Genomic DNA, 129,376 nt, shown 5'->3' on the forward strand with positions numbered 1-129,376 from the left:
TACGGTGCTTTTTTCTGGAATTTTTGCTGTTTTCTTTTCCTGGAGATGTTTTCTAGTTCATGTTTTTGTTTGTTGCGGTTGCACCCGTTTCAAGAGCCGAATGGCTCACAGGGCTATACCTAATCAATGAAACTTGAACTTGGAACGGGGCACAGTTGGCGGATCACGCAGAGACGGTGTCACACGCGGGCAGAGATTCTGCTTGAGACGACTGTGTGAAGTTCGCCTGCTTAAAATACTGCAGTAGAAAAGATAAACAAACATTAAACCAGCCAAACGTAGAGTCGTCTCAAGCAGGGGTTCGCTTTGCAACGTTTGAGTTGGCCTCGTCTTCCTGATGGCAGGCAAACTTCGATTGCTTGTGTTGTAATCGAAACGTCGTTTTTTTGTTATTTTATTTGAACCTATCTACGTGACTTTACCGAAAGACCCAAGAATATGAATTCCTGCAGCCACGAAAGCTTTAAGCTACGAGACCACTCAAACACTGCAATTATTTGTTATATTCTTTGAACCCATCTACGTGACTTTACCGACAGACCCAAGAATATGGTCTCGTAGCGTGGTGTATTTCGTCTAAATTCTGGTCAATCTGTAATTGTTTTCAAACTATTCTATAAACTATGTTTTTTTTTAAATTTTGCCAGGTAAGGCCCACTGAACTACACAGCTCTTTTTCAGAAACGACCTGGCGATCACACATGTTAGCCCAACCTAGTGGCTTACCACGAGGAAATGTACAACAGCCAAATACTCTAAAACGCGTGATGTTGATTCTAAATGTGGAGGGGAAAAACCAGAAGACCCGGAGAAAAAAAATCCACGCGACCACGGGGAGAGAGAGAGAAACAGGTAAACTTCAAGTATACAATCTTGATTAGAAGTTTTAGTGACTGCAGGAATCCACATTCTTTACTTCTTTCGGTAAAGTCACGTAGGTATAAAATAAAATAAATCACGACGTTTCGATCGCAACACAAGCGGTCGTCCTCAGGCGGAAAAAATATCATCCAGCGGTGGAACTGCTGAACCAACAGGTGTCAGGGTCGGGATCGAACCCACGACCTCCTGTATACCAGGGGAGGGCGTTGACATCTCATAGCCACCGCGGCGACCATCTGAGCGTGGTACACGCCCTGCATTGCCTGCATGGCCTACCCAAACTGTGTAGAGGGGAGATGGTGAAGGTGCAGCCCTGCAGTTACTCTTTGGTTCTTTCGGTAAAGTCAAGTAGAAAGAAAATACTCTTATGTTTTTTCAGGTAAAGTCACGTAGGTAAAAAATAAAATTAATGGAAACAAAATAAAAGAATGTGATTTATTATTATTTTATTTTGTTTCTATTAATTTTATTTTTTACCTACGTGACTTTACCGAAAAAACCTAAGAGTATGAATCCTTGCAGTCACGAAAGCTTCAAATCTAGAAAGAAAGAAAATAAATTAAATAATAGAGTACGACGTTTCGATTGCAACACAAGCAACCGTCATCAGGTAGAACGACATTTGAGAGAGAGACAAAACACAGACACACAGACAGACACACAAGCAGAGAGACAACACAGAGACACACAGAGAGAGACACACAACATAGACACACAGAGAGAGACACAAGCAGAGACACACAGAGAGACACACAGAGAGACACACAGAGACACACACAGAGACAACACAGAGACACACAGAGAGATACAACACAGAGACACACAGAGAGAGACACACAGAGACACACACAGAGAGAGACACAACATAGATACAACATAGACACACAGAGACCCAATGCCTCTGTGTCGAGGCCTTAAATAGAGAGGGGGGGGGCAGAGAGAGGAGGCGCCTCGCCCCCCCCCCCCATGTAGAGTGACGTCACCCGCTAATTATTATTAATGAGGGCGGGGGGTGCTACATTTGGAGTGACGTCACCTGCTCATGATTATTAATGAGGGGGGGCTGTTCGATGTGGAGTGACGTCACCTGCTCATGATTATTAATGAGGGGGGAAGGTGCTCCATGTGGAGTGACGTCACCTGCTCATGATTATTAATGAGGGGGGAGGGTGCTCCATGTGGAGTGACGTCACCTGCTCATGATTATTAATGAGGGGGGGTGCTCCATGTGGAGAGACGTCACCTGCTCATGATTATTAATGAGGGGGGAGGGTGCTCCATGTGGAGTGACGTCACCTGCTCATGATTATTAATGAGGGGGGAGGGTGCTCCATGTGGAGTGACGTCACCTGCTCATGATTATTAATGAGGGGGGAGGGTGCTCCATGTGGAGTGACGTCACCTGCTCATGAATATTAATGAGGGGGGTGCTCCATGTGGAGTGACGTCACCTGCTCATGATTATTAATGAGGGGGGAGGGTGCTCCATGTGGAGTGACGTCACCTGCTCATGAATATTAATGAGGGGGGAGGGTGCTCCATGTGGAGTGACGTCACCTGCTCATGAATATTAATGAGGGGGGTGCTCCATGTGGAGTGACGTCACCTGCTCATGAATATTAATGAGGAGGGGTGGGGGGTTGTCCAATTGGATGACGTCATCTGTTCATGATTATTAATGAGGGGGGGTGGGGGGGTTGTCCATTTGGATGACGTCATCTGCTCATGAATATTGATGAGGGGGGGGGTGGGGGGTTGTCCAATTGGATGACGTCACCTGCTCATGATTATTAATGAGGGGGGGTGGGGGGTTGTCCAATTGGATGACGTCATCTGCTCATGAATATTAATGAGGGCTGCAGGTCAATGTGGAGTGACGTCACGAGCGTTAAGGACATTCCTGGGTGATTATCGTCGGTCTAATTAGCATTTATTTCGCCATATAACCACAAATAACAATTGTGCGTCAGTCTAGGGGGCCTTCAGAACCAACGTTTTACGGAACAATTTTGTTTTACAGATTTTTTTTTGGGACGGTGATGTCGTGAATTATACGAACCCGGAGACCTGGGTTCGATTCCGACTCACGGCCAACACCGGTGACGATTATCTGAGCCGTTCCTGGGCCTCCCCCCAGGTCGACTCGGCCTAAAATGTGGTGTGTAACCATCGCCACTGGGGAGACAAAGGCGGCCGGGCGTGGTGATGGCCACCCACCTCCTCGTGTACCGTTCGCTAACAGCACTTGCCCCTACAGTCTGTTGAGGCTACACGGGGGATTTTTGTTTCTTTTATATGCTGTATACAGGATGCCCCAAGGGGCCGTTCATAAATGACGTCACGCACCTAGGGGGAGGGGGGGGTCAGACATTTGTGACGATGTGTGACGAAGGGGGGGGGGGGGGTGAGAGATGTGACGTCACATCAAAATGCGCAACTTTAAATGAATATAGACAACACGTTCTACTTAATTAAATAGACTTTTTAATAAATGTTTTCTCCTACAACATCAGAGTGCAGCGCCACATTAAATACGCACTACAATGACAATAGTTTCAAGCGATTTGAAGCATTTTTGGGGGGGGGGGGCAGAGCTTTGTGACGTCACATTTGAGGGGGGGTTGACTTTTTGTGACGTCATATTTGAGGGGGGGGGGGGTCAAAAATCGTCCAAAATCGCGTGACGTCATTTATGGACGGACCCCAATCGCCAGGACACGTAGGGTTTTATAATACTTTGAACAAATCAAATATTTTTTTTAAACAAATGTTCAAACTAACTGCCGTTAACATTAAAACGATTGATATTTTTTCTGACATTAAAATCCAATATTTTTGTCTGGGTGCAACATTGAAGTGTTCAGCAACTGCTGCATTCTTTAGCATGTACACGTATAATAACTAGTTTAAATCGTTCATCAAGAGGAGGAGTAGGAATGATGAGGGAGGAGGAGAAATGATGATGAGGGAGGGAGGGAGGAGGAGTTGGAGGAGGAGGAGTAGGAGGAGAATGATAACGAGGGAGGGAGGGGGAGCAGGAATGATGATGATGAGGGAGGGAGGAGGAGTTGGAAGAGGAGGAGGAGGAATGATGATGAGGGAGGGAGGAGGAGTTGGAAGAGGAGGAGGAGGAGGAATGATGACGAGGGAGGGAGGAGGAGTTGGAAGAGGAGGAGGAATGATGATGAGGGAGAGAGGAGGAGGAGTTGTAGGATAAATGTTGAGGGAGACAGGAGTTGGAGGAGGAGTAGGAATGATGATGAGGGAGGGATGATGATGATGGAGGGAGGGAGCAGGAGGAGTTGGAGTAGGAGGAGGCTGAATGATGACGAGGGAGGGAGGGAGGAGTTGAAAGAGGAATGATGACGATGGAGGAGGAGGGATGATGATGAGGGAGGGAGGAGGAGGAGTAGGAGTAGGAGGAGTTGGAGAATCATGACGAGGGAGGGATGATGATGAGGGAGGGAGGAGGAGGAGGAGTTGGAGTAGGAGGAGTTGGAGAATGATGACGAGGGAGGGATGATGATGAGGGAGGGAGGAGGAGGAGGAGTAGGAGTTGGAGTAGGAGGAGGCTGAATGATGACGAGGGAGGGATGATGATGATGAGGGAGGGAGGAGGAGGAGGAGTAGGAGTTGGAGTAGGAGGAGTTGGAGAATGATGACGAGGGAGGGATGATGATGAGGGAGGGAGGAGGAGTAGGAGTTGGAGTAGGAGTTGGAGTAGGAGTTGGAGTAGGAGGAGTTGGAGAATGATGACGAGGGAGGGATGATGATGAGGGAGGGAGGAGGAGGAGGAGGAGTAGGAGTTGGAGTAGGAGTTGGAGTAGGAGGAGTTGGAGAATGATGACGAGGGAGGGATGATGATGAGGGAGGGAGGAGGAGTAGGAGTAGGAGTTGGAGTAGGAGTTGGAGTAGGAGGAGTTGGAGAATGATGACGAGGGAGGGATGATGATGAGGGAGGGAGGAGGAGTAGGAGTTGGAGTAGGAGTTGGAGTAGGAGGAGTTGGAGAATGATGACGAGGGAGGGATGATGATGAGGGAGGGAGGAGGAGGAGGAGTAGGAGTTGGAGTAGGAGGAGGCTGAATGATGACGAGGGAGGGATGATGATGAGGGAGGGAGGAGGAGGAGTAGGAGGAGTTGGAGAATGATGACGAGGGAGGGATGATGATGAGGGAGGGAGGAGGAGGAGGAGGAGTAGGAGTTGGAGTAGGAGGAGTTGGAGAATGATGACGAGGGAGGGATGATGATGAGGGAAGAGGAGTAGGAGTTGGAGTAGGAGGAGGCTGAATGATGACGAGGGAGGGATGATGATGAGGTAGGGAGGAGGAGGAGGAGGAGTTGGAGTAGGAGGAGTTGGAGAATGATGACGAGGGAGGGATGATGATGATGAGGGAGGGAACAGGAGGAGTTGGAGTAGGAGTTGGAGTAGGCTGAATGATGACGAGGGAGGGATGATGATGAGGGAGGGAAGAGTAGGAGGAGTTGGAGAATGATGACGAGGCAGCAGCAGGAGGAGGAGCATTCGCAGGAGGCTGAAACACGACCCCCGGTGTCGTCACACAAAGCGAACTCAGCTGACAGCCATTTTCAGACCGCCTCCTCCTCCTGCTGCTCCTGGTCACCGGTCGAGCGAGAGACATCGATCCCGGTGCGTAACAACGTCCTTGGTCACGTCTGTCGTGGTGATGGTGGTGGTGTTGTTGTTGTGGTGCTGTTGTTGTTGAGAGTAAACAAACAACGACAACGAAAGGCGACGCGTTTATCTGTCGGCTGTGGGAATTTATTGTGGAGAGAGCCATCATCGGGGCTGGCTCTGTTGTGTCGTGTGTCCCCCTCCCCCCCCCCCCCCCGTGTGTTGTTGTTGTTGTGGCTCTTGTTTGTTTGTGTTTTGCTGGTGGTGGGAGGGTGGGACAGGGAGGGGGGGTTAAAATGAACTTCACTCAAATTTTTTGGGGCTTTTAAGCTCCCCCCAACTTCAACCCCCGTCGTCGTCGTCGTCTCACCACCGACCGGCTGTAAATGTGACACCACCACAACCACCATCACCACCATCACAACCATCATCACAACCACCACCATCACAACCATCATCACAACCACCATCACAACCATCACAACCATCATCACAACCACCATCACAACCACCATCACAACCACCATCACAACCATCATCACAACTACCATCACAACCATCACAACCATCATCACAACCACCATCACAACCATCATCACAACTACCATCACAACCATCACAACCATCATCACAACCACCATCACAACCACCATCACAACCATCATCACAACCACCATCACAACCACCATCACAACCACCACCACAACCATCATCACCACCACAACCATCACAACCACCACCATCACAACCATCATCACCATCCCAACCATCATCACCACCACAACCATCACAACCACCACCATCACAACCATCACAACCATCATCACCATCACAACCATCATCACCACCACAACCATCACAACCACCACCACAACCACCATAACCATCACAACCACCACCATCACAACCACCACCATCACAACCATCACGACCACCACCATCACAACCACCATCACAACCATCACCACAACCACCATCACCACCACCATCACCACCATCACAACCATCACAACCATCATCACAACCATCATCACAACCACCATCACAACCATCATCACAACCACCGTCACAACCACCATCACAACCACCACCACAACCATCACAACCACCACCATCACAACCATCATCACCATCCCAACCATCATCACCATCCCAACCATCATCACCACCACAACCATCATCACCACCACAACCATCACAACCACCACCACCACAACCACCATAACCATCACAACCACCATAACCATCACAACCACCACCATCACAACCACCACCATCACAACCATCACAACCACCACCATCACAACCATCACCACAACCACCATCACCACCACCATCACCACCATCACAACCATCACAACCGCCATCACAACCACTACAACCACCATCACAACCACCACCATTACAGCCACCATCACCACCATCACAACCACCACAGCCACCACCATCACAACCACCACCATCATCATCACAACCATCATCACAATCATCACAACCACCATCACAACCACTACAACCACCATCACAACCATCACAACCACCATCACAACCATCACAACCACCACCACAACCACCATAACAACCACCATCATCACTACCACCACCACAACCACCATCACTACAACCACCACAACCACCATCACAACCACCACCATCACAACCACCACCATCACAACCACCACCATCACAACCACCATAACTACCATCATCACAACCACCATAACTACCATCATCACAACCACCACCATCATCACAACCACCATCATCACAACCATCATAACCACCATCACAACCACCATCACAACCACCATCACAACCACCATCACAACCACCACCATCACAACCACCACCATCACAACCACCACCATCACAACCACCACCATCACAACCACAACCATCACAACCACTACCATCACAACCACCATCACAACCGCCATCCATCGACTTCTGTCTTCTTTTACGCAACCACCCTATTGCACATATTTGTTTTCTTAGTTACCACGATCACCACCATAATCACCGACACCGCCATAACCACCGACACCACCACAATCACCGACACCACCACAATCACCGACACCACCATAACCACCGACACCACCATAATCACCGACACCATCGCTTAATCCATGACCGATGTCACCACCGTCACTGCCTTTCATTATTTATAACACAAACATCACAATCGATACACCCAACTTCATCACCACCACCATCGATATATAATAGACCACCATCAACGTTACCGCCATCGTCACCGTCACGACCTGCATCCATCCCCTCCATCACCACCACCACTACTACTACTACATCTCTTACAACTGATATCACCACCACCATCACAACCAACAATACACTACCTTCCACACCATTACTACCATCATCACCTTCATAATTACCACCATCGCTACAATACCATCACTAAGGAATCATCACCACCACCATCACGTCCACACCTTCATCACCACCTTTGCCTCTTCCAGGTCAATCTAAGGAAGGAGTCGGCCCTCCGGTCACAGCGGAGTTGGCATCGCGTGTCCACCACCCATCATCCACCTTGTGAGTGATGGAGGGGAGGGAGTGGGCTGGGTGAGTTGGTGAGTGGATGGAGGCCGAGTGTGTGTGTGGGGTGAGTGAGCGAGTAGATTCAATGGATGATGAAGCGGTGTCGGTGAGAGTGAGGTTGAGTGAGTGAATTGGGCGTTTAAGCGGTTAGGCAAGCGAGTGAGTGAGCTAGTAAGTCGGTGAGTAGTTGTGCGTGTGTGATTTTAGTGAGTTGGTGAGTGGATAACAGAACGGTTTGCGGAGTGGGCGAATGAGCGGGTGAGTTGGTTTACGATTTAGCGAATAGACGGGTGAGCGAGCAGTCTGATCAAACAACTAATCCACCATTTATGGTCTCTTGTCACCCTCCCAAGCTCCAGCGCCGTCGGAAGTTGCGGAGGAGACACGAGGCTGTGGGGGGCGGCCCGGGTGGTGGTGGTTTGGTGGTCGATCTCCAAGAGAAGGAGGCCGGGGGGGGGTGGAAGGAGACTCAGCGGCTCGGAGAGAAGAGGACTTGAGGTGACCCCTGGAGAGAGGATTTGGAAGAGACTCGGGCCGATGGCGTCCCCACGGGGACCAGGATCGTCCTCTCAGAAGGCACTCCTGCGGGAGCTCAAGGGTGTCCAGCAGGACGAGCCAATGGAGGGCTTTGCCATCACCCTGGTGGACGAGGCGGACCTCTATGTTTGGGAGGTCGCGATATTCGGGCCGCCAAACACCCTCTACGAGGGCGGATACTTTAAGGTGACCTGCTGGCTGGCTGTCCTCCTCCGCTTTGTCGGTGCTTGTGGCGGTGGTGGATTGATCGTTTTGGCTGTCGATTTCTTTTTTCTACATGAAAGTTCAAGTTTAGTTCAAGTTTATTTTATTGGACCAGGTTGAGGGCTCAAGAGGCCAGGTGGTCTACGTTTAACACGGTTGGCTACGGACGGTGGGAAAAAAGTTCAACATGCATACACAAACATTCACGAGAGTGACTTGGCTCATCAACATATACACACAATACATTTGCTGTATTGATCTGACTCATCAACACATACTGATCTGACTCATCAACACATAGTGATTTCTGGCTCATTCACACACACACTACATTTTCTATACTGATCTGACTCATCAACACATTAATCTGACTCATCAACACACAATACATTTGCTGTATTGATCTGACTCATCAACACATACTGATCTGACTCATCAACACATAGTGATTTCTGGCTCATTCACACACACACTACATTTTCTATACTGATCTGACTCATCAACACATTAATCTGACTCATCAACACACAATACATTTGCTATACTGATCTAACTCATCAACACACAATACATTTGCTAATGTGATCTGACTTATCAACACATACTGATCTAACTCATCAACACACACAATACATTTGCTATATTGATCTAACTAATCAACACACAATACATTTGCTATATTGATCTAACTCATCAACACACAATACATTTGTTATATTGATCTAACTCATCAACACACAATACATTTGCTATATTGATCTAACTCATCAACACACACAATACATTTGCTATATTGATCTAACTCATCAACACACACAATACATTTGCTATAGTGATCTAACTCATCAACACACACAACACATTTGTTATACTGATCTAACTCATCAACACACACAATACATTTGTCATAGTGATCTGACTCATCAACACACACAATACATTTGCTATAGTGATCTGACTCATCAACACACACAATACATTTGCTATAGTGATCTAACTCATCAACACACACAACACATTTGCTATATTGATCTGGTTCATCAAAACACAATACATTTGCTAAATTGATCTGATTCATCAACACATTAATCTGACTCATCAACACACAATACATTTGTTATAGTGATCTGAGTCATCAACACACACAATACATTTGCTATAGTGATCTAACTCATCAACACAAACAAACACATTTGTTATATTGATCTGACTCATGAACACACACACTACATTTGCTATACTGATCTGACTCATCAACACATTAATCTAACTCATCAACACACAATACATTTGCTATAGTGATCTAACTCATGAACACACACAACACATTTGCTATAGTGATCTAACTCATGAACACACACACTACATTTGCTATACTGATCTGACTCATCAACACATTAATCTAACTCATCAACACACAATACATTTGCTATAGTGATCTAACTCATGAACACACACACTACATTTGCTATACTGATCTGACTCATCAACACATTAATCTAACTCATCAACACACAATACATTTGCTATAGTGATCTAACTCATGAACACACACACTACATTTGCTATACTGATCTGACTCATCAACACATTAATCTAACTCATCAACACACAATACATTTGCTATAGTGATCTAACTCATGAACACACAATACATTTGCTATAGTGATCTAACTCATCAACACACACAACACATTTGCTATAGTGATCTAACTCATCAACACACACAATACATTTGTTATATTGATCTAACTAATCAACACACAATACATTTGTTATACTGATCTAACTCATCAACACACACAATACATTTGTTATACTGATCTAACTCATCAACACACACAATACATTTGCTATACTGATCTAACTCATGAACACACACAACACATTTGCTATAGTGATCTAACTCATCAACACACACAACACATTTGCTATAGTGATCTAACTCATCAACACACACAACACATTTGCTATAGTGATCTAACTCATCAACACACACAACACATTTGCTATAGTGATCTAACTCATGAACACACACACTACATTTGCTATACTGATCTGACTCATCAACGCATTAATCTAACTCATCAACACACAATACATTTGCTATAGTGATCTAACTCATCAACACACAACACATTTGCTATAGTGATCTAACTCATCAACACACAACACATTTGCTATAGTGATCTAACTCATCAACACACAACACATTTGCTATAGTGATCTAACTCATCAACACACACAACACATTTGCTATATTGATCTAACTCATCAACACACAATACATTTGCTATATTGATCTGACTCATCAACACATTAATCTAACTCATCAACACACAATACATTTGCTATAGTGATCTAACTCATGAACACACACAACACATTTGCTATAGTGATCTAACTCATCAACACACACAATACATTTGCTATAGTGATCTAACTCATGAACACACACAATACATTTGCTATAGTGATCTAACTAATCAACACACACAACACATTTGCTATAGTGATCTAACTCATCAACACACACAATACATTTGTTATATTGTTCTGACTCATCAACACACACAATACATTTGCTATAGTGATCTAACTCATCAACACACACAATACATTTGCTATAGTGATCTAACTCATCAACACACACAATACATTTGCTATAGTGATCTAACTCATCAACACACACAACACATTTGCTATATTGTTCTGACTCATCAACACACACAATACATGTTCTATATTGATCTAACTAATCAACACACACAATACATTTGTTATTGATCTAACTCATCAACACACGCAATACATTTGCTATAGTGATCTAACTCATCAACACACACAACACATTTGCTATATTGATCTGGTTCATCAAAACACAATACATTTGCTATATTGATCTGATTCATCAACACATTAATCAGACTCATCAACACAACACATCTGCTATATTGATCTAACTCATCAACACACACAATACATTTGCTATATTGATCTAACTCATCAACACACAATACATTTGTTATACTGATCTAACTCATCAACACACACAATACATTTGTTATACTGATCTAACTCATCAACACACAATACATTTGCTAATGTGATCTGACTTATCAACACATACTGATCTAACTCATCAACACACACAATACATTTGCTATATTGATCTAACTAATCAACACACAATACATTTGCTATAGTGATCTGACTCATCAACACACACAATACATTTGTTATACTGATCTAACTCATCAACACACAATACATTTGCTATATTGATCTAACTAATCAACACACAATACATTTGCTATAGTGATCTGACTCATCAACACACACAATACATTTGTTATACTGATCTAACTCATCAACACACAATACATTTGCTATATTGATCTAACTCATCAACACACAATACATTTGTTATATTGATCTAACTCATCAACACACAATACATTTGCTATATTGATCTAACTCATCAACACACACAATACATTTGCTATATTGATCTAACTCATCAACACACACAATACATTTGCTATAGTGATCTAACTCATCAACACACACAACACATTTGTTATACTGATCTAACTCATCAACACACACAATACATTTGTCATAGTGATCTGACTCATCAACACACACAATACATTTGCTATAGTGATCTGACTCATCAACACACACAATACATTTGCTATAGTGATCTAACTCATCAACACACACAACACATTTGCTATATTGATCTGGTTCATCAAAACACAATACATTTGCTAAATTGATCTGATTCATCAACACATTAATCTGACTCATCAACACACAATACATTTGTTATAGTGATCTGAGTCATCAACACACACAATACATTTGCTATAGTGATCTAACTCATCAACACAAACAAACACATTTGTTATATTGATCTGACTCATCAACACACACAATGCATTTGTTATATTGATCTAACTCATCCACACACACAATACATTTGCTATAGTGATCTAACTCATCAACACACACAATACATTTGCTATAGTGATCTAACTAATCAACACACACAACACATTTGCTATAGTGATCTAACTCATCAACACACACAATACATTTGTTATATTGTTCTGACTCATCAACACACACAATACATTTGCTATAGTGATCTAACTCATCAACACACACAATACATTTGCTATAGTGATCTAACTCATCAACACACACAATACATTTGCTATAGTGATCTAACTCATCAACACACACAACACATTTGCTATATTGTTCTGACTCATCAACACACACAATACATGTTCTATATTGATCTAACTAATCAACACACACAATACATTTGTTATTGATCTAACTCATCAACACACGCAATACATTTGCTATAGTGATCTAACTCATCAACACACACAACACATTTGCTATATTGATCTGGTTCATCAAAACACAATACATTTGCTATATTGATCTGATTCATCAACACATTAATCAGACTCATCAACACAACACATCTGCTATATTGATCTAACTCATCAACACACACAATACATTTGCTATATTGATCTAACTCATCAACACACAATACATTTGTTATACTGATCTAACTCATCAACACACACAATACATTTGTTATACTGATCTAACTCATCAACACACACAATACATCTGCTATAGTGATCTAACTCATCAACACACACAACACATTTGTTATATTGATCTAACTCATCAACACACACAACACATTTGCTATACTGATCTAACTCATCAACACACACAACACATTTGATATATTGATCTGACTCATCAACACAATCAATACATTTGATATATTGATCTGACTCATCAACACATACTGATCTGACTCATCAACACAGTGATTTCTGGCTCATCCACACACACTACATTTGCTATACTGATCTGACTCATCAACGCATTAATCTAACTCATCAACACACAATACATTTGCTATAGTGATCTAACTCATGAACACACACAACACATTTGCTATAGTGATCTAACTCATCAACACACACAACACATTTGCTATAGTGATCTAACTCATCAACACACACAACACATTTGCTATAGTGATCTAACTCATGAACACACACACTACATTTGCTATACTGATCTGACTCATCAACACATTAATCTAACTCATCAACACACAATACATTTGCTATAGTGATCTAACTCATGAACACACACAACACATTTGCTATAGTGATCTAACTCATGAACACACACACTACATTTGCTATACTGATCTGACTCATCAACACATTAATCTAACTCATCAACACACAATACATTTGCTATAGTGATCTAACTCATGAACACACACACTACATTTGCTATACTGATCTGACTCATCAACACATTAATCTAACTCATCAACACACAATACATTTGCTATAGTGATCTAACTCATGAACACACACACTACATTTGCTATACTGATCTGACTCATCAACACATTAATCTAACTCATCAACACACAATACATTTGATATAGTGATCTAACTCATGAACACACAATACATTTGCTATAGTGATCTAACTCATCAACACACACAACACATTTGCTATAGTGATCTAACTCATCAACACACACAATACATTTGTTATATTGATCTAACTAATCAACACACAATACATTTGTTATACTGATCTAACTCATCAACACACACAATACATTTGTTATACTGATCTAACTCATCAACACACACAATACATTTGCTATACTGATCTAACTCATGAACACACACAACACATTTGCTATAGTGATCTAACTCATCAACACACACAACACATTTGCTATAGTGATCTAACTCATCAACACACACAACACATTTGCTATAGTGATCTAACTCATCAACACACACAACACATTTGCTATAGTGATCTAACTCATCAACCACACAACACATTTGCTATAGTGATCTAACTCATGAACACACACACTACATTTGCTATACTGATCTGACTCATCAACGCATTAATCTAACTCCATCAACACACAATACATTTGCTATAGTGATCTAACTCATCAACACACAACACATTTGCTATAGTGATCTAACTCCATCAACACACAACACATTTGCTATAGTGATCTAACTCATCACACACAACAACATTTGCTATAGTGATCTAACTCATCAACACACACAACACATTTGCTATATTGATCTAACTCATCAACACACAATACATTTTGCTATAATTGATCTGACTCATCAACACATTAATCTAACTCATCAACACACAATACATTTGCTATAGTGATCTAACTCATGAACCCACACAACACATTTGCTATAGTGAATCTAACTCATCAACACACACAAAACATTTGCTATAGTGATCTAACTCATGAACACACACAACACATTTGCTATAGTGATCTAACTCATCAACACACACAACACATTTGCTATAGTGATCTAACTCATCAACACACACAACACATTTGCTATAGTGATCTAACTCATCAACACACACAACACATTTGCTATAGTGATCTAACTCATGAACACACACACTACATTTGCTATACTGATCTGACTCATCAACGCATTAATCTAACTCATCAACACACAATACATTTGCTATAGTGATCTAACTCATCAACACACAACACATTTGCTATAGTGATCTAACTCATCAACACACAACACATTTGCTATAGTGATCTAACTCATCAACACACAACACATTTGCTATAGTGATCTAACTCATCAACACACACAACACATTTGCTATATTGATCTAACTCATCAACACACAATACATTTGCTATATTGATCTGACTCATCAACACATTAATCTAACTCATCAACACACAATACATTTGCTATAGTGATCTAACTCATGAACACACACAACACATTTGCTATAGTGATCTAACTCATCAACACACACAATACATTTGCTATAGTGATCTAACTCATCAACACACACAACACATTTGCTATAGTGATCTAACTCATCAACACACACAACACATTTGCTATAGTGATCTAACTCATCAACACACACAACACATTTGCTATAGTGATCTAACTCATGAACACACACACTACATTTGCTATACTGATCTGACTCATCAACGCATTAATCTAACTCATCAACACACAATACATTTGCTATAGTGATCTAACTCATCAACACACAACACATTTGCTATAGTGATCTAACTCATCAACACACAACACATTTGCTATAGTGATCTAACTCATCAACACACACAACACATTTGCTATATTGATCTAACTCATCAACACACACAATACATTTGCTATATTGATCTGACTCATCAACACATTAATCTAACTCATCAACACACAATACATTTGCTATAGTGATCTAACTCATGAACACACACAACACATTTGCCAGAGTGACTCAGCTCCGTCAACAAATTGACAAACGCTGCCTGCAGGGCCCCCAAGTTGTCCCTCTGTAAAGTCGGGGCTTGGGGTAAGTTAACTCCCGCGACGAGAGGGGTCCAACGTGAACAGAAACAACAACTTGTCGAGTGAAGTTGTCCTGCAGCTGTGAAGGTCAACAGAATTGGTCGTAAAAACAGCCGTGGTACGGCGCGAAAGAAGTCCATAGGCACATACAGTACAAACGTAACGACGGTACCACTCTTGTTTGTAAATGTACATCATTGACGGCCACTCATCGGGCGTCTACGTCGATAAAACACCATCCCGGGATGGTGTTACAAAAACGTTATATAATAAATGGGGGTTTAAAAAAAATTTAAAAGTCGAATCATTGCAAGGCCCTCCCGACGGCTTCGGGCCTAGTGAAGGCTTTTTACGGCTTTACTAGCGAGCGACGCCGACGCTGTGTCCCTTAGACGGGGCGGGATGCGGTGGAGGAGGGGGGAGTCGGACGTAGGTTAAGCAAATGCGTATTTCGTGAACTTAAAATGAGGCGCAAGTCGTCAAATGTCTCGTACTGTGAACTTTAAAAGCCTCGTGTTTGCTAGTTTAATGTGTATAGGCGGGGAGGGATGTTTAACGAGGCGAGAGCAGCTGTAGTAAGCATGCTGTTAATGTTCCAGAGTTGGTTGCTTATTCTATTATCACGGTCCATCTATGTTGGCTTACTTAGTTCTAGTTACTTTCAAAAGTAATCTTTGCTGAATGAGACCGGCTTATCGTTTAAATTAAACACGAGTCCCATGTTCATAACACGAGCCGATTGTTATAGCCTTAAGAGTAATGTACTATACAGTTTGTGGATGTTTTCATACAGCAGTGGATTTACTATGGAGGAGGATGATGATACTCTTAGATTTTTTCGGTAAAGTCACGTAGGTAAAAATAAATAATAGAAATAATATTTATATTATATATAAAAATAAATAATAGAAATAATATAAATATTAATATTATTATTTATTTTTATTTCTATTATTTACTTTTACCTATATGACTTTACCGAAAAAAACCCAAGAGTATGAATCCTTGCAGTCACGAAAGCTTCAAATCTATATGATGATAATATTGGGAAACATGTTTTTACAAGCTTTAGTGCGGCACTCAAACTGTTTACTACTACCAAGGCTAACGTAATTGTTCTTATTATCGTGCTCTTTTTAGTGGGCTCATTTACAAAGTAATTACGTTTTAAACTGTCGTTTAAATGACAATCGTCATTTTGCAATATGCAGTGACCACATAACTTGCTGAACTTTCGTCTTGTATCGATTTACAGCGAAAGGGGTGCGATAGTTCACGGCGGATTCATCATTTCAAAGCCCTTTGTCGATCGGGCCACTGCTGGATGAAGGCTTCAACACCGTCTCAGTCGGTGGGAGTCGTTTGGCCATACTTCACCACGCTGGTCATTGTGGGTGTATGAAGAAAAAGGTTGCCCCCAGGGGGGACCTGGTTCTGATATCGATCGCTTCTGATGATAGCCACGACCGGGGGATCGAACTCGGGGTGGCTTGGTTCGTAGTGCGGTGCACTAATAACCACCACTCCGATACAATTATTGCAAGCGAATGATTGTGTGAACACAAAAACAATCGTCGCATCAACAAATTGTATACACAGTTACAGCATTCATGGTTAGCTATTACGCAAGTATTGTAAGCTGTGGTTACCAGGTTAGGCCAAGAGATAGAAGTACATCAATGCATCTGTCTTTGCTGTTTGGGGTTTTCTCTGGCTATTTTGTTCTTTAGTTTGTTGTCTTTCCGCACCCCCCGTACCCCTGATGGCTTCGTACGGTGCGAAAGAAGTTCTACATACACTCTAATTCCAGTCTCTTCCCACGTTCAGTAAGAAAAAAACACATGTCAGTGTAGAAGGACCCTCCTGAAAATGAGTTTAGACTGGTGAGGCTCTGCTGATTAAATGAATGCCATTATAATTTGCCCAGAGGGATGGTGAATCTATAATTATCATTCTCTTGATATCAGTACACCCCTATGCCACGTTCGGTTTGATATTTACACTTGTGTCAGTCACATTACCTCCAATGAGTAACGGTGATAAACATCTTAAACCAGATGCTACCCGAGGGAATTTAGGGTTTGCAGGACATTGCAGACGCCTCGTGCGGTTATCCTCTGGGTTTGTAAGTTGATAGCCTCCGTCTGTGCGGAGCGGGTAACAACTCCGTAAATGGAATAGGCCAAACATCCACGTGCAGGACCTCCTGAAGTAGACCTTATAGACCCGCGGAGAATTTCCTCGCCAAATAGAAGGGGCATCGCTGTGACTGACACAGTGTGGAGAGGCCTTCATCCAGCAGTGGATTGACAAAAAGGGCAGTCCATGTGTTAATTGTGTGCGCATGCTTTTGTCAGTCCACTGCTGCTGGATAAGGGTCTTGCCCGCGCTGTGCATGTCGTGGGGGTTATTTGACCACGCTTCACCATGTTGGCCAGTGCATATTGGTTTTTGCTTCACTGCCCTGTGCTGCCCATCACATGGGTCTGTTATATTGAAGTTCAATTCCCACATTTCAACAACAACACCTTAACAAATGTTCCCTTTTATCAATTGAAGCGGTGGAACGTGGCATTAAACACTTGAGGTGTTGTACGTAACTGTTTTCAGGTCGAAGGAGCGTACAGAGTTCGTCATTATGTGCTTAAATAAAGTACTTAAGGGTTGTCTTCATTTACAACAGTGCCCTTGCAACTGGCCAGTGTTTCCTTGTATATTCCTTCAGAGCAGAGAGAAAGAATGATTTATAGAGCGAGGTGTGTTCTTATTTTCTGCCCAAAAGGAAATTTAGTTTGGGAAAGAATAGTAATTGACTACTAGTCACAGAAGAACCCAGTTTAAATGTTACCATTTCTTCAGGGTGCAGGTATCCTCAGTAAATATTTTAACTTTTAAGGTCATCTTTTGAAATTGAGAATTCTGCTCTAAATTAGTTGTTATCTTTGTTATAGATGTCATCTATATATTCACGTGAACATTATATAAAATGCTCACTGATCCATACACATACTTTCACAAACTATAAAAAGACATTCTCATATAATTTTACAGACTGTTCGGCAAGTGCTGTTAAGTATGCATATTTTAAGGTCAGCATGACCAGTGTGGTGAAGTATGATCAAACGAACCCCCATGACCGACATTCTATGGGGAGGCCTTCATTCAGCAGTAGCAAGATGTTAATCCCCTCGCCTGGTATGCAGGAGGTCGTGGGTTCGATCTCGACCCTAACGCCCGTATAGTTAGTTTGCATGTTCTCCCTGTGGTTGCGTGGATTTTTTTTCCGGGTCCTCTGGTTTTTCTCTCCGCATTTCGAATCAACATCGCGCGTTTAGAGTATTTGACTGCTATACATGCCCACGTGATGATGAGCCACTTCGTTGAGCTATCATTTGTGGCCAGGTTGCTTCTGAAAAAGAGCTGTGTAGCTTAGTGGGCCTTGCCTGGTCAAACAAAAATAGTGAGCATTATTTGTTTATAATAGGGCATTACATTGCTTTATGAACGATGTATATTCAAGTGAATTTCCTGAATGTTAAACGTCTGTTAACAAAGTGCCTTCATTAATGGATGTGTACTGCTCTGTCACGATTTCCCGTAGGCCCAGATGAAGTTCCCCAAAGACTACCCCTACTCTCCGCCAACGTTCAGATTTCTGACGAAAATGTGGCACCCCAACATCTATGAGGTGGGACTGGGCGGACGCCAACGCCGTCTAAAAAAGTGCACGCAAAGAAATTTGTTTTTCGGAGCGCGCAACAACAACAACAAAAAACCCATTTAATGTTTATGGGGGGCAATGCTTAACAAGACGAGAACAGCTGCTTGTGGTAATCGCTCTCACTGTTTCTGTTAAAAATTTTTAACAGTAATATTTGCTGAATGAGACTCGCTTATCGTTTAAATTCAACGAGTCCCATGTTCATAACACGAGCTGATTGTATAGCCTTAAGACTAATGTACTGTACAGTTTGTGGATGTTTTCATCCAGCGGTGGATTGACCCCGCTGGCCAATCGGGAGTTCATCATCGGCTGTAATATTTTAAATCGGCACAGTTGGTATTTGCATCATTTTTATAGGGCAAGGCTATCGTGAAGCTGCTACATTTCACAGACTGGTATAAGTCCGCCAGTAGGGGACGATGTTGCAATGTGGGTTCCCCCTCCCCAATAAAGTATTAGCCTATTAGCTGCTGGATGAAAGCCTCCCCAATCCACTCATGCCGGTTGGCACGGGTCTGTGTAGGGGGGGGCGGGAATCGAACTCTGGGTAGCGGGGGTTCATCGCACGGTTCGATGACCACCGCGCCCAGCGCTCCGACCGATTACACTGGTCAACAAAAAAAAAAAATTCTGGCCTGGACTTTTGCAGCTGTTTTAGACTAATTTCATTTTTATGCTATCGGCATACCCCATTTTCATTGATTTTACCCGAAATTAACTCTGTCACTTATGATTGCAAGTTGTTGCGAGTCAGTGACTGCTTTAGTGTTAAAATATGGTGCTGTATTTTTAGGATAGTGTGTTTATAATATAATTTTATGTAGATATCCACATTTATTTAATATTTTTCTTCCGCAGTTTTTATTGAAAATGCAATATTTGATATCTCAAAAACCTGATGTGATAGACAAAAACTGATGCCAGATTTGGAATCGGCACCCCAAAATTACCTTAAAACCGTTGGAATACCTTATGCCAGAAAAAGTGTGTTGACCAGTGTTATCGGTCGCTCGTGTGAAATCCAGCGTCGCTCGATGCAGAGACGCTGTAGCCGAGGGGGGAGCAAGTTAAACATGAAGTTCTACGTGATCTAAGCTGAGCACTCGAGCTTGAGTCCTTGGCACGTGAAGCCAAGCTGCCTTGTTGTCCTGTCCCCTGGGCAACTGCTCCTACACGCCTACCGAACGTCACCGGGAAGTGTGTGACGTCAGTGTGTGACGTCAGTGTGTGACGTCAATGCTGCCCCCACATGCCAGCCCACCACCCCACTTCCAGCGCCCCTTGCCCCCCCCCCCCCCCCACTTCAGAGTTCGTTATCCCCCCACTTGTGGAACGGTGGCACTATCCACATTTGGTTGTAGGCATCGCCACTGGCAGTCCTGAGCCATTTGTGGAAATTCCACGTTGCTATGGAGGGAACTGTTGTGTTCATAGGTACGAGTTGTAACTCAGTGCTGAATTCGATTACAAGAGTCTGATCTTTTACATCATGATAAAAGTAGCACCGCCAGTGGTTGCTGGGGTCAAGGTGACCCCATTACAAGCGACGTGTAACAAATAGTTACACACATTCGTCACGTCCTAATCAATTCCTACGTGCGCAATTCGATGTGTGTAAGAGCCCGGTTTCATCCCTGACGCGGCGCGTCGTTTCTTGCCTATCCATAGGTCGCTCACCATCGAATCTATTTACAGAATCGCCAAATTAATGATGTCAACGCTCAATTTTTAGCGATTTTGCTGAGAGCTAAACATAGCCAACTGCAGCGCCATCAACAGCAGGGCCGTCCGCCCGTGACATAAGCGAGCTCGGTGACTAAGAGGGTGGAATGTAGTGTTTGTGAGACACCAACGAGAGCCGCTGGCTTATTGACAACGCCTCGGAATTTGCCATAGGCTCGGCACTTTGGCTGGTTGCGCAATCTGTTGTCGTCGTAGTCACTTGGCAGCGGTGGTAAACTTCGGGTCTCTTCTTTTCTCTCTCTCTCTCTCCCACCCGCAGAACGGCGACGTGTGTATATCCATCCTCCACCCGCCTGTTGATGATCCGCAGAGCGGAGAGCTCGCTTCGGAGAGATGGAATCCCACGCAGAGCGTCCGGTGAGATGGCAGACAGAACGATGAACGTATGACGCACGCGACGTTTCGTCCCTCCCGAGGAGATTGGGGCCTAATAGGGTTTTTCCCATTTTTTTCTGGCAACAAAACTGACACCTTTTGCAAGGAATCATGCTTACATTAACCACAATACTTGCAGTCAAATGCAAACAAAAAACAATACTCTGATAATTTATGCATTGTCTTTGAAACTGATTGGTCCACACCAGAGACAGCTTTCTTTGGAGCCTAGTCTCATATGGTGTTCGACCAGATGACGCCAAAAGGCGCACAGTTCAAAGACAACGCACTACCAGAGTAATGAGAGCTCGGGGTGAGCAGCTACTGGCAAAGGAGGTCCCATGATGAGATTGGGGCCGTGAAATCGGCTCCTGTGCAGGCGCTGGTGTGGGTTTTCACAGCGCAGGATCGCGGAGAGGAGGGGGTTGGTGGCTCGGGGAGGCGTTGATCCAGCAGTGGATTGAACGTGGCTGGTGATGGTGCTGTGGCAAATCGCAAACCCCGTTGTCAACTCGCTGAGTTTTCGTGATTCGGGCCTCGTGGTTTTTGGGGTTACACAATTGAATACAAGAGTTGATTATAATTGTTGTCCCATTCATACCATCGATTCGTACCTTGAGATTTTGTGAGCAAACTTAAAATTGGAATAATGTAAATCGATTTTTACACTACGTAATGAGTGTAATATTAGCGTAAGGATCAATAGTATTTCATTCTTACGCTAATATTAGTTTAAAGCGTAAGGATCAATTGTGTTTGACATACAGTCACGTGCATGATGACCGTCATATAAAAGAACACGAGTTGTGGGATTTTGGTTTCTAGTCCCAATTGCAGCTTTGAAAAAGTTTTCCCAAAGAGAACGGACCTCTGGCAAAGTGTCCCTTCTGACGTCACAGTTTGTAACTTTTTTCGATTTAAAGCTTTCGTGACTGCAGGGATTCATCTTCTTGGTTCTTTCGGTAAAGTCACGTAGAAGGGAAATAAAATAATAAAAATAAAACATAATAAAATAATTATCACGACGTTTCGGCCACAACGCAAGCAGCCGTCCTCAGGTGAAGAACAGGTCTTTCCGTCTGAATGAATTCAGACGCTGTCTTTCCGACACACCTGTTCTTCACCTGAGGACGGCTGCTTGCGTTGTGGCCGAAACGTCGTGAGAATGATTTTAATATGTTTATTTTTATTATTTTATTATTTCCCTTTTACGTAACTTTACCGAAAGAACCAAGAAGATTGTAACTTTTTGTTAATTTCCCGAGGAGGCCGTCACATGGCTAAATGAAAGGCCCGTCCTTTATCTCTCTCGTTTAACCGACGTTACATTGGCCGCGCACGTGTGTCCCAGGTCACCTTTTGCGTCGCCGGCGCGTTGCAAATCGGGGTGGCGTAAAAAAGCGAAACGCAAAATGACACGATCCGTGACCTCGCACCCACCCCGCTGACGTTTCTCACGGCCGTGCAGGACGATCCTCCTGAGCGTGATTTCACTTCTCAACGAGCCCAACACCTACTCGCCGGCCAACGTGGACGCTTCCGTCATGTACAGGAAGTGGAGGGACAGCAAGGGCCGGGACAAGGAGTACGCCGATATCATCAAGTGAGTGCGGTCGGAGAGCCGCCTGGCGCCACCGTGACCAGCGTGCTCGCCGCAGTCGCTGGATTTTCCACGGGAAAAAAACGCACACAAGGGGTGGACTTCACACAACGGCGAACGTTGATGCGGAGCTGTAATTGTACACCGAGGTGGTTGGGCCTGACAATTGCGTCTGGAGCAGCTGAGTGGCGAATCATTGCCGCGATGCCTCTCCTTCGTGCTTGTGAACAGGCCATGTCGTCGCTATTTTGTTCCATGGTTCTGTTCTGGGTGGGAGAGTTTTTTGATCTGCCATTCGTGCATCAAGTATCTGCTCCTGCTGCTACTGCTGCTGCCGTTGTTTGTGTGCCGATGCGGTTTAGGGTTACGGCACATAAGTTCAGAATCAGATTATTTAAACTGGAGGAATCCGATAAGCTATGAAGCTCTTCTTCTTGGTTCTTTCGGTAAAGTCACGTAGAAGGGAGGTACTAAAATAACAAAAATAAAACAATCAAATAATTCTCACGACGTTTCTGCCACAACGCAAGCAGCCGTCCTCAGGTGAAGACCAGGTCTGTCGGGGAGACAGCGTCTGAATGACGCTGTCTCCCCAGCGTCTGAATGACGCGACTGAATGACGCTGTCTCCCCGACAGACCTGTTCTCCACCTGAGGACGGCTGCTTGCGTTGTGGCCGAAACGTCGTGAGAATTATTTTATTATGTTTTATTTTTATTATTTTATTACTTCCCTTCTACATGACTTTACCGAAAGAACCAAGAAGACGAATCCCTGCAGTCACGAAAGCTTTAAATCGAAAACTATGAAGCTCTTTTTCACAAATGTCCAATAGGGGTAATATGCCAGTGATCTTCTGCGTCGGGGTCTTTCACGAGACGTCTGTGGACCTAGCAAGTGGCTACTGACCGCACAAGGCAATAAGGAACACATGATCACATGAATTGGAGTGGAGGATTTTGAATTGGCGTTGTGACAATTTGCCGATTGATTAATCATTTTTATTTTATTGGGTCAGATCGCGTAAATAGAATGTGTGTCGTAAACCCTCCTCCACAGTTGTCACGTGATGAACAAACGTGGCCAATTTATTACTGCTTCAGCACCGCCGGTGTGTTGGGAGAGCGATCGAACAACATTTAAATAGGTGTGGACGTGTCACCGATAGTTACAGCCAGCATCATCCGTCAGTTGTCAGAATTGTGAAAATGTCCCCCAGTCTTGGGCCTTAAATAGGCGATGAGTAACCCACCAGAGAAACGTCGTAGCCGACGGTTAAACTTGGTGACGCTGCTCTGCAACGCGTCACTCGTGTGCCGAAGCAGCGAGGCTTGCTCGATCACGTGAACGTTGGGAAGCTCCCCTTGGGTGTCGTGGAAGAGCAGTACCCTGGCTCGCCAGAAGGCGGTACATGAGAAATGTGGACTCCACCTGTTCCGTGTCGGGGTAGAGTGTCGCGCCCTCGCACACGCTCGTGGGTTTTCTCCGGGCGCTCCGGTTTCATCCCACATGTAAACAGCTCCTTGGTTGGCCGATTAACACCTGAATACATAGCGGACCGCAGAGCTTTAGTGGGGGGTGGGTGGGGGTGGCAATTTGACACCGGCTCACCGCGTGGCCGACTTACTGCTTCGACTACGGTTCCTCCTCCCGGCACGTTTACCGAGTCTTGGCGTTCTTCTTCTCCTCACCGCGGTCGATGGCGCTACCCGACGTTTGTCCCGCCCGCTGTATCCGTGACCCCCGCAGGAAGCAGGTGGTGGCGACCAAGGCGGAGGCCGAGAAGGACGGCGTCAAAGTGCCCACCACCCTCGCCGAGTACTGCGTCAAGACCAAGCTGCCCGCCAAGGAGAGCGGCTGTGACATGCTGCTCGACGAGCTGTACGACGACGACGACGACGACGACCTGGACGACGACGAAGATGACGAGGGCCTCGCCGGGGAGTACTGCGACGACGGAGAGGACGACTCGGGCAACGAGTCCTGAAGCCGGCCGCTCCCGCACCATCCCCTTTCCTCTGTCCCCACGCCATCCCCTCTTCTCTACCACCTCCCCCATCCCCCTTCCTGTCTCTTCCTGCTCAGCTCCTCTCTCGCCTCTATTCTTCTCTGCTTTCTCCTCCTTACCCGCTCACTCTCACCTCTGTCTCTCGCCTCTCTCCCGCCTTTCTCACCGCTGCTCTTTCATCATCCTCTCGCACGTTTCGATTTCTCTCATTTCTACCCCGCCCCCTCTCCAGTCGTAGCATTTTCCGCTTCCACTTTTTTCTCCTCTCCCTTCACTTCCCCCCCCCCGCAAGACTTGGCCAAGGACGTCGCCTATCCACTTCGGCCGTCGAGAGAGAGAAAGAGACAAAGCTTTTGTTTTTCAAATAAGTTAATGTCAAGTTGCTAGAGCGGGTAAATGAGTGACGGTGCAACCACGCGCGCATCCCCACGCCCGTGAGCGACCGAGCGAGCTAAGCCGGCCAATGGATCTGGCAGACGAGTGCCCGACGGCTCGACGGTCGGTGACCCTGCGTGACCTCCGGGCGACGTTTGGTTTTGTTTACGGTGGCGGGCACGCGGGCTCTTGGCGTCGACGGCAGCCGCCCACCACCTCGCCCGCGCACCCCAAACTGATTTGTTTTTCTCGAGTGGCTTCAACGAGCAGACAGAACCTTATGCAACTTCTCACGGCCCCAGCCGCCGCCACCTGTGTAGCCTTTACCCCGGCCGCTCCCACCTGTACCGACATCGCCTTCCCGAAGAAAATAAAAGTAAAACACAAGTGCTGCGCAGGGGTTCGAAGCACACGCGTGCATGCATACGTGCACAAAGGCCTTTCGAAGGGGAACTGAAGCTCATATTTATTGAATGTCCCTGCCCTTACGCCGATGTTTTTAAGTGAACGGCTGTTTCTCCTTTAGTTCAGTTTCTTTAAAGCTGTGGTTTTCCGCTGCTGCGGCGGGGGTGATTGCATTTGCCCCCGAATGTGAGGAATTTGACGGCAACATTGAAATTAACACAATATTGCATCTTCTTTAAAATACTTTTCTAAAGCTTCCGTTCCCCTTCCCTTCTTAGAGTCATGCGCGCCAAGTAGGATTTGAGTCATTTTCCGTAGTTTACTGGCGACATGCGGAATGTGTTTTTTTATTATCAGGTCCCTTCTCTGGTTTCCAGCTCTTAAGTTTTACGCAAAAAAAAAGTTGCTTGGCACTACCGACCGGCAAACAGGGGGCACACATTGGACCATCTCCACCGGGTTAAAAATAACGTCACTGTTCAAATAGAACTTAATTGGTGTTCCCACATGGGCTGACACACGAGTAGACATTATCACAGTCGTAGTCATTACGCTGTTACCCAACGGCGATTGCCCAACACGTTGGCATATACAGGGACTCTTACGAACGAGTTAGGTTCCGAAAGTCCAACTTAACTCCTGTCAATTCCAAACGTGCTGTTATGGCATGTACACTAAACACGGGGAATGGCTTTAAAAGTTGTATCATCTCCTGTAGATGTCACTGGTTCTTCATGTTCTGTCCACAGACGTAGATGCCACCACCGCCGTCTATTGCGCGGCAGTTGAATTTGCGAATCTCGGTCGGAACAGGCAATTGGCGATAAGGACAGGTTTGTTCGTATCTCTTAAAGTTCGTAAGTCGAATATTCGTAAGTAAATGAGTCCCCGTATGTGTTCACCCGTGACGCAGTGTTGCATTCGCGCCTGCGGTTGTAACATAAAGCGAAGGGTGATATTTTATTCTGCAACGACATGGTAGAAAATGAATAGCGACAGCGCCAATCACAGCGACGAGCGACTCGCATCTCGTCTCCTCTCAAAACACGTTTTTGAAAGGGGGCACCCCCAGTGGCAGCTGTCCGTGTGTGTGCGGCACAAGGTGACTCAGCGCCTGACCTGCAAGCGGGAGCTGGCCTGCCAGTCGGGGCGCGGTGATTTCTGCCGTGTGTCAACTCAATCGAGTAACTTATCCTCGTATCGCCCCGGTTTTTGCCCGATATTTCACCTGCTGCGTGCAACGCGCAGAGTTGGCGAGGTGTATAATTGTTCGCGATACGATCTCAAATGTCACGATATGACTATCGCGATATCAGTTTTTCTTCGCAATTATAGTTCACGTTATTTACATCAACATTTTGCGCTTTGATGTACTGAAAAGTACTAACGCTTCGAAGTTCAATCCTCGCTACTGCAATTTGCTCAACATAAGCCACAAGTTTTTCTATTCGATTCAACTTTACGAATCTGTAAGGCTTACCGCGTATAACACGACCACCGTGCTGGCAATTTACCCAAAAGACATTTCACAAAACGGCAATTAAAATGTATAACGTAAAAAAATATACTTTATTACTACTTTTGTGAATTATAATTAATCCGTAAAACATTTTAAATGAGGAAATAAATATATATTCTTTAAATAAAATGAGCAATGATAAAATATGTTAAGGGGATATTGCGCAGAGCAGACGATGGTGATTTTCTTGGGTCGCATTTTTAAGAAATCGCTCAACTAGAGATGACACGTAGCAACATCGCACCACGACTGCGAAAACTTGGCTCCTGAAAAAGTCTCGGCACTCGGCGAGGCTTTCCCGGCTCAACGAGCAGAATCGTTAAGAATAAATAAATAGCGTACGATTTATCCTGGCAGCCACGATCGCTGCAACTTTAGGAACGGGTAAAAAATCTCAAACCGGCCCTCACGTGATCAAAGGGGATTCATTTGTAAACGTTAAAAGTTATTACGACCTTGGCGCAGAGTCGGGTGCACATGAAGGGTTTTTGTGTGTTGATCTTGACGCCTCGCCCCCTACCCAGCCAACCGACGAAACGGTCCAATGTGTCCTCTTGTCCCGGCCCTGTGCATATCTTGCTCCCTTGCCTGCCCCCCCCCCCCCTTCATAAATAAATAAAGTGGACTCTCACTGAACCACAAGATGCACCGCGGGCCAACGCAACGGCGTAAATCTTAACGCGAGCAACATGCACACTTTGGTCAGCGTTTCTGCAGCGTCCTCCGTGTGTACTCCGTGTGTGTGTATATAAATATAGAGTATAGAATTGTACAAAAATTATACCGTACTTTGAAACTGGAACTTTTATTAGTGTGGGTGTGTGTGCCCCCCACCCTCCCCCCCCTTGGGAGCAGTATCTGGCGTCTTGGAACATGAGGCAGCGTGCACTGCTGGAAGCATGTTCTCCCCCCCCCCCCCCTGGGTCGTACGCGCCCTGCTACAAGCAGCAAGGAGGCAGGGAGAAAGTCCCTTCGAGAGGAGGAGAGGGGGTGTTTCGTTCTGGCCTGCTGCCACCATCGCGTTTAGTGTCCATTTGGAACTCTCCCAGGCCGATGCACCACCCCGTGTGTTGCATATCCCTCCATGGGGGTCGTTGTTGACCTTCTGAGATCACGTTCAAGCGATAATTATTTTGGAATCACGAGAAGGAATTTCAATATTTTAACTTGCCCTGCTGCAAGACAGTCGGTGATATGCTTTCCCTAGCTGGAATTTCACCAAAATTAAGTAAACAACCAAATTTAACGCGTGATGGCTTTTGTGTGTGTGTGTGAAATCAATGGTGATTGGGCTGAGATCATCAACACTTCTTGAGAAGCAGGTTTCCTGCAAGCTGAATTGGAAAACCGGGCTCTCGGTGTTGTCAGCTCGAATCTTTTGACCCCCGACCACCACAGCCACCTCCCAAGTGGCGGATGCAGGTTTTACACAAATCTAACCAAGGACACATGGAAGCTGGTCAATTTTGGGAATGTGAGTAACCGAATGAGGTGATGCTGCTTTATCAGATGCCTAAAATGAGGCCAAGGTTTAAAACCCCTTGGCTTTCTCTTTTTTTGAGGGAGGGGGCTCAAGCACGCGTTCGGCATGTCCCGACATTCAAGCTCCACGCGTTGTGGAAAAAAATCTCCTGGCACGTGGAGCGAAACGTCAGACGTTGCAGTCCGACGTGAAAACGCAAGTGGAGGGCCTTCTCTAGAACCAGGCCTTCCACGGTGCGAAATCTGGTGGGGCAGCCAGCGTTTGAAACTGCGGTGTTCTGCAAAGGGAACATGCTTCCGGACATTTTACTGCTGGACATGTGCGGGGAAAAAAAGATTCATTGCTCATCGGATTTCTGTAGGATAAAGATTCTGATTCGTGCAGCTCTCGATCTCTCTTCACGTGTGTTCTGAGGCCTTTGGGGAAGGACGGCTTCCTGTCCCATCAGGGTGGCGTGGTGCTGTCTGCCCACCAGTGCTGGAGTTTGTTGACCTTTTCCTGGTCTCAAAAGCCAAGGGCCCTCCACTCATTGCATTTGCCTTCTTAATGACGCCAGTCGAAACTATGACCAACCTCTCCCACCCACCCACCCACCCTATTTGTTTTTGAGTTCAACTTAATTTTATTTTTTCCCCTCCTGTTTAGCAAAGTTATGTATATTAAAATAATAGTAATTAAATAAAATATGCTGATGTAAAGGTGTTTCTGAGATGATTTTCTCATTGTTGGAAATGTTTTCGTTTTCTGTCTTTGCCAGATGATGACCTCCCCCTTGTTTGACCATACTTCACCGCACTGGTTAAATGCGATTTGGTGAAGGTAGTCCAGGCGCAGTTTGGATATTGCTCGCCACTAACGTTAGCCCGTGGCCAGGAATCGAACTCGGGTTTCTGGGTTCGTAGTGCAGTGTGCTTACCATTGTGCAACTGCACCAACACTTAACGTGTAAAAAAACAGAATAGGTTTTACCCTTTTTTGCATTTACCGCATGTACTTGTGGTGAACATGTAAACACGCTGATAATAAACGATGCATTCTAGATTTGAAGTTTTCGTGACTGCAAGGATCCATACTTTTTGTGTTTTTTTTCGGTAAAAGTCACGTAGGTAAAAAAAAACAATTAAAACTAAATTAAATCACGACGTTTTGGAAGCAACACAAGCATCCGTCTGCTGTGGCGGTTCCACCTGAAAACGGAGGCTTGTGTTGCTTCCAAAACGTCGTGATTTAATTTAGTTTTCATTAAAAAAACATTTTTACCGACGTGACTTTACCGAAAAAAACTAAAATATATGCATCGTCTTTGAAACTGATTGAACTACAACAGCATTTTGTATGGCCTCGTCTCACCACCAGTGTCAGACCAGAGGGCGAACAGTCCAATGCCACACGTATCGGAGCATTAACAGCTCGGGGTGAGCACTTTACGTTGTCTGCTGCCATTAATCGGCCATTCGGTACGAAGCCAGATTTACACATCCACCCTCTAACCCCTACAAAATATAGACTCCTCTTCAATTGCCATAATGCCCTTTGCAGTCCATTCAAAGACACCTGCAAAGGTAAAAACAAAACACGATGAAAGTTGAATAACCAGTACAGGTAAATGTGTTGTCACACCTGCACAGGTAGATGGTGTGGAATTTGAAAACCCTGCGCAGGTAAACATGATTGTACCTTTAAACACCTGCACAGGTAGATGGTGTAGAACTGTAAACACCTGCACAGGTAAACTTGATTAGAACTTAACACCTGCACAGGTAAACTTGATTGGAACCTTTACCACGTGTTTTATTTGCAAGTCAAGTTGGTGACGGGGGGGCCCAAGCCAAAATGGTTTAGCATGGCCACAGATTTCAACGGTGAGGGGGAGGCCTTCATCCAGCAGTGGATACATCACGACGAATGATGATGAACACACAATGAGACACTCGGTTCCAAGGGCTTGAAGCCAGCATTCCTGGCGAAGTGTATCAGACGTGGCCAAAGTGAATTCCTCAGACACCCAGTCACAGCGAGGGCTTGAAGTTAGGTAACCTTGGAGTGCTTCATGCGTGGCGTTGACATGGCCATTATGAACCCACTCAAGTCATAAACATAGGCGTAAACTGATTTAAACGAATGTGTCCACTTTAAATCGTGGATGAATGTGCATGGCAATGTACTGTGTTATAGAAGGCAGAGCAAACCGGGGGAAACCACAACATACACATTGAAAGGAGACGCACAACGAGACGAAGAGAATAAACTGAAGATTACATGCATAGAACTCTGTAAAAGGATTATGGAAAAAGAATGAGAAAACCTAAACAAAAAAACGCGATTGAAGACATCACGGCGAGAAGCGACGGGAGCGTGTAAGCAGCGGAGACTCGCTTGAAGATTGGCAAATGTACAAAGACATGCCGACGTTAAAAGCATTACTTTTATTTTACAGATCGCGACTCTTTACACAAAGGCGACCGGGGGTCCAGGGAGACCCCGATGGTAAACCTTGTGCACGTTGCTCCCGATATGCAAGGACGCGTGCCGTGATTTAGCTGGGGCACCCCGAGAACTTTGTGCCGATATGACAGACGTTTCAGACGGCCACAACGACGCGGTGAAAACGACTGCGCCCGACACAAACTTGCACGGTGAAACAAACAATCGGTCGTGAAGCTTCAACACGCGCCAGCGTCTCTACTTGCCACCTTCGTCAACCGCGCACTGACCAGCGCGGTGAAGCATGGTCAAATAACCGCCTTCACATCTAGCAGTGGATTGACCAAGGGCTGTACATTATGTAACCCCTGAAAGTGGGCTCTCTGAGAGGTCCCTACTCGATAATTGTTTTTTTACCCTTTTATCTGGCAACAAAACTGACACCTTTTTTTACGAGGAGTCATGTTTGCATAGACCACAATACCTGCAGTCATAACGCAAACAAGAGCCTCGTCTCACATGGGTTGGACCAGATGACGCCAAAAGGCCTTTTGGCTTCATCTGGCTAGGCTCTAAGGAAAGCTGTCTCGGGTGTGGACCAATCAACTTCAAGGACAGTGTATTCATTATCAGAGTTGTGTGTTTTTTAGTTTTTTTTGCGTTATGACTGCAGGTATTGTGGTCTATGCAAACATGACTCCTCGTAAAAAAATGTGTCAGATTTGTTGCCAGATAAAAGGGTAAAAAACCAATTATCATATTTTTTTACTGGCAAATGAGGTACCAATGAGGATCCCTACTCGTGCAGGCATCGCGGGGTGTCGGCAGGACATCGAGGGCTGCGCCTTGACATTGACTTGTACATTATATACACGTGCAGCAAATAATATAGCAATATTTCAATACACTTTTCACAAGCTGTACACGTCAATAGTATTTGCGTGATATTTTAACGAGTCTCATTCACACGTTCCCCCGCCTTCCACCCCTCGTAGACCATTGACTGCCCTCACCAAATACAAACTCGAAACCCACCGAGTGCTCTTAAACAATGTTAGGAATGCTGTACTTTTCACCGGAGGTGCTCCGAATGAGCCAAGATCGAATCAAAAGCGAATGGACGGTTGAATTCCTCACCAAAATGACTTTCCGTCGGTAGATTGGGACGGTGGTAGACGACCCAAGAGCCACATCCATAGCGGGAGGCATACACTTGGGATGTGGCGTGCCAGAAGCGGAAATTGTTGGCGAGTAAAACGACGCGACCCATGCGATCCGTTGCCGACGACGACGAATCCTGCCCCACCTTTACCAAACCACGGGCCGACTGCACCTGATCTCTACCCAAACGAGCGAGCTCCAAAATTCTAGTCCTGCCACCACCCACCCCCCTCTGGAATCATTCACCCGGGGAAGCCTCACCCAACCGAACGTTTGGCCAATTCCGTCGGCGAGCATTCGGCTTCGCGTGGCAGGAAACTGGGAGGACCCCGGGAGAAAAAAAACCCGACGCCACACGTCGCACGAGACAGCACCAGGCACCGCCGTCCACCTGGCCACATCACCCAGCCTCACGCACGCGACACGTGGCGAGCCCCGCGGTTGTTATCCCACCAGAGGTACGAAGCTCAACCGTGCTGAGCTTCATAGACATGACGAGGTCCTCCCAAAGATGCACAGAACTGCTTGCAAACGTAATTGTACAGAACCGGCCTAGGCGACAGCAGGGCTTCGGTTTCGTTCACCACAAGGCCACGTGTTTTTGCACCGAAACGTCACTTTTTCGTCCGCACAGCAAGGATCCTGCTTTGTCGAGCACTGTGCCCAGGGTGGTGCTGTTCGGCCCAGAGACTCGAAATTGTCCATCGTCCTTCCGGAGGAATCTTCTACGTCTCGGTGGAGGCAGCAACCAAGACGGCGAGTCGTCCCCGTGTGGGGCGTGTGGGGCATGTGGGGGGGTCAGGTGATGCCTTAACCGCGACCTCTTTGCAGGAGCGAGCACGGGGAAAAGCGTGTTCCAGCTTCACAGGAAAAGCCACCGCTGAAGCAGTTTTTTTTTAACGAAATACACTTTGGCATTATTTCAGAGCTATACTTAATTTTTTTCTATACATTTTTTTATAAGAAATAATAGCTCCACTCTAACCACAATCGGCCTAACCATTTCCAACAGAAATCAGTTTTCCCATTTTTTTTTTTAACTCACGCGGACATTCCCGACGACGTCCAAATGGCCCGGTGAGCGAAAGATTATTTGGTTCGGAAAGCGTGACTTTCCGACGCCGCAGACGACCAACCGCTCGCTAAAACAATGACGTGCCGTGCAAGTGTGGAAAATAATATTACTTTAATAGAACTCTATGGCGATAGTCCTGCCGTGCTCACGGCTCGGCTGGATAAATCTGGAGGCGGTCGGTTACTTACCCCAAAAAATAAAAACCCACTAAAATCACGTTATGTACAAGCAGGAGGATGAAACATCGAGTACAAAACTTTAAAAGGCGACGATCTGGCTTCCCCTTACGATTTCGCAATTAATTTTTTTACGGCCAGAAAAAAAAAACACACGCCTGCCCCTGTGATTCTCACGCGTGTGACGTCGTATAAAGTAGTGCACGCGATCGCCGAGCGAGCCCACTTTGCCAGGGCACCCCCCCCCCCCACCAATTCTGACACCGGGGCTCGCTCACTCCCTCACTCCGCCGTCCCGCAAAGCGAGAGCGGTGCCAACAATTAAATAATTCCCCCATCGCCCGGTGGGGGGTGGGGGGCCAGCGAGTTCGGCCTACCGCACTGCGCGGGGTGAGCGTCTTACCGTAGCGGTTTTGTAAAAACGCAAAAAAAATCCCTACGACCGCGCTTGTTGTTGTTGCTGTGCATGGCACAAGCAAGACGCCGGCGGGCGCTGGGTAGGGGTGGGGGTGAAGCGGCCGGCGCTTGTTGACGGCGCTGAGCGTGCAGCCGAGCGAGCACCTGCCCGACGGGCGGAGCCGGCGTGTCGCGGAGTCGAACCGTCGGCGGCGGCGAGCGTGCGTGGATCGGCGAACCCAGTGGGGCTAGCGCCGCCCATCGGCGCTTAGTCCCACAGGCCGGCGTAGTTGCCGTGCAGCCCCGAGGGCAGTGGGCCGCCTGCCACGAAGAGCTTGGTGCCTGACGCGTCGTAGCAGTGCGTGTACGCCGCGTTGGGGAAGTGGTCCATGTCGGAGAAGTAGTCGCGCCACGTGTCGTCGTGGTTCTGCGTGCGGGCGGCATCGGGTGGTGGGGAGTGCGACAAGAGCGTGGGTTACTGTATCAGCTGGGGAGCTAATGGAGAGAACAGAGTGCGGGGAGAACACCCAAACACGCGCGAGAATACATCGCTCTTAGGTCCACGATTCGTAGGGGCCGGCAGCGGGCGCATCAAGACGCGCCGGTCGATTAAAATCTATTTCTTGCGCTGAATCGTGCATGTGCAGTAGATCGGAATGCTCTTCATTCCGAACTACTGCTGCATCATGCGTTGAACTTTGATGATGACAGGAGTGGTGGCCAGAGGCGGAAACGAGAGGGAGGACGTCCACCACAGAGACGGAGCGGCGAAATCGGCGGGTGCCCTGGAGCTGGACGGAATGCTGCATCGTCATTCCGGGGGCCGCAGTGGCGAGATGTTAATTACCTCGCCGGGTATACAGGAGGCCTGTATACAGGTAGTCCTCGACTTACGATGGAGATGCGTTACGACGACCCCATCGTAAGTCAAAAATATCGTAAGTCGAAGATGGCCTAGCCTACCCAGGAGTCTTAAAGAATGGTGATAATTTAGCAAAACAGAGCAATTTACAGTACCGTACTGTATAAACTATATACTGTATGTATTTATTTAAAGCTTTCGTGACTGCAGGGATTCATATTCTTGGTTCTTTTTTACCGAAAGAACCAAGAAATATATACTGTATGTATTTATTAATTACAATACTGTATTGCACAGTAAAATGTAAAGTAAAAAAACAAGGTAAATTCTTAACCTAACCAATATGAACTGCAATTTAATAGAAAAAATTTTCAGGAAACAATCCTATCTGCTATAAAAACTTTTAACATGCATTGAACGTATCGTATCGTGGTAACCCAACCGCTGGCGGGAGATGTGTACATCCCGGCAGCGTCCCAACGTACAGTATCGTACCTCGTACGCTGCTGCGTTTGCCTGCCGCGCGAAATTTAAAATATTTTACAATTTTGTCATATCGCAATCGCCATCGTAAGATCGAAATATCGTAAGTCGGACCATCGTAATTCGGGGACTATCTGTATTTGGAGTTTCTATGTTCTCCCGATGGTTGCGTGGATTTTTCTTCCTTCACATTTAGAATCAACGTGCGTTCAGAGTATTTGACTGCTATGGATTTCCACATGATGATAAGCCACTTCTGATAAAGAGCTCCCATAGCTCAGTGCGGCCTTACCTGGTGAAATAAAAATTTTGCGTAATAGTTTTAGAGCCCAAACAGGGATGCGCGCGGGGGATCACCGCTCCGCTCCGCAATCGCGAAACGATGCGGCAGAAAAATAAATAATAAAGCCGAGCGCACAGCGCCGGCGGGCGTACCAGCCAGCCACGCGCCGTCGACAGCTTGAGCACGTCGCAGTACTTGGGCTTCAGCTCCTTGCTGCCGCGCGCGCTGCCCTCGCCCTGAGACGCCGCCCGCTCCAGGAACTTCTGCGCGCGGATGTCGTAGAAGAGGACGGAGCCTTGCCCCGTGCCCACCGTGATGACGTGCTCGTAGAAGCTCACCGACCGGATGCCTGCGGGAACAACGGTACGGCGGGGCGGTGGGTTCGGGCGCCACACGGCTGCAATTAGGATTCGAGCCGACAGCGCGTCCCAACGCAAGACTGCTCCCCGGTGATACGGTGCGGGCGGCGTAGGGGGTAGGGCAGTAAAGTCCACCAGAACAGCCACCACCATCATTACCACCTCCACTGCCACCGCAACCACCGACTGCCGCCCACCACTGCCACTACCGCAACCATCAACACCACTGCCACCATCGCTGCTACCAGCGCCAAGACAAAGATCACATTGTATAGCCTTGAACCGACTGCAATATTTTGCTGTCTTTTCTTGGATTTTCTGTTTGCACATAGTCACTTTAAGATGTTTTCTTGTTCACGTTTTTTTTTTTTGTTGCGGTTGCACCCAATTCAAGAGCCGAATGGCTCACAGGGCTATACCTAATAAATGAAACTTGAAAACTTGACACTGTTGGAGCACGTGTTGTTTGCGAGCACTTGCGAAGGCTGGCACGGCACTCGAGGGGTGTTGGGTGGCCAACTCCACACTTTGGCCGCCATTGCCTACCCCAGCGCCGATGTTTACAAACCGCACCAGGCATTCATTTAAAGCCACTGCCACTGGTTGCGAGCGGGAATTGAACTCAGATGTCGCCGGCTTCAGACCGCGGTGCACTTACCACCACACTATCGCTCCCCACATCGCGACGACCGCTACAACCGCCGACACCGCCGCCCGGCACGGTGACTCACCGCTGCCCTTCTCGCGCGAGTTGACGGATCGCGGGCCCTGGGTGGTGCGCGGGTCGAGCAGCGACACGTGCGATTGCGAGCCCACGGCGTACACCGACCACTCGTGCCCGTACGCCAGGCACACGTTCTCTCGGCAGTGTGCCAGCTTCCGCGACATGATCTGTGGGGGTGGGGGGGGAGACCGGCGGCGGGGCAGGGGGGGGCGCAGTGAGCACGTGGTGGTGGGGGATACACCCCCACCGCCTGCTCATCTCGAAGCCAAGTGAGCATCATCGTCAGCCGTCATCTATCCACTACTGGGCCAGGAGAGGCGGTGAGCATGCAGACCCACCTCTCTGTCTCAAGCTAAGGCACCTTTATTATGAATAATATTGGTCGCGAAAGCCTACGTGATAAACTTATCATCATTATCGTTGTCGGCTATGCTTGATCCACTTTCAGATGAATAACTTCCCCAAGCCAACGCACGCGCAATGTAACGATCTATCTAGCGCTGGAGCACGAGCCGTTTTCACCGAGTGACTCTCCCAGGGATTCATAGTCACAACGGCCTGGAGACGCTACTGTGTCACGGCAGGTCACACACACACACACGCTCTAAGGAAAGCTGTCTCGGGTGTGGACCGATCAACTTCAAGGACAGTGCATACATTATCAGAGTTATATTTTTTGTTTGCATTATGACTGCAGGTATTGTGGTCTATGCAAACATGACTCCTCATAAAAAAAGTGTCAGTTTTGTTGCCAGATAAAAGGGTAAAAAACAAATTATCATATTTTTTACTGGCAAATGAGGTACCAATGGATTAGACACGTTCCTTACACCTTGCACATGGAACCAAAACAACCCTTGTAGACAACAAGTATAACCCGTAAAAACAAAGTTTTTCACTATAAATCCTTCATATGCGTGGCGGCTAGAGTCCTCTCGTCCTCTGGCTTGAGATGGCTGCCACCTATGGGTCAGATGATTGTCTGCCACCATTAAGCAATTGGTAAATACATATTTAATCTGTTTTCCCTAAACAGTGTAAAATTTTGGAAAAAAAAATTCACGAACATTAATTGTCTGACACAACGAGTCTGTGTGCAAAATGTCAGCTCGATTGGATCACGGGAAGTGGATTAAAAAACGAGCGAAAGATTTGCACGGTCGTAAGCAAGCAAGCAAGCACGCAAGCAAGCAAGCGAACTTAATATAAAGGATTTAAAAACCACCAGCCGCCACAGTGCGCACACACCCCCCCCACCGCCCCTGTGATTCGTGCTCACGGAAGCCTCCACCGCCTTAAACACGGACGGCCGCTCAGCCGCCACTTGGCAATGCCGCGGCGTTCCAAGCAGCGCCGCTCTCACCTTGTCCAGGCTGTTTTCGGTCTTCCACAAGTGAAAATACCCGTCCAGCGAGACCGCTCCAAGCTCCTTTAAAGAAAAAGAAAAAAACACGCGCTCATGAGCAGGAAATCGGCTATTTATTTTCAGACCCGCTTGAGCCTCTTGCCAAAAACCCCAACAGGTGAATGCATAGCGGCCACCTCAATGTGTGTGTGAGTGGGGGACAAGTGAAAACTTTCAACGTCGACATTCATCGTGCCGGTTTATCGCCGCACAAACGTTGCGAAAACTCTCTTCCCGTGGGCGTCGAAGAGGTGTCCATACCCTACCTTGCTACGAGGAGAAGGCGGCCCCAGCAAAAATGCGGACTCCAGCTTTTCCGTCCGCATGAAAACAAGCGTTTCCCCTCCTTGCACGCGTGGATTTTCTCCGTATGCTCCGGTGTCCTCCCGCATATACTCATTAATTGGCCGATAACACCTTCCCTTCTATTTTCTTCGGCTGTCCATCGCAAACGATGACGAACGGCTAGCAACAGCAGCAGCGTTTTCCTGTGCGTCGGTATGATGAGAGCCCAGCCCTTGAGCGAGAAGCGTCGGCTCCAACGCGTGGGCAAGAGTTGCTGTTCATCTGCCGACAGGCCAGGCTAACAGCTTACTACACAACAAAGGTCGCAATCGGGTACCCGACACCCGTACCCTACCCGATACCCGGCTACCCGTACCCGGCTGGGTACGGGTAGCCGTTTGCGACCCTGGTGCGGCCGGGTATGGGTAGGCCGTGAGTCACTGGTGAGTCACCGTTTGTCACTGATTTCGGGTAGGGTACGGGTAGGGAACGGGTACCCATACCCGGCCGGGTACGGGTACCCATTAGCGACCCTGGTGCAGCCGGGTACGGGTACGGGTAAGGAATCAAAACCCGTTTGCGACCTCTGCTACACAAGAGGACCGCAGAGGGTGGGGCAATTGTTGGTCACGCCGTCACATTGCTTGTCTGTGGATCCTCGCGCCCCCAAGTCGTCCTCTCTTCTGAGAGCGATGAGCGGGTTGCTGTGCGGGGGCGGTGTGGTGCAAGTTGTAAATCAAGCCCCCCCCCCCCCCGAGTGTACCGTAACATCCTTTAGAAACGGCAATCAAATTATCACAGACGCCAACGCCAATTGCGTGATCAAACCTTCATAACCAACGTACCCTACCCGATACCCGGCTACCCGTACCCGACCGGGTACCCGTTTGCGACCCTGGTGCGGCCGGGTACGGGTAGGCCGTGAGTCACTGGTGAGTAACCGTTTGTCACTCATTTCCCAACGTCTTGTCTCTTCTCACAATTCAAGTTCCTAGAATCAACCCACCCACGCTTGCAACATGGCTTCATCCCAGAGGTCGCAATCGGGTACCCGATACCCGTACCCTACCCGATACCCGGCCGGGTACGGGTAGCCGGGTATCGGGTAGGGTACGGATACCCGTTTGCGACCCTGGTGCGGCCGGGTACGGGTACGGGTAAGGAATCAAAACCTGTTTGCGACCTCTGCTTGGAGGCCAGCCTTACCTGCTGGCTGCCATTGAAGGCGAGGGCGCGCACTTTGCACGTGAAGGGGTTGATGTAGTGAGCGGGGATGTCCTCTAGAGCGCGAGGGCCCACGTGGCAGTAGCCGGGGACGGACTGCTCATCCTCCTCCGCCGCCTTCGCCGACGCTGCCGCCAGCGCCTCGTCGCCAACCTTCCCACAGGCCCATGGAGCCGTCTCGCGAGCCTGCGCCGCCGCCACGCCAGCCGGCCACACGTTAAGAGTGAAACTCGGCTTTCACCACGCCAACGAGCGCGTCGGTGTGAAAATGCGATCCGCTGCAATGCGCCGCCGGTACGCCATCAGTGCCCCACCGTCACGATGCGATAAGCAGCAACGCAGAAAGCCACGGCAAGATGAGGCCACTCCGACACGCGCGTTGTCACACCACAACACGCCACATCGCTGCAGTACATATCATCACACCAAGGCACACCACCACAATACTCCGCAAGAGGCCGCACCATCCAATCAAACAAGCAGTCCAAAGCCCACCAAGTCACAACACAACATTACAACACAATGTTACAGCAATCGTTATCTAACCAAGCCACAACAATGATGTGTCACACCACTTACTGAAACATAAGCAAACCACAGCACTCCAAGCCACGTGCATCATGCCAAACAACACCAGTATCATGAACGCACCGGTACACAATGCCTTGCAATGCCCTGCCAGTTTAAGACCATCATACCACACCATGGCACACTACACTGTGCTACATCACCACACTATACCACGCTACACTGCCCCACGCTACAGCACACCATGCCACGCTACGTCACAATGTTACACCACACTCTAAGCTACCCAGAAAGCCCCACATCACATGATATCACGCTACATCACACCACGCTACGATACACTGTGCCACGCCACACTACGCAGCGTCACACTGCACCGCATCAGAAAGCGCTTCAAATAGTCAGGCGACTGCTCCGGCCGCGGGGCGCAAGTGCAATGTTTGATATGTGCGGGCTGGGCCCAAACTACCGACCTGTGACAACGAAGCTGTCGCTGACCCAGGCGATGGAGAAGATCCAGTCCTTGTGTCCGCCCTGGCACCCCCACAGGACAACGGAAAATGTTTATTAATACGCTGGGTCTGCCAAGTCACGGGCCTTCTCGCGGCCACGCTTCCATTTGGCAAAACCGCTTCGACCCGCCACCAACAGTTTAGCAGGCCGATGTGCGGAACCGACTTCGTGAACGGGAACATTTGGGACGAGCCACGGGAGTGGGATCGTGGCCGTGCGATCCGAAACAGTGGGTCGGCGAAGAAATATCCACGCGCAAATAAAATCAATCAGTGATAGAGGCAAACTAAGGCAGCTTGAGGACGATCAGGGATCGGTGTAATTGCCCGAGGTTTACAGAATGAGACTGAAGGATTCCTTGAAATCAACGGGAAAATTTGGGACGAGCCACGGGAGTGAACGGGAAAATGTGGGATGAGCCACGGGAGTGGGATCGTGGCCGTGTGATCCAAAACAGTGGATCGGCGAAGAAATATCCACGCGCAAATCAAATTAATCAGTGATAGAGGCAAACTAAGGCAGCCTGAGGACGATCAGGGATCGGTGTAATTGTCCGAGGTTTACAGAATGAGACAGAAGGATTCCTTGAAATCAACGCCAATGCCGGAAACTCACGAAGCCAAAACAGAGCTGCTCGTGTTACTGCTACGAGAAAGGTTACGCTTGCAAGGTCAACACAGCAGGGGTGACGGCGCACAGTGTGTGCGCACTGTGATGTCCACCACACAACTCGAGGTGAACGGGGAGTAGTTTGAAGCCTCACGATTTGTCGTTTATGCAAACAAGGTCTTAATAAAATGTAACAAAAATTATTATCATTGACCCCATGGTTTAGATTATCCTCAGCACTGCTTATCCCCTCTCACATTTACAATAGCCCAGCACGTGACACAAAGCCCAGTTCAAAATTCATACAAAGAACAGGCGTGTGTCAATGGGGGGGGAGGAGGGGTTTGAATATTGGCTGTAAACCCACATGCCTGCGACGACGATTACGACGACGGAAATAATAATCACGATGAAAATAATGATGACAAGATGACGGTGGAATATTGAATACAATGATGACCGTCATCACGAGAACGATAGTGAGGGTCAGATTTTGGCATAAATCTCCCTCCATGTCATTTATTACCAATACATCTCAATAGGCTTTCCAATGGTATGCATAAAATATGCATATCAATTTAGGCTAATGTGGTGAACCAAACTGTGCAAATGTGTTTTACTGAGGTGGTAAATTAGAGACAATTTTTTATTACAAAAAATGGATGCAAACTGTCCATTATCCGAGGGCAGAGTATTTTCTTTTTCTAAGCAACTCAAATAATAATTTCCATTTTAATTTCAGAGGCAAACTAACTCGAATCAAACTGTGACGCAGACAGGTGATGACACTTACAAACAATCCCTGTTCACGTAAGCTGCGCCAACCTTTACTAAAACCCTGTCCCCAACAACCACCACGACCGTCACACCGCCCGGCTAACCCGGCCGGCCCGTCTCACTCACGTCTCCGACGCACACGGGGTCCAGCGTGGGCAGGCGGTACACGGCGAGGCTGTTGGGGTTGGCGCCGCCGGTCGCGAGCAGCGTGCGAGACGGGTTGATCTCGATCGCGTGAATCCCGCAGCCCGGGTGCTCTGGTTCAGCGCCACCTCCTCCTCCTCCACCCACGGCAGCGCCGGCGATTCCAGCGGCACCGCCGACACCGGCGCCGCCATCGCGCAGCGTCGGGATCTTGGTGAGGCGTCCCGTCACCAGGTCCAGCACAAAGAGCTGCCGTGCACCGAAGCCCGCGAGCACAATGGCCACATTTACATTTTACTGGACATCTGTGAAAAAGTGCTCGACAGCTCATCGGATTTCTCCTGCATAAATAAATATTCAGATTTAGTTTCAATTCAAACTTCTGTCTACATTTCGATTTAAAGCTTTCGTGACTGCAGGGATTCATCTTCTTGGTTCTTTCGGTAAAGTCACGCAGAAGGGAAATAATACAATAATAAAAATAAAACATAATAAAATAATTCTCACGACGTTTCGGCCACAACGCAAGCAGCCGTCCTCAGGTGAAGAACAGGTCTGTCGGAAAGACAGCATCCTCAGGTGAAGAACAGGTCTGTCGCTGTCTTCTCAACAGACCTATTCTTCACCTGAGGACAGCTGCTTGCGTTGTTGCCGAAACGTCGTGAGAATTATTTTATTATGTTTTATTTTTATTATTTTATTCTGTCTACATGTCTAAGTTTATTATGTTCCAACTGCGTCATCACTAACGACAGGCACATCTTCGTTACGGGACTCCCCCTGGAGCTGTTGTGTGTACCACTTGCAGTGCAAGAACTTTTTATTTCTTAATTGCTCAATGGGGTATATAGGTTTATTCTGTTTCTGTCCAGCAACTTGAGATACAATCGTATTTAGATGTGACGTAAATATAAATTGTCATTGCTGTTAAAGACACATTGACAGACAGACAAACTTTGATGGACAGTTGTACATATGGCCAGAGAATTAAGAGAGCCGTATACATGGACAGACAGCCATACCCATCAACCCATACGGTTTACCCGTATTCTTGTGCAGGGAAATTAAATGTTCCGGTCCATACGGCGTACAGACGTTTCAATACGAGTAAAAAAATTAAAAAGTGTCTATTTGTTTGTGTTTCTCCCTTGCAACTGGATTTTGCAGGATGACCGTTGACATTTACAAGGGTACGGGGTGACCAATAAGGTCTGCATTGGTCTAATGAGGTATGCACCGATAAGGGGTTGCAGGTACGGACAGCTGAACAGTCGGTCTTACATACGGACAGACAGACCTCGAGACACACGCACAACACAGAAGGACAGACGGCCGCGAAGACGAAGCCTCACACCAAGCGCCACCCCATGGGCCTCACCGTGTTGCACTTGGTTCCGCACACCACCTGCCGATGGCTGAGCCACTGCGACGCGAACACCTTGTTGAGGGAGCCCAGGCTGTACTCGCGCTCGCGCAGGAGGTACGGCAGGCGTTGGGCCGTGTAGCTGCCCAGCCCGTTGCCAACTCCACCGCCACCGCCGCCGCCGCCGCCGCCAGAGTGGCCGCTGGCCGAGCCGGCCTGGCGACTCTCCACAAAGCTCACAAGCGAAGTGGGTGGCCTCCTCACGCGTGACCGCTTCGGGCACAACTCCTCCGAGCAAGACTGCGCTCCGGCGAAGAGAACAACAATTCAGTTTAACACGTAGGCTTTCGCGACCAATATTATTCATAATCAACGTTTTTGGGTTTAGATCGCGTTATTTATAAATGTGTCGTAACCCTCCACCACCCGACACGGCCAATCAGTAAAAAAGTGTCACGATGATGCTGAATGCAATTACCAGCGAAACGTCGTAGTCAAATTGTAAACGTTGTGGTTTCACGCTTCAACACACCGTTGGGCTAAAGCAGTGAGTGAACTATTTGTCTTTTGTCAACGTAACACTTTTTTACTGATTGGCCGTGTCGGGTGGTGGAGGGTTACGACACATTTATAAATAACGCGATCTAAACCCAAAAACGTTGATTATGAAGAACAACAATTACAATTTTTATATATATAGCGTCCACACGACAAACATCACATCTCGAGAGGCTTTATAAATTTTTTAAAAATGAAATTACAAATATAATCCTATGGTTCATCTTTTTATTTTGCGTGGCGTGTCGTAGAGAGATAAGCGACTGGTTTTCTGAACAGCAGCAAGCGTTATAAATCGACGTCGATGTTGTTTGGCGATTGATGGTTAGCAGACCGGTGTCTCCGAGGAGGAACGTCGAAGCCAGGAGGGTTTGAGATGATTTGATCGAGAATGAGATATTTATTTGATGCGTATACCATGAGCTTAAGAATCCATCACTTTTACACGACAGAGTCGAAATATGGTACCATACAGTAATGGTTAACCTCTTCCAAGCAGTGCAATGATTAATTTAATCTCATCAGGCGGTGAGTGAGCACCAACAATTTATCTGCAGTTCTCCATATACTCAGCAAAACGATTGTTTATTAATGGCCAGCGTGGAAGAGTAGGCCAAATAACCCTCTATTCTACAGAGCTCCATAGCTGTCAACCCATACGGTGTACCCCGTATTCTTGTACAGGGAAATTTAGTTTACAGATCCATACGGCGTACAGCCGTTTCAATACTAGCAAAAATAAGTCCTATCTAAAACAACTTTTTAAAAAACACGCTTTTATGAAATGTGCCGTACTAGTAATGGAAGAACTACACGACTCCAGGAAGTGGCCCCGAAGCTTGCCATAAAGTACGAGACAGTGGCCAATTACAGCCAACGTCAATTTACCGTGGACAATTAGACCCGAGCCGAAACATAACATATAAAAAATAATGTTTATTATGTTGTTTGGCGATTGATGGTTAGCAGACCGGTGTCTCCGAGGAGGAACGTCGAAGCCAGGAGGGTTTGAGATGATGTTTATTTTATTTTTTATGATAGACCATAGTATTGTCATCTGTACGACATAAGTATACCAAGTTTGCAGTCGGTACCACATTGGGAAGTGGGTTTAAATTGAGTTACAAGATTTGAGTATACAACAACGACAACAGACAGAGTTAAATAAAAGCGTGGAGAAATAATTTGTATCTTTGTTTGTGATTGGACTTTATAGGATGAACGTTGAGATGTATAATGGGCACGGGGTGACCAATGAGATCTAAATTGGTCTCTAATAATTAGGGCACTTCGAAGGAAGGGGTTGACAGGTACGAATCTCTCCTCGATGTGCTGGAGGCCCTTTTCTGCCGACAGCGGCAGTTACGGAGCTGCGCTTCCTGCTGTTGGTTTCACACCTGATGACGGTTGCTTGATCGAAACGTCGTGACCGATTATTTTTTCTTCTACCTACGTGACTTTAACGAAAGAACCAAAGATTATGGATTCCTGCAGTCACGAAAGCTTCAAATCAAGAGTGAACATTATAGGAGTACAGCATCAGCAGTGCTAACGCAAGCAAGGCGTTCATACTGTTAACGCGTTACAAGCCTCAGCGGTGTTAATGCGAGTAACGCGTTCGTACTGCTAACGCGTTACTAGCCTCAGTGGCGCTAACACGCGATAGTAACGCGTTACCACTCGCGATAGTAACGCGTTACTACCGCGAACGCGTTGCTATCGCGATTAGTAACGCGTTACTACTGCTAACGCGAGTAGTAACGCGTTCGTACTGTTAACGTGTTACTAACGCGATAGTAACGCGTTCGCAGGCAGCGGCTGTTGCGGCCCGGGCATTCGACCGTTCGCGCGGGTCGCTAAATCGCCGCCGCCCCCCGTAGGCCCCTCGTAGGCCTGCCCAGGACCCTCGTAGGCCCACGTAAGGCCCCTCCCGTAGGCCTGCCCAGGCCCCCCGTAGGCCTGCCCAGGCCCCCCGTAGGCCTGCCCAGGCCCCCGTAGGCCCCACTGTAGGCCCGCGTAAGCCCCCCCCGTAGGCCTGCCCAGGCCCCCCGTAGGCCCCACTGTAGGCCCGCGTAAGCCCCCCCCGTAAGCCTGCCCAGGCCCCCCGTAGGCCCCACTGTAGGCCCGCGTAAGCCCCCCCCGTAGGCCTGCCCAGGCCCCCCGTAGGCCCCACTGTAGGCCCGCGTAAGTCCCCCCCGTAGGCCTGCCCAGGCCCCCCGTAGGCCTGCCCAGGCCCCCGTAGGCCCCCCTGTAGGCCTGCCCAGGCCCCCCGTAGGCCTCACTGTAGGCCCGCGTAAGTCCCCCCCGTAGGCCTGCCCAGGCCGCCTGTAGGCCTGCCCAGGCCCCCGTAGGCCCCCCTGTAGGCCTGCCCAGGCCCCCGTAGGCCTCACCTGCTCGTCGGCGCAGTGCTTACGCTTCCTGCTAGCTGCGCGTTTCGTCATTCTTGCGGCCTCCTCGCTCTAGCGCCGACATTAGTTTGAATTTTAATCGGCGTGGAGGTTTTTTTTGTTCGTTATTTTAAAAAATATATTTAAACCAGACGAGGACGACGACGACTACAACGACAACAAAAACGACCCCGAAAGAAGTTAATTTTAAAAAGCGACACCCGCTAACGTTCGGCGGCGGGATCGCGCTCAGTGACCAACTGGGCCCCGGACCCCCCCCCGCCCCGCCCCTCGCCCCCCGCCCCGCCCCCCGCTCGCTCCACGTCACCGCGCGCCTCACTACACAGGCGGCCATCTTACGCAAGGTGACGTGGAGTCGTTAGGGAACAGCGGCGCGATGACGTCACGGCTTGCCCCCCCCCCCCTCCCACCAACCCCCCCCTCCCACCAACCCCCCCTTCCCCCCAACCCCCCTCCCACCAACGCCCCCCCCTCCCACCAACCCCCCCCCTCCCACCAACCCCCCCCCCTCCCACCAACCCCTCCTCCCCCTCCCACCAACCCCCCCTCCCACCAACCCCCCCCCCTCCCACCAACCCCCCCCTCCCACCAACCCCCCCCCTCCCGCCAACCCCCCCCTCCCGCCAACCCCCCCCTCCCGCCAACCCCCCCCCTCCCGCCAACCCCCCCCTCCCGCCAACCCCCCCCCCTCCCGCCAACCCCTCCCCCCCCTCCCACCAATCCCCCCCCTCCCCCAACCCCCCCCTCCCACCAACCCCCCCCCCTCCCACCAACCCCCCCCCCTCCCGCCAACCCCCCCCTCCCGCCAACCCCCCCCTCCCACCAACCCCCCCCCCTCCCACCAACCCCCCCCTCCCACCAACCCCCCCTCCCACCAACCCCCCCCCTCCCACCAACCCCCCCCTCCCACCAACCCCCCCCCTCCCGCCAACCCCCCCCCTCCCGCCAACCCCCCCCCCCTCCCGCCACCCCCCCCTCCCGCCAACCCCCCCCCTCCCGCCAACCCCTCCCCCCCCTCCCACCAATCCCCCCCCCTCCCACCAACCCCCCCCCTCCCACCAACCCCCCCCCCCTCCCGCCAACCCCCCCCCTCCCGCCAACCCTCCCCCTCCCGCCAACCCCCCCCCTCCCACCAATCCCCCCCCTCCCACCAACCCCCCCCTCCCACCAACCCCCCCTCCCACCAACCCCCCCCTCCCACCAACCCCCCCCCCCTCCCACCAACCCCCCCCCTCCCGCCAACCCCCCCCCTCCCGCCAACCCCCCCCTCCCACCAACCCCTCCCACCAATCCCTCCCACCAACCCCCCCCCCTCCCAGCAACGCCCCCCTCGAACCCCCTCCTCCTCCTCCCAACCTCCCACCAACGCCCCCCCTCCCTCCATCCCCCCAACCCCCACCATCTCCAACCTCCCGCCCCTGTACTTACAGCTGAGGTGCGGCTGTACCCCCTCACCTCCCCTCATCCCCCCAGACTTAGTGGGGGGTGCGGCTGTTCCCCCCTCCCCCTCTAACCCCTACGCAAGATGGTCTCCGGGGCTGGGTTCACAACAAATCGCATGGGCGTCGCCTGGGCTACTGTTGCTGCTGCTGCTGCACTGATCCACAGCCTCTCTCCATTGCCAGCAACAAAGATGTCTCTTTGGGGCCGTCCATAAATGACGTCACGCGATTTTGGACGATTTTTGACCCCCCCCCCCCACCTTGTCACACGGCGTCACAAGTCAGACCCCCCCCCTCAAATATGACGTCACAAAGCTCTGCCCTCCCCCCCCCCAAAAAACACATTTCCATTTTGAAAATAAGACATGCTTCAAATGGCTTTAAACTATTGTCATTGTAGTGCGTATTTAATGTGGCGCTGCACTCTGATGTTGTAGGAGTGTTGTTATAGCAATTAGTGTTGTTATAACAATTCTATATTTCGATTTAAAGCTTTCGTGACTGCAGGGATTCATCTTCTTGGTTCTTTCGGTAAAGTCACGTAGAAGGGAAGTAATAAAATAATAAAAATAAACATAATAAAATAATTCTCACGAAGTTTCGGCCACAACGCAAGCAGCCGTCCTCAGGTGAAAACCAGGTCTGTCGAGACTTTACCGAAAGAACCAAGAAGATGAATTCTATATTGATTTAAAGTTGCGCATTTTGATGTGACGTCACATTTCTCAACCCCCCTCCCTCGTCACACATCGTCACAAATGTCTGACCCTCCCCCCCCCCAGGTGCGTGACGTCATTTATGGACGGCCCCTTATGATTAAAGGCGAACGGTGCTGAGGCCAGTGCCGGATTAAGCGAGTCCGGGACATGTAGCATATGTTGTTTTCAAGGGGCCCTAAATATAAAAAAACAAATATTAAAACATTTTTTTTACTTGTGTAGTGCTCTTAAATGAAGACACACACTACGTGGTTGGAGGCAATCCGTTTATTAACACTTCCTTTAATCAGCACCTTTACGGAGATGATTCTATAATTGGTGTAGACGTCCTTGTCACTACTCAACCCCCTGTGCACCACGAACCGACGTGACCTCTGACCCACTGAACGTGACTCACTCAATGGACCCTCGATCATCTCCGCGCTCCCCTTTTATCCTGTTCAGCGCTCTGTCCCCCTAGTGGCGGATATACCGTCACTACACTTGCATAGTAAGGTCATTGTATTTCTATTAAATCCTTTATATTAAGTTCGCATGCTTGCTTGCGTGCTTGCTTGCTTGCTTACGACCGTGCAAATCTTTCGGTCGTTTTTTAACCCACTTCCCGTGATCCAATCGAGCTGACATTTTGCACACAGACTCGTTGTGCGAGACAATTAATGTTCGTGAAAACATTTTTCCAAAATTTTACACTGTTTAGGGAAAACAAATTAAATATTTAATTACCAATTGCTTAATACTGGCAGACAATCATCTGAGCCATAGGTGGCAGCCATCTCAAGCCAGAGGACGAGAGGACTCTAGCCGCCACGCATATAAAGGATTTAGAGTGAAAAACTTTGTTTTTACGGGTTATACTTATTTCATTTGCTATACAGCCAGATAATACGACAAATCGCTAACTTTAAACACCCAGTCGTTCATAAAAGTTGAAGGCGGTATCGTAATATAGTAATAGAGCAAGTGCAGAATCACTGAACTGGAATTGGTGGCTTGAAAGCATTTAGCGTGGGGCCCTTGAAAGTGTGGGGCCCGTTGCTACCACATGAAAAAAAAAAAAGATTTTATTTTTATTAATTTTAATTTCATTTTTTACCTACGTGACTTTACCGAAAGAACTAAGAGTATGAACTTATGGATAATAATTACTTCGTGTTAAACTACTGCTCATTTGATACGCGCATTGTCTTCGTACTGTCCACCTTTTGGCGTTCTCTGGGCTGACACTAGTCAGACTAGGCCATAAAAAGCCTGTCTCTCTCGTGTAGGCTCATACGTTTCAAAGACAATGCATATATTATCACAGCATGTTTTGTTTACATGTTCACCACAAGTACGTGTGGTTAATGCAGACTTGATTCCTTGCAAAAAGGTATCTGGTGTTTCAACATCTTAACACCTGTTTTATTGCCAGAAAGGCTAAAACCTATTCTTATTTTTCGTACTTTGATACTGGACAAAAAGGTCCCATGATTACTGCTCATTTGTTGCTGTTCCAAAATGAAAATGAGTTATCACTGCAACTCGTCACACACGCACAGAACAAAGATGAACTCTCGTGTAATAGTTTATGTTATTGCCGGTGTCTTGACATTGTCTGCATGTAAGAAGCTCTGTAAATTGGAATCTGTTGTGTCTGAATCCTACAAGGCGCAAAACCAAGACCCTCATTGCGGGATGCCACAAGACGTTGAGTTACATTGTTTTCATAGCTTTATTTTGGTGATTTTGAAAACGTTTTGGTTTAACCATGTTTGTTTGTTGTAGTACAGAGTTAGCCTAATAACTTTAATCTACATTGTCTTATGGCTGTCATTGTTTGACTTGGGATTTTTGCACACAGCGTTGAAATATGGTGTTTTTTTCTGGAAGACTTTGCTGTTTTTTCCAGGATTTTTCTTTTGCGTGTAGTCACTTTAAGATGTTTCTTGTTCATGTTTTTGTTTTGTTGCGGTTGCACCCGAGTCAAGAGCCGCATGGCTCACATGGTTATACCTGATAAATGAAACTGAAATTAAACTGAGTGGCGTCACATGGAGTGGTCACGGGGTAAAAACAAAGACAAAGCCCCCCTTCCCGCCCCTCCTGTATAACTTCTTGGCCGCCTTTGTCTCCCCAGTGGCGATGTTTACACACCACACCAGGTACTGCACTCGTTTGAGGCTGAGTCGACCGAGGGGAGGCCCATGACCGGTTCAGATAATCCGTCACTGGTGTTGGTCGTGAGCGGGAATCGAACTGGGGTCGCCAAGTTTGTAGGGCAGTGCGCTGACCGCTACAATACCGGTCACGGAGGTGCGGGTGATCACACGACCCGTCACTTGGACTGCTTTTGCTGTGGAGCTTTGTATGTGTACTGTATATTGGGGGGTCAGACACGTTACAACAACAAACAATGCAAAAACGCGAAACTGTCGATGTTTGGGTGGCTCTAACGCATGGCCCCACCCAGCTGGAACCCATCGGAATAGAAACATTAAAACTCAAGACGGCGAGTGTTTGCACAGGTGACGTTTATCATAAACCGGTTTTACTTTTCCACGGTTCGTACGGGAACATCATTTTCACCGAGCGGAGACACAGAGGTAAAGAGAGTACACACACCACTTTGGCACGGACACACGTCATCGATCAAAAGCCGGCGAGGAAACAACCGCGCGCCCGCCCGCCACTGCAACTGAAATGCGAAATCAACGATGATTGGCCACGCGATCACGAGATATATACGCTGTGGAATCCTCGAGCCGTAGGTAGCCTCATCGGGACAACACGAAGAGCACTCACTACGAGCGAATGAGGCGATACGTAGCACTGCAGAAGCAACACAAATGTGTCCGACTCAACGTCTTGGCACCCGCTCGGCCATTTTTCCTTCAACCAGGTGTGGGGTCCTGTCAAAAAATGATTCGCGTGGGTGAGCCGGCGTCTGCAGCATCGGCCGCGGTGACCGCTCGGCTTCTGAGTGCGCGCACGCAACGACGCGCGGGGGTTCCAAGCGTGGCGCATTTCCTACCGCGGTATTTAACGGCACAGCCGTGCATTTGTATGCGAGGTTTCAGTTTGGTGTTTTAGTTTGGTGTTTTAACATCTTAACACCTGCTTTGTTGCCGGACAAAAGGGGAAAACCTATTCTCATTTGTATACAATCGTCCTCCCCTACTGGCAGACTAATGCCCCACGAGGTAGGGCCGGTGCTGCGTACACCTCGCACCGCACAGGGACAGCTGTTGCTGGCGGCAGGGTGGGGGGGGGGTCAGAATGGTTGAGACGAGATGTCGGGGTAAGGCGCTTCGAGTTGCCGCCGATGCGTTCGAGCGGCGAGCGCCCCGTGTGCATGCGAATCCCCTGCCGACGTGCGTCAACCGGCGGATCAAACAAAGGGCGCGTTCGGCACGCGGCGGGCGCGGCGAGTCGCCTGTCTTACGGGACGTGGTTCACGTGCGCTTCTCCGGTACACTTTGAAGAAAACGTGGGAGGGCGGGAGGTGGGGGCGGCAGCCAGGGGGGGGAAGGGGGCGACACCTCGACTTAGGGAGAGTGTTTGGCGGGCGCCGGAACCTCCTCGTCGTGGGGGCCCCCGGCGGAGCTCGGCGTGTCGGGCTCTGCGCCCGGCGCCGCCGCCGCCGCCGCCACCGCCACCACCTCCTCGCTGTCGGCGGCGTCATCGTCGCCGCTGGGCAGGCGGTCGAAGCCGCCGGGCCGCCTCCGTCGCGCCAGCCACGCGCCCACGTCGAACTTCCCACCGCTCTTCTTGCCTGCGTGACAACAGAGATATACGGGGGGGGGGGGGGGGGGCTATGAGGCAGTGCCAGGGAATGTGAACACTTCAATTTTATTTGTATAATGCCAGATGCTTTGCAAGAAGAAAAATTTAATAAACTCTGTGCTATATGCACATGGAAACAAATGGGGTCTTAAGTCTTGACTTGAACAGGGGCAGAGTATCAGCTGCACGAAAGGGTAAGATGATCCTATGCAGCGCGAGCAGCAGAGGAGAAGGAGCGACCTCCCAAGAAACGAGGGCTGACTCTGGGCGGCTTAGCAAGGAGGCCTTTATTCCTGGAGCTAAGACGGTGTGCCAGATGGTAGATTGAGATGAGAGAGGAGAGGTATGGGAGGAAGGTTCTAGACCATGAAGATATTTTATCACAATCCAATCTTAAAATGGATCCGTGACTTGACAGGAAACCAGTGGATAAATTGTGTGTGTCCCCCCCCCCCGCCGAATATCCGATGAGATGGTTGGCTATGTACCGTCTGAAATAAATGCAACATACATCTGTTTCCCCTTCGACAAATATTCAGGAAATATGGTGCACACCTAGCGGAAGGTATATTTGTTCCACTGGCCAGGTTTTTTAAATCCTTTATATTAAGTTCGCTTGCTTGCTTAGGACCGTGCAAATCTTTCGGTCGTTTTTTAACCCACTTCCCGTGATCCAATCGAGCTGACATTTTCCACACAGACTCGTTGTTCGTGACAATTAATGTTCGTGAAAATTTTTTTCCAAAATTTTACACTTTTTAGGACAAAAATATTATATTTAATTACCAATTGCTTAATGGTGCAATGCAATCATCTGACCCATAGGTGGCAGCCATCTCAAACCAGAGGATGAGAGGACTCTAGCCGCCACGCATATAAAGGATTTATAGTGAAAAACTTTGTTTTTACGGGTTATACTTATTCCTGGTTGTGCCGTACAGCTCTCCGATTGTACTTGAGATTGTCCCGCGTGTTTGGCACGGTATGTGATATTTAGCTCCGCATGCTGGGAAGTATCGTCAAGAACTCACACGAAATTTATTTTTCCAAGACGAAAGTACTCTGCAAACCTACTGGCTATCAACAAAGATTCGCTCATGAAGCCATCCAGATATATAAACACAGACACAATTTCAACCGAGAAGATGGGTACAAACTGAGTAATCATCGGAAGGACGTTATTAACAAGTTTAAGTCATAACTGGCTATGATGTTTTCATCCTACCTGCCGATGTTAGCTGTTATTTCCGACTCTCTGAGTTGCATTTCCAGGTTGGATGTCTTTGCGTTGACAGGCTGAATGTCTCACTAGCACATCCATCATTGCGGTGGTTCTCTTACATTGACATGCTAATCTCTCACAATACAATGGCCACCTCCACAGCCTCAGGACGCCCTCCGATCTTACATTTACATGCAAATACCATCTCTAGCCCTGCCCACTTACCCTTGGGCTACACACAATGCAATGGCCACATCCACAGCTTTGGTGGCGCCCTACAGGCAAATCTCTCACAATACAAAGGCTACTGTCCCAGCCTCTGTGGTTGGACCATCTCTAGCTCCACCCACCTACCTTGATGCACCCATCTCAGGCCTATATAAGACCTTGTCTCAGCAGTTTTCTCTCCCTCTCACCTGAAGACGATTGCTTGTGTTGAGATCGAAACGTCGTGATATTTTATTATTATTTTTCTATCTACGTGGCTTTACCGAAAGACCCGTATAATATAATTGACTGTTGCCATTCATATGGGGAGTAGTGGCGCTGTGGTTAGCACAATATACTACGAACCGTAACCAACGATGAATTCGCATCCACAGCTAACTTTTAAGTGGCAAGTGATATCTAAACCGGTCCCGTGCGTTCCCTAGGTTGACTCGGCCTTAAACGAGGACCTAGTGTGTAATGTGTGTAAACGACAGCACTAGGGGAGACAAAGGCAGCCGGGGCGTGGTGTTAAACCAACTACTGCCTCGTTGGGTCGTGCCCGTCTGAAATAGATGCTCACCGATTCAAAGCTTTCGTGACTGCAGGGATTCATCTTCTTGGTTCTTTCGGTAAAGTCACGTAGAAGGGAAGTAATAAAATAATAAAAATAAAACATAATAAAATAATTCTCACGACGTTTCGGCCACGAAGCAAGCAGCCGTTCTCATGTGAAGAACAGGTCTGTCGGGAAGACAGCGTCTGAATTCATTCAGACGCTGTCTTTCTGACAGACCTGTTCTTCACCTGAGGACGGCTGCTTGCGTTGTGGCCGAAATTATTTTATTATGTTTTATTTTTATTATTTTATTATTTCCCTTCCACGTGACTTTACCGAAAGAACCAAGAAGATAGATGCTCACCAACAGCACTTGTCCCCAAGCAAGGCGATACGGGGGATCTTTGTCAATGTATTTTCTCGTGGTACCTCTCAGAGAGCCGAGGAAACCTCCAGGAGACGACTCAGCCTCCCGATGTTCCTCCTTCTCCCCTGCAAGGCACAACAGCAGCGCCACAACCACAACGGTCAACATCGAAACTGCAAAGGCGCAGCGCGCAGTTTTGCACGGACGCGCGCAAACCACGGAACACAATTGGGGGAGGCAGCAGCGAGAACCTGCTGCAGCGACTGCCCCCAGCTCTGTGGCCCTACGTTGGGAAGTTTGGCCAACTCCATCAATGAGCGATGATGAGAATCAGAATATTCATACTGCAGGAGGAATCCGATGAGCTATGAAGCTCTTTATTCACAGATGTCCAGGAGTGAAAAGTACAAGAATGGCGACCAAATCACCCAAACGCATACAAACTAAAACCATCCCCACCCTACCAGACAAAGCCCAGAGGTATTAACTGATACCTAACGTTAAAAGAGAATCGTGAGAATGTTTTTCTTCTTTATACAAGTATAACCCGTAAAAACACAGTTTTTCACTATAAATCCTTTATATGCGTGGCGGCTAGAGTCCTCTCGTCCTCTGGCTTGAGATGGCTGCAATCTATGGGTCAGATGATTGTCTGCCAGTATTAAGCAATTGGTAATTAAATATTTAATTTGTTTTCCCTAAACAGTGTAAAATTTTGGAAAAAAAATTTCACGAAAATTAATTGTCACACACAACGAGTCTGTGTGGAAAATGTCAGCTCCATTGGATCACGGGAAGTGGGTTAAAAAACGAGCGAAAGATTTGCACGGTCCTAAGCAAGCAAGCGAACTTAATATAAAGGATTTAAAATATATTCGCCTGTAGAGGACGCGGGGATCGATCCCGCGACCTTTGGCATGGGAAGCGAGGGCGCTACCAACTGCGCTACTCCGCCACGGCCTGTGGACGGGTTACGCTCTGGGCTCCTATACTGTGACGTTCAGCCAAAGCCATAAATGAGTTCTATTTGAATATATGTAAAATAAAAATGTTTTGTCTAAAAAGTGTAAAATTTTTGAATTTGTTTTTCACGAACATTAATTGTCTGTCACAACGAGTCTGTGTGGAAAATGTCAGCTCGATTGGATCACGGGAAGTGGGTTAAAAAACGACCAAAAGATTTGCACGGTCGTAAGCAAGCAAGCAAGCACGCAAGCAAGCACGCAAGCAAGCAAGCACGCAAGCAAGCAAGCAAGTGAACTTAATATAAAGGATTTAAAAAACGACCGAAAGATTTGCACGGTCCTAAGCAAGCAAGCAAGCAAGCGAACTTAATATAAAGGATTTAAAAAGAAACAATTTTCATGAATCTTGGCCCAGTTAAGCCACTTGGGGGGCCCTAAACCTTTTTGCTCCAAGCCTGGCACCGCCACCGCGGGGATCGTGGGGGGAGGGCAGCCGCGCCGTCACCTGGCGCGGCGCGGTGCTTGCGGATACGGACGAGGAGTGCGGCGAGCGCCAGCACCACGACCGGCGCTGTGAGGAGCACCGCGATGAGCACCGGCGTGCGCAGCCCCCCGCTGGCGCCCGCCGATCCCACCGCCGCCGTGCCGGCACCGCCGCCGCCGCCCTCACCGGCACCGGCGGCGGTGCTGACGGTTCCGGATTTCCCCGACGCCAATTGGGGTGCTCCGGCACCTCCGGCACCACCTGCGCCAATCTCCCACCAACGCCCCCCCTCCCTCCATCCCCCCAACCCCCACCATCTCCAACCCCCCGCCCCTGTACTTACAGCTGAGGTGCGGCTGTACCCCCTCACCTCCCCTCATCCCCCCAGACTTAGTGGGGGGTGCGGCTGTTCCCCCCTCCCCCTCTAACCCCTACGCAAGATGGTCTCCGGGGCTGGGTTCACAACAAATCGCATGGGCGTCGCCTGGGCTACTGTTGCTGCTGCTGCTGCACTGATCCACAGCCTCTCTCCATTGCCAGCAACAAAGATGTCTCTTTGGGGCCGTCCATAAATGACGTCACGCGATTTTGGACGATTTTTGACCCCCCCCCCCCCACCTTGTCACACGGCGTCACAAGTCAGACCCCCCCCCCCTCAAATATGACGTCACAAAGCTCTGCCCTCCCCCCCCCCAAAAAACACATTTCCATTTTGAAAATAAGACATGCTTCAAATGGCTTTAAACTATTGTCATTGTAGTGCGTATTTAATGTGGCGCTGCACTCTGATGTTGTAGGAGTGTTGTTATAGCAATTAGTGTTGTTATAACAATTCTATATTTCGATTTAAAGCTTTCGTGACTGCAGGGATTCATCTTCTTGGTTCTTTCGGTAAAGTCACGTAGAAGGGAAGTAATAAAATAATAAAAAGAAACATAATAAAATAATTCTCACGAAGTTTCGGCCACAACGCAAGCAGCCGTCCTCAGGTGAAAACCAGGTCTGTCGAGACTTTACCGAAAGAACCAAGAAGATTAATTCTATATTGATTTAAAGTTGCGCATTTTGATGTGACGTCACATTTCTCAACCCCCCTCCCTCGTCACACATCGTCACAAATGTCTGACCCTCCCCCCCCCCCCCAGGTGAGTGACGTCATTTATGGACGGCCCCTTATGATTAAAGGCTAACGGTGCTGAGGCCAGTGCCGGATTAAGCTAGTACGGGAAATGTAGCATATGTTGTTTTCAAGAGGCCCTAAATATAAAAAAACACAAATATTAAAACACATTTTTTTTACTTGTGTAGTGCTCTTAAATGAAGACACACACTACGTGGTTGGAGGCAATCCGTTTATTAACACTTCCTTTAATCAGCACCTTTACGGAGATGATTCTATAATTGGTGTAGACGTCCTTGTCACTACTCAACCCCCTGTGCACCACGAACCGACGTGACCTCTGACCCACTGAACGTGACTCACTCAATGGACCCTCGATCATCTCCGCGCTCCCCTTTTATCCTGTTCAGCGCTCTGTCCCCCTAGTGGCGGATATACCGTCACTACACTTGCATAGTAAGGTCATTGTATTTTTATTAAATCCTTTATATTAAGTTCGCATGCTTGCTTGCGTGCTTGCTTGCTTGCTTACGACCGTGCAAATCTTTCGGTCGTTTTTTAACCCACTTCCCGTGATCCAATCGAGCTGACATTTTGCACACAGACTCGTTGTGCGAGACAATTAATGTTCGTGAAAACATTTTTCCAAAATTTTACACTGTTTAGGGAAAACAAATTAAATATTTAATTACCAATTGCTTAATACTGGCAGACAATCATCTGAGCCATAGGTGGCAGCCATCTCAAGCCAGAGGACGAGAGGACTCTAGCCGCCACGCATATAAAGGATTTAGAGTGAAAAACTTTGTTTTTACGGGTTATACTTATTTCATTTGCTATACAGCCAGATAATACGACAAATCGCTAACTTTAAACACCCAGTCGTTCATAAAAGTTGAAGGCGGTATCGTAATATAGTAATAGAGCAAGTGCAGAATCACTGAACTGGAATTGGTGGCTTGAAAGCATTTAGCGTGGGGCCCTTGAAAGTGTGGGGCCCGTTGCTACCACATGAAAAAAAAAAAGATTTTATTTTTATTAATTTTAATTTCATTTTTTACCTACGTGACTTTACCGAAAGAACTAAGAGTATGAACTTATGGATAATAATTACTTCGTGTTAAACTACTGCTCATTTGATACGCGCATTGTCTTCGTACTGTCCACCTTTTGGCGTTCTCTGGGCTGACACTAGTCAGACTAGGCCATAAAAAGGCTGTCTCTCTCGTGTAGGCCCATACGTTTCAAAGACAATGCATATATTATCACAGCATGTTTTGTTTACATGTTCACCACAAGTACGTGTGGTTAATGCAGACTTGATTCCTTGCAAAAAGGTATCTGGTGTTTCAACATCTTAACACCTGTTTTATTGCCAGAAAGGCTAAAACCTATTCTTATTTTTCGTACTTTGATACTGGACAAAAAGGTCCCATGATTACTGCTCATTTGTTGCTGTTCCAAAATGAAAATGAGTTATCACTGCAACTCGTCACACACGCACAGAACAAAGATGAACTCTCGTGTAATAGTTTATGTTATTGCCGGTGTCTTGACATTGTCTGCATGTAAGAAGCTCTGTAAATTGGAATCTGTTGTGTCTGAATCCTACAAGGCGCAAAACCAAGACCCTCATTGCGGGATGCCACAAGACGTTGAGTTACATTGTTTTCATAGCTTTATTTTGGTGATTTTGAAAACGTTTTGGTTTAACCATGTTTGTTTGTTGTAGTACAGAGTTAGCCTAATAACTTTAATCTACATTGTCTTATGGCTGTCATTGTTTGACTTAGGATTTTTGCACACAGCGTTGAAATATGGTGTTTTTTTCTGGAAGACTTTGCTGTTTTTTCCAGGATTTTTCTTTTGCGTGTAGTCACTTTAAGATGTTTCTTGTTCATGTTTTTGTTTTGTTGCGGTTGCACCCGAGTCAAGAGCCGCATGGCTCACATGGTTATACCTGATAAATGAAACTGAAATTAAACTGAGTGGCGTCACATGGAGTGGTCACGGGGTAAAAACAAAGACAAAGCCCCCCTTCCCGCCCCTCCTGTATAACTTCTTGGCCGCCTTTGTCTCCCCAGTGGCGATGTTTACACACCACACCAGGTACTGCACTCGTTTGAGGCTGAGTCGACCGAGGGGAGGCCCATGACCGGTTCAGATAATCCGTCACTGGTGTTGGTCGTGAGCGGGAATCGAACTGGGGTCGCCAAGTTTGTAGGGCAGTGCGCTGACCGCTACAATACCGGTCACGGAGGTGCGGGTGATCACACGACCCGTCACTTGGACTGCTTTTTCTGTGGAGCTTTGTATGTGTACTGTATATTGGGGGGGTCAGACACGTTACAACAACAAACAATGCAAAAACGCGAAACTGTCGATGTTTGGGTGGCTCTAACGCATGGCCCCACCCAGCTGGAACCCATCGGAATAGAAACATTAAAACTCAAGACGGCGAGTGTTTGCACAGGTGACGTTTATCATAAACCGGTTTTACTTTTCCACGGTTCGTACGGGAACATCATTTTCACCGAGCGGAGACACAGAGGTAAAGAGAGTACACACACCACTTTGGCACGGACACACGTCATCGATCAAAAGCCGGCGAGGAAACAACCGCGCGCCCGCCCGCCACTGCAACTGAAATGCGAAATCAACGATGATTGGCCACGCGATCACGAGATATATACGCTGTGGAATCCTCGAGCCGTAGGTAGCCTCATCGGGACAACACGAAGAGCACTCACTACGAGCGAATGAGGCGATACGTAGCACTGCAGAAGCAACACAAATGTGTCCGACTCAACGTCTTGGCACCCGCTCGGCCATTTTTCCTTCAACCAGGTGTGGGGTCCTGTCAAAAAATGATTCGCGTGGGTGAGCCGGCGTCTGCAGCATCGGCCGCGGTGACCGCTCGGCTTCTGAGTGCGCGCACGCAACGACGCGCGGGGGTTCCAAGCGTGGCGCATTTCCTACCGCGGTATTTAACGGCACAGCCGTGCATTTGTATGCGAGGTTTCAGTTTGGTGTTTTAGTTTGGTGTTTTAACATCTTAACACCTGCTTTGTTGCCGGACAAAAGGGGAAAACCTATTCTCATTTGTATACAATCGTCCTCCCCTACTGGCAGACTAATGCCCCACGAGGTAGGGCCGGTGCTGCGTACACCTCGCACCGCACAGGGACAGCTGTTGCTGGCGGCAGGGTGGGGGGGGGGTCAGAATGGTTGAGACGAGATGTCGGGGTAAGGCGCTTCGAGTTGCCGCCGATGCGTTCGAGCGGCGAGCGCCCCGTGTGCATGCGAATCCCCTGCCGACGTGCGTCAACCGGCGGATCAAACAAAGGGCGCGTTCGGCACGCGGCGGGCGCGGCGAGTCGCCTGTCTTACGGGACGTGGTTCACGTGCGCTTCTCCGGTACACTTTGAAGAAAACGTGGGAGGGCGGGAGGTGGGGGCGGCAGCCAGGGGGGGGAAGGGGGCGACACCTCGACTTAGGGAGAGTGTTTGGCGGGCGCCGGAACCTCCTCGTCGTGGGGGCCCCCGGCGGAGCTCGGCGTGTCGGGCTCTGCGCCCGGCGCCGCCGCCGCCACCGCCACCACCTCCTCGCTGTTGGCGGCGTCATCGTCGCCGCTGGGCAGGCGGTCGAAGCCGCCGGGCCGCCTCCGTCGCGCCAGCCACGCGCCCACGTCGAACTTCCCACCGCTCTTCTTGCCTGCGTGACAACAGAGATATACGGGGGGGGGGGGGGGGGGGCTATGAGGCAGTGCCAGGGAATGTGAACACTTCAATTTTATTTGTATAATGCCAGATGCTTTGCAAGAAGAAAAATTTAATAAACTCTGTGCTATATGCACATGGAAACAAATGGGGTCTTAAGTCTTGACTTGAACAGGGGCAGAGTATCAGCTGCACGAAAGGGTAAGATGATCCTATGCAGCGCGAGCAGCAGAGGAGAAGGAGCGACCTCCCAAGAAACGAGGGCTGACTCTGGGCAGCTTAGCAAGGAGGCCTTTATTCCTGGAGCTAAGACGGTGTGCCAGATGGTAGATTGAGATGAGAGAGGAGAGGTATGGGAGGAAGATTCTAGACCATGAAGATATTTTATCACAATCCAATCTTAAAATAGATCCGAGACTTGACAGGAAACCAGTGGATAAATTGTGTGTGTCCCCCCCCCCCCCGCCGAATATCCGATGAGATGGTTGGCTATGTACCGTCTGAAATAAATGCAACATACATCTGTTTCCCCTTCGACAAATATTCAGGAAATATGGTGCACACCTAGCGGAAGGTATATTTGTTCCACTGGCCAGGTTTTTTAAATCCTTTATATTAAGTTCGCTTGCTTGCTTAGGACCGTGCAAATCTTTCGGTCGTTTTTTAACCCACTTCCCGTGATCCAATCGAGCTGACATTTTCCACACAGACTCGTTGTTCGTGACAATTAATGTTCGTGAAAATTTTTTTCCAAAATTGTACACTTTTTAGGACAAAAATATTATATTTAATTACCAATTGCTTAATGGTGCAATGCAATCATCTGACCCATAGGTGGCAGCCATCTCAAACCAGAGGATGAGAGGACTCTAGCCGCCACGCATATAAAGGATTTATAGTGAAAAACTTTGTTTTTACGGGTTATACTTATTCCTGGTTGTGCCGTACAGCTCTCCGATTGTACTTGAGATTGTCCCGCGTGTTTGGCACGGTATGTGATATTTAGCTCCGCATGCTGGGAAGTATCGTCAAGAACTCACACGAAATTTATTTTTCCAAGACGAAAGTACTCTGCAAACCTACTGGCTATCAACAAAGATTCGCTCATGAAGCCATCCAGATATATAAACACAGACACAATTTCAACCGAGAAGATGGGTACAAACTGAGTAATCATCGGAAGGACGTTATTAACAAGTTTAAGTCATAACTGGCTATGATGTTTTCATCCTACCTGCCGATGTTAGCTGTTATTTCCGACTCTCTGAGTTGCATTTCCAGGTTGGATGTCTTTGCGTTGACAGGCTGAATGTCTCACTAGCACATCCATCATTGCGGTGGTTCTCTTACATTGACATGCTAATCTCTCACAATACAATGGCCACCTCCACAGCCTCAGGACGCCCTCCGATCTTACATTTACATGCAAATACCATCTCTAGCCCTGCCCACTTACCCTTGGGCTACACACAATGCAATGGCCACATCCACAGCTTTGGTGGCGCCCTACAGGCAAATCTCTCACAATACAAAGGCTACTGTCCCAGCCTCTGTGGTTGGACCATCTCTAGCTCCACCCACCTACCTTGATGCACCCATCTCAGGCCTATATAAGACCTTGTCTCAGCAGTTTTCTCTCCCTCTCACCTGAAGACGATTGCTTGTGTTGAGATCGAAACGTCGTGATATTTTATTATTATTTTTCTATCTACGTGGCTTTACCGAAAGACCCGTATAATATAATTGACTGTTGCCATTCATATGGGGAGTAGTGGCGCTGTGGTTAGCACAATATACTACGAACCGTAACCAACGATTAATTCGCATCCACAGCTAACTTTTAAGTGGCAAGTGATATCTAAACCGGTCCCGTGCGTTCCCTAGGTTGACTCGGCCTTAAACGAGGACCTAGTGTGTAATGTGTGTAAACGACAGCACTAGGGGAGACAAAGGCAGCCGGGGCGTGGTGTTAAACCAACTACTGCCTCGTTGGGTCGTGCCCGTCTGAAATAGATGCTCACCGATTCAAAGCTTTCGTGACTGCAGGGATTCATCTTCTTGGTTCTTTCGGTAAAGTCACGTAGAAGGGAAGTAATAAAATAATAAAAATAAAACATAATAAAATAATTCTCACGACGTTTCGGCCACGAAGCAAGCAGCCGTTCTCATGTGAAGAACAGGTCTGTCGGGAAGACAGCGTCTGAATGAATTCAGACGCTGTCTTCCCGACAGACCTGTTCTTCACCTGAGGACGGCTGCTTGCGTTGTGGCCGAAATTATTTTATTATGTTTTATTTTTATTATTTTATTATTTCCCTTCCACGTGACTTTACCGAAAGAACCAAGAAGATAGATGCTCACCAACAGCACTTGTCCCCAAGCAAGGCGATACGGGGGATCTTTGTCAATGTATTTTCTCGTGGTACCTCTCAGAGAGCCGAGGAAACCTCCAGGAGACGACTCAGCCTCCCGATGTTCCTCCTTCTCCCCTGCAAGGCACAACAGCAGCGCCACAACCACAACGGTCAACATCGAAACTGCAAAGGCGCAGCGCGCAGTTTTGCACGGACGCGCGCAAACCACGGAACACAATTGGGGGAGGCAGCAGCGAGAACCTGCTGCAGCGACTGCCCCCAGCTCTGTGGCCCTACGTTGGGAAGTTTGGCCAACTCCATCAATGAGCGATGATGAGAATCAGAATATTCATACTGCAGGAGGAATCCGATGAGCTATGAAGCTCTTTATTCACAGATGTCCAGGAGTGAAAAGTACAAGAATGGCGACCAAATCACCCAAACGCATACAAACTAAAACCATCCCCACCCTACCAGACAAAGCCCAGAGGTATTAACTGATACCTAACGTTAAAAGAGAATCGTGAGAATGTTTTTCTTCTTTATACAAGTATAACCCGTAAAAACACAGTTTTTCACTATAAATCCTTTATATGCGTGGCGGCTAGAGTCCTCTCGTCCTCTGGCTTGAGATGGCTGCAATCTATGGGTCAGATGATTGTCTGCCAGTATTAAGCAATTGGTAATTAAATATTTAATTTGTTTTCCCTAAACAGTGTAAAATTTTGGAAAAAAAATTTCACGAAAATTAATTGTCACACACAACGAGTCTGTGTGGAAAATGTCAGCTCCATTGGATCACGGGAAGTGGGTTAAAAAACGAGCGAAAGATTTGCACGGTCCTAAGCAAGCAAGCGAACTTAATATAAAGGATTTAAAATATATTCGCCTGTAGAGGACGCGGGGATCGATCCCGCGACCTTTGGCATGGGAAGCGAGGGCGCTACCAACTGCGCTACTCCGCCACGGCCTGTGGACGGGTTACGCTCTGGGCTCCTATACTGTGACGTTCAGCCAAAGCCATAAATTAGTTCTATTTGAATATATGTAAAATAAAAATGTTTTGTCTAAAAAGTGTAAAATTTTTGAATTTGTTTTTCACGAACATTAATTGTCTGTCACAACGAGTCTGTGTGGAAAATGTCAGCTCGATTGGATCACGGGAAGTGGGTTAAAAAACGACCAAAAGATTTGCACGGTCGTAAGCAAGCAAGCAAGCACGCAAGCAAGCACGCAAGCAAGCAAGCACGCAAGCAAGCAAGCAAGTGAACTTAATATAAAGGATTTAAAAAACGACCGAAAGATTTGCACGGTCCTAAGCAAGCAAGCAAGCAAGCAAGCGAACTTAATATAAAGGATTTAAAAAGAAACAATTTTCATGAATCTTGGCCCAGTTAAGCCACTTGGGGGGCCCTAAACCTTTTTGCTCCAAGCCTGGCACCGCCACCGCGGGGATCGTGGGGGGAGGGCAGCCGCGCCGTCACCTGGCGCGGCGCGGTGCTTGCGGATACGGACGAGGAGTGCGGCGAGCGCCAGCACCACGACCGGCGCTGTGAGGAGCACCGCGATGAGCACCGGCGTGCGCAGCCCCCCGCTGGCGCCCGCCGATCCCACCGCCGCCGTGCCGGCACCGCCGCCGCCGCCCTCACCGGCACCGGCGGCGGTGCTGACGGTTCCGGATTTCCCCGACGCCAATTGGGGTGCTCCGGCACCTCCGGCACCACCTGCGCCACCCGAGCAGGGAGAGACGCCAAATTTAAACACAAAAAGCAGTTGACCGCGCCAACGCGCTGAGTTACACGAACAGCGGTGAATGCACGCGCTGAGACGAGTGGGGGTCGGGGGGGTGCTCTCGCCTCCGAGCGGATTCCGTGATGGCGAAGCGGCGTTGAGCGTGAGCCGAGCCGTGTGGGCTGGAGCGTCGCCGTGTGCCATGGACCCCGTGCTTCCTACAAGAAGAGGGGGTGGGGGGGGGGGTAGACACACACACGGTGTGGGGGGGGGCAGGGGTTGCTTGGCATTTTGGGCCTTCGGGCCTGCGCTGAGCAACCGCGATTGAACAAAAAACAAGCAAACGCTTGAGAACTTTTATAAGCGGTGGCTGAAACCTGGACTCGAACCGAGGGACCTGGCGGTTGCCGGCAAATCGTACGGAGCCATGTGGACCTCCGATTAAGCACGGTTGGCCATGTACGGTGCGAAAGAAGTTCAACATACGTACAACAACAGCCGCCATTCGCCACTAGGTGGCGGTGAAGTCGTCACGGCGCCTGTGCCGGGCCAGCTGCCCTTTGAGGCCACGTGAAGTGTCGAAGACTCTCTTCTGGCAGGAGGTCACGGGACAGACCCAGGTGCCACGGGTTGACCGACTGAGATGACTGCTACATGCACAAGCTGTGCCCCCGACTGTGCCACCTCGCCGCATTTTAGCTGCCCGGCGCTCCTCTCTGCCCTGCGTTGTTCTTGGGAGGGCGACTGCCTCCAACTGACCGGTAGCGTTCTTCACGAGCCTCCTCCACGAACATACATAACCAAAGTGCGGCGACGCGGGCGCACCCACCCACCGTTGCGAGCCGAGAACTTCCAGACGCGGTTGAGCCACACGTCGCCCACGTAGACGCCCTCGCCGTCGGGCGACACCGCCACATCGTGCGGCTCCGCAAATCCCTGCAACAGACACCGCACCGCACCACCACCAGCCACCACGTTAGCCCTTATACCCTCCGACCGTTCACCACCCAACGGATTCATCATCGTCATCACATATCTGCCCTAGCTTATTCCAGACCAATTCAGAGCTTATTGGTCACCCCGCGCCCCTTATCAATCTCAACGTTCATCCTACAAAGTCACCATCATGAGGGAGAAATACAAACAAATAGGCACTCACCAGTACTAGACTCACCACTACGACACTCGCCACTAGTACACTCACCATTACTCTCACCACTTGTACACTCACCACTGCAAACCTGTCAACCCCTTATCAGTGCCCTACCTTATTACAGACCAATTCAGACCTTATTGGTTACCCCGTGCCCCTTATCAATCTCAACGTTCATCCTACAAAGTCCCATCACAAGGGAGAAACACAAACAAATAAAACTAAATTTGTGCACATATTGAAACGGCTGTAAGCCGTATGGACCTGAAAACTCAATAACCCTGTACAAGAATACGGGGTAAACCGTATGGGTTGACACGGTATATCATCATCGTCATCGTCGGCTGCCACAGGTGTGTGTGTGTGTGAGTGTTGTAGTTTTCGTGAAAACATGCGAAGCATCTTTAGATTGAACGAAAGGACAATATTTCCCAGAATGGCGATAAGTAGCCTAACGAAATCATCTTCTTGGTTCTTTCGGTAAAGTCACGTAGAAGGGAAGTAATAAAATAATAAACATAAAACATATAATAAAAATAAAACATATTATTTTATTATTTCCCTTCTACGTGACTTTACCGAAAGAACCAAGAAGATGAATCCCTGCAGTCATAAAAGCTTTAAATCGAAATTTAACGAAATCATGTTTGCTCTGCGCATCCTTGTGGCCGGGCGTGGTGCTGGCCACCCTCCCCCTCGTGTGCCACAGTGACGGCCTTCATAGGTGCTGCTCGCTAACAGCACTTGCCCCAACAGCCTGTTAAGGCTAAACGGGGAAACTTTGTTTTTGTGCATTTCTGTGCCTCTGGATCCTTGTGCATCTGGGGGTTTGTATCTGCCTGCCTCTGTGTGTATGCGGGTCTGTGTGTCTGTGCGTCTGTCTGCGTCTATGTGTGTGTCTGTGTGAATGCGTCTGTGTGTGTGTGCGTCTATGTGCTTGTGTGTGCGTCTGTCTGCATGCGTGTGTGTGTGTCTGTCTGCATGCGTCTGTGTGTGTGTGTCTGTCTCCATGCGTCTGTGTGTGTGTGTGTGTGCGTGTGTGTGCGTCTGTCTGCATGCGTCTGTGTGTGTGTGTGCGTCTGTGTGCGTGTGTGTGCATATGTCTGCATGCGTCTGTGTGTGTGTGCGTCTGTCTGCATGCGTCTGTGTGTGTGTCTGTGTGTGTGTCTGTGTGTGTGTCTGTGTGCGTGTGTGTGTCTGTGTGTGTATCTGTCTGTGTGTGTGTGTGTGTATGTCGGCGCATCGGCGCTGGGGGCCCTGCCTGCTCCGGGCGGAAGGTGCCGATCTGGCGCCCGGTCTCGAAGTCGAGGATGAACCCCTGCGTGGGGTGGTGCTCGTTGGCTCCGTTCACGGCGAAGAGGACGCCGCCTGCGGCACGGGGGGGGGGACACCCGGTGGGGGTCAGTACGTTCGTTCACCGCGCGGTTCGGCACGGTGTCCGACGTTTCGTTCCACGCGCTGAGCAACACGCGGCGCAAAACCCCCGATATACATCGGGCAGCTGTACAGGACAGACGCGAAAGCTACGCAATGCCAGTTCGCTTTTTTTGTCGAGATAAGTGTGGTTTGGACAGATCAAGGTTGTTTGAAAATCAATAGGCTTGTGTACCCCCCTGCCAGCGTCGCAGTTTGTGCTCTGTACCGGGCTCCTATTGAAATATATGTAAAAAAATGTAATCAATAGCATGGGTACGCATTTAGATGTCATCGTCTCACTCACGAGCAGAACTGCAACGCGTACATTCTCCACGTTCATGCACTGCGATGAGGGTGGGGGAGATGCGACTCCCAAACGTGTTACATACACGCAACCACGACACACGTGGCATCGAGATGATGATTTAAAAGTTGCATCGCTCCCGGTGGCTTCCTAACATCGGAAGGAAGAGCGTTCCAGACGGCCGCGGTAGCGCGTCCGAAAGCGTCCGCGCGATCGCGGCGACCGTCTCTGTTCGAAAGCCACCGCCACCGCCGCCGCCACCACCGCTGCAAAGACGGCCGATGTTGGCGCGATGGTGGTTTTACGCTCCTTGTCGAGATCATCGACGACGGCGCTGCGCGGCTTCCCCCCCGCGCCCCACACTGACCGTGCGCGGGCGAGTAGGAGGCGGCGAACACCCGGCCCCCGAACTCCGGGAGCCGGAGCTCCTTGAGGAGCCGCCCGCTCTCCGGGTGGAAGCAGACGACGCGGCCGTTCTCGCGGTCCGAGGCGCACACCTGCGCGCCGCCGCGCGCCATCGTCAGGCTGTGCGGTACGCGCAGGCCCGAGCCCGTCCTGCCACCCTCTGTGGAGAAGCACGGGCGGGTAGAGAGGGGGGGGGCACGCAAGCGGGGGTCGCACACGAGGTGAGGGGTGGTGGGGGTGTGGGGTGGTCACGAAGGGGTCACGGAGGGGTCACGGAGTTGTCTGAGATCACGGTGTGCCTGCTGGAGGTCAACATTTTATTTAATTTGTTTATTAACCATGCGGGCTTGTTAATGGACGATGGTAACACAAGCACTATACAGATATGATGAGCCCATCGTGTACTATAGAACTATGGAACTACAGTAAAACCTTGGATTGCGAGCATAATTCGTTCCGGAAAAGTGTTTGTAATCCAAAGCACTCGTATATCAGTTGTGATCACGTGACGCTCGGCAGACAAAGCGTATGCACGTACTACTCGTATTGCAAGACCTCGCTCGTTTATCAAATTAATATTTAGTAAAAATAATTGCTCGTCTTGCAAAACACTCGCAGACCAAGTTACTTGCAATCCAAGGTTTTACTGTATATGATAAACCACTGTACGCTGCACACCTTCAAAAGAGGAGGAAAAGAAAAACTACACGAACTCTCTCTCTGCTGAAGCTCTCTTGTCGTGGCATTTAGCTTCCTGAACTTGATGCCACACGCACGAATAGAACTATACCAGGGGTAGGGGTCAAACAGGGGTCACAACGAGGTGACGCAAGGTACAAAGAGGGTGTAGCAGTCGTAATAATCGCGCTAATTTGTAACGCGCACAATTTTCACTTGCCCCGAAGGCAGCGACACCGAGGCATGGAGGCCAGCGTAGTGGTGGTGGTGGCGGTGGTGGTGGCGGTGGTGGTGGTGGTGGCGGTGGTGGTGGTGGCGGCGTTCGAGGTGCATGAAATGACACCAGACTCGAGTCTCGGTCAACTCGCACGTTCAGCACGTGATGCAATGCAATGAGGTCAGGCGGTAACATCCCAGTGTCACTCAGTGACGCAACTTGACTTTGCTTAACACCTCAATGTTAATGTTCCGTTCGATCGGGGGGCTACTACTGCTGTGTGATGTTAGCTTGGTGTGGTCTGGGACTGTTGTTGTTGTTGGTGTTGCTGCCTTGGCCAAGCTTGATACATCGAACTTGCGTATTTAATTGCTTTATTATTTATTTGTAGTTAGTTACGTGCTTACCATTTTCTAAATGTTTCACTCCTATCGAGGGTTGTGTTTGTATTGTGCTTGCTGTTGTTGTAACTTGCTAGACCCCACCCCCTTACTGGACATCTGGCAAAAAAAGCTTCACAGCTCATCGGATTCCTCCTCCTGCAGTGTAAACAACGATTCTCACTCTCCCTCTTTCAAATAAAACAACAACAACAACAATGTATTCGCTGAAACAACAGCTGAGTCACCAAACGAACCGTTCAAGAGCCTCATTTACAGGTGGCGCCCACCGCCGCCCCCGGCGTCCCAACTAGAGGCCGACCGAAACTGAATTTCTGGTTTCGGCCGAAACCGAAAGTAAAAAATTTACTTTCGGCCGAAACCGAAAGTAAACCGAAAGTAAAAAATTTACTTTCAGCTGAAACCGAAAGTTAGAAATTTACGTTCGGCCGAAACCGAAAGTAAAACGAAAGTAAAAAATTTACCGAAAGTAAAAAATTTACTTTCGGCCGAAACCGAAACCATGCCGAAAGAGGCCATCTGCCAACTTTCGGCGCCGAAACCGAATTTCGTTCGGCCTCTAGTCCCAACCGAATCTACGTCCCCAGCCGTACCCACCTCCCCAGCCTTACCTGCGTCCCACTCGCCCAGGAAGTCCCCGCGGGGCGAGTAGTGGACCACGCGGTGGTTGCAGTAGCCGTCGGAGACGTAGAGGTGGCGCGAGAGCGGGTGCACCGCCACGTCCGTGGGCTGGCACAGGCGGCGCGCGCCCCCGCCGGGGCGCCAACGCTCGCCCAGCGCCATCGACGCGGGGCCCCGTCCCCCGGGGCCCAGCTTGAACACCTGGGCAGTGGGGGAGGGACAGGGCAATGGTGAACACGGCTGCGTGTGTGCGTGTGCGCGTGTTGGGGAGAGGTGGTGCATCAGCCAGTCATCTCGGTCATCTCGGTCAGTCGACCCGTGGCACCTGCTGGGTCTGCCCAGTAACCTCCTGCCAGCGGGCGTTCGACACTTCACATGGCCTCAAGGTGCACTTGGCCTGGCACAAGCGTCGTAGTGACGTCACTGCCACTTAGTGGCAAATGGCGGTTGTTGTTGTTGTTGTTGGGGGGAGCGGTGGCGCGGCGGTTAGCGCGCTGCGCTACGAACCCGGCGACCCGGAGTTTGATACCCGCTCACGACCACCAACACCAGTGACTATTATCTGAATCGGACCTGGGCCTCCCCTAGGTCGACTCAGCCTCAAATTAGTACCTGGTGCGGTGTGTAAACATTGACACTGGTGGAGACAAAGGCAGTCGGGCGTGGTGCTGGCCACCCACCCCCTCATGTACTGTGCTGGCCTACATAGGTGCTCGCAAACAGCACTCTGTTAATACTATCGGGTAATTTGTGTTGTAATTGTGTTGGAGGAGTGGTGGTGCAGTGGTTAGCCCAGTGACCCGAGTTAAATTCTAGTCCACGTCCAAACATCAGTGGCGAGTGTTATCTGAACCGGTCTTGGGTACCCAATCATTCACCAAACCACACTAACAAGCGTGGTGAAATATGGTCTATAGAGTGGACATTAGTACGGGGAGTGCAGGTGAGTGCGGGTCAGTGCAAGTGAGTGCAGGTGAGTGTGGGCCAGTGTGGGTGAGTGCGGGTGAGTGTGTGGGTCAGTGTGGGTGAGTGCGGGTGAGTGGGCGGGTCAGTGTGGATGAGTGCGGATGAGTGTGTGGGTCAGCGTGGGTGAGTATGCGGGTCAGCGTGGGTGAGTGTGGGTGAGTGTCATGTGCCCTCACCTGATGCAGTGCCACGTCGGTGACCCACAGATTGTCATCGGGGTCAACGCTGAGGCCATGCGGCATGAAAAACCTGGAGGCAGAGGTAAGCACAAACACACAAAACCAGAAATCCCCATACAGCCTTCAGCAGACTGCATTTTGCAATGTGGTTAGCGTGTCGATAGTGTGTGGATAGCATGTGGTTATTGTATGGTTACCGTGGCATTAATATATGGTCACTATTAGCATGTTGTATGTAGCTAGCGTGTGGTTAGTGTGTGGTTAGTGTGTGATTAGCGTGCAGTTAGCATGTCATTCGCGTGTAGTTAGCGTGTAGTTAGTGTGTCGTTAGCGTGTCGTTAGCGTGTATTTAGCGTATCGTTAGCGTATCGTTAGCGTGCAGTTAGCGTGTAGTTAGCATGTCGTTAGCGTGTCGTTAGCATGCAGTTAGCATGTCGTTAGCATGTCGTTAGCGTGCGTTGCTGACGTGTCACGGCCTGCCGATCCGAGCAGCTCCCCGGTGCCGGGGTTGATGGTCAGGATGGTGTCCTCACGGATGGGTCCACGATCCCCGTGCCGGAACGCGTGCCTCTCGTCAAACGAGCTGCCCACACGCGGTCACACAGAGCCACCGTCGGTTAGCGACGCCTCGCGACCATGGCGGTCGCACAGAGCCACAGTCGGTTAGCGACGCCTCGCGACCACGCGCGGTCACACAGAGCCACCGTCGGTTAGCGACGCCTCGCGACCACGCGCGGTCACACAGAGCCACAGTCGGTTAGCGACGCCTCGCGACCATGCGCGGTCACACAGAGCCACAGTCGGTTAGCGACGCCTCGCGACCATGCGCGGTCACACAGAGCCACAGTCGGTTAGCGACGCCTCGCGACCATGCGCGGTCACACAGAGCCACAGTCGGTTAGCGACGCCTCGCGACCATGGCGGTCACACAGAGCCACAGTAGGTTAGCGACGCCTCGCGACCATGGCGGTCACACAGAGCCACAGTCGGTTAGCGACGCCTCGCGACCATGCGCGGTCACACAGAGCCACAGTCGGTTAGCGACGCCTCGCGACCACGGCGGACGCACAGAGCCACCGTCGGTTAGCGAGGACTCGCGACCACGGCGGACGCACAGAGCCACAGTCAGTTAGCGAGGACTCGCGACCACGGCGGTCGCACAGAGCCACAGTCGGTTAGCGAGGACTCGCGACCACGGCGGTCGCACAGAGCCACAGTCGGTTAGCGAGGACTCGCGACCATGGTGGACGCTACCGCAGAGAGCACATTTCCCCAGCCACAACCCCTGGTCCTATCGATAACTATATAACTATAACTCTGACACCAACGCTAAATACACAGTCCGAGTCATAGCCCGGGCAATAACTCAAAAACCCGAATCCCTAGCCTTAATAATAACTGTAGTTCTGATTGTAGTCTTAGCCTTAATCCTCATCACAGACATAACGACAGCCCTCGTCTTAACCCAGATCGTAGCCTGAACACTAACCTTAGCCCTAAACCTAAAAATATAAAAAAAATTGCCATAACCACATCAGTTACCATAATTATAACACTAGCCATAATAATAACAAATTATAACCCTAACACTGCCCCTATTGAACCGTGTCATCACACGTACACACCCCCTCTTTTCATCTCACACACATCCACTCACCCTATCACATTTTCATTACACACAACAACAAATGCCGTCTGCCAGTAAGTGGCGATGGCGTCACCACGGCGCTTGTGTCAGGCTAGGTGCACGTTGAGGCCACCGAGCAGGTGCCGTGGGGTCGACTGAGACAAACACACGCACACGGGCATCTTCACCTCTCATCTCCCTCCACAGCTACCGCCCCCCCATCTCTCCACCCCCCCCCCGCGCCCTCACCTGCCGTCCCAGACGCGCGCTCCGCGGTGAAACAAGTGCAGGTTGTTCTTGGAGTCGACGGCGACGCCGGAGACGGAGCCCAGGCCGAGGTTGTCCCCCGGCCACCCGGGGCCGCCCGCTTCCCTCAGCATCACTCCTGCACGGCGACACGCCGCGCGGGCGGGTGGTGGGGTGGGGAGAGAACAAACCGCGGTCACTGCGGCGATCGCGACAGGTGACGTCTACGGTGGGCTACGCACGGTGCTCGAAAGAAGCTCACCGGACGTAGGTCGCTCAAGGTTATCGCCAAATGGCGCTCTTTTTTTTGGCGGAGACAACGAGAGGTGGCGTCTTGTCGTTCTTGTGGGGGACGAGACGTCAACAAACGTCCATGCTACCTCATGTACAAATGTGACCCTGTTGGCGAGCGCCTATGAAGGCCGTCACGGTGCTCGAGTGGGTGGGTGCGGCCAGCGCCGCCGAAAACCGGGGGCCGCCACCTTCGTCAACTCGGTGCTGATGTTTAGACTCTGCGCTCGGTCCTCGTTTAAGGCCGAGTCGACCTCGAGGAGGCTCAGGACCAGTTGAGACATCACGCGGCAGTGGTGTCAGCCATTGCCGCGAATCGGACTCTGGTCGCCGCGACTGACATCAGCGGTGAGTGATAACCTGCAGCACCGCTCTCCATTCACAAAGACAAATATCCCCCATGTAGCCTTGAGCAGGCCGTTGGGGCAAGTGCTGTTAGCGAGCACCCCTTAAGGCCAAGATGGCACACGAGGGGGTAGGTGGCCAGCACCACGCCCGGCCGCCTTTGTCTCCCGAGTGTCTAAATTTACACACGGCATAATTTCAGGCTGAGTCGACCTCAGGGGAGGCCCAGGACCGGTTCAAATACTCGCTACTGTTATTGGTCGTGGCCGGGTCCGTAGCGCAGCGTGCTGACTGCTGCACCATCGCTCCCCACACACGCGCACAACAAAGACAAAGGTCCCCCATATAGCCTTAACAAGACTGTAGGGGCAAGTGCTGTTAGCGAGCACCTAGAAAGGCCAGCATAGCACACGAGGGGGTGGGTGGCCACCACTACACCTGGCCGCTTTTGTCTCCCCAGTGGCGATGTTTACACATCGCACCAGGTACTCATTTGAAGCTGAGTCGACCTAGGAGAGGCCCAGGACCGGGTCAGATAATCGTCACTGGCGTTGGCCGTGAGTGGGAATCGAACTCGGGTCGCCACGTTCGTAGCGCAGCGTGCTAACTGCTACACCACCGCTCCCCACACACGTGACCGGCTGGTCACCCCGCCAGTGGTTTCGCCGACGATACCTCGGGCGTCCGAGCCTGCCTCGTCCACCGCCTGCTCCAGCATCCTGAGCGACTCCTCCAGATCGGTGCCGCGCCTCTCCTGCCCCACCTCCTCCTCCACCACCTCCACCTCCTCCTCTTCCTTGTCGCTGCCCGGGGCGGCCGTGGGCTCTCGCCGCGGCGGTGGCATCGCCGGGCCACCGCCGCCTTCCTCCGCCATCGCGGGGACCCCGCGGACTTCCACGCCTGAGCCGGACAGCCCGCTGCCCGTCGCCGTCACCGGCGGGCACCTCCGAGAACTCCTCCACCTCCTCCTCCTCCTCCTTGCCAGTGGGGACCTGGCCGGTGGGGTCCTGAGGTAGTGCATCGCGCGGTGGGAAGAACCGTGGGCCCTGAACGTCAGAGTGGGGCAACCACACAACGTGAACCTCAAACCATCGTCGTCACCGCCAGCGCCGCTTAATATTTAGACCGATGTTCTTCATTGCAAGGCCACCGCGGACCACTGGCGGCCCCCTGGTGGCCGTTAGCGCGACTCCTGACGTGCGGCCCCCCACCCCACCTACCCCTCCAACAATAAACAAAGAGTGAAAACACGCCCCATCATCGTCATTGTGCTGCTGTCAAACCCCCAACGGTTTACAAATGGTGTGGCACGGCACCCTCACACTCATGATGTCTCATCGGCGAAAGTGCCCCCCCCCCGCGCTCCTCCCCCCCTGAAAATGAGTGAAGAACACTGATTTAGAGCATGGCCTCCCACGCGGTAACATCGAGGTGTCCCACGATATGGAACGCCCAGTGGCACGAGGTTAACGCAGCACCGGCCTGCCAGCGGCCGCCCGTCTACCAGCAGGGAAGCGACGTTGCTCGATTTGCGACGCGTCTCGGCAGTACGGCGAGTGACCTTCGATTAGTAAGGGTCAATGCTCAGCCATGAAAATTCCATGTTTCTACGACGAGGACCTGTATATCCATAAAGCGACATTGCTCGGTGGCCACGCGTCTCGGCTGTACGGCGAGTGGCCTTTAGTAAGGGTCAATGCCCAGCCTTGAAAATTCCATGTTCTTACGGCGGGGACCTGTATATCCATAAGACAAAAAAAACTAGTTTGGTAGAGGGTAGAATCGCGGGAGTAAAGGGGAGAAGAAATGCCAGAAAAATGGCAAAGCATGCTTAACATCGGCACGCCTTCATCCAGCGTCAGATTGACACGTGGCTGCGAATGATCAATGATATGTTTGTGTTATTGGTGGAGTCTGCGCTGGGTTATTGGCACCTGCTGCTGCTGAGGGTGGAGAGTGCGAGGGTCCTCATCACCGCCGTGGACATCGTCATCGTCGTCGTCGTCGTGATCATCGTCGCGAGCGGAGGAGAGCGCGGGGGTTGGGGGGTTGTACTTGTGCCGGAACACGGGGCCTTGTGGATCCGTGAGCAGGCGCGAGATGAGAGAAGACAGCTCCTCTGCACGTAGACACGAATACAAAGATCCCCCCCCCGTGTAGCCTCAACCAACTGTTGGGGCAAGTGCTATTCGCGAGCACCCTCGAAGGCCGGCAAGGCACATGAGAGGGGGAGTGGCCAGCACCACGCCCGACATTGATGGTGATCATGTCGACGAAGATGATCTTGATGATCTAATCTAATTCACATAAAAAAATTATAGAGCGCCTTCAACTCAAGGCGCTTGAGATAGCTTTACAATACAGTGACGGAATAACAAAATTATTTAGTCTTTGGTTCTTTCGGTAAAGTCGTGTAGAAAGAAATAAAATAAAATAATAATAGAAGACGACGTTTCGATTGCAACACAAGCAACCATCATCAGGTACAAATGAATTAGAAAACAAACATAGTAAACTTGGAAATATAATGCAATACAACACAGAGAGTCGGCCAACACAACAGTCAACACCCCACCTGGTTGATTACGTTCTTCAAAAGATTGCTACATATGCGAGAGACAAAACATAGACACGGAGACACACAGACAGACACACAAACAGAGAGAGACTCACTGTTTGTTTTCTTATTCATTTTTACCTGATGATGGTTGCTTGTGTTGCAATCGAAACGTCGTATTCTATTATTATTTAACTTAATTTATTTCTACGTGACTTTACCGAAAGAACCAAAGAGTAATTCCTACAGCCACGAAAGCTTCGCATCTAGTTAGAATTATTTAGATGGAAGGTGGCGCACAAGGTTTCATATTTTGTACAATATCTGGGTTCGTCTGGGTCTGTCGGTGACCCCGGGAAAATGTTTCCGTACACGGCACAGCCACATTTAAGTGTACTTTGCGCTATGGCTGTGGCTATTCAGCGATGCACCCACTCCAGTCGTATATACAGGGACTCCTATACTTACGAACGAGTTAGGTCTGTTCGTAAGTCCAACTTTACGCCTGCCGATTACAAACATGTTGTACGGCATGTACACTAAACACGGGGGATGGCTTTAAAAGTTGTAATTCTCCTGTAGACGTAGATGCCACTGATTCTTCACGTTCTGCAGATGTAGATGCCACTGGTTCTTCATCTTCTGTAGATGTAGATGCCACCAATTCTTCACGTTCTGCAGATGCAAATGCCAGTGGTCCTTCACGTTCTGCAGATGTAGATGCCACCGATTCTTCACGTTCTGCAGATGTAGATGCCACTGATTCTTCATCTTCTGTAGATGTAGATGCCATTGGTTCTTCATCTTCTGCAGATGTAGATGCCACTGATTCTTCACGTTCTGCAGATGTAGATGCCACTGGTTCTTCACGTTCTGCAGATGTAGATGCCACTGATTCTTCACGTTCTGCAGATGTAGATGCTACTGGTTCTTCATCTTCTGCAGATGTAGATGCCACCGATTCTTCACGTTCTGTAGATGTAGATGCCACTGGTTCTTCACGTTCTGTAGATGTAGATGCCACTGGTTATTCACGTTCTGTAGATGTAGATGCCACTGGTTCTTCATCTTCTGCAGATGTAGATGCCACCGATTCTTCACGTCCTGCAGATGTAGATGCCACTGATTCTTCATCTTCTGCAGATGTAGATGCCACTGATTCTTCACGTTCTGCAGATGTAGATGCCACTGGTTCTTCACGTTCTGTAGATGTAGATGCCACTGGTTCTTCATCTTCTGCAGATGTAGATGCCACTGGTTCTTCACGTTCTGCAGATGTAGATGCCACTGATTCTTCATCTTCTGTAGATGTAGATGCCATTGGTTCTTCAGCAGAAGTAGATGCCACTAGTTATTCACGTTCTGGAGATGTAGATGCCACTGGTTCTTCACGTTCTGTAGATGTCACTTGTTCTTCACGTTCTGTAGATGTCACTGGTTATTCACGTTCTGCAGATGTAGATGCCACCGATTCTTCATATTCTGCAGATGTAGATGCCACTGGTTCTTCATCTTCTGCAGATGTAGATGCCACTGGTTCTTCACGTTCTGTAGATGTAGATGCCACTGGTTCTTCACGTTCTGCAGATGTAGATGCTACCACCACCATCTATTGCGTGGCGGTTGAACTTATGACTCTCGGTCCAAACCGGCAACTGGACATATGGACAGGTTTGTTCGTATCTCTGAAATGATGAGTCCTCTGTACCAGTGACTAAGAGACTAGGAGAATGTTTGTTGACGGAATCAAGCGCACCCCCCCCCCCGCACCCCCAATAATGTTGCTGTGTGTTGGGGCAGGCACCTGGACTTGTTGCTTCCTCTTCCTCTTCTCGTTTTCTCGGCCTCGGTGCTGGGAGCTGCTCCAGGATCCGTCGGATCAGGATCCTGTACGCGAGGGATTTTAACACAACCGGTTAAAAAACAAATACAAAGATCCCCCGTACAGCCTGGACAGACTGCTGGGGCAAGTGCTGTTAGCGAGTAGCACTTATCAAGGCCGGCATGGCTAATGAAGGAGGTGGGTGGCCAGCACCACGCCCGGTCGCCTTTGTCTCCCCACTGGCAATGTCTACATACCACACTGAAAGAACCAAGAAGATAAATCCCTGCAGTCACGAAAGCTTTAGATCGAGATTTTTTGTTATTTTATGCCACCGTGCGGACGGAGACGGAGTGATTTAGGAAACCTGCACCGTCGACTCAAGCCGCCGCGTCTTCTGGGATCACAAGTCCGGTATTGGTGCTACCGAGCGTTACACCGCCGCCGCGGCAGCGAGCCTCCCTACGTGGTGGTCCACGCGAACCGAACCACGCGGCGCATCCCACGAAACCTTCGGCTGTGGGAAAGCGACCGGGGCTGCGCCGCCGCCGCCGCCGCCTCCTCCTCCCTCACCGTCTCGCCAGCCGCTCCGCGAGCTTCCTCTCCAGAGCGGTGGCCGAGTCCCACGGCACGTTGGCGTGAGCGCGCGTCACCCCGGGCCTGGCGCGCGGCACAAGACAAAGATCCCCCATATAGCCTTAACAGACTGTAGGGGCAAGTGCTGTTAGCGAGCACCTATGAAGGCCTCAATGGTACACGAGGGGGTGGGTGGCAAGCACCACGCCCGACCGCCTTTGTCTCCCTAGTGGCGATGTTTACACACCGCACCAGGTATTCATTTGAGGCTGGGTCGACCTAGGGGAGGCCCAGGACCGGTTCAGATACTCGTCACTGGTGTTGGCCGTGAGCGGGAATCGAACACACGCGCCACGACGGTCTGGGTCACACGCGGACCCTGGCCAGGCCGAGGCTTGGCCCCTGTCACAGTAACGTGGAATTGTCGCCACTCACCTAGGGCTGAATGCAGGAGATTAGTTTGAGTGGGGAATCACTTTTTTTTTTAATCACATTCAGTCGTGAAAAGATCCCATGGCTTACGATCACCGGGAATGGTCGTGTGGATGAGTAACCATGTTCCTGATGGGTTTGAGCCAAGAAACTTCGTGAGAAACTGTGCTTTGTACTGCCAAGTCCCATACCAAATACGTACATATATTTAACATTTTGGTTAACGTAATCTCTGGGTTCGAATGAGGTGTAAACAGATGGAGATCAAATTTCGATTTAAAGCTTTTGTGACTGCAGGGATTCATATTATTGGTGCTTTCGGTAAAGTCACGTAGAAGGGAAATAATAAAATAAGATTTTTTTTTTTATATTTTATTTATTTCCCTTCGACATGACTTTACCGAAAGAACCAAGAAGATGGAGATCAGTCCACTTGCCCTTTAAAGGGAGTTTCACAACCCAGCTGAGTGGTGATCCACCAAGCCCCCCGCTGCCTCCACAGCTCTGGATCCCAAGCAGCCGCGTGCAGCGCAGTCACCACCGCCCGGCTAATGACACCAATGCGTACGTGCGTGTGCGTCGAACTTTCTTTCGCACCGTACGTAGCCAAACGGAGGTGCGGGAGTTATCGGCGCAATCGAAACAAACCTGGGGACGAAACAGTGTCGTTCGAAAATAAAATACTCTGACAATAGGATAATAAATAAAAAGGAGCATAATTTTTTTTTTTACCGATTGGCCGTCTGATAACCGGGGATGGCGTTGCGGCTCCAGGCCAGTGCCTGGTAACTGTCCACGTCGGGTCTTCCGGCCACAGCCGCGAGCGGACGGGAGAGCGTCCCGTAGCCGGGAGCCCCCACCCGGCGCGGACCCCCCACTCCACCGCCACCCACCGCCGTCGCCACCGCCGCCGCCGATCGGCCACCGGCGGCTGCGAGGGACGCCGGGAAACTCCGGGACAGCGCGGCGGGCGCCTCCATGGTGCACGACATGAAGGGGTCGCCCACGTCGGCGTCGACGGAGTACATCACGTAGAAGTTGCACATCTCGTCGTGAGACGTGGAGCTGGTCGTCAGGCGACGGGGGACGGGGAGGACACCGGGGGGATGCAGGTTGGGGGGGGGGGAGGGGTGTTGGGAGTGAGGATGCCTTGGTCAACGAATCGATCAATATTTATTGATCACGAGCCTCATTGTGGAGAATAACAGTCACGAAGAAAACGATAATGATTCATCCAAAATAGAGTTTTTTTTGGGTGAGATCGAATAAATATATAAATGTGTCGTTAAACCCGCCACCACCCGACACAGCCAACTAGTAAGGTTTGTCATGTAAACAGAACGTGCCAATTCGCTACAAGTACAGCACACCGCTGTGTTGGAGAGCAAAGCCACAACGTTTACAATCTGTTTACGTGAGAAACCTTACTAAATTGGCCGTGCATATATTTACGCAATCTAACCCAAACAAACCTAGATTATGGATATTGGTCGCGAAAGCCCTACTACTCCATGTTAAATTTCAACAATGATTTACGTTGGTTAGGCGCCTTTTCATTCGCAGATCCCAATGCGCCGAGCGAACACTTGGCACCGGCAAAGCCGTCTGGGAGCGCTAGAGGTGAATGTGGAAGGACGCGGACGCTCCAACGCACGGGATACGAAGAGTGACAGGGGTGGTCAGAGAAGACCCTGGGTTCGATGGTAGGTTTCAGCCGCTGCCTGTGCCATTAAACCGAGACCACATTTTACGAAACACGTGAATTGGTCTACACACCCAGGCAACTGCCCTTTGCAGAGCACGTGGACACATTTGTCCATCGAGAGCAATAGCGGCGCAGGGGTCGGAGGAGAGCTGAGCTGGCACCACGAGAGACTGGCGCTAGTTCCGGCGGCCTTTGGGCCGCACGCTGGGCAATTGAAGCCGGGATTTAAATGGGTCGATGGTCAGAGCCAGAGGTCGCAAACGGGTTTTGATTCCTTACCCGTACCCGTACGCGGCCGCACCAGGGTCGCAAATGGGTACCCGTACCCCGCCGGGTATGGGTACCCGTTCCCTACCCGTACCCTACCCGAAATGAGTGGCAAAAGGGTTACTCACCAGTGACTCACGGCCTACCCATAACCCGTACCCGGCCGCACCAGGGTCGCAAACGGCTACTCGTACCCGTACCCGGCCAGGTACGGGTAGCCGGGTATCGTGTAGGGTACGGGTATCGGGTACCCGGTTGCGACCTCTGGTCTGAGCCCAGTCGCCGTTGACTTACACAGAGGCCCCATACGTATCGGCTTAAGATACAGAGAGGCCCAAAGACTCGCTGAGATACTCGGGTAGAGAGCGACAGATCGACACAGGAGCGCGCAGATGCAGAGAGACTGGGCCGCGATTAAACCGGGAGTCGCAGGTCTGCCGAGTTGACGGTCCCAGTCGAGCCACTGATGACTGACTGCACAAGAAAGCACCTTCAATGGTATGCTGTCGTTTTTGTTGTACAATAAAAGTTGTACTTTTATTTTTTTACCCACGTGACTTTACCGAAAAAACCTAAGAGTATGAATCCTTGCAGTCACGAAAGCTTCAAATCTAGAATTGTTGTACTAATTTAGCTCAACTCCACATCTGCGAATTGAAAGTGTTACCTGCCACGGGACAAACACTCCTCTCTCTCCCTCTCAACTCCCCCTGCACCCACCCATCACCCCCCAATCCTCTTCCCACCCTCCTCACCCAATGAAGGTTGCACTGTTGCGTCCCCCTCCCGCTGAACCCTCTCTGCACGCATCATATCCCCTACCAACCCCCAACCATCCCCCCACCAACCCCCAACCATCCCCCCACCCCCCCCTCACCCGATGAAGGTTGGGCTGTTGCGTCCTCTCCCGCTGAATTCGCACCGCGCCGCCACCGTGTCGCCGGGGATGATCTCCAGGGGTCGCGCGATCGGATAGAACGCCTGCCGTGGGAGTGCACGACACGGTGACACCCACCCCTCCAAACCTGTGCAGCGTCACACAGACCGCTGCGCCGAGTGCTGTTAGCGAGCACCTATTAAGGGCAGCGCACCGCGCGAGGAAGTTAGTGTGGCCAGCACCATGCCGTGGGATGTTCACTACCTCGCTTGGTATACAGGAGGTGGTGGGTTTGATCCCGACCCTGATGTCTGTATATTTGCATCTCTCTCTCTCTCTCTCCACACGTGTTTGCGTGGATTTTTTATTCGGGTCCTCCGGTTTTCCCCCCTCCGCATTTTCGATGAACATCACGCGTTTAGAGTATTTGGCTGAGAGAAATATCCACGTGATGAGCCACTTCCGTTGAACTCGCAAATGTGGCAAGTCAGCTTCCGAAAAAGAGCTACATAGCTCAGTGGGCCTTAACCTGGTGAAATAAAACATTGTTCGTTTTGTAGTTTTTAATAGAATTGCCGATGCTCATCGGACTTGGAGAGGAGACGCCGTCGCAAGACGGGGTGAGTCCGGGAACAGAACGGCGGCCAAAGGATGGAACGCGCCCGAGCGGACGGCCGTCAGAGAGACGGAGCGGCGAAATCCGCTCGTGCGCAGTGGAGCGACACGGATTGCGGCCTCGCGCTCTCTCGCGAGCGCCAGCGCAGCACCATGGGGAGGCCTTTGTCCAGCAGTGGATAGAGCGCGGCCGACAATGATCATGAATTCACTCGAGACGAACGATCCGGCTGTGGTGGCGCTGACCTGAGGTTTCTGGGGGTCTTTCTCTCCCAGGGGGATCCACTTCCCTTTGCGGATGATATAGCCACTCACCATCCGCCCTGTCCGACGTGGAGACAGACGCACAAAGGCAAAGGGTCCTCCCGTGCAACACACTTTTGGGGCAAGTGCCGTTAGCGCGCACTTTAGGAAGTCTTCTTGGTTCTTTCGGTAAAGTCACGTAGAAGGGAAATAATAAAATAATAATAATAAAACATAATAAAATAATTCTCACGACGTTTCGGCCACAACGCAAGCAGCCGTCCTCAGGTGAAGAACAGGTCTGTCGGAAAGACAGCGTCTGAATGATTTTATTATTTCCCTTCTACGTGACTTTACCGAAAGAACCAAGAAGATGAATCCCTGCAGTCACGAAAGCTTTAAAACCACTTTAGGAAGGTCGGCGCGGCACCCGAGGGAGTGGGTGGCCAGCACCGCGCCCGCCTGGCCGCCTTTGTCTCCCCAGTGGCGATGTTTACACACCCCCACAAGGTACTCATTTTAGGTCGAATCGACCTAGGGGAGGCCCAGGACCGATTCGTCGTCACTGGTGTTGGTGGCCTTGAGCGGGAATCGAATTTCGGGTCACAGCCGTGTTCGCAGCGTGGCGCGCTAACCCGCGACACCATCTCACTCCCCATCAGAGACGCACAGACAGACGGACGGATGGACGGATTGAGGCACAGAGAGGTGACAGAGGTGATGACACGGGGGCAATGCTCGCAGGGGTCACGGCGCTGAGTGAGAGGGAGAGTGTTGGCAGTCAGTGGACGTCACCGTCACGAACACAAACTTAGCAATAATAACGCTTCCGCTATGGGATTCACACTCCAGCGCACGCCAGCAAGGGATAGCGCTTCACGTTAGGGTCAGTATTAGGCATAAGCGGGTGGATGAAATGATTCTTCGCGGTGTAGCAGAGATAATGGTTTTGATCGTCACTCGCAGTGCACACGTTAGACTGGCTCGGGTACAAGGGCAGCCCTTCATCGGTCCACTGCTGGATGAGGATCTCCCCACTTGACCGGGCCTGGCCAGTGCAGATCGGTGAAGGTGGGGGAGCACAGAATGTGGGAACATAGAGGGTACAGCACAATAGCGCATGTTGCTCCATTGCCTTCTGCTGCCCACAATGCAACCCCGCAGCAGCAGCAGCCGCCAATAAAGCCGGTTTAGTCATGCATGGTGAGCTCCCATCCAAACTCAAACCTGCTTTAACACGTAGGAGGCTTTTGCGACCAATATTATACATAAGAGGCTTTTTTCGGGTTAGATCGCGTAAATATAAATTTGGTGTCGATAAACCCGCCACCACCACCACCCGACACAGCTAATCAGTAAGGGTTGTGTCACGTAAACAGAACGTGGCCAATTCGTTACTAGTTCAGCACTAACCAGTTGTGTGTTGGAGAGTAAACCCACTACACACACACATTTACAATTCGTTACTAGTTCAGCACTAACCGGTTGTGTGTTGGAGAGTAAACCCACTACACACACACACATTTACAATTCGTTACTAGTTCAGCACTAACCGGCTGTGTGTCGGAGAGTAAACCCACTACACACACACATTTACAATTCGTTACTAGTTCAGCACTAACCGGTTGTGTGTTGGAGAGTAAACCTACTACACACACACACATTTACAATTCGTTAGTAGTTCAGCACTAACCAGTTGTGTGTTGGAGAGTAAACGCACTACAACATTTACAATTCGTTACTCGTTCAGCACTAACCGGCTGTGTGTTGGAGAGTAAACCCACTACACACACACATTTACAATTCGTTACTAGTTCCGCACTAACCGGCTGCGTGTTGGAGAGTAAACCCACTACACACACACACAATTACAATTCGTTAGTAGTTCAGCAATAACCGGTTGTGTGTTGGAGAGTAAACCCACTACACACACACATTTACAACTCGTTACTAGTTCAGCACTAACCGGCTGTGTGTTGGAGAGTAAACCCACTACACACACTTTACGGTAAATGTTAATGTGGCAAACCTTACCGATTGGCTGTGTCGGGTGGTGGCGGTGGCGGGTTTATCGACACCACATTTATAATTACGCGATCTAACCCAACAAACCCCAACCCCCCACTTCTGTTATCAACCCTTGGTTATCTTCACCGACACGCGCAGGGACAAGGCGCGTCCCGCGCGGCCGCTGGCGGAGCCTCACCAAGGCTGTGGGTGTGCACGCGGTAGGCGAAGGGGTAGATGGGGTACTTGTGGCCGTAGGAGCACGCCACGTCCGCGTTGACGCCTGCGGGCAAAGTGACACAAAGCCGGTTTAACACTGTTATGGTTTAACACTGTTAAGGTTTAACACTGATATGGTTTAACACTGCTCTGGTTTAACAATGCTATGGTTTAACACTGATATGGTTTAACACTGTTATGGTTTAACACTGATATGGTTTAACACTGCTCTGGTTTAACAATGCTATGGTTTAACACTGTTATGGTTTAACACTGATATGGTTTAACACTGTTATGGTTTAACACTGATATGGTTTAACACTGTTATGGTTTAACACTGATATGGTTTAACACTGCTCTGGTTTAACAATGCTATGGTTTAACACTGATATGGTTTAACACTGTTATGGTTTAACACTGATATGGTTTAACACTGCTCTGGTTTAACAATGCTATGGTTTAACACTGATATGGTTTAACACTGTTCTGGTTTAACACTGATATGGTTTAACACTGCTCTGGTTTAACAATGCTATGGTTTAACACTGATATGGTTTAACACTGCTCTGGTTTAACAATGCTATGGTTTAACACTGATATGGTTTAACACTGATATGGTTTAACACTGATATGGTTTAACACTGATATGGTTTAACACTGTTCTGGTTTAACACTGTTCTGGTTTAACACTGCTCTGGTTTAACAATGTTATGGTTTAACACTGATATGGTTTAACACTGTTCTGGTTTAACACTGATATGGTTTAACACTGCTCTTGTTTAACAATGTTATGGTTTAACACTGATATGGTTTAACACTGTTCTGGTTTAACACTGTTCTGGTTTAACACTGATATGGTTTAACACTGTTCTGGTTTAACACTGTTCTGGTTTAACACTGCTCTGGTTTAACAATGTTATGGTTTAACACTGTTCTGGTTTAACACTGTTATGGTTTAACACTGCTCTGGTTTAACAATGTTATGGTTTAACACTGATATGGTTTAACACTGTTCTGGTTTAACACTGTTCTGGTTTAACACTGATATGGTTTAACACTGATATGGTTTAACACTGTTCTGGTTTAACACTGCTCTGGTTTAACAATGTTATGGTTTAACACTGATATGGTTTAACACTGATATGGTTTAACACTGATATGGTTTAACACTGTTCTGGTTTAACACTGTTCTGGTTTAACACTGCTCTGGTGTAACAATGTTATGGTTTAACACTGTTCTGGTTTAACACTGTTATGGTTTAACACTGCTCTTGTTTACCACTGCTCTGCTTAGCTTGCGAGACGTGATGAGACCGGGCGCACAGTCCAAGGCAATCTGCTGATAGGTTGTGTGCGTATGCACACGTACGTTGAACTTCTTTCGCACCGTACGTAGCCAACCGCGCTAATCGGAGGTTCCCCCTCGCCTCACGGCGGCAGCGCGATTAGTGTGAGCACTCACCATCCAGTCCGGGGGGGATCTCTACGTTGGGAGCCATGAGCATGTACATGCCAGCCAGCAGCGGCTGCCTGCAGGGGGAACGCAGGGGGGGGGGGGAGGGGGGGGTGGGGGAGGAAACACACGAGGGGACACACAGAGGGTGAGGGGGGGGGGACACACGGCGGGGGGGGGGGGCACATGGAGAGGTGGGGGACACACAGAGGGTGGGGGGGGGGACACACAGAGGGTGGGGGGGGGACACACAGAGGGTGGGGGAGAAAACACACGGGGGGGGACAGAGGGTGGGGGTGACACACACGGAGGGGGGGGGGGCACATGGAGGGGTGGGGGACACACAGAGGGTGGGGGAGAAAACACACGGGGGGGGGACAGAGGGTGGGGGGGACACACACGGAGGGGGGGGGGCACATGGAGGGGTGGGGGACACACAGAGGGTGGGGGGACACACACGGAGGGGGGGGGGCACGGAGGGGGGGGGCACACGGGGGGGGGATACATGGAGGGGGGGAACACACGCCACTCACTTTGGCAAACGCCATGCAGTAGGGCGATGTTCACCTTGCCATAGGGCTGTTATGTATTCTGTGGTGTTCATGTAGGTCTACGCTTAGCGGCTACGCGATACGGATGTGTAATTAACTAAACTATTAAACATTTTATTTTAAAAGGCAAGGCCCACTGAGCTACACAGCGTTTTTTTTAGAAGCGACCTGGCCACAAATGATAGCTCAACGAAGTGGCTTATCAACATCACGTGGAAAATGTGTAGCAGCCAAATGCTCTAAACGCGTGGCGATGTCGATATTTAGATTTAAAGCTTTCGTGACTGCAGGGATTCATCTTCTTGGTTCTTTCGGTAAAGTCACGTAGAAGGGAAATAATAAAATAATAAAAATAAAACATAATAAAATAATTCTCACGACGTTTCGGCCACAACGCAAGCAGCCGTCCTCAGGTGAAGAACAGGTCTGTCGAGAAGACAGAACCAAGAAGATGTCGATATTCTAAACGTGGAGGGGAAAACCGGAGGACCCGGAGAAAAATCCATGCGACCACGGCGAGAACACGCAAACTCAAAATATACAGCAGCAGGCGTCAGGGTCGGAATCGAACCCACGACCTCCTGTCTACCAGGCGAGGTAGTTAACATCTCGCCCTGTATATATACAGGCAGCGGTAGTGTAGCGGTTAGCGCGCCGTGCTTTGAACCCAACAACCCGAGTTCTATTCCCACTCATGACCATGACCGGTGACGATTATCTGCACTGATCCTGCGCTTCCTCTAGGTCGACTCAGCCTCAAATGAGTACCTGGTGTGGTGTGTAAACATCGCCACTAAGGGAGACAAAGGCGGACGGGCGTGGGGCTGGCCACCCACCCTCCTCGTCTGCCATGCCGACCTTCATAGGTGCTACTCACTAACAGCACTTGCCCCAACAGTCTGTTAAGGCTACATGGGGGGATCTTTGTCTTTGTTATAAATGCATGTGTAAGGCGGAGCACTAACCATGTGATCCGAGTTCAAATCCTACTCATGGCCAACATCGGTGACAAGCATCTTTAACGCATCCTAAGCCTTCGCTAAGATGAACTGAGCTAAATTTCGATTTAAAGCTTTCGTGACTGCAGGGATTCATCTTCTTGGTTCTTTCGGTAAAGTCACGTAGAATGGAAATAATAAAATAATAAAAAATAAAACATAATAAAATAATTCCCACGACGTTTCGGCCACAACGCAAGCAGCCGTCCTCAGGTGAAGAACAGGTCTGTCGGAAAGACAGCGTCTGAATGAGACGCTGTCTGAATGAGACGCTGTCTGAATGAGACGCTGTCTTTCCGACAGACCTGGTCTTCACCTGAGGACGGCTGCTTGCGTTGTGGCCGAAACGTCGTGGGAATTATTTTATTATGTTTTATTTGTTATTATTTTATTATTTCCATTCTACGTGACTTTACCGAAAGAACCAAGAAGATGAACTGAGCTGTACAGGGACACTTGATGCGGTGTGTAAACATACACACTGGGGAAGACATACGTGGCCGGGAATGTTTTTTGACCATCCACCACCTCGTGTTCCGTGCAGGCGCTCACGAACAGCGCTTGCAAGCGGATGTTCAAGCTATATGGGGGGGGGGGTCTTTGTATAGATGTGCTGTATGTGTCTGTATGTCCGATCGTAAGGGTGTTGTAACACTTACCAAAGGATTCTGTCACAAATTCACGTAAGGGGCCGTCCATAAATGACGTCACGCGATTTTGGACGATTTTTGACCCCCCCCCCCGATCCCGTCGCCACATGGCGTCACAAAAAGTCAGACCCCCCCCTTAAATATGACGTCACCAAGCTCTGCCGCCCCCCCCCCTTAAAAAAACATGCTTCAAATCGCTTTAAACTATTGTCATTGTAGTGCGTATTTGATGTGGTGCTGCACTCTGATGTTGTAGGAGAAAACATTTATCAAAAAGGCTATTGAATTAAGTAGAACGTGTTGTCTATATTTATTTAAAGTTGCGCATTTTGATGTGACGTCACATTTCTCAACCTCCCCCCCCCCCTCGTCACACATCGTCACAAATGTCTGACCCCCCCCCCCCACCCCCTAGGTGCGTGACGTCATTTATGGACGGCCCCTAACACCGCATAGTGATTTCGAATTATGCGTGCATATAAATGCGTGTATGTATGTGTGTACCTCCGATTGGAGTAGCTGGCGCATGTCAACCCACACGGTTTAGCCCGTTTTCTTGTGGCCTATTGAAACGGCGTACAGACGTTTCAATAGGGCACGAAGAAAATTGTCTATTTGTTTGTGTGTCTCACTTGTGATGGCAATTTTTTGGATGAACGTCGAGATTTAAAAGGGGCACGGGGTGACCAATGAGGTCTGAGTTGGTTGGTAATAAGGTAGGGCACTGATAAGGGGTTGACAGGTTTGTGTAAATAATAGCCACATTAAAAGAAGTTCAACATCCATCCATATCGAGAGGTGCACAGGACCGCATGTGGTGGGCTGGATGAACGAATCCCTGCACTCACCTGTCCATCGTCATGTGAAGATTCACTCCGGAGCAGTCCCCCGTGCGCCCACCTGTCCACACACAAACAAAGACAAAGATCCCCCGTGTAGCCTTAACAGACTGTTGGGGCAAGTGCTGTTAGTGAGTAGGACCTGTGAAGGCCGGCACGGCACACGAGGGGGTGGGTGGCCACCACCACGCCAGACCGCCTTTGTCTCCCCAGTGGCGATGTTTTTACACACCGCACCAGGTGCTCATTTGAGGCTGAATCGACCGAGGGGAGGCCGAGGATCGGTTTAGATAATCGTCACGCACACGCACACACAACGCGCCCGTCACCAATAACTTCGCTACCACCATTCTCTATCCACTGCTGCGAAGTCTGAAGCCGGAGCTCACCTCGTGTGAACGCGGAGATGGAGCCGTAGTGAACTTGCAGCACCAGGTACCCGATCTGACTGTGTCCGCCCACCATGTAGCCCACGCCTGCAGCACAAAGACAAATGTCACCCGTGTAGCCTTTACAGACTGTAAGGGGCAAGGGCCGTTAGCGAGCACCTACGGAAGAAGGCCGGCACGGCACACGAGGGGTTGGTGTGAACCATGGCTGGCCGCCTTTGTCTCTCGAGTGGCGATGTTTACACACACCAAACCAGGTACTCCTTTGAGGCTGAGTCGACCTAGGAGGAGGACCAGGACTGATTCAGATAATCATCAAAAGTGTTGGTGGCCGTGAACGGGAATCGAACCCGTGTCGCCAGATTCGTAGCGCAGTGTGCGAACCGCTACGCTACCGCTCCCCACAGACACACACACTCAGTACGCTCTAGCCGCTTAAATATCTGGGAAAACCAATGGTGGTCTCGTTCACAGACCTACGAAGAGACATCTACCGAAGCGACCGTCGGTCGTGTAGGAGTTAACACCGTCTCACACACTGCATGTTCTGACCCACATCTCAGTGTCACCCCCTCGAATGCGTGGGGTTTGTGTGCGGCTTTTTCCCGCATACAGACAAAACACACTGATTTCATAAGAACAGGTCGAACGTGCAAATGTAGTGCCGGACTGAAAATTATTCTTGAGACTCACCGTGGCATTGTTATTTTTTTCTCCGTGTGTGCCTGGCACGGTGGGTGTACTAGGCGGCACAGTAGTCGACCCATGGCACCTACTGGGTCTGCCCCCTGACCTCCTGTCAGCGGGCGTTCGACACTTCAAGTGGCGTTAACATGCACATAGCCTAGTGGTGACATCACCGCCACTTAGTGATGAATGGCGGTTGTTGTTGTTGTACCAGGCGGCAGGCGAGTGGCCGGGGCGTCGTGTGCCCACGAGTAAACGATCTTCGCTTCGTCAGCACAGGGACCTGCGCGGGAGCCACAGTTCCTGGGGGCGGGTGGAGCGGGGTGGCAGGGTCAGTGGTACACAGGGCATGAGGCTACCAGCCACTACTGGGATACAGGGCATGAACTAGAGACTGATGGGGTCTCTAGACAATAGACTGACAGACTGGTCTCTGATGGGGTCTCTAGACAATAGACTGACAGACCGGTCTCTGATGGGGTCTCTAGACAATAGACTGACAGACCGGTCTCTGATGGGGTCTCTAGACAATAGACTGTCAGACCGGTCTCTAATGGGGTTTCTAGACAATAGACTGACAGACTGGTCTCTGATGGGGTCTCTAGACAATAGACTGACAGACTGGTCTCTGATGGAGTCTCTAGACAATAGACTGTCAGACCGGTCTCTGATGGAGTCTCTAGACAATAGACTGACAGACCGGTCTCTGATGGAGTCTCTAGACAATAGACTGACAGACCGGTCTCTGATGGAGTCTCTAGACAATAGACTGACAGACCGGTCTCTGATGGAGTCTCTAGACAATAGACTGACAGACCGGTCTCTGATGGAGTCTCTAGACAATAGACTGACAGACCGGTCTCTGATGGAGTCTCTAGACAATAGACTGACAGACCGGTCTCTGATGGAGTCTCTAGACAATAGACTGACAGACCGGTCTCTGATGGGGTCTCTAGACAATAGACTGACAGACTGGTCTCTGATGGAGTCTCTAGACAATAGACTGTCAGACCGGTCTCTGATGGAGTCTCTAGACAATAGACTGACAGACCGGTCTCTGATGGAGTCTCTAGACAATAGACTGACAGACCGGTCTCTGATGGAGTCTCTAGACAATAGACTGACAGACCGGTCTCTGATGGGGTCTCTAGACAATAGACTGACAGACCGGTCTCTGATGGGGTCTCTAGACATTAGACTGACAGAATGGTCTCTGATGGGGTCTCTAGACAATAGACTGACAGAATGGTCTCTGATGGGGTCTCTAGACAATAGACTGTCAGACCAGTCTCTGATGGGGTCTCTAGACAATAGACTGACAGACCAGTCTCTGATGGGGTCTCTAGACATTAGACTGACAGACCGGTCTCTGATTGGGTCTCTAGACATTAGACTGACAGAATGGTCTCTGATTGGGTCTCTAGACATTAGACTGACAGAATGGTCTCTGATGGGGTCTCTAGACAATAGACTGACAGAATGGTCTCTGATTGGGTCTCTAGACAATAGACTCACAGACTGGTCTCTGATTGGGTCTTTAGACAATAACAAAGCAAGGTAGATACCAGTATAGCTTGGAAGATGCCGGTAGTTCACAGCCGAACAGAAGCATGTGGTGTGTCACGCCTGGCACGGCCTGAGGTTCGAAGTCGACTGTGGGATGTGGAGGACAGGGACGGGATAGGGGAAGGTCATCACAGGCAGGAACATTTCTATTGTGAATTGTATTATCATTCAACAATGTTTTGTTAACCAAAATTTAAATCTGATCTTAACACAGACACAGTTTAAAATGTCGTCTCCGGGTACATGATTCGTTGAAATCTTTTTACGGTCCACTAATACACGGCCATTCCGTTTCGATGTTTCAATCAATGTTTGAAATGCCATGCTTTAACATTTTCATGAAAAGGACATGCACCATGATAATGTGAGCATGTGAGCATACACCAACTGGTGTCCCCATGAGCTTGAGCGTTCTGTGTCACATTTACAAGTGTGCTTGTCACCAACATACATCGTCAACGATTCCCAGTGCGTGCAAATACGTGGCCTTATTTTTAGTTACCATGCACTGTAATAGGATCAAATGAATCCGCGACAGAATTAATGATAAATTATGCTCATGTTTTAGGCTCTTGTATGGAGTTATTTGGCGTGGCTTTGCCCATATCAGGAATACCGGAACGGGAATGGACGTATTTTTTTACGATCCAATGCACAATAAAACAAGAATCAACCGATTTTCTTCATTACAATTCAACCCGTGTATATGTTGGCGCATGGAGCAAGCATGGATCAATGTGGCATATTTTGAATACAAATGCTATAATCGTTAGTCATTCCTTTCACATGACTTCTAGATCAAAAGAGACGATTTGTCAATCGGAGAAAGCCCCACATTAGGCCGCCCGTTGATGCTGATTGGCTTCCTTCGACATTAACATAATGTATCATTCTTTCTCTCGCGGATTCATTTCATCCTGTTGCAGCACCTTGACTCTTGCAAACTCTCAGCTGCTGCTGCCGCTGTAAGGACCCAACAACGATCGGCTAAGCAGACACTTCCAGCGTCTCCAAAAGACAGCCACGTCGCCCGAGTCGTGAGCCTGGCCCCGCCTCTGGCGAGCTCCTCCACGCCTGGCAGAGGTCGCAAACGGGTTTTGATTCCTTACCCGTACCCGTACCCGGCTGCACCAGGGTCGCAAACGGGTACCCGTACCTGTACCCGGCCGTACCCGTACCCTACCCGGGCCGGGTACGGGTAGGGTACGGGTATCGGGTACCTGATTGCGACCTCTGGGATGAAGCCATGTTGCAGGCGCGGGTGGGTTGATTCTAGCAACTTGAATTGTGAGAAGAGACAAGACGTTGGGAAATGAGTGACAAACGGTGACTCACCAGTGACTCACGGCCTACCCGTACCCGGCCGCAGCAGGGTCGCAAACGGCTACCCGTACCCGGCTGGGTACGGGTAGCCAGGTATCGGGTAGGGTACGGGTATCGGGTACCCGGTTGCGACCTCTGACACCTGGCGAAGGAGCCCGCGGCTGCTCACCGGTGCAGGAGAGGGTCTAGGTGAAGATCGAGGTACTCGCTTGTATAGCAAAGACGACCAACCGGTCAACCAACCTACCTGGGTGATGCCATCCACCCAAAGGTACCATCACGACACATACGCTAATCTGTTGTGGACCTGCTACTGCTGCTGCTCAATGTGAAATCAACCCGGTCTAGAACAGCAGAACACAGCTTTTCATCTGCAGCTCTGGTGATCTGGAGCAGTCTCCGCCAACTGAAGTCCGCTATTCAGTAAATATTTTTGTTTGCCGACGATGGCGCTCGTTACAAATCTCGCATTGATCAATGCATATTTCCCCACGAATGCCGAGCGTACACCCTTAGATTCCGCGGCGCGTGCGTGCGTGTGTCCGTGTGCGTGCGTGTCTGTGCGCGCGCGTGTACCGATGTAGGACAGCTGCTTGGCCGGCATGGGGACGGCCGTGCAGAGATATGTGTCGGCCTGCGAGAGCAGGAGAGAGAGAAAACTCGGTGAATAATACAGAACATCCAGCTCCGAGTCACCGATGCTTTTTTGTGTTTTTTACTGGGTGCCATTGTGAACGACAGCCGTACATCATTGGTTCACTGCAGCTCTAAGACTCTCAGTCGTCCCCACAAGGTGCGTGCAGGGAAGTTGGAAGCTGTCCCGTGTATGGGTGTGCGTGCTCGGCATTTGAGGGCCTGAAGACCAGAATCGGTGATCTCGCCGACAATGTGCTCATCAGGGAGGCAGTTCCATATCCGGACAGCGGAGTGAATTTGGGAGCTTTTGTCCCAGGGAGCATGTTCTGGTAACTGCTCAGCAATTCCATTCCTCATTGGCCACCGCTCATTATGCGGCATTGATAATACTTTTTGGTTCTTTCGGTAAAGTCACGTAGGTATAAAATAAAATAAATCACGACATTTCGGGCGCAACACAAGCCATCATGACGGACGCTTGTGTTGCAATCGTAACGTCGTGATTTATTATATTTTCTACCTACGTGACTTTACCGAAAGAACCAAAGAGTATGGATTCCTGCAGTCACGAAAGCTTCAAATCAGCATTGATACTGTTTGTTTTTGGTGGAGGACTGATAATAGTTATTTTATTTTTGAAACAACAACGGCGAGTTATTTGGTGCCCCTGCTGCTGCTGCATTGGCAGTGCTGCACAAGAGCGGAGCACAAAGAAACTTAACGCTGGCATCAATCATGGCTTTATTTTGGTGATATTCGATCACTTTTTTGGTTTGGCCATGTTTGTTTGTTGTAGTACAGAGTTAGACTGATGGCCTTAATCTAAGTTGTCTTGTGGTTGTTGTTGTTTGACTTGCATCCCACTGGGATTTTTGCACATTTTTGTGTACGGTGCTTTTTCTGCAATATTTTACTGTCTTTTCTTGGATTTTCTGTTTGCACTCAGTCACATATTCACTTTAAGATGTTTTTTGTTCATGTTTTAGTTTTTTGTTTGTTGCGGTTGCACCCGATTCAAGAGCCGAATGGCTCACAGGGCTATACCTAATAAATGAACTTGGACTTGAAGCATGCCCTGGGACCCTCTTCAAAACACGTGGAACATTGCTCAAATGTTGTTGCCGCTAAACGTTTCCCTGTGCTCACCTGGCGAGGGCGAACGTCGGGCATGTTCACGGCGAGTTCAAAGTCCGAGCGACTCCTCGGGGTCAGGCGGTGGTTGCCCTGGCAGTGGCCGTCCGCCAGCGAGCTGGAGAAAAACGACAGCACGGTGCAGAGACAAAGCACCTATGAAGGCCGACACAATACATGACAGCTGAACACACATGCACAGCACACACACACAGTGCACACACACAGTGCACACACACAGCGGACACACACACACAGTGCACACACACAGCGCACACACATCACTTCCCCCATCACTACCCCGATTACAACCCTTTCACTACCCCTGTCACTACCCCCATCACTACCCCAACCCCTACCCGAAACCCTCTTGTCACCATAATTACACCACAACCTCTCACAACCACACTCTTTATTACCTCAACCACTATAATCTTATCTGCAATCGTTATAATTGTTGTAAAGCTCATTTGGAATAAGGCGCTGCTATATAAATCCATAGAAGGTATTAGTTAACTGAACTAAACTATATATTTTGTATTTTACCAGGTCTAAGGCCCACTGAGCTGTAGAGCTCTGTTTTAGAAGCCACCTGGCCACAAAGGATAGCTCAACGAAGTGGGCTGATCACGTGGACATTTATAGAAGCAGCCACATACTCTTAGACGCGTGATGTTAATTCTAAATGTGGAGAGAAAAACCGGAGGGCCCGGAGAAAAATCCACGCGACCACGGGGAGAGAGACACGCAAACTCCAAATATACAGCAGCAGGCGTCGTCAGGGTCGGGATCGAACCCACAACCTCTTGCATACCAGGCGAGGAAGTTGACATCTCCTAGTCACCGTGATGATGATGATGAGAAAGAGACACGCAAACTCCAAATATACAGCAGCAGGCGTCGTCAGGGTCGGGATCGAACCTACGACCTCCTGCATACCAGGCGAGGTAGTTAACATCTCCTAGCCACCGTAAAGATGATGAGAGAGAGACACGCAAACTCCAAATATACAGCACCAGGTGTCGTCAGGGTTGGGATCGAACCCACCACGACCTCCTGCATACCAGGCGAGGAAGTTAACATCTCCTAGCCAACGTGATGATGATGAGAGAGAGAGAGACACGCAAACTCTAAATATACAGCAGACGTCGTCAGGGTCGGCATCGAATCCACGACCTCCTGCATATCAGGCGAGAAAGTTAACATCTCCTAGCCACCGTGATGATGATGAGAGAGAGAGAGACACGCAAACTCCAAATATACAGCAGGCGTCAAGGTCGGGATCGAACTCACGTACTCCTGCATACCAGGCGAGGTAGTTAACATCTCATAGCCACCGTGATGATGATGAGAGAGAGACACACAAACTCCAAATATACAGCAGGCGTCAGGGTCGGGATCGAACTCACGACCTCCTTCATACCAGGCGAGGAAGTTAACATCTCATAGCCACCGTGTTGATGATGATGAGAGAGAAGACACGCAAACACCAAATATATAGCAGGCGTCAGGGTCGGGATCGGACTCACGACCTCCTGTATACCACGCGAGGAAGTTAACATCTCATAGCCACCGTGGCGCCCTAACACAAAGCTCGTGCATACTGATGATGACTTCACTGTCTCATCGATGGAACCCCCCGCACCAGAGGTCGCAAACGGATTTTGATTCCTTACCCGTACCCGTACCCGGCCGCACCAGGGTAGCAATCGGATACCCGTACCCTACCCGATACCTGCCTGCCTGTACCCGGCCGGGTATCGGGTAGGGTACGGATATCGGGTACCCGGTTGCGACCTCTGGGATGAAGTCATGTTGCAGGCGCGGGTGGGTTGATTCTAAGAACTTGAATTGTGAGAAGAGACAAGACGTTGGGAAATGAGTGACAAACGGTTACTCACCAGTGACTCACGGCCTACCCGTACCCGTACCCGGCCGCACCAGGGTCGCAAACGGGTACCCGTACCCGGCTGGGTACGGGTAGCCGGGTATCGGATAGGGTACGGGTATCGGGTACCCGGTTGCGACCTCTGCCCCGCAACCCCACCCACCGGCTCTGGAGGATGGAGCTGGTGGAGCAGTCCGGCCCCAGCACGGCCGCCGTGACGAGCGCGAGACAAAGGAGCGGCCGAGCCATCGCCACCTCACCCCGGCGCTCTCCCCGACTCCGAATCTCCTGGCCTCCGAGCTCTCCTCAGCCGCCGCCTCCCTGTGAACGGAACGCAAGACGATGTGCTAACACGCGGCTACTTCCAGGCTGCTTCGTCTTCTTCTTGTCGTATGGCTGATGTAGGGCGCTGCGGTGGCGAGATGTTAACTACCTCGCCTGGCATACAGGAGGTCGTGAGTACAATCCCGACCCTGACGCCTGCTGTGTATTTGGAGTTTGCGTGTCCCGCTCCTCGTGGTCCCGTGGATTTTCTCCATGTCCTTTTCCTCCAAATGTATAAACACGTGTTTAAAATGTTTGCCTGCTATCCATTTCATTGAGCTATCATTTGTGGCCAGGTTGACTTCTGAAAAATAAAGAGCGACATAGCTCAGTGGGCCTTACCTGGTAAAATAAAAAATAAATTTTTTAAACAAATTTATGCGCAGCCAACAATTACAATGTCACATTCACGTGGTCATGCCAGACAATCGCGTCAGGAGCAGCGGTGTATCGCCGCCGTGATGTCTCCTTCGTACTTATGTATCGGAGCATTGCGTCCTTACACGTTGCACTACGGTCTGTTCTCGGTCAGGGGACCCCAACCCCCGGTCCGTGGCCTGTTAGGAACCGGGCCGCACAGCAGCAGGAGGCGAGAGCGGTGAGTCCGTGTGTGTGTACACACTCTACACACCGCATAGTGGTGAGCGGTGAGTCCGTGTGTGTACACACTCTACACACCGCATAGTGGTGAGCGGTGAGTCCCTGTGTGTGTGCACACTCTACACACCGCATAGTGGTGAGCGGTGAGTCCCTGTGTGTGTGCACACTCTACACACCGCATAGTGGTGAGCGGTGAGTCCCTGTGTGTGTGCACACTCTACACACCGCATAGTGGTGAGCGGTGAGTCCCTGTGTGTGTGCACACTCTACACACCGCATAGTGGTGAGCGGTGAGTCCCTGTGTGTGTGCACACTCTACACACCGCATAGTGGTGAGCGGTGAGTCCCTGTGTGTGTGCACACTCTACACACCGCATAGTGGTGAGCGGTGAGTCCCTGTGTGTGTGCACACTCTACACACCGCATAGTGGTGAGCGGTGAGTCCCTGTGTGTGTGCACACTCTACACACCGCATAGTGGTGAGCGGTGAGTCCCTGTGTGTGTGCACACTCTACACACCGCATAGTGGTGAGCGGTGAGTCCGTGTGTGTACACACTCTACACTCTACACACCGCATAGTGGTGAGCGGTGAGTCCCTGTGTGTGTGCACACTCTACACACCGCATAGTGGTGAGCGGTGAGTCCCTGTGTGTGTGCACACTCTACACACCGCATAGTGGTGAGCGGTGAGTCCCTGTGTGGTGCACACTCTACACACCGCATAGTGGTGAGCGGTGAGTCCGTGTGTGTACACACTCTACACACCGCATAGTGGTGAGCGGTGAGTCCCTGTGTGTGTGCACACTCTACACACCGCATAGTGGTGAGCGGTGAGTCCCTGTGTGTGTGCACACTCTACACACCGCATAGTGGTGAGCGGTGAGTCCCTGTGTGTGTACACACTCTACACACCGCATAGTGGTGAGCGGTGAGTCCCTGTGTGTGTGCACACTCTACACACCGCATAGTGGTGAGCGGTGAGTCCCTGTGTGTGTACACACTCTACACACCGCATAGTGGTGAGCGGTGAGTCCGTGTGTGTACACACTCTACACACCGCATAGTGGTGAGCGGTGAGTCCGTGTGTGTACACACTCTACACACCGCATAGTGGTGAGCGGTGAGTCCGTGTGTGTACACACTCTACACACCGCATAGTGGTGAGCGGTGAGTCCGTGTGTGTACACACTCTACACACCGCATAGTGGTGAGCGGTGAGTCCGTGTGTGTACACACTCTACACACCGCATAGTGGTGAGCGGTGAGTCCGTGTGTGTACACACTCTACACACCGCATAGTGGTGAGCGGTGAGTCCGTGTGTGTATACACTCTACACACCGCATAGTGGTGAGCGGTGAGTCCGTGTGTGTACACACTCTACACACCGCATAGTGGTGAGCGGTGAGTCCGTGTGTGTACACACTCTACACACCGCATAGTGGTGAGCGGTGAGTCCGTGTGTGTACACACTCTACACACCGCATAGTGGTGAGCGGTGAGTCCCTGTGTGTGTACACACTCTACACACCGCATAGTGGTGAGCGGTGAGTCCGTGTGTGTACACACTCTACACACCGCATAGTGGTGAGCGGTGAGTCCGTGTGTGTACACACTCTACACACCGCATAGTGGTGAGCGGTGAGTCCCTGTGTGTGTGCACACTCTACACACCGCATAGTGGTGAGCGGTGAGTCCCTGTGTGTACACACTCTACACACCGCATCGTGGTGAGCGGTGAGTCCGCACGTGGCCCGCCCCCATTGTTTTATTATTTACCACTTCCATCCGCGCCTCTTTCCCGCACTGCGCACTTGTCTCAGTCACAGTGTTGGCGAGTCCACAAGCTGCTAACTCCTAGTAGCCAAAACAACGTCGGCTGGAGAGCTTCTTTGAAAAGAGGGAAAGACCCAATGATGACCCCCCCGCCCCCCCGTCCGTGAATAAATTGTCTTCCACGAAACCGGTCCCTGGTGCCAGAAAGGTTGGGGACCGCTGTTCTAGATGACCACAGTCGCACCACGACTACTGGAGAGTTTTAATTCTAGATTTGAATTTTTCGTGACTGCAAGGATCTCTTTGGTTTTTTCGATAAAGTCACGTAGGTGAAAAAATTATAAAATAAAAAATAAAATAAACGAAACGTCGTGATTTAATTTAGTTATTTTTATTTTAAATTTTATTCTTATATTTTAACTTAAATATTTTTCTTTTATTATTTTTTCACCTACGTGACTTTACCGAAAGAACCAAAGAGTATTGAGAGTTTTATTTTTATTTTCCATGTGTGCATCCTCAGGTGTCCGCATCTGCTGCTGCCATGGTTCGTGCAGCGGATGCGGTTTCGGGTATGGACCGTGAGCTTCGTGGAAGATCAAAGCCAGGAGATCTTCTGCGCTGGGACCCGAAATGGAGACGACTCAAAATGATAATGAGCGTCACTGTGGAGATTATAAATAACAAAACAGACTGTATTCATATTCTTGGTTCTTTCGGTAAAGTCACGTAGAAGGGAAATAACAAAATAATATAAATAGAAAACAATAAAAAAAATTATCACGACGTTTCGACTGCAACACAAGCAATCATCATCAGGTGTGAAATCCACAGCAAGAACATTTGAAAAAAGTGCCGGTTTTTCCTAACGTCAGCATCAGACTGTCTCCTTCACGTGCCTGTTTCCGCATATTCGATAATGTTGTGAAAGACGGATATGCGAATATACATGTATGTATGTATGTGAAGGAAGACAACGCCTGCTTATTTGATTAATTAGTTACATTATTTATATATATTCTCCACAACGATGCTAATGATAATTTTGAGTTGTGTGTATTGTATCATTTTGCACCGACCCATGGACCCCATAACGTAAGGGAAGAGGATCCTTGCCTGTAAGATCGGCGATTCCACCGGCATCGATTCAAGCATGCCCTGACACTGCTGATGAGACACTGCGTGTCAAAACCGGTGAGGAGCTTGCTTTGACTTGAAACAATGCTGCCGAAATTGTGCACTCCCCATATGGCCGCGCGGCTGATGGATTGCGTTCAAGAATAATTTTTGCATGTGGAGATACAGACATGTAAAGGAGACGTCTCCTGTCTGAATGTTTTGCTCATGGGGTTGAGTGTCGGCCTATTGATTCTTAGAGCAGGGAGACACTTTGAGCATCATTGCCATCTTCAAGATGGAAACGACAGCCGTTGATCTTTCACTTACGTATGGAGAGCGGTCGTGTGATGTGTCGAGAGAGAGAGAGCTCTCCATGGTGCTGATCTACTAAGAGGAACTGTTTCTTCTTATTCACACTGTGTTCAACCACAGTGTGAACTCATCCACTCACCCACCCACTCACTCACCACACTGCAGCTCACAAAAACATACCCACTCACCACAACGCAGGTCACAACAACACACCCACCCACCTATCCACCCACTCACTCACCACACTGCAGCTCACAAAAACATACCCACTCACCACAACGCAGGTCACAACAACACACCCACCCACCCACCTATCCACCCACTCACTCACCACACTGCAGGTAACAACAACACACCCACCCACTCACTCACACTGCAGGTCACAACAACACACCCACTCACTCACTCACCACACTGCAGGTCACAACAACACACCCACTCACTCACTCACCACACTGCATGTCACAACAACACACCCACCCACTCACTCACACTGCAGGTCACAACAACACACCCACTCACTCACTCACCACACTGCAGGTCATAACAACACACCCACCCACTCACTCATCACACTGCAGGTCACAACAACACACCCACCCACTCACTCACCACACTGCAGGTCACAACAACACACCCACTCACTCACCACACTGCAGGTCACAACAACACACCCACCCACTCACCACACTGCAGGTCACAACAACACACCCACCCACTCACCACACTGCAGGTCACAACGACACACCCACTCACTCACCACACTGCAGGTCACAACGACACACCCATCCACTCACTCACCACACTGCAGGTCATAACAACACACCCATCCACTCACTCACCACACTGCAGGTCACAACAACACACCCACTCACTCACTCACCACACTGCAGGTCATAGCAACACACCCATCCACTCACTCACCACACTGCAGGTCACAACAACATACCCACTCACTCACTCACCACACTGCAGGTCACAACAACACACCCACTCACTCACCACACTGCAGGTCACAACAACACACCCACTCACTCACTCACCACACTGCAGGTCATAACAACACACCCACCCACTCACTCACCACACTGCAGGTCACAACAACACACCCACCCACTCACCACACTGCAGGTCACAACAACACACTCACTCACCACACTGCAGGTCACAACAACACACTCACCCACTCACCACACTGCAGCTCACAACGACACACCCACCCACCCACTCACCACACTGCAGCTCACAACAACACACCCACCCACTCACCACACTGCAGCTCACAACAACACACCCACCCACTCACCACACTGCAGCTCACAACAACACACCCACCCACCCACTCACCACACTGCAGCTCACAACAACACACCGACCCACTCACCACACTGCAGCTCACAACAACACACCCACCCACCCACTCACCACACTGCAGCTCACAACAACACACCGACCCACTCACCACACTGCAGCTCACAACAACACACCCACCCACCCACTCACCACACTGCAGCTCACACCACATCTCTTTCTGCTCCACCTTGAAATTCCCTCCCGTCGTCTCCTTCCTTCCCCACGTTCTCATAAACTTGAACATTTGGAGAAACGCGCTGCCTCTCGTCTATTACAGAGGCAATATTCTATCTGTTTGCTGTTCGCTTGGCAACTGGTGGGCCTTTGGGGCTCTGCACAGCAACTGTGATTTAAACAAAATCTCCATATCGTATGTGTGTCACCTGGAAGTCAGTAGAGAGCATGCGAGTGGGTGTGTGTGTGGTGGTGCAGCGGATTCCCGCTCACGGCCAACACCAGTGACGAATATCTGAACCAGCCCTGGGCCTCCCCTAGGTCGACTCAGCCTCAAACGAGTACCTAGTACGGCGTGCAAACATCGCCACTAGGGAGACAAAGGCGGCCGGGCGCGGTGCTGGCCAACCACCCCTCGTGTGCCGTTTCGGCCTTCATAGGTGCTCGCTAACAGCACTTGCCCCAACAGTCTTTTAAGGCTATACGGGGGATCTTTGTCTTTGTGTGCACATACACACGCCTGCTGGCCTCCCTGCCAGCGGGTGTTCGACACTTCACGTAGCCTTAAAGTGCACTTAGCCTGGCACAAGCGCCGTGGTGACGTCACAGTCACTTAGTGAATAATGGCGATTGTTGTTGTTGCACGTTATTGAAGATGGAGAGCGTAGACCTTTACTGACTAATGTCAGTAAACCCCCCGCCAAACCTCCTACGCATTTCACAAGTAGTACTAATCGCATATCTGCATTTCCCATAAATATGCTAAATTCCTCTTGATATGCAAATTATTTTGTCAATGCGCTCTTCCCCCCTCCATCCCAGCTTAATTAGTCGCTCCAAGCCTGGGGTGCTGTCATTCAGACTCTGTCTTCTCGACAGACCTGTTCTCCACCTGAGGACGGCTGCTTGCGTTGTGGCTGAAATGTTGTGTGAATTATTTTATAATGTTTTATTTTCATTATTTTATTATTTCCATTCTACGTGACTTTACCGAAAGAACCAAGAAGATGAATCCCTGCAGTCACGAAAGCTTTAAATCGAAATTTGACTAATGTTATTACATGTGCAGTGTGATAGTGCTGGCTGGTGGACAACAGCGGCAACTACGGTGAGCGTGTGCACCGTGTGTGTTGGCAGAGCGGAGGAACTAGGGCAAGGGTCACGGAGGATCCCATCTGGAGGCCCCTGGAACCTGCTAGGCGGGTTCCAGAAGGGAGGCGTGGTCAGGGCGGGGTCAGGGCGGGGTCAGGCCGCGCTGGGAGGATAAAAGGAGCCGAGAGCGGGGAGCTCGAGGCTGCCGGTTCTGGGAGTGGACTCGTCTCGTCGTCGCTGTCGTCTCGTCAACGTCGTCGCTGTCGTCTTCGCTAGGCATTGCGTTGCAGGATAGTTGTTGGCTATCTCAGTCAGCGCCGTCAGTGTCAGACGGCTGGTGTTGTGTACAGGCTGGGCTAAGCGACTGTGGAGAGTGTGTAGACGAGGCCGTGAATGTTGATAATAAGAAGGTGCCTCCTACAAACCTTGTCTCCGAATCACTGACACTACACATGCACTGTGCGGAGTAGTACAGGTGCAGTATTGTTCCCTGCGTTCCCGCGCACGCAGGGTTTACAAAACGCGTTCAAGCATGAGGGTCTCGCCCCCCCCCCCCCCCCCGACTAAAATCATGGCACGCATCTTACAAATGGGAGCAATGCAGTGTGGGTTGTTGGCACCGATGGGTGGCCAGGGCCAGGTCAGATGTCGCTTACCGCAGGTGTTAGCCATGGCCAGGAATCGATGTTGTCAGCCTACCAAGTGCGTTCAGCCATTCATTTCCTTTGATTCAACTAAGTGACGGGACACCGAGACCCTCAGGTCTCTTGCCACAAGGGAGATCGAGCTCACAAGGCAGTGTCACGAACAAAACTGCTACATTTTTTTAAAAACAAAACCTCGATAGATTTGAAGTTTTCGTGACTGCAAGGATCCATACTCTGTTTCTTTCGGTAAAGTCACGTAGGTATAAAATAAAATAAATCACGACGTTTCTTAGCAACTCACTTGTGTTGCGCCCGAAACGTCGATATTTATTTCATTTTATACCTACGTGACTTTACCGAAAGAACCAAAGAGTATGGATTCCTGCAGTCACGAAAGCTTCAAATCAGCATTGATACTGTTTGTTTTTGGTGGAGGACTGATAATAGTTATTTTATTTTTGAAACAACAACGGCGAGTTATTTGGTGTCCCTGTTATATAGCCTCTTGTTTCACTGCAGCTCTCTTACCCATTCCAGCAGTTGCTTCTGAATGTGATGGTCCCACCTGATGACGAGCGCTTGTGTTGCGCCCGAAACGTCGTGATTGAATTGAATTTTATATATATTTTTTACTTTTATTATTTTTTACCTACGTGACTTTACCGAAAGAACCAGAGAGTATAAAACCTCGATAGGTCCATTGCGCCGTTGAGCTCAGCATTGTGCGTCACTTGTTCTTCCGACCTCATAGCGCTGAGCAATAAAGATGCCGTCCTTGTTGACAGTCCGTGGAGTTAATCAACTTGAGAGACTGCCACCGTGCTCATTGTGCCACAGAGCGTCACAATTGGCAGCTGCCTGGCTGCCCATTACGATGATTGCGTCGAGTGGGGTTCCAAGCGAGGCAGAGGGCTTGACTCACACGTGGGGAAAAATCAATAGTTTAAATTCCGGCCAGAAGGTGACTCAGGCCACCATCATTATCATCAGAGATTAATTTAAGTCAGAAATGTCCAGAGCTGAGCTCCAGAAAATAAAGCCCCTCCCCCCAACTGCTCTTAGGGGAAATGAAGCCCTCATCTTACCTTTGAATTTAATGAGTGTCGTTTAGTGTTAACTCAACAGCGTCATCCAATGGAGAGTTTGCCCTTATCATGGGGATGTACAACTTCCACCACTGGGACAGGACGGCTTCAGGAAATGAGTTTGATGATGGGGAAGTGTTGATTTTGTTTTTGCTCTGAAGATAGCCACTGCATATAACAAATAAACACACATGTTTCTGCTGTAAGGTGCTCATGTTATGGTGGTGAATTGTTATCGTGTTAATTTATTAGTCATAGCCTGGAGCATATCACTCTTGGTTTTAGCATCCCACTCCACAGCGGGTGAATTACTTGGTTCACTGTGATGGAGATCTTATATTTGTGAGTGTTTATCATGAGACCCAGAGCGATGTTAGACCTTCATGCCGATCCTGCCCTCTGGATAAAACCAACCAATGTCCATTTTGAGGGCCAAATTTGGAACTTGTCTAGTAATAAGCACACACTCAATTATGTCTGCGCCAAATTTAAGTTTTCTGGTCCTTCTAGGACATCATTTGAATTGATATCAGTTACTCACTCAGCCACGATTACCTAATACGCACGTGGTGACTACCAGGTAGTCTAACTAGGTAACACATAATACATGCCACCCTGCTAATCCAATTAATACTCTGATGCGGAATGGGCAATAAGAACAGAGTTGCCGTCTCTGTAATATGATATTGAGGATGACAATGTGACGGGGTAAAGCGTGGCAACTCCCACCTTCTCCACGACGTCTGCTCAGCGTGGAAGAGTAGGCCAAATACTCTTGAATTGTGCTCTCTAGAACTCCTTCTAGTGGTGACCCCTCTGCTCAGCGGTGGTGTGAGCAAACGACTGCATGGCTGCATCCTCACCTCTCTATTGGGTTCATGCTGTATCTTTGAACATCCCATGGACATTCTAGATTTGAAGCTTTCGTGACTGCAAGGATTCATACTCTTAGGTTTTTGCGGTAAAGTCACGTAGGTAAAAAAATAATAATAATGAATGAAAATAAATCAATTAAATCACGACGTTTCGGAGGCAACACAAGCTTCCGTCATCAGGTGTAAAAAGCCACGGCAACTACAGTTATTTTGCTGTGCCTTTTTACACCTGTTGAAGGAAGCTTGTGTTGCCTCCGAAACGTCGTGATTTATTTGATTTATTTTCTTTTATTATTATTATTATTTTATATTTTATTTTAATTTTTTATTTTTACCTACGTGACTTTACCGAAAAAACCTAAGAGTATGAATCCCATGGACAGTTCGCCGTGTACAAGTCTACACGTATTTTTTAAAGATCAGAACCATGGACAACTCCTCGTATATTAATCTATCCAGTACGGCTCTTTAAAGATCAGAAACATGGACAGCTCCTCGTATATTCATCTATCTAGTACGTATCTTTAAATGTCAGAACCACGGACAGCTCCTCAGATATTAACATATCCAGTACGTATCTTTAAAATTCAGAACCACCGATGGTTCCTCGTATACTAGACTATCTAGTACGTATATTTTAAAAGATCAGAAACACGGACAGCTCCTCATATAATAACTATCTAGTACGTATATATTTTTTAAGATCAGGACCATGGATAGCTCCTCATATATTAATGTATCCAGTACGTATCTTTAAAGATCAGAACCATAGACAGCGTCTCATATATTAAACAATCTAGTACGTATATATTTTTTAAGATCAGGACCATGGACAGATCGCCCATATATAGCCCTCATGAAACGAGCACGTGGTGACGATCATCTCCATTAGCAAGCCACGAGGAAGGGACTGCCATTCTACATTCCCATGGCGATGGTCGGTATGTCCATATCATAAACACTGTTAATGTTTCGCATACAGCACACATTTTAATGATTCAAAAAGGAATGATGGGATAAAGGTCGGCTCCTTTGGAACATAGACTTCTAGTCTCAATGCAACGAGATTAAATAAAAACAATTAATTACCATGATATAACTTCAACTTTTTACGCGTACATTATTTGTTCGCTCTCGTAGAGAACGATTCAAGCGGAAATGTACGCATGTACGTTGAACTTCTTTTGCATCGTACGGAGCCAACCGTACTAATCTGGGTAAGGGGGAAGGCAAGCCGAGCGATGAGCAGGCACCAACGATTGTCCAAGGTCTGCAGTCCTCAATATATCAAGGTGTTATCAGCCAATTAACGAATGTTCATACATATGGGAGGAGGAAACCCGAGCACTCGGAGAAAACCCACACGCGTGCGAGGGGGAAACACTCTATCCCATACAGATGGAACGGGTGGGAGTCCACGTGTTTGCTCTGCCGCCTTCTCATGGCAAGCCAGGAGCACGGCTCCTCCGCCACGCCCACGGGAATGGAGTTTCACAACATTTGTTGCGGTGATCCAGCAACCCTCGCTGCTGCCTCCAGAGTGGTGGTGGATGACAGGCAGTGTGTGCAGAGCCGCCACCGCCCGGCTCGGTGGACAGCCGGATAGGTAGCGTCATATTATAGATGCCGACGTTATAATAGGTGCACACGTTTTCTATATAGAAAAAAGGGAAATTTGTGAATGTGTGTGTCTGTTCGAAATGTTTAGCGTACTTCCCAACATGCAACAATTTTGAAATTTGGCATGTGAGTAGCTTCCAGACTGTACACGATGCAACACGTATAAAAATAGACTTTTGTATATTGGGGGCGGGGGGGGGGGCGCAATAATGGATATATTTTGCACGGCAAGTTAGCGGTGACGTCACATCTGTGATGTCACCCCCATGCGGTAGCGTCACGCGGTGTGCCTGCTGACGTCACGCAGTGTGCCTGCTGACGTCACGCAGTGTGCCTGATGACGTCACGCAGGGTGCCTGCTGACGTCACCCCCCCCCCCCCCTCCGTGTAGGCCGTGTATTCATCCAAACACAAGAATCCAAGTCCCGGGCGAAGCCGGGTAGTAAAGCTAGTAATGTATAAAGTCTAACGAGACAATTGTGCGGGATTCCAGGAAACGCGTTCACCCTCTCTGCAGCGTGCGCCAAGCAATATACATTAATGACCGTTTCACTCTTGACAAGGTGACAACCCACATTGTTAGGAAACGTGACTTCCAATTAGCCAGCCAGCTAAACCGGAATGCACCTAATTAATTTCCTTCTGCCTCGTAATCGGAGTAATCCCCTTACTCCCCTCCTTCCCATCCCAGAGCCCCCCCCCCTAACCCCGACTGCCGCAGCAGAACGAGTGAATGAGTCACACAGTGCGTGGGCGAGAGATTTCAAACGTCGTGATGCGTAAGCGTTGTGTGAGGTGCACGAGCATGTCAGATTCAGAATTTGTACAATACAAAAGCAGGGGTTTCAAAAAAATGTATCTACCCACATAACTGCATGCTTACATAGGCCATCCATCAATCAGCGTATAGACCAACTTACCCTTATGCCTGCCTCCCTACCTGTCTGTCTACCTAGCTTACTGATTTACCTATGGATATGCATTCTTTATTAAACACAGCAACATGCACCCCGTGGACTTCGCCTTACCAGGTGGCGAACATTTGATCGATGTTACCAATGAAACGATGTTGATGGTGTTGATGATGTTGGTGGTGGTGGTGATGATGACGTTGTCGATTGTGTTGATGATGTTGGTGGTGGAGGTGGTGATGATGATGACGATTTTGGTGGTGATGATGACGATGTTGATGGTGTTGATGATGTTGGTGGTGGAGGTGGTGATGATGACGATATTGATGGTGTTGATGATGATGTTGGTGGTGATGATGGTGTTGGTGGTGGTGATGATGACGATGTTAATGGTGTTGATGATGTTGGTGGTGGAGGTGGTGATGATGACGATGTTGATGGTGCTGATGATGATGTTGGTGGTGATGATGATGTTGGTGGTGATGATGATGTTGGTGGTGATGATGACGATGTTGGTGGTGATGATGTTGATGGTGTTGATGATGATCATGTTGGTAGTGGTGATGATGACGATGGTAATGTTGTTGATGATGGTGGTGTTGATGATGACGATTATGAAAATAAGATTGTAAAAGACGCAGGTCATGATAATAATGATGGTATATGGTGATGAAAATAATGTTGGTGGTGGTGAACGTGGATGTGATCATTATTATGCTGATGGTGGTGGCAATTATAACAATGATGCCGCTAGCCGTAATTAACGTATCATAATGGAGATAACGATAGGTGGTGGTGCTAATGCTGATGAAAACACTCGTGACGATACTGATGAGGATGACTCTAGTGGTGGTAATGATTCTGATGGTGGTAATGATGCTGATGTGGGATGATGTGGACGAAGAAAATGGTGCTGCTGATGTTAGCAACGATGACGATGATTGTGTTGACGGTGATTATGGTTGTTAGTCAACCCTGGCCGCGATTTCAACTCATGACCAAATCATCCACGGTTTCAATTTTATCAAATTTGAAAATGTCTCAAATCCAAATTATACACACGTAGCAATTATAGCTTCTACTGGCATACTCATGCCCCCCAAGTCACTGTTGAAAATTAAACTCAAATCTGGCTTCTTGAGTTCTCACCACCTGGTTCAACAAATCAAGGTGAAGCTGATTCTAAATTTGAAGCTTTCGTGACTGCAATGATTCATACTCTTAGGTTTTTTCGGTAAAGTCACGTAGGTAAAAATAAAAATAAATAATAAAAATTATAGAACTAATAATACAAATAAAATACAATCATATAATTAGTTTATTTCTATTATTATTTTTATTATTTATTTTTACCTACGTGACTTTACCGAAAAAAACCTAAGAGTGTGAATGAAGCTCATTTTTATATCAGAAGTTACCAAGCACAAACAACTTGATGCAGCAAATCTGGCTGTGACGGTCCCACCTGATGACGGAGACTTGTGTTGCCTCCGAAACGTCGTAATTTGTATTTAATTTTTTTAAATTTTAATTTCATGTTTTACCTACGTGACTTTACCGAAAGAACTAAGAGTATGAATCCTTGCAGTCACGAAAGCTTCAAATCTAGAAACACAAAAAGTTGCCATAGAATAGAATAATTTATTTCTATTAGTTCTTTTATTTTATTATTATTATTTATTTTTTACCTACGTGACTTTACCGAAAAAACCTAAGAGTAGAATATAAAAGCGTTGTATTCTCCTTATTTGTTCCAGCAAACCAGGCTCATCGCCTTCACCCTACCCGCACTGACTCGCGCGGTGAAGGTATAATCAACTAAACCCCACAACTTGCACGGCGTTGGGAGCCCTCATCCAGATGTGGATGGACACGAATGTCTGTGTGTGTGTGTGTGTCCACAGGCACGAACACGCGCATTAGGTGGTGAGAGGATGATGATGATGATGGTGGTGATGATGATAGTGTGATCGTGAATATAATGATAATGCTATAATAGTACAATTGAGGCATGATGCTGATGTGTGTGTAATATTGAGATTATGAATGTGATGATGAGTATAACTACAGTCTGAGGATGATGGTGTGTGTGTGTAATATTGAGATTATGAATGTGATGATGAGTATAACTACAGTCTGAGGATGATGATGATGTGTGTGTGTAATATTGAGATTATGAATGTGATGATGAGTATAAGCACAATATGAGGATGATGACGATGTGTGTGTAATATTGAGATTATGAATGTGATGGTGAGTATAACTACAGTCTGAGGATGATGGTGATGTGTGTGTAATATTGAGATTATGAATGCGATGATGAGTATAACTACAGTCTGAGGATGATGGTGTGTGTGTAATATTGAGATTATGAATGTGATGATGAGTATAACTACAGTCTGAGGATGATGATGATGTGTGTGTGTAATATTGAGATTATGAATGTGATGATGAGTATAACTACAGTATGAGGATGATGATGATGTGTGTGTAATATTGAGATTATGAATGTGATGATGAGTATAACTACAGTCTGAGGATGATGGTGTGTGTGTAATATTGAGATTATGAATGTGATGATGAGTATAACTACAGTCTGAGGATGATGATGATGTGTGTGTGTAATATTGAGATTATGAATGTGATGATGAGTATAAGCACAATATGAGGATGATGACGATGTGTGTGTAATATTGAGATTATGAATGTGATGGTGAGTATAACTACAGTCTGAGGATGATGGTGATGTGTGTGTAATATTGAGATTATGAATGCGATGATGAGTATAACTACAGTCTGAGGATGATGATGTGTGTGTGTAATATTGAGATTATGAATGTGATGATGAGTATAACTACAGTCTGAGGATGATGGTGATGTGTGTGTGTGATATTGAGATTATGAATGTGATGATGAGTTTAACCACAATATGATGATGATGTGTGTGTGTAATATTGAGATTATGAATGTGATGATGAGTATAACTACAGTATGAGGATGATGGTGTGTGTGTAATATTGAGCTTATGAATGTGATGATGAGTATAACTACAGTATGAGGATGATGGTGATGTGTGTGTGTAATATTGAGATTATGAATGTGATGATGAGTATAACTACAGTCTGAGGATGATGGTGATGTGTGTGTGTAATATTGAGATTATGAATGTGATGATGAGTATAACTACAGTCTGAGGATGATGTGTGTGTGTAATATTGAGATTATGAATGTGATGATGAGTATAACTACAGTCTGAGGATGATGGTGATGTGTGTGTGTAATATTGAGATTATGAATGTGATTATGAGTATAACTACAGTATGAGGATGATGGTGATGTGTGTGTGTAATATTGAGATTATGAATGTGATGATGAGTATAACTACAGTCTGAGGATGATGGTGATGTGTGTGTGTAATATTGAGATTATGAATGTGATGATGAGTATAACTACAGTCTGAGGATGATGCTGATGTGTGTGTAATATTGAGATTATGAATGTGATGATGAGTATAACTACAGTCTGAGGATGATGTGTGTGTGTAATATTGAGATTATGAATGTGATGATGAGTATAACTACAGTATGAGGATGATGATGATGTGTGTGTAATATTGAGATTATGAATGTGATGGTGAGTATAACCACAGTATAAGGATGATGATGTGTGTGTAATATTGAGATCATGAATGTGATGATGAGTATAGCCACAATATGAGGATGATGGTGTGTGTGTAATATTGAGATTATGAATGTGATGATGAGTATAACCACAGGATGAGGATGATGGTGTGTGTGTGTGTAATATTGAGATTATGAATGTGATGATGAGTATATCCACAGTCTGAGGATGGTGATGTGTGTAATATTGAGATTATGAATGTGATGGTGAGTATAGCCACAATATGAGGATTATGGTGTGTGTGTAATATTGAGATTATGAATGTGATGGTGAGTATAACCACAGTATGAGGATGATGGTGTGTGTGTGTAATATTGAGATTATGAATGTGATGATGAGTATAACTACAGTCTGAGGATGATGGTGATGTGTGTGTAATATTGAGATTATGAATGTGATGATGAGTATAACTACAGTCTGAGGATGATGATGATGTGTGTGTGTAATATTGAGATTATGAATGTGATGAGTATAACTACAGTCTGAGGATGATGATGATGTGTGTGTAATATTGAGATTATGAATGCGATGATGAGTATAAGCACAGTATAAGGAAGGATGATGCGTGCCGCAGGAACACGATCGGAATGAAAATAAGTATGAGCATGATGGAGCATAATTATTGGTACAATGTTGAGAATATGATGATGCTGATGTTAAGGTTGACAGAATGATGGACTATCATTGATGAATGATAAAGACTTGTGTATAACAACGAGTATATGATTACGTTGAAGAGATGATGATGATGATGACGGCATGAAGAGTATGATGCTAATGCTGAAGGATTAGAGTACAGTTGAGGAATGATGAAGATATCAGGATATGATGAGAATATAATGAGTAGAGATTAGCACAATCTGATGAGCATGATGATAAAAGTGCAATGATGTCTATGGTGAGTATGATGATGATGTTGAGGATGAGAGTATGGTCACAGTATAATCTAGGAATGATGAAGATGTGTGCATGACGATGAGAACACGATTGTGATGAAGAGATGATGATGATAATCCAATGATGAAGAGTATGATGATGATTATTGTAATTACGAATGTATAATGCTGAGCATATGTTGTTGATGAGTATGATGCTGATGATGTTGTTGTTGAGAGGATGACGATGTTATGATGATGAGGAGGAGGTCGGTACCTGAATGAGGAGTGTTCAATAGTGCCCGGCTCTCAGGCAACACAGATGGATTTGGGTCTTTTAAAGAGAGAGAGAAAAAAACACACGGAATCGATTCCTTTTTCAAGATTCGATTTTAAAACAATCGATTCGATTCCATTCTAATCATATCGGACTCGGGGATGATGAGTTCAATGTCTCCGTCGTGAGGACGTAGCTTTGAGACTCTACGACGAATATCGATTATGTCTTTGTTTTAACAATGTGACGAGCCCTTATCTTAGCCGGGCGTTCAATAAACTTCACGTCGGGTATGCTCATGAAGTCGGTTCGTTGACGAACAGTTGCGTCTACTCGACTTAAGAGGGGAGGGGGGGGGCAAACAACGCACAGGGAAGAGTTTAAAAAAATTAACTTCGAGGGTTAATTAACATCGATTTTGACATCAAACTCAGCGTGCACGCTCAAATGAATGATCGATTCCGACAATGTTGGGAATCGACTCCTTTGGAATCGAATTCACGTTCGCACTTTCAGGGGGGTGGGGGCCGTGGGGGGCTTAGAGTGGGGGGGGGGGGGGCTGGTGACGTCATCGTGACGCCACCGCCCGTGGTTGCGCGCGTTGCCGTGGCGACGGCCGGTTGCTGCGAGGAGAACCTTGGGTGGCGTTGCCATGGCAACGCGAAGGCCTCCTCCCCCCCCCGACCCCCCCCTCGCCTTACCCACCCGCCTAATCCACACAACCTCAACGCTCGATTGTTGTTATTGTTGTTGAATTTTTCTTGACTTAAAGCTTTCGTGAGAAGAAGAAGAAGAAGAAAAATAACAAGAAAAAATAAAAAAATCACGAGGTTTCGATCGCGACACAAGCAATCTTCATCAGGTGGAATAATGACAGCAAGAAGATGCTGAAGTAGGCGAGAGAGCTGCCGTGGCAAGTGGTGGTTATATAGGTAAGAAAGGGGGGCAGGCAAAAAGGGGGGGTAGGGGGCTGCGTGAGCGCTAGGGGGAGAGAGGACGTGAGACTGGGGGGCTAGAAGTGGGAAGCTGAGTGTGGGACACGGGGAGAAATTTTTAAATGTTCTAGTAATCCGGCAGGTAGGATGGAAACAACTACAACCATATTCTTGGTTCTTTCGGTAAAGTCCCGTAGAAGGGAAACAATAAAATAATTAAAAGAAAACAATAACATTCTCACGACGTTTCGATTGCAACACAAGCAATCATCATCAGGTGTGAAAACCACAGCAAGAAAATTAGAAAAAAAGTGGCGTTTTTTTCTTAACGTCAGCACCACGGACAGCAACTGGCGGCCTCTGTTAATTCAGTGGGCTCACATGACGTTGACTTCTCCAAGACAGAGGTTCTCTGCAAGCCATCTGGCTACCATGAGAGATTCGTTCATGAGGCTATCCACATATACAAACACAGAGACAATTTCAACCGAGAAGATGGATTCTAGGCTTAGCAATCATTGGAAGGATTTGATACACCATTTCGGGTCTTAATTGTTTGTGTTCACGCTTACGGTGACTTTCAGACCGCATTCCATTCTCTTTCTCTCCCCCCCCTCCTCCGTTCCGAACATAGATGAACTCGTCCGTCTGAACAACCGCCAGTTGCTGTCCGTGGTGCTGACGTTAAGAAATAACCACCACTTTTTAAATCCTTTACATTAAGTTCGCTTGCGCGCTTGCTTGCTTGCTTACGACCGTGCAAACCTTTTGGTCGTTTTTTAACCCACTTCCCGTGATCCAATCGAGCTGACATTTTGCACACAGACTCGTTGTGCGAGACAATACATTTTCGTGAAAAATGTTTTCCAAAATTTTACACTGTTTAGGGAAAAAAATTAAATATTTAATTACCAATTGCTTAATGCTGGCAGACAATCATCTGACCCATAGGTGGCAGCCATCTCAAGCCAGAGGACGAGAGGACTCTAGCCGCCACGCATATAAAGGATTTATAGTGAAAAACTTTGTTTTTACGGATTATTTTTTTCTAAATTTCTTGCTGTGATTTTCACACCTGATAATGATTGCTTGTGTTGCAATCGAAACTTCGTGAGAATTTAGTCAAATTTATTTTATTTTATTATTTCCCTTCTACGTGACTTTACCGAAAGAACCAATAATAATAGGATGGGGATGGTTTAGTTGTATTTGTGTGTTTGGGTGATTTGTTTACCTTTCTTGTACTTTGCACGACTATCGTGCTGTTATTGTTTTAAAGTTCTTACCCCGCGTGCCCCTACTGAACATCTGTGCAAAAAGAGCTTCATAGCTCATCGGATTCCGCCAGAATAAATATTCTAATTTTGGTTAATCGAGGCTCGCAATATTACCCTTCCATTAATACAGCGCCAAATTAAAACGTGGACATGTCAACACAAATATCCAGGTCGCCTTTGCTAGCCACTGCATCTCAACGGACTTCCCGTCTGCGTAAATAAAATAATCTGCGTTGAATATAGCCAGCTCCTGGCAATTGTCTCCGTTAGGGGCCGTCCATAAATGACGTCACGCGATTTTTGACCCCCCCCCCCCCTTCGTCATACGGCGTCACAAAAAGTCAGACCCCCCCTCAAATATGACGTCACAAAGCTCTGCCCCCCCCTCCCCCCAAAAAATAAAACATGCTTCAAATCGCTTTAAACTATTGTCATTGTAGTGCGTATTTAATTTGGCGCTGCACTTTGATGTTGTAGGAGAAAATATGTATTAAAAAGTCTATTTAATTAAGTAGAACGTGCTGTCTATATTTATTTAAAGTTGCCCATTTTGATGTGACGTCACATTTCTCAACCCCCCCCCCCCTCGTCACACAGTCAGAAATATCTGACCCCCCCCTAGGTGCGTGACGTCATTTATGGACGGCCCCTTAAGCACGAGTTGGTCGTGTGTGACAACCTCCCTTGCCTGAATCAACCCGTTAATAAACACCGTGTAACATCACGTAAAACTGTTGGAAGTTAATATCCATGACCGGTGTGTGTGCGCAAGAGGATGTGGAGCTGAGTGAACTTGCCGATGACCGGTACCAGCGGTGTCAAGATCGGCCTCTGTGGAGGAGGCATCGTGAAGGACGCCGCTGGGCAGGTGGAGGCAGTCGTCTTCCAGCAACAACGGAGGGCGGAGGAGCGACGCTCACAACGAGCGGAGCGCCGGGCGGCTAAAATCCAGCAAGTTGACACAGTGGGGTGCATCTACCAGTCATCTCAGTCAGCCAACCCATGGCACCTGCTGGGTCTGTCCCGAGACCTCCTCCTGTTAGCGAGCCTTCGACACTTCACATGGCCCCAAAGTGCACCTGGCCTGGCACAGGCGCCGTGGTGACGTCTCCATCACTTCGTGGCGAATATTGGTTTTGTTTATGGGCAGGCGTCCTCCAGCAACAACGGAGGGCGGAGGAGCGACGCTCACAACAACGAGCGGAGCGCCGGGCGGATAAAACATAGTAAGGTGGCACAGGTGGTGCATCGGCCAGTCATCTCAGTCAGTCGACCCACGGCACCTACTGGGTCTATCCCGTGACCTTCCGCCAGCGGGCGTTCCGACACTTTCACGTGGCCTTAACGTGCACCTAGCCTGGCACAAGTGCCGTGGTGACGTCACCGCGGTTGTTGTTGTGGGTGCAAACATATGGCAGACAGCAACCTGGCAAAGATGAGGATTCGAACCAATTTTTGGTCAAGAAACGTGTCCGTTTATTAAAGCGACCAAAGACATTTCGTGAACGCTGGATGATCGTTTAAAAATAAAATCAACCTCAATTATAATCAGTCCTGCACTGCGATAGCGTTAAGAGGAAAAAAAAAGTAAAATCCAAGACTTCGTTTTTCGTACAAGCAGAACAATTATTACACGAATCTACAGCGTGTGACTGCTTCGAAATAATTTGACGTTGTTTCAGACATTTTCCTCAAGCCTCATGAGCCCGCACGTGACGAGAGCAGAGAAGCAGCTCGTGTCGAGCAGACGGAACGAGGGCCACTCCATCCAGCCGGTTCAATCATTCATCACATACAGCCAGCCCTATGCCAATCATTTGCTGGATGAAGGCCTCCCCATACCGTGCCAGCCTTGGGGTTCGATTGACCATACTTCACCACTCTGGTCAGTGCGGATTAGCAACACGGAGGGCCCAGGACCAGTTCAGATACTAATTTCCAGCTCTGTTAGCGGTGGCTAGGAATTGTACTACGGTCAGCAAGTCCCATAATATTGCCTGCAACTGAAGTCATTGGCATTGTTTTGGGTTTAGAGTTATAAAAGTGAGAAAGTCTTCACTTGACAGTGAGATTCACTATCGATTCAAACATATGGATTCGTTGTTTTTTTCTCTGCTCGTGGTGGATGTAGCGGCCACCAGCAGGTAGCAGAGGTCACGTTTAACATACCACAGACGAATGCGAAGGGAAAACGATTCTCACGCGCAATTAATTGCTAGGAACCGATTTAAATCGACGAATCAAGGTATCATTACACCGCCAATGACTACGAATCGGAGTGACAAGCGACAGAAGAAAATTTCGCGCTCAAAGTATAAACCCACAGATGCTTTGCGAGACAAAATCCATCACGAATTATTGCAAAAACGACAGTTATCAAAATACACACAATTCTTCCCGAACGATATTGCAATATATATATATAAATTGCTTCTGCAAAAATAGTGAGAGTATTGAGGAAGGCAGCTGGTGCATAAAGTCAATGGTTTTGTCCTGTTCTTTGTTAACTGTGAGCGGCGCAACACGGACGCGTGCTTTGTGTTTAAGCAGGCAAGACGTGTCGGCTCGTGTGGAACGATTCAACGTAGAATAGATTGCGGGCACAGAGCCAATGGAGTTGATCCCCAATTAGCCACCTTTAACGTTTCCAGGCGCTGAGATTTTCACCCACCGTGCATCATCGCACGCTGATGAAGTTCCAGCTCACGGGGGGGGGGGGGGGGAAGCTTCCGAATGCATTGCACCACATCTTTGTTGAAACGGGTCTATTTTTAACAGGACCCTTTTCTCCCTATCTACAAGTAACGATTGTTACAAAAATAATCTAAATTTGAAAAAATACTCTGAATTCAAGACGTCCCCCCCCCTCTCCCGCAACAAATTGTGGAGAGGAAAAATGTCACCACGAGGTAAACGTCTTAATGAGCTCTCTCCTCGCGCACAAAATGTAATTAAAAATCCCATTTTATGATGAAAAGATATTTTGATATTCCAAGCACGCGAACCTTTGTTATTTATTTTAACTTCGGATTGTCAAGCAATTTTCAATTTGGCGATGTTTTTTTATGTTCCGGTATTTTATTTAAAACGGCAGACATCTCACTCAGGATAGCCGAGTGTGTGTGCGCGGCCTTAAAAGAATACAATTCACATGACCATTAGTCACAATCGCTGGAGAAACAGAATGACAGCCAAAATCTCCCCTAAAAAAATCTCCACAAACTGTACGGACAGCAGTACCAAATAAAACATAAAAATAATCCAGTATTCTCCAAATTACAAGATGCATTATTACCCCTTGTTAAAAGAGTAGGGGGTGCACCTTAGAATCGGGTAGGTGTGTGCGTGTGACGAGATCTGTGGAATTTCATTGACATCGGGCACACAATCTCGGTGCGTCTTCCTTTCCCGAGCATCTTACAATCTGGAGAATACGGTAAACGCGTCCCACCACAGTATAAATCATCACCGTTACCGCATTCCATTATGAAACAAAGTAACCACAACAAACCCAGTCTTGCCGGGTGCTGAAAAGATAATATGTCAGGCTTCTTGAGCCTCCCAAAAATGATTGATCATGGCATGAGACACCAACCACCGCGCGCGCAAACACAAGTCGAATTTGACAAGTGGCCTTTTGCCAAACGGCAGAAATAGGATGCCCCAGTCTCCCAGGGAGAGACAGCCGAGCGGAAAGGATTGGTCATGACCCGGCAATTACATCGAGAAAATGTTTGTCTGGGTGGGCGCGAGGGCACGGAATTCGCAAAGAATACCCAAGCCGAACAGAACAAAATCGAATTCGCCAAAAGAGGCATCCCCGACGGCTGCTGTTGACCACAACTGCAGTAGGCTGTGAAAACAAGCAGCTTCGTCCATATGCCATACGTTGTGGTTTTTGTGTATTTTTAGTGCAGTGTGAAAGCAGACACCCCCTGCTGAGAGTATTTTAAACATTTAAGCCACGGGGGGGGGGGGGGGGGGGGGTAAGGGTTGCACCGAAATCAATCAATGGTTGCCACACGAGCTCACCAGGTTTCTTCAAGGGGCCAAAACCACCTTGGCGCATCTGAAGAAACGGGAACACACTGGGGGGAATTTTACAACGGCACGCGCGTCCCCAACACAAAAAACGGCTACATCCGCGCACAAATCTTCCGACGGGTTTATCTCTGCACATTAAGTCACGGTTTGCACTCAAAACACAACGCCAAGAGGGTCAGCAGCTTGCCTTTCCTGTACTTTGCACTCCAATCGAGTTTTTGTATTATTTGTTTCTGTAACATTCTTACCCCATGACCCGAATGGACATTTGTAAAAGAAGAGCTTTACATCTTCTTGGTTCTTTCGGTAAAGTCACGTAGAAGGGAAGACGCTTCGGCCACAACGCAAGCAGCCGTCCTCAGGTGAAGACCAGGTCTGTCGGGGAGACAGCATCTCATTCAGACCAGGTCTGTCGGGGAGACAGCGTCTCATTCAGACCAGGTCTCCCCGACAGACCTGGTCTTCACCTGAGGACGGCTGCTTGCGTTGTGGCCGAAGCGTCTTCCCTTCTACGTGACTTTACCAAAAGAACCAAGAAGATGAATCCCTGCAGTCACGAAAGCTTTAAATCAGGTCATCAGATTCCTCCAATTAAAAATATTCTCATTCTGGATTGATATTCCACATCCAACAAGGCAACTTGAACCCTTCACACACAATGCCTTTGTCAAGCCCCTCTTTTTCCACGCGCACATGTGAGCCGTGCCAACGTGGGGCCCTCAAGGCACGGGTCGCTTTAATCACTCGAGCTGCGCGTGAACTTGGGCAACGCTGCCTACATTTTGATGCAAGTTTCTTTTGATTAACAAACAAAAAATACTTCAGTTTGGATTCAGTTGTTCAGGATCAATATCACTCACAGTCGTGTGCAGCCAATCACAAGACGGAGTTTTTGATTTCCTGCGGTGACCCAGCAAATTGCTCCTCCGCAGGGAGTAGAAACGAAGGCCATGATCGACTCAGGCGATTTCTGTGAATTCATTTGACAAGCATTGCCACACCAGTCTCTGTTGTAACAAAAACATAGTTGTTTAAATCTGGACCAATCTGCTCACAGAGACAAACAATCTCCTTGGTCTGAGTCTGCGCAAGCATCACGCTATCGGAGCCATCGTCTGTGGCCTGTGTGGGCTAGCGTGGCACAAGTGTAGTAAGTATATGGAGGCTTGACGACAGGATCGGAGGCACACTTATTTATTACACCAACACAGTTATTTACAGGTCACTGGGCTACAGGGATTTCTCGACAGCTAACCCCTCTAACCTATACCAATTCCTCCACTACGGGACTAGGGGAGGCTATCTGTCCCAGCTTGGTTAAGCTGGGATCCCGGCTCCCTGAGTCACCAGACCAGCTTCGTCTGGGCTCTCGGGGCCACGCCACCGGCTTGCCCTGGTCGGCCCTTATAAGGACAGCGAGCCAGGGGAGCTCTGGGGCCTACACTAGCTGGTCTTCCGTCTTCTCTGGTTATAGCTGAGTCCCGACTCCCGAGCCTTTCGGCTCATCACCTTTTATAGGACTTGCCCCCAAGGGGGGGGGCCCGTGGGGGATACACATGCGGACGTCGGTGCGAGCGCCACCCTTGTGTACGGCCGTAACCCCGCCCCTTGTGTTTGTTGGCCATCCGTGGCCATGCATAATCACACCTCAACATTCGTAGACATGCGCAATTACACCTCTACATCACCCCCCCCTGTACAGCTCGCAGCCGTCCCCGGCTGCAAAAAAAAAATCAGAATAAAGGTGCATCCCTCACAAAAACCCCGTGTGTGCCTCGCGTAATTTTTAACAAGAACAAGAACAACGAGAGGAAGAGAGAGAGAGAGAAAAAAAATAACCCGACGCACCCCCCCCGGATAACACCCCAAAACCAACATATATATACACTCCGGACGTCACCTTTCCCATCGTCCGCAAGGCCCCCCAACGGCCGACCTCACAACACCCCTCCCCTTTTGTCCGCAAGGCCCCCCAACGGCCGACCTCACAAAAGTCTGCGCGTTTTGGCGCGCGTTCTCGCGGCGGGTCCGTCACAAGGGCCCGTCCCGGCACGCTCAGTGACGGTTGTTGACGGTCCGGGTGCAAGAGGGTCAGGCTCCGCTGCCGAGTGACCCCCGACCCCTCCGGGAGGGGTTGGTGGGCGTGGGCCCGTCACTCCTGTTTCACCTGGGGGCGGAACAGTTGGCGTCAGGTTAGGCGAGTGCAGCGACGACGGGGAGTCGGCGACACCCTCACACGTTTGGCCATGCGTGTGTGTGTGTGAACCCCGGGGCGGCGTGACGAATGGTTTTAACCTTGAGGGGTGCACATACCACCGGCGCCTCCCCCATTTGACGCGAACACATTGCGGCCGCAAAACCTGCACGACCTCCACTGGCCCCCGCCACGGCCGTACCAATTTCGACGAGGTTGCCAGCGGCACCTGAGGACAGTGCAACCACGCCCTGTCCCCTGGTACCCATTTGACCACCTGCACCCGCCCCAACCGAAGCCTCTCGTTCGCCTTCTGGCGGAGTTCAGAATTTTGCACGGCCGCTTCCCGCGCCTCAGACAATTGAGCGATGTTAAATTTAACGTGTTCGGACAACTTAGACTTCGCCTGGAGCGCCGAGAGCTTCAGCTGGGTCGCCACAGGAGGGTTAACTTCGCGCCCATACATTAAAAAGAAAGGGGAAAATCCGGTGGCCGCATGGGGAGCCATTCTGTAGGCCTGCAACACACCGGCTATGCGGAGGTCCCAATCCGTCTGGGATACCGACACCTGCTGGGACAGCATGGACGTGATGGTCCGATGCAGCCGTTCCACCATCCCGTCAGTTTGTGGGTGATACGGAGAGGTCCGAACCTTCTCCGTACCCAAGAGGTCGCACACCTCACGTAGGAGTTTACCAGAAAAATTCCTACCCTGGTCAGTAAGCAGCCGTTCCGGAGCACCCTTGTCGAGGACATAGCCCTGGACAAAGGCCTCCGCGATGGCTGCTGCCGATTGGTTCGCCAGGGGCCAGGCCATAGGCCATCTCGTGAAGTATTCAACCCCCGTTAGTAAATACCTATTGCCCCTGGGTGTAGCGGGAAATGGGCCAAGTATGTCCAGAGCGACGAGCTCGTTAACCCTGGAAACTTTTATGGACTGCAGCGGAGGGTTGGACCCCCTAGCAGGTGGCTTCCTCTGCGCGCATTGCGTGCACGACCCCAAGAGGTCCCCCACGTCCTTTTCCATGCCCGGCCAGAAGAAATCTAGCTGGAGCGTGGCAAAGGTCTTATGAACCCCCAAGTGCAGAAGCCGCTCATGAACAGCCCATACCACCTTACCCCTTAAAGCAGCAGGCACCACGAGCCGCTGGCGCCGGGTTTTACCATTCCAGTGCATTAAAAGTCCCTGGAACAACCCCCACGAGTCAACGTTTTCCACCCCCTGGCCAATCCCCCCGGCGCGACGGCGCAGAGCGAGGAGGGAGGTGTCCTCCATTTGGAGGCGACCCCATTCCGCGACTGACAACCCCAGCAACGAATCCCTCCCTTCTTGCTCGATAGGACCCGAAACCGAAGGTGCATCGGCAGCGGCCACGAGGACCGAATCGGTGGTGACGTTCGGAGACCTACAACGCCCCGAACCCAAGAGGCACGCGCACTCCGAAGTGGGTGGCAATCGCGACAGGGCGTCAGCGTTCGTGTGGCGGAGACCCTTACGATATGTGGTGACAAAGTCATAGTCTTGGAGAATCTCCAACCATCGAGACAACTGGCCCGATGGTTGTTGAACCCGCAGGGCGTATTGTAGGGCCGCATGATCTGTACGGACGGTGAACCGCCGACCGTACAGATACGGGCGGTACTGCTGAATGAAATAAACAATCGCCAATAATTCCCGACGGGTAACGCAGTACCGCTGTTCGGCTGGAGACAGTACCCGACTACCGTAAGCCACCACATGCTCTACGCCCCCAATGAGCTGGGACAGCACGCCCCCGATGCCCGTGTTACTTGCATCTGTATCGAGCAAGAAGGGTTGTGAAAAATCCGGGTAATTCAACGGCGGCGCCCCCACCAAAGCATTCCGGAGGGCGCGAAAAGAAGCCTCCTCCTCCGGCCCCCAATGAAACCTGACTCCCTTGGACGTCAAGGCATGCAAAGGTTTCGCAATCGTAGCGAAGTCAGCCACAAATCGCCGATAATACGACGCGAACCCAATGAAACTCCTGACCTCTCCCACAGAGGTGGGAGTCGGCCAGGAGCTGACGCATTCCGTTTTGGCGGGATCAGTGGATATCCCCGAGCGCCCAACAATGTGACCCAAATATCGCACCGATTCGCGGAGTAAATGGCACTTCTGTGGTTTAAATTTCAAATTGGCAGCCCGCATTTTGAGAAAAACAGCACGCAACCTCTGGAGGTGTTCCTCGAAGGATTTGCTAAAGACGATGACATCGTCTAAGTAAATCAAACACGAATCCCATTGCAACCCTGCCAAGACCAATTACATTAACCGCTGAAAAGTTGCCGGCGCAGAATGTAAACCCATCGGCAAGCGGTTAAATTGGAAGAGACCCTGCGGTGTCCGAAAAGCAGTCTTAGGTTTTGATTCGTCATCCAGAGGAAGCTGCCAGAATCCAGATAGCAAATCGAGGGTGGAAAAGAATCGCGCCCCCGCCAAGGCATCGAGCGACTCATCCATTCGAGGAAGCGGGTACGCATCTGCCACAGAGATTTTGTTCAGACGCCGAAAGTCGACACAAAACCGCAGTGAGCCGTCGTGTTTTTTCACCAAAACGATCGGCGCGCCCCACGGGCTATTGGAAGGGGAAATGATATCGGCGGCTAGCATGTCATCAACAGCCGATTTGACATGATCCTTTTCGGCGGGACTCAACCGAAAGGGATTTTGGCGGATTGGCGCGCTGTCACCCGTGTCAATATGGTGTCGCAGCAATTTAGTACAACCAATATCAAATTTGTGTTGACTAAAAACGTCAGCAAATTCGCTCAGAAGAACTCGCAGCTGCGCGCGCTGCGAGTCGGACAGGTCCACTGAACCCGCGCAAAGCGCATCCAGCCAACCGTCATCACAGTCCGAATGCGGTCGCGACGGAGGATCGGTGGATACCTGACCCACGAGTGGTTCCTCATAGGGTACCGGCGTTGCGTGTGCAAGCACGGTCCCTTGAGGAACCACGGCCGTTCGCGATCCCACATTAAGGACTGCAATGAAGGGGTCCCCATCCCCTCTCACCATGGTCTGAGCCGCGAGCAAATCTGGTCCATTTACCCCGGCCCGAGATGGTCCCAACAAGACCCCCCGATCCGCAACCCCTTCATTAAACGGCCGACGCAATCTAAGAGGGACGAGCATCTGAGCCCCCGGAGGCACGCGCACAGTTTTTGTGACGAGCGCCTGCACGGTGGCAAACGCCCGACGCTCCGTGGTGGGGGAAGACAGAAATGTAACGCGTCGGCCCGATGGGAGCTCAATGCACCCTTGGTCAATAAGGATGCGGATGGGCATTTTGGCCAGAAAATCCGTCCCCAACAGGCACGGAACCGCGAGTGAGGAGGAAACCAAAACAGGCCCGGATAATTTAATGTCCCCAATGCAGATAGTGGCGCGGATTTGGCCAATAATGCCCAGAGAGCCCCCGTTAGCGGCATAGCACGGCACGTCAACAGGGAGCAAGGGACGACTTTGAACGGGAAGGATGTTATAAATTAAATCAGATATAATGGTCGCCGATGCCCCTGTGTCAATTAAAATCCGCACCTCTACCCCATCAATGTGACCGACCACGACCGATGATCCCGCCGACGCAGCAACGACACGATGGGCGAGCTCCGACCACTGACCCGGTTGGAGCGCCCGCCGCATTACCGAACGATCGCGCGCAACGGATGGGGAATTTGGAGCCCTGTTTAGTTGGGCGCGTGAGTGTGTGTCGGATGTGTGCGTGGGCCAAACGTGTGAGGTGCCGCGACTCGCCGTATTTCTCTGCTGGAGCTTGGGAGGAGACGGCGTGGCGTCCTGACGAGGTGTCGCCCCGCGCTGACGGGGAGCCCGGCATCCTGACGCAACGTGGCCTTGCAGGCCACAGTTGTAGCAGCGTGTGAGCGCCCCCGATGTCCTGGGCTGCTCCTGGCGGCTCGGTCCATTCCGAGCCTGTGGTACTGCCGCTCTCCATTCCCCTCGCCGCTCCACCCCGCAGACCTCCTCCGATGGGAGGGCGGTAGCCGCCATGGCATGGCTGGCCGCCCCCTTTGCCGCCTTTCGACGAAGGGACCGCAAGCCCCCGTGGATGTGGCGCGCGACCAGCAGGGACGACATCTCTGAGTCGTCTTGAGCCAGGACGTTGACGTCCAGCTCATCAGCGAGTAGCAGCAGCTTCTCAGCCACCATGGCATCCACTCCTTCCTCGTCCATCCTTGGGAAAGCAGCCTTCGCTAGAGCCAGGAGAGCAGTCCGGAAGGCCAGAGGTGATTCGTTGGTGCCCCGACGCCGATCGTGGAAAAGCTGCCTGCAGTCCGAAGGCGGCCCATAGACGGCTGACAGCAGCTGCAACGCCAGGTGTAGGGTGGCGCGCTTTTCCCTCGGCGCCGAGGTGAGGGTAGCCAGGGCGTCGTTGTCCAGCATCGCTGGCAGCGCGCGTAGAGCCTCGGCGTCCGTCCAGTTCGCCATCTCCTGATGAGCGATGAACCGTCTCTTGAAGCCGCCCCAGTCTCCGTCTGCGCCTACGAATTCTTTCAGAGGTGGCAGACGCTGCTGCAAGGCGACGTCCGTGGCTGTAGATCGCTCTCCGTCGCTCCCCGCCGATGATACAGTGTGGGCGGGCTGTGCACATGGCATCGCCGGTCGCTCCGATGTTGACGCGCCGGCCGGTGTTGATGATGTCACGGCTTGTGCTTGGCGCTCAGCAGTCACGTGACGCGGGCCGGCCCCGCCGTCCGCTCGCACTGTAGAGATGGCGGGAAATTTAACCGCCAGCCGCGTCGGGGTGGCGGGAAACGTTGCCGCGCGCCGGCTGCTGTCGTCGACCCGCGCTGCCCCTCCAGCCCCCAGCCGCGTGATCTCCTCCAACGCAGCGGCGGCGGCGTAGAGCAGTTCCGCCAGGCGGGAGTGGGCCAGCCGGAGTCCTTCAGCCGACGCATCCCCCCCCTCTTGTCGTAGCGGCACGGGCGTACTTGGCCCCGGCTGCTCCGATCCGACCCCGGCCATCTCTGGTGTTGAATTGGCCGCGGCGTCTTCCATCTCCGACTCCTTGGTACGTGTCGTCCCTCGTGTGTCCATCGTTTGGACGTTTTACTTCTGACACCAGATGTAGTAAGTATATGGAGGCTTGACGACAGGATCGGAGGCACACTTATTTATTACACCAACACAGTTATTTACAGGTCACTGGGCTACAGGGATTTCTCGACAGCTAACCCCTCTAACCTATACCAATTCCTCCACTACGGGACTAGGGGAGGCTATCTGTCCCAGCTTGGTTAAGCTGGGATCCCGGCTCCCTGAGTCACCAGACCAGCTTCGTCTGGGCTCTCGGGGCCACGCCACCGGCTTGCCCTGGTCGGCCCTTATAAGGACAGCGAGCCAGGGGAGCTCTGGGGCCTACACTAGCTGGTCTTCCGTCTTCTCTGGTTATAGCTGAGTCCCGACTCCCGAGCCTTTCGGCTCATCACCTTTTATAGGACTTGCCCCCAAGGGGGGGGGCCCGTGGGGGATACACATGCAGACGTCGGTGCGAGCGCCACCCTTGTGTACGGCCGTAACCCCGCCCCTTGTGTTTGTTGGCCATCCGTGGCCATGCATAATCACACCTCAACATTCGTAGACATGCGCAATTACACCTCTACACAAGCAAGCACACGCAGCGCCGTAAACGTCATCTTAAAATCGTAAACTTTCATGCCGACTGGTGTAAGTCCAGTCCAAGCATGTACGAAATTGTAATGCATCAGTATTAGCGTTTACTCCTGGTAGTAAACTTTTGGCAACTGCTTACAAGTAATGAGTAGTTATGTTTCCCAGAAGATACAAAATAACAAAAAATATACAATGTATTTTTTCTAAATATAGAAAGCATCATAATATTAATTTACAAACCTTTCTCAATCCAATACTGGATGAAGACCTCCCCATGCCATGTCAGGCAAGGGGGTTGTTTGACCATACTTCACCAGATTGGTGAGAGCGGGGG

At 49.2% G+C, this 129,376-nt stretch overlaps 3 protein-coding genes across 3 annotated transcripts; 1 reads left to right on the forward strand and 2 right to left on the reverse strand.

The window, feature by feature from the left end:
- The first annotated feature begins 5,393 nt into the window (after positions 1-5,393).
- Positions 5,394-30,227, forward strand: LOC133356002 (ubiquitin-conjugating enzyme E2 R2-like). Its single transcript, XM_061573510.1, has 7 exons — positions 5,394-5,531; positions 8,000-8,075; positions 8,435-8,804; positions 19,896-19,982; positions 22,021-22,118; positions 23,605-23,739; positions 25,485-30,227. Exons 3-7 carry the CDS (start codon positions 8,619-8,621, stop codon positions 25,720-25,722), a joined length of 744 nt encoding a protein of 247 aa, XP_061429494.1. The 5' UTR covers positions 5,394-5,531; positions 8,000-8,075; positions 8,435-8,618; the 3' UTR covers positions 25,723-30,227.
- Positions 30,228-31,913: 1,686 nt separating this feature from the next.
- Positions 31,914-47,534, reverse strand: LOC133350593 (DDB1- and CUL4-associated factor 12-like). The gene is given in 10 exon segments (XM_061565139.1): positions 31,914-35,184; positions 36,538-36,734; positions 37,476-37,635; positions 38,832-38,897; positions 40,365-40,535; positions 40,537-40,568; positions 41,384-41,444; positions 42,936-43,202; positions 44,332-44,616; positions 47,265-47,534. Coding segments are annotated over 10 exon segments (1,449 nt in total). The 5' UTR covers positions 47,316-47,534; the 3' UTR covers positions 31,914-35,025.
- Positions 47,535-51,939: 4,405 nt separating this feature from the next.
- On the reverse strand, positions 51,940-115,072 carry PAM (peptidylglycine alpha-amidating monooxygenase). Its single transcript, XM_061579853.1, is given in 29 exon segments — positions 51,940-53,197; positions 64,278-64,340; positions 65,690-65,929; positions 66,062-66,154; positions 66,770-66,872; positions 68,351-68,457; positions 69,177-69,374; positions 71,122-71,332; positions 72,274-72,346; positions 72,743-72,859; positions 74,153-74,288; positions 75,461-75,695; positions 75,697-75,831; positions 76,720-76,904; positions 79,147-79,229; positions 79,738-79,824; positions 80,905-81,237; positions 83,022-83,125; positions 83,883-83,959; positions 86,086-86,169; positions 87,568-87,635; positions 90,606-90,657; positions 90,986-91,072; positions 91,884-91,975; positions 93,238-93,325; positions 95,138-95,195; positions 96,344-96,446; positions 98,380-98,537; positions 114,937-115,072. Coding segments are annotated over 28 exon segments (3,525 nt in total). The 5' UTR covers positions 98,466-98,537; positions 114,937-115,072; the 3' UTR covers positions 51,940-52,970.
- Positions 115,073-129,376: the final 14,304 nt, after the last annotated feature.

The sequence above is a fragment of the Lethenteron reissneri genome, chromosome 1 (genome assembly GCF_015708825.2).
Source record: "Lethenteron reissneri isolate LAM-NWPU_2019-01 chromosome 1, ASM1570882v1, whole genome shotgun sequence".
Classification (NCBI taxonomy): domain Eukaryota; kingdom Metazoa; phylum Chordata; class Hyperoartia; order Petromyzontiformes; family Petromyzontidae; genus Lethenteron; species Lethenteron reissneri.

Excerpts from the sequence above, each read along its gene's own strand:
- LOC133356002 (XM_061573510.1), top strand. The coding sequence starts at position 8,619 with ATGGCGTCCCCACGGGGACCAGGATCGTCCTCTCAGAAGGCACTCCTG. Across the intron at positions 19,983-22,020 it reads GGCACCCCAACATCTATGAG|AACGGCGACGTGTGTATATC; the intron begins GTGGGACTGGGC and ends TCCCACCCGCAG. Across the intron at positions 23,740-25,484 it reads GAGTACGCCGATATCATCAA|GAAGCAGGTGGTGGCGACCA; the intron begins GTGAGTGCGGTC and ends TGACCCCCGCAG.